The 144179-nt window shown below is 36.1% G+C and overlaps 6 protein-coding genes across 8 annotated transcripts in view; 5 read left to right on the top strand and 1 right to left on the bottom strand.

Annotated features, from left to right (window-relative positions):
• The window catches only part of ube2ia (ubiquitin-conjugating enzyme E2Ia), a 14068-nt gene extending 2119 nt beyond the window's left edge, over positions 1–11949 (bottom strand). The window contains exons 1-3 of the mRNA XM_073838654.1: positions 11815–11949; positions 2196–2290; positions 1683–1766 (exon numbers count right to left, since the gene is read on the bottom strand). Of these exons, the coding sequence (XP_073694755.1) occupies positions 1683–1766; positions 2196–2261 (150 nt within the window). The 5' untranslated portion in view covers positions 2262–2290; positions 11815–11949. The remainder of the gene's footprint in view (positions 1–1682; positions 1767–2195; positions 2291–11814) is intronic.
• Positions 11950–12701: 752 nt separating this feature from the next.
• il21r.1 (interleukin 21 receptor, tandem duplicate 1) lies at positions 12702–20376 on the top strand. Its single transcript, XM_073838605.1, has 8 exons — positions 12702–12839; positions 13093–13216; positions 13647–13755; positions 13856–14052; positions 15498–15643; positions 15751–16001; positions 16771–16864; positions 18915–20376. The coding sequence occupies exons 2-8, from the start codon at positions 13114–13116 to the stop codon at positions 19605–19607; spliced, it is 1593 nt and encodes a 530-aa protein (XP_073694706.1). The 5' UTR covers positions 12702–12839; positions 13093–13113; the 3' UTR covers positions 19608–20376.
• Positions 20377–27330: 6954 nt separating this feature from the next.
• Positions 27331–44452, top strand: il21r.2 (interleukin 21 receptor, tandem duplicate 2). The gene is made up of 7 exons (XM_073830487.1): positions 27331–27397; positions 28008–28159; positions 28353–28439; positions 35231–35402; positions 36765–36852; positions 37746–37830; positions 44237–44452. The coding sequence occupies exons 1-7, from the start codon at positions 27331–27333 to the stop codon at positions 44450–44452; spliced, it is 867 nt and encodes a 288-aa protein (XP_073686588.1).
• Positions 44453–48935: 4483 nt separating this feature from the next.
• pdpk1a (3-phosphoinositide dependent protein kinase 1a) lies at positions 48936–75358 on the top strand. 3 transcript variants are annotated; one of them, XM_073838584.1, is made up of 14 exons: positions 48936–49051; positions 61337–61561; positions 61658–61700; positions 61786–61923; positions 62033–62177; positions 62708–62805; positions 63094–63169; positions 63260–63328; positions 63731–63827; positions 63904–64077; positions 69365–69561; positions 69886–69943; positions 70144–70296; positions 73944–75358. In XM_073838584.1, exons 1-14 carry the CDS (start codon positions 49028–49030, stop codon positions 74034–74036), a joined length of 1590 nt encoding a protein of 529 aa, XP_073694685.1. In that variant the 5' UTR covers positions 48936–49027; the 3' UTR covers positions 74037–75358. The 3 variants fall into 3 exon arrangements, with proteins under 3 accessions (XP_073694685.1, XP_073694693.1, XP_073694677.1); XM_073838592.1 differs by lacking the exon at positions 48936–49051 and adding an exon at positions 57072–57142; XM_073838576.1 differs by lacking the exon at positions 48936–49051 and having other exon boundaries at positions 61280–61561.
• Positions 75359–82339: 6981 nt separating this feature from the next.
• Positions 82340–100061, top strand: kctd5a (potassium channel tetramerization domain containing 5a). Its single transcript, XM_073838641.1, has 6 exons — positions 82340–82591; positions 86649–86757; positions 86946–87037; positions 88019–88114; positions 93688–93813; positions 96915–100061. The coding sequence occupies exons 1-6, from the start codon at positions 82370–82372 to the stop codon at positions 96942–96944; spliced, it is 675 nt and encodes a 224-aa protein (XP_073694742.1). The 5' UTR covers positions 82340–82369; the 3' UTR covers positions 96945–100061.
• Positions 100062–106290: 6229 nt separating this feature from the next.
• On the top strand, positions 106291–140181 carry usp31 (ubiquitin specific peptidase 31). The gene is made up of 17 exons (XM_073838672.1): positions 106291–107757; positions 110959–111096; positions 116312–116406; positions 116488–116580; positions 121775–121910; positions 122176–122323; positions 123201–123375; positions 123531–123642; positions 124218–124312; positions 125670–125747; positions 128356–128485; positions 129178–129297; positions 132950–133175; positions 133513–133671; positions 135525–135677; positions 135853–135891; positions 135978–140181. The coding sequence occupies exons 1-17, from the start codon at positions 107230–107232 to the stop codon at positions 137474–137476; spliced, it is 3924 nt and encodes a 1307-aa protein (XP_073694773.1). The 5' UTR covers positions 106291–107229; the 3' UTR covers positions 137477–140181.
• The last annotated feature ends 3998 nt before the right edge of the window (positions 140182–144179 follow it).

The raw sequence follows: 144179 nt of genomic DNA, 5'->3' as shown, positions 1-144179 counted from the left end.
TCTGTTCTAGTTTTTTTCTGAGTTACTGCGTAACAAAATGACACCCAAAATTCCCTCTGTAAAAAGTTGACTCTAATGTCAAAAAAAAAAATAGATAAATATTATTCAACAAGAATTGAAACAGACTTCAGTGTTTCCAATTTTTGTACTAGAACTGTATGCAAATTAGTGCGCATTTCATTAAATAATGCCTCATTTGCATATATAAACCTTACATTTTAGAAAACTTACCAATGTATCAACGAACTTTTTTTTTACCCTATTCACCTGCAGTTTCTTGCCTTAAAGGAACACTCCACTTTTTTTGGAAATAGGCTCATTCTCCAACTCCTCCCGAGTTAATAAGTTGAGTTTTACCGTTTTGAAATCCATTCAGCCGTTCTCCTGTTCTGGCGATATCACTTTTAGCATAGCTTAGCATAGATCATTGAATCCTATTAGACCAATAGCATCACGTTCAAAAATGACCAACGAGTTTCGATATTTGTCCCATTTAAAACTTGACTCTTCTGCAGTTATATCGTGTACTAAGACCAGCGGAAAATGTAAAGATGTGATTTTCTAGGCCGATAAGATTAGGAACTACACTCCCATTCCGGCGTAATAGTCAAGGAAGTTTGCTGCCGTAACATGGCCGAAGCAGGCGCAGTAATATCACGCAGCGCCTGAAATTAGTTCCCAGCTAGGTAAATTCCAATGTGACCGGCATTGCAAGTGTAGCTCCCTGTGCATGCAGTTGGTCACGTTGGATATGTTGACGGAAGTTAGCATTTCCACATGTGCTGCTTAGGCTATGTTACGGCTAATCTTATCGGTCTAGAAAATTGCAGCTTTACATTTTCCACCAGTATTAGTACACGATGTAACTACAGAAGAGTCAAGTTTTAAATAGGACAAATATCGAAACTCGTTGGTCATTTTTGAACACGATGCTATATTGGTCTCATAGGATTCATTGATCTATGCTAAAAGTGATATCGCCAGAACAGGAGAACGTCTGAATGGATTTAAAAATGGGGGAATTTGGAGAATGAGCCCATTTCCCCCCCCAAAAAAGTGGAGTGTTCCTTTAAGTAACTAGTAAAGTAAGACTTTAAATTACTTAAAATTTACAGGAAGATTAGTTACTTTTTCAAAAAAGTAACGCTAGTGAAAGCTCTCCTGTCCCAATGTTAAGAGAAGTCAGGAGTAAGATGTTACTTTAGTTCTAGAATAATTTCACTCACCAAAAAAAAAAAAAAAAAAAAAAAAAAAAAAAATATAATAATAATAATAATAGATAAGATAAATTGTGAAATGCAACTCAGACTAGACGCAAACCTGCAATAAATAAAATGTTAAATGATTCAAATATCCTTCATGTCTTTTAACCAATTTTATTAACCAGTGTCTTTGCTGCTGACAAACAAGCTCTGCACAGATTTAAAAAGTAACTCAAAAGTAACGTTATATTACTCTCAATAAAAAGTAACCAAGTAATGCAATTAGTTACTTATTTAGGGAGTAACGCAAAATTGTAATGCATTATTTTTAAAAGTTTTCCCCAACACTGTTTGTAAATAATAATGAGTCTCTGTACTGTAAAACATCACCTTACAAACTAGAATACCAATGTGGTATTCATATAAACACAAACATTACATAGAATTCAGTTAAATAAAATTTTCCAAATTGGCACTTACCCCTTTTTTTCCAGGGATGGCACACTCCCAGTTCATCAAGTTCATAGTTCCATCAGGGTTTTTTGTTGGTACGGCTACAAAACCCTAAGGGGGGGAGGGGGGTTATTATATATAAACTTCATATAAAGTTGTCTTTTTTCAATCCTGTGGGTGGCTACGAAAGTTTCAAAATGTCAAACTCTAGAAACTGTTTTATCTGTGGTCTCATTTGTGAGAGCAAATACACCCCAACAGTTTCAATAGTGACTTCTCAGTAGAATAAATTAAAATAATAGTGACATCTTAAAATAACAGTTTCTCCTCCATAGATGGAAAGTACTCCCCTTCATTACCCCCCTCAGTGCTTTTCTTCCAAAGGGTAATACCGCAGTTCTAAATAATTTAATAATTCTCGAAAAATGTTGTTGATTGAACCCTGTTGCATGTTAAACACGCAAGTTAAACAAGACCACTCTTTTTCAAAATTTCTCTAGAACAGCTGTACATCGATGATCGGAAACATCTCATACTTACAAAAGGATGGTCTTTCCGCCACGCCTTCCGTTCTTGTGCGAGACGACTTAACGCTATACCAGACATGTCTTGTGGCCCACAAAATGATTGAAAATCTGTAAAACAAAAGGACAAAAAGGATTTTTTCTGCAAAGCAATACACAGTTGGTGTGCAATTTCAAAAACTGCATTTAAATCAACATTCAACTCAAATATTAAGCTTCAATTTATTACAAGACATAACCAAAAAAAACCTCATCAATATTTTGTTCCATTCTAACCTTTAAGAATATAAATAACTCTGTGAACTACAAAATTGAAATGACATTTTCATCCAGCTGGTTAAGAACGCCATAAAAGGTAAAACTTTAAAACCACATTGGGTTCACACCAGTGAGGAAATGTCACCATAGTGTCTGAAACATACTCTAACTGTAGAGAGCTTTTGAGTTTCCATTTTATAAGAACCTGATACAGTGAAATTGTAGCAGTGGCGATATGTAACAATACACTGCTGTTTAGTACAGAATGATTGTGAAATCATCCCATTGTAATCTCCATTAGTAGATTAACTAAATCATTTAGGTTTTAGGACAACTTTGAAGGGTTTTGATCCACTTCAAATGTTGACTACTGAAGTTTCAAATGCATTTCATTCCTGTGATTTTAAAGCTGAATTTTTAGTCTTTCTAGTCACATAATCCTTTAGAAACCATTCTAATATTCTGATTTTCTGCAAAAAAAAAAAAAAACATTATAATAATAGTGTTGGAAACAGTAGAATTTTTTTTTTTCAGGCTCATATTGATAAAATGTTTATTGAACAGCAATTCAGCATATTAGAATGATTTCTGAAGGATCATGCAACACTGAAGACTGGAGTAATGATGCTGGAAATTTAGCTTTGATCACATTTATAAAAAAACAAAATAAATTACATTTTAAAAACGGTAAAAGGACTTCACAATAGTACTGCTTTTGCTGCGAATAAGTGCAGGATTGAGCAGAAGTAACTTCATAAAAATAATAACTTTTGACTAGTAGTGTGTTAACTTTACTCTCTAACTTTTTTTAGCAGTAGTGATTAGGTTGTAATACATTCAATAACTTTTCAACCATTTCATAGGTTTCCCCATTTAATACATTGATAAAACATGTTTTACAAAAAGAGGAATAGTGCAGCTCTCTCTTCAAAGTAATGGCACGAAAAATAACCAAACAGCAAAAAGGTTTCCTTATTAGTGATGCCAAATATTTGATACTGATCATCATGAGTCAAAAAGTGAGTTTGTCTTACATAAGGCTGGGCATGATTCACAATGCTTACACTTTTAATGACAACCAACATAATTTTCATGTCTTTCTTTCTTCAGTCGCAAAGAAATCTTTTGAGGAAAATATTCCAGGATTTTTCTCCATAGTGGACTTCAATGGTGCGCAACGAACTGAAGGTTAAAAATGCAGTTTCAGTGCAGCTTCAAAGGGCTCTAAATGATCCTAGTCAAGGAATAAGGGTCTTATCTAGCCAAACGATTGGTCAATTTCTTAAAAATAAAAATATTTTCCTTATATGTGACCCTGGACCACAAAACCAGTCTTAAGTCGCTGGGGTATGTTTGTAGCAATAGCCAAAAGTACATTGCATGGGTCAATTTTTGATTTTTCTTTTATGCCAAAAATCATTAAGAAATTAAGTAAAGATCATGTTCCATGAAGATTTTTTGTAAAATGCCTACTGTAAACATATCAAAATGTAATTTTTGATTAGTAATATGCATTGTTAAGAACCTAATTTGGACAACTTTAAAAGGTGATTTTCTCAGTCTTTGATTTTTTTGCATCCTCAGATTTCTGATTTCAAATAGATGCATCTCGGCCAAATATTGTCCTATCCGAACAACCATACATCATATGAAAGCTCAATAAATAAGCTTTCTATTGATGTATAAATCTCAGTTGTCAAATTTAACCTTATGACTGGTTTTGTGGTCCAGGGTCACATATTATAGTATATAGTCTTGTCTAACTCTGCAATGCGTACTCTGTGCATGCCAGTTCAAGACAGTTAAGGTATGTCCAAAAAAAAAAAAAAAAAAAAACTCCCATCCTTGGCCACTTACATAGCCGCATTTAAATGCGGGAGTGAATCCCATAAATGATAGTTTAATGCATGTACGGTAAAGAAGCCACTCCCACATTTGTAGCCATAGAAACATTTTGCATCTTGCAGGAGTGAATAACAATTCAGCCATTTGGTATCTGCCATCTTTTGGCTAAAGACTTTTTTTTTGTCTGTTGATTTTAACTAAATCGTCGTTGACAGACGTGCCGTGTTTTGTTCAGAGGCTGCTTCAAGCCCGGCTCACACTACAGGAGTTTTAGCCCGATTTTGCCCCGATTTTCCCCTTCCGAGAATCGGAGGAAAAATCTTGTCAAGCACCTCGATCGGCCCCGATGTTCGGCGCAGATTATCTTGTAATGTGAGGCGTTCAAAGATCGAATCTTGCATCTCCCGATCTGCTAGCTCACAGATCGGGGCTGCCCCGATCAAATCAAACATGTTTGATATTTAAGATTTTAAATCGCGATGATGACGCTATGTGCTTATCAGTACTTTCACAACAGCCAATGCGTGACCACAAAACACGGGTCGTTTGATAGTGGAGATGAAGGAAACTGCTTCTTGAGTTTTTGTAGTAACTGTCTTGTCAGCATAATGTGTCGAAAACGTACCACAACTGTAAGGAGAAAGAGGAGCTATGCTGAGGTAAAATTGTCTTATAGTTTTGAATAGGCAGATTTTTACCACAGCGGTAGCGAAGTGTTTTATAAATGTATATACTGACGTTTGTGTACATAGGCCTATATATAAATACATATGTATATAATTTTGAAACACAAAATAAATTAGGCTCAAACATTATTAATAAACGTGCCTGTTTATTTTAGCACTTACATCAGTGAACAAAAAACGCTCAAATAAATTAAAGAAATAATATATTTAAATAAGAAAGTAGCCTAAATACAATGTTACATAGGCTATTAAACAAACATTCGTTGCAAAAATGTCGGACAGCTCATCAGAACTACTGGCCCGAGTCCGACTGGAACCTGTCTTTTTTCCTCTTTCTCTTCCCCATTACACAGCTGCTGTCTTTAATAACAAAGTGATTACATTTATTTTCGTTTCTTTAGTTTATAAAGTGAATTTAGAGATATATTTGGTACATTTTTTGTTTGTTCAATTCAAGTTTTTTTTTTTTTTAAAGTAATGCGACCAGCGGCAAACAGATCAATTTAGCCTTCTCAAGCCATCACGATTTAAATTAAAATCTATATCTATATCTATATCTATATATATATCTATATCTATATATATATCTATATATATAAAAACTTAAAGCATATCATAATATTTGTTTAATCGTTTAACCTAGATAATGTGTGCTAATAGGCACATATCCAATCGTTTGCGGAGATTGAAAGCTGGAGCGCGCCTACATGCATTCGCCGGTGCGATGTGAAACTTCATTTTTGCTCATAAAGCGGTCAGAGTAATATATCATCCAGAATTGTGAAGGGTCTACCTTAGTTCGTGTGTACACAGCGTTAACAAAACGTGCTTTTGAAGAAAACAAACAGGATACGCTTTCTGATGTCTGGTGTTAAAAAGGAGCGCTTCACAATAATTAATATACGCTTTAAATTATTACTTCACTACTATAAAACGAAATAATTAAAATCGAAAACAAAACTCTTTCATAAGCTATAGGCCTAATTCATAAAGATGCATTTAGGCTTTAAAAGTGAGCAGATGGCGAGTCAAGATAGTCAACTTCATCTTTGCGACACGGACTTATTATTATTAATTCAAATATCTCCTTAATTTTTGCCCCGACACATTCATGGTAATTACTTTTTCTGGGGCCATTGAGACCATCACAGCCCTAGTTTTGAACATACCAGGTGAGTGCACAAGTTAACCTATGTAAACATTAGTTGCTGAAATGGAGATTGGCTGTGTGAGATCAGGAGGCATGATAATCCTAATAATATCTTGTAGTGTGTGATGCGCCAGGATTTTCAAATCTTATAGTGCGTGCATGTTTAAGATTTCAGGTAAGATAATCTGCGAAGATTCTCCTTATGTGTGCGCTGCAACCATATTTCATAATCGGTTAGGATTTTAAAACTCCTGTAGTGTGAGCCGGGCTTTAGAGAGCGCCATCTTGCAGTGTTGCCATGTCCTTGTATTTACAAGCGCGTTTAGGCATGTTGTTTGGTCTTGCTGAGGCACTTTATGGAGTTAAAGTAGTCTTTTGCGGATATGAGAATTTTTTTGGTGTTATGAAACAAAGCATTTGGGTGTTTTAGTGTTTTTTTGTGGTGGTCCTTGTTTGGAGTTTTTTTTTCCTAAGAAGACCTGGCAACATATACACTTTACCACAGGACTTGTGAGTGCAGCTAGCCCCTTGTTACAATGGGATAAGGTTAAGACTTTGTTTTCTTGCATCTCACGTACAGACGAAGACGCGTTTTTGATGTACGTTTAATATGCCATTGAAGGGAAACTTTCGGCAAAATGCAATCTGGGGTGTTTTTTGGATTGTAAACGAGTCAAACTTTCATCTAAAAGGCATAATTACGACGAAAGAGCCACTTTAAGATTGACCGTGATTTTGTTCTCTGGTCAAATGGCCGGTGAATGGGAGTGCTAGGGGCACTACTTTGAGCGCATCAAAATCGATATTTTTACAACAGTAAGAAGGCTCGACACACCATGACACTTTGCTCGAAGTATCGCCTGGGTCTCTACACATGAACTTAAGCATTGAGAACATTGTGTACACAGAGTTTACTAAAACGAAAGGTTTTGAACAACTCACTTACACTGTTTGGGTTTTTGCTTGCAGCCGTCTTGCCAGTCAAGAAGTGTCGATCTCCGCATGCTTCTTATATGGAGGCGGTTTTTACAACTAGAAGGTTAATATTGTTTATCACTTGCGACAAAACAAAAAATTAGCCGTGCATTTATATGGAAATATGCTTTAGGAGCTATCCATCTTTACTCTCACTATTACGTTGCATTCGGAGATCGACACTTCTTGACTGGCAAGATGGCTGCGAGCAAAAACCCAAACAGTTTAAGAGAGTTGTTCAAAACCTTTCTTTTTAGTAAACTCTGTGTACACAAACAATGTTCTCAATGCTCGAGTTCATGTGTAGAGACCCAGGCGACACTTCGAGCAAAGTGTCATGGTGTGTTGAGCCTTCTTAATGTTGTAAAAATATCGATTTTGATGCGCTCAAAGTAGTGCCCCAAGCACTCCCATTCACCGGCCATTTGACCAGAGAACAAAATCACGGTCAATCTTAAAAGTGGCTCATTTGTCGTAATTATGCTTTTAGATGAAAGTTTGACTCGTTTACAATCCAAAAAACACCCCAGATTGCATTTTGCCGAAAGTTTCCCCTTTAACAACTAGTTGTTGAGTTCGGTTCCGTACACACTGCACTAGGGATGCTCATATTGACCGTTTAACCGTTAACCGACAGTAAGAATTTTAACCGATTATTACTATCAGTTAAACGGTTTTTCTCTTTTTCTTTTTTTTTTTACGTTTGCTGCATGGTGAAAGAAATAATGCTATTTGTAAGTTACCCGTTTACTCACGCGCACGTGTCGACATGTGCAGTGTGGCTGTACAGACATATTTCGCTTCACCTTTACTTAGTAAACAGATGTAGTATATGCAACTCAGGCCATGTCCACACTAATATGTTTTCGTTTGAAAACGCATCTTTTTCTCTCCGTTTTGGCCTTCCGTCCACACTGAGATGGCGTTTTTGTCAAGGAAAACAGAGCTTTTTGAAAACGCTCTCCAAAGTGGATAAATTTGAAAACGCCGTTTTCGCGTTGTAGTGTGGACTGTGAAAACGGAGGCTTTTGGAAACGATGACGCATATTTAGTCATGTGACGCATATTGTACCAATAGATATCTATGTTTACAGCAGTAATTGTGCCTGTGCTATTCACTATCACACTGCTGCTAAAGAGATTTCTCTTGTACACTCCTCAAATTACAGTCCTAAAATGATGACAGAAAATTTACTCACAGTTGCTGTCCTGCAAAACATGACGACAACTGCTTTTCAGATAAAATATGAATGAGCGCGATAGACGCGTCAGTGGATGAGATATTTCCGTAAATTATCCCGCCAGAAGAATTGCGTGAAAACTTATTATGTCTGTCTAATTTTGGAGGCTTTACGCATGCGCAGTAAGGCGAATTTGATGTTTTCTTACGTTTCAGTGTGGATGAGAAACTTTTGGAAAACGCTTGGAAACGCTAGTGTGGACGGAGAGCGTTTTCAAACGAAAACTCCGTTTTCAAATGTATCTGGATTAATGTAGACGTAGCCTCAATGGCAAGTGGCGTTATTGGGTTATTAGAGTGAATCCGTGAGTGAATGTATTCAAATTCTGAATGAATTATAGTCTAGAAAGTGCGCAATAGGCGCTCCCGTTACAATCACTGAAGCTGTCACTCATCCTAGAGTAGTTCATCGCAATCTCATAAAGTTATTAAAAAGTAATAAAATAACCTTTACACTGCACAATTAATCTCTTATTTATATAATGCCTACAATTTCTTTGTTTAATAAGAGAGTTTGCGAAAGTGTAGAAATCAGCAAAACTGAAACCGGCACTTTGGTTGGTGAGTGGATTGTAACATAGCCTCCTCTGATTGGCCACAGCGATAATCGAATCAACATACATGTCTGTGATTGGCTATTGCTGAACGCTGTAAAACACGCGCTTCTCCACACGCATATGACAGTGGATGGAAGACCCGAACCGCAAATTGAAAGGGTTTTTGTGATGGTGTTTTTTTCGCGGATCTAAGAGTTAACAGGCAGCGGTCCTGCCTATCCGTACAGCATGTGGACATGTTAAAAACTAGGCACACTGAGGTATTGGCTGGCCTGCTATATATTTTTATGTCCGACGAGAAGAATAAGACCGGTACAGTTCTTGAAAGCGCATAAAAGGATTCAGTGTGTTTTAGTTTTGTCATCTTAATTAGGTAGTTATTTAATTTATACATATTTAGTGTAGGCCTATTTATATTATTCTTTTTTTTTTCCATTCAGATTTTCTCTGTTCTCAGAGCCGCTGCGTGATAATTTGAGTATATGTCAATACAGTTTTTGTTGTTGCTCTGTATGCTGCTGTTTGCACGTTAAAATAAAACATTTGCTTGTATTTTTAATGTATCATCACAGATACTCGTGCATTCTATTTTTATTTTAAATAAATTTATTATTCTAATTTTATCAGTTAACGGTTAATGTTCGGATAACGAGCAGCGGTTGTCGGTCAGGAAAATTAACCGAAATGAGCATCCCTACACTGCACAGAATTTCTGTAAATGCAGTTGTCACTACCTGCATTTTTTGGGAGTTAATGCGGTTGTCAATCCCGCATTTTAGTGAATTATGCGTTTACAGAACGCAATTAAATAGTAAAAGGTGAACTGACAACTGAATTTAGGTGCAGTGTGTACATGGCCATTTTCTCCTCCAACTTTAAAATCGTCCTACATGGCTGTTTAACTTTTTTTTGTAAAGGGTGTTTGAACCTCCTAGGACTTTCAATTTGTAAACACTGGGTTGGTACTTCTGCAGCGATGTCAGACAGTTTTGAAGTTGGAGAAAATGTAGTCTCAGCCTCAGACGTCAGGCCCACAGAACGTTGGCTAAACATGGTACACTGAACTGGAAACACTTCAGGAATGTCGAAGTCGTCATCTGATTAGTTGAATTTGACCGGATTTCCAGGAGACGCGAGTGTCGCGTTTATTTTCAGTCCGCCGGGAAACAAAGCGCAGACTGATTTACTCTGCATTTTGCTAAAAGGTGCTTATGCAGACGCCATTGTTATACACTTTTGCAACGTTCGCGAACAAATGACTGACTTACTGCTTGTTCTCCCTCTTCTTATTTAACTTTCAATGCTGGTTATTTCAGTGACTGACTTGTTGCACGCCAGTCTGTTGTTGTGGGGGCATTTCCACGCCAAACGGCCTTATGGGCGGGCTTTGGCCAATGAAAGCTGCCATGAATACCAAACCTTCGGCCGTTAGTCTGAAGGTCTGGCTGCGCGAGACTAGAGAAAATGAGATGGGAGATGCGACATACCCTGACCGTATTGAACCGGAGTGGACAGAGTATGCATGTGCATCACAGAACTAGACAAGATGAGCATTTGAGATAAAGTATATAAATTGTATTTTTTATTATTATTTTTTTTTAGAAAATAACATATCGTTTCGCTAGATAAGACCCTTATTCCTCAGCCGGGATTGTTTAGAGCCCTTTGACGCTGCACTGAAACTGCACTTTCAACCTTCATTCTGTTAAAGTCTACTACAGGGAGAGAGAAAAAAAAAAAAACCTAACTTAAAGTCACAACGAAACAGAAGTAGTGACATTTTCTTCTATATTGCGATGTACAGTATAACAAATCTAAAAAGTCAAGTGTAAGACAGTTTTGATCCATTAGTTGTAAACTGGACATTGAGATGTGGGCGTTGCACTCAAAATGAATGCAAGCTTCCACCAAAATTAATACAACACACATTAACCCCTACCTAAAATCTATGTATGCATGCATAAATATGTAACATTTTTGCAAGACATTATCCATGTATTAATTAAACTAACATTCCCTGGAAACAATGCAACTGTAGTTAAATAAATAAAGTGAAAGGCCTGTAAATATTACTTTTGTACATTGTTTTCTATTTCTACAGTATGCAGTATGCATTTTAAAAAACAATGCGGTGACCACTAGACTAGATAACTAGAAGCATTTTCTTAAACTTTGATCATTCGCGGAAAATTATAATCTAATGACAGCGTACAGTACAAATCTCTGGTGAGTAAACAATGTATAAATGGAGAAGCGAAAATGCTAAAAATACGCATTGTTCTCATAACCAACGCACTCAAAAACTACCGTTTAAACCGACTAAACAAAATTAAGAGGCAGTTAACTTTAATAAGAGGAAGTGAAACAACCAAACATGACCGTTAAATCGAGGAAAACAATTTGCGGGACACGCAATCGACAATAAAAAAAATAAAATAAAAGTAAGTGATACCAATCTCCGGTGAAAGAACGCATGAATAGAAAATCGCGAACGCTTAAAATATGCAAATTATTTAAGGTCTCTACCGTTAGCACAATCAAAACAGCCTACTATAATGCATAGGCTGTGCTATATTTGATTACAGTAATAACGCGCTTTGAATGAATCGACCTGTCAGATGCGCATTTTCAGCGCGATGCCGCACACCAGCATCCCTCACTGCGCACTTTAGCCGCTCAATGAGCCAAATCACGCTTTTTTTGCGATAAACTGCTCATGAGAACTACACAGACGGACTAATTTGCTCCACATGTGTGCAATTACCGGATTATAATGCGTGCGCGCTGTAGTTTGTCGCGTCGCGTGTGGTGTGGATAAACTGTTAGCCTAGCATAGCTGGCTAGCTAACAAGAGCCGCAAACAAAAACACCGCAAACTACAGTAAATGCTGTCAAATTAACCCGGTTTTTCACACCATACATACCTTTTCAGTTAAGACGAGTAGTGTACTCTAGAGCAAGCACCGTTTAATTGGGAATTCAGGTTGAACTCAACGCAAAAATCTATCGAAGTTTCCCTCCTGGAAAAAAAGAAAACACAGACATTTACCCAAGATAACTAGGACCCGTGAGCACACACGCAGATGCCTGTGTGAAACTTTCAACAATGTTAATATATTCTGAGTCAAACTGAATGAGTGTTTTATTTAATTGCAAGAGAATGAGCTGCAAGCTCTTTCCTATAAACACAAGCTGATGAATATCACCTGCACTTCCAATTTAAAGCTAACAACAAATACTTATTAACTTATGAAACAATTGAAATGATTACAACTTAATTATTATTTACGTGATTAGTGCAATGGCACTACATTTCAGCTTCTATATTGCTTATTTTTACAAACCAGTTAGAAAAATCCACCAAATTTAGGATCTAACAATTTTGATCAGGCATTTCTTTGGTCAGACTCTTCTCCTAGTCCTCAAGCACACATGTACCCATGTTGCAAATATAAAGGAGGCTCATTTTAAATAAATATTAGAGTCTAATATTAAAAACAATCTCTAATGTTTTGTATTGTGACACCACAATCTAAAAAGTCACACATAATCACTGCTTTTTCATTTATCTTTCTTTATTTTGTTTAAACCACGCCAGGCCATGATTAATGCTGTCTACAGTCCTGACCACCCCTAAAATCAGAAATTGGTGACTTTGCACTTTTACCAGGCCCTTGAGGACAACACCTACATAACAGGAAATACCCTTAATTGTCCTCTCAAGGGGCGGCGCTTCTGCAAATAGGCTCTTGTTTTAACCACAACCACATCCTTCGTGTCATATTTTCGTCACAAGCAGTCTGACTGTGCATGTTGATCAGTCGATTGGCATTGTAAATGTCAAGCCTTACGCAATGTACAACTGGTGTTTGATTGAGAAGAGCAGAATTTTATATTTCTATCCAATTTAGATATTTTGCTGAGCTAGTTCAATGGGAATACTATCAAGGTAAGTTTTGGAACTTCTCTACTTCTTTAATAGGCACTTTCACTCATCTTTTTGAACTTAGTAGACTAAACTATGTACGGTATGATGGTTAAGAGGAAAAATCTACAATACATTCTTGTAAAAAATGTATATTGGTGTGTATGTGTAGTAGTTTTTTTTTCTAATAAGTAAAATCTAATATTTCTCATTTGAAATACAACAGTTTGTTACACATTAATACATAACCATATTAACATATTAACTGTCATTGCAGTTTGCATGTGGGCTCTTTACAATGCTTTTGAGCGGGGCTGACCGCAGATTCTTTCCCTCTTCCTCCATGATGGCTATATGGCAAGCCATAGCCTTGCTTGCAATTTGTGGACTTATTGAGTGCAGTAAGTGTACATTTATTGCAATATTTCAATTCCATGAAACATTTTGTAAAACAAGTGTAGACGTAGCCCTGATAGCACACATATATCCCAGAGATGTCTATTTGATGTCTGCATTAAATCTGGAAGACGTATTTTTAGAGTGTTTGCTCATCTGCAACAGCTTTCCTATTAGACATCAAATAGATGTAAGTAAAACTGACATCTTACAGACATTTGTCAGGTGTTTGTACTCAACAGATGCTTTTCAGATCAAGTGATCTTTAACAGATGTCTTGGAGATGCTAAAACACCACCCTAAAAAGGATATATTCACAGCAGTTGATGCAATTTCACTGGTATCCTTTGACCTATTCAGGTGTTGCTTTGAGAAGAAACGCTACCGTTTCTGTAGCTCGCTTGACCACATTTCCTCTCACATCACTGTTTGCAGATGACAACGTGTGCAGCGTGACCTGCACCACAGACTTCATCTCAATGCTGAACTGCTCGAATTCTGACTTGGCAGGAGCAGCTTCATGTCACGTTGTGGCTGATTGCAGGTACAGATCTAGCACTGAATCATGTTCTTACTGAAGTCCTGAAGTGACTCGTTTTACTGAAACATTGTCTAGCCTTCTCATTGTGTTTCATGTTTTCCAGGGATGAATATGATTCTGTGAATGGGAGCTGCACTATCAAATCACCACAAACATGGTGCACAATGGAGCCAAAGGATCTGGACCTTATTATGTCCTTTGATACCAACTGCTCTATCATAGTAACACAAATAACCAAACAAGGCAATATGGAGACCCCACCAAAGAGTCACTCTGAAAAAATAGTTTTGTACAAATCTAGTACGTCCTGATATCTACTTGATCAATTAATGTCAGACATAAGAGCGTGGGTGGACATTGAAGACTTACGGTAGCATTCGATCCAGGTCAATTCAGAAGAACAAAAACAATGCTATGCTGCTTTATGATGCAATATTTGTAGCAAGCGCCAATTTTTTTTTATGCCAAAAATCATTAGGATATCAAGTAAAGATCATGTTCCATGAAGATATTTTGTAAGTTTCCTACTGTGAATATATCAAAAAGTAATTTTTATTGGAAATATGCATTGCTAAGAACTTCAATTGGACAACTTTAAAGGCTATTTTCTAAGTATTTCGATTTTTTTGCACCCTCAGATTCTAGATTCTTAAATGTTTGTATCTCGCTCAAATATATTTCGATCCTAACAAACTCAGATTTAAAAAATTGACCCTTATAACTGTTTTGAGGTCCAGGGTCAAATATATCGTTGTTACTGTAAAAACACTGAACTTTGTTATTCTTACAGTGGCAAATGAATCGAAAGTCTTTAATGTTCCCAGAAAATAGCTCACTTCTGTTTTGAGAAATACTATGGATGCTGTGAGGTCCAAATGTCTGAGAACGCTAATGCATAAAAATGCTTTGATTTTGTAATTTAATAACAAGATTGAGGTATACATAAAGTTTTCCAGTATGATTTGATCTGAAGAGCATCTTGAGATTTAAAGGAGTAGTTCACTTTCAGAATTATTTTTTTTTTTTTTAACAGATAATGTACTCATTCCCTTGTCATCTAAGATGTTCATGTCTTTCTTTCTTCAGCTGTAAAGAAATTGTGTTTTTGGAGGAAAACATTTCAGGATTTTCTCGAACTTGAGTTTGAACTTCCAAAATGCAGCTTGAAAGGGCTTTAAACCATCACAGCCGAGGAAAGAAGGGCCTATAGTACTTTTTAACCTCAAATGCTTGTCTTGTCTTGCTCTGTGTGTACTCTGTGTAGAAATTTACAAAGTATATAAATTGTAAATGTTTTTAGAAAATAACCGATCGTTTCGCTAGATAAGACCCTTCTTTCTCGGCTGGGATCATTTAGAGCCCTTTGAAGCTGCATTTAAACTGCATTTTGGACGTTCATACTTGGGGGCACCATAAAAGTCCATTATATGGAGAGAAATCCTGAAATGTTTTCCTCAAAAAACACCATTTCTTTACGACTAAAGAAAGAAAGACATGAACATCTTGGATGACAAGGGGGTGAGTACATTATCTGCAAATTTTCATTCTGAAAGTGAACTTCTCCTTTAATGGAAGAAGAACATTTGACCATCTGTATACAGTCACGTGTTCAGACACGTGTCAAATTAAGATTTTTAAATTCCAGTGATTTCAGGCTTTTTGGACACCACTGTAATTCAACAGTTGCATTTAAGGAGCCTACTTGTGTACAGTGCACTAACATTGGCTTTCTGTTTGTTTCATAGTTAAGCTAAAGGAACCTTTTAACCTAAACATTACAAAAACCAATGGCAATTTCAACCTCACTTGGGATTTGGCTTATACAGAGCACGACCTCTATAAAAAATTATACTACAGAGTACGATTACGAAGTAAAAGTGACCCGGATAAGGTAAAACTCAGTTTTTGCATGTATAAAATAAAGGCAAATTGCACACATTTTGTACTTTTTTTTTTTTTTTTTTTTCTAAACACCATGTAATGCTGATTATTCCACAGCCGGGACAAATGCACACCCTGAAGCAGAACCAACAATCAATGGTTATCCTTAGCGAAAACCTCCTGCCGGGTAGGCAGTATGTGGCAGACGTTCAGGTTGCAGTGCATCCTTCGAGTATTGCATCCATGTGGAGTGAATGGAGCAACAGCGTTGAATGGACAACAGACTCTCCAGAATCAGAACAGTACTATTTCCTACTGTTGGCACTTCCTGTTGTGATGGTGGTGCTGCTTGTGTACAGTGGGAAATTGTAAGTATCAATCTTGTCTGTTTTATTTGCCGCAGTCTGAAATAAATGGCATTCTCAGTCCAAACTGTTTACTTGACAAAGACAAAATTGAAATTGAGAAGTTTGGCTCCTTATAAAGGCCATGAAGCACATTTAGGGAATTGTATAAACTGCACAGAAGTCACTTTGTGGAATATAGAGAAGTGAAGCCAGCTCGAACCTCTCTCATTATGACTACCTACTTGATTTATGAGTCACATGAGTCCCTTTATTATCTGTAAGTCATATGCCTGTATTAACCTTTCAAACTATCTAGATCGGTTCACTCATTCCTCAAAATCTAAAAGATAGTGTACTGAGAAGCCAGCTTGATATCCCACAAAGAGGCGGGCTTAATAAGTCAAGTCAAGACTATAGACAAGTGTGATCTTAAATTTCGATAGCGCCTCCTCTAAACGAGTTTTCCAGTAATCGATATGACAGCACTTACCGTATATGAATAGTCCTTTCGCACCTCCTACGTTCACGAAAACCACAACAGCAGCAGATATGTTTTTGCAGACAGTCTATTTTCATTTAGGTCAAAAACTGAAGGAAGTCAGACCTACAAGCTTTGCAAGTGCATAAGCTCTTTTTTTTCCTCATGACAGTTGCTGTTTCCATTTCTCTTTCAGCTCATGTGTTCTGATGTTTTAATGCTTTGTGAAGCTGGTTTGCTTGTTTAATGCAATACAAATAAAGCTGACTTGACTAGATGTGTCCTACAATAATGTGTTTTTCGCATCTATAGAGGTAGCGTCAAAAAGCTGTCCTTGTGGCAGCACATCCCAAGCCCTCAAGAGTACTTCACACCACTCTACCATACATATCAAGGGGACTTTAAGGTATGTTTTCTTCAAGCAGAAGTCTCTGTGTGTGTGTGTGTGTGAGAACGCTAACATGTCTTGTGAGGGGACTTTCAGAAGTGCGACATGCTTAACCTCACTTGCAAGCGGGGAATGTGACATTTTTCAAATGAGTCAGTCTGTAGGGGCTTCAAAGGAACAGGAGGGCTCACTTAACATTTGGCTGAGATTGTGTTGAATGTGAAAACTGAAAGTAGCAGTTTTCCCCTCTAATGGAAAGTACTATGAGTTCAAACCCAAACTCTGATAAGGTGGGTAGTTATAAATAGTTGTTTTCAACTAAAGGGGAATTTAGTGAATATTCCGCTGGGTAGACTAATGTGAGCTGAATACTACCTTTTATTTCAGGCTTGTCACAAACAAAAATAAGAGTTTTGTTTGAGAGCTACTTCTTTAGTTAGGCTATTTTTATTTCTCAGAGAACGTTAGTGTTTTAGTATTAATAGTAACCGGGTATCTCTAAACCCTAAGCGTTTTGTGTCGCGGCTTTGTTACTGAGGAAATACGGCAGTTGTATGATTTTATTTTTTAACCTGTAAATGAACAGATATTCCTGTAGGGGGCAGTAGCACGCTGTATTAACAACAGTGAGAGTTGTGCGTCATCAAATGGAAAGTTAAACACGTTCATCATCATAACCTCGTTTTGTTTTAAATAATTAAAAAAGGATATACTTAAGAGTGTCATTTTCCATACTGTAATAAAACAGTAGAGGTGTCGTGGGATAAGTGTTTTGGTCTGCTCCGTGTTTGGTGTAAATCGTTCCGTGACACTCTCTGTAATTTTCCAGCGCCTCTTAATCTAAAATAGAGACGAATTAATGAAATAATTGAACGTTAAATGTTATTTCTTGTGTGTAACCGTGTTATTAGCGTTCATACAATTCTGCCTGAAAATGTTGCTTTGTGATTCATTGCGACGTCGTTCATTGAGGAGCGTTTGCTAACCATTCATGAGGATGAAAAGCATTTAATGAATGATATTTTTTTCTTTTCTTTTAATTAACACATCTCTAAAAGTCAGGAAACGATGGTTACGATGATTACGGATGTCATTTGCGTTGTTATCTGCGAGTAGGCGTTTGCGAAGAAGTGGTTTGATTTTAATCAGTGTTTTAACAAGTTCATTTGCTGATTTTCACACAGCTGAAGATGTGTAGTTTAAATTTATGAAGTTTCTCCTTTTTAATGCTTTTATTCATCAAGGCTGCATTGTAGATTTCTAATAGATTTCTATGTCAATTAAATGCTGTTTTGAGCTTTTTATTCACCAAAGACTCCTGAGTTGATCACAGTTTGCCACAAAAATATTAAGCAGCACAACTCTTCAATATCAATAATAATGATGATTTCTAAAGCAGAAAACTGTCAACCCTGGATGATAAAACCAGTCTTAAGTAACACAGGTATATTTGTAGCAATAGCCAAAAATACACTGTATGGGTCAAAATTATTGATTTTTCTTTTATGCCAAAAATCACTAGGATATTAAGTAAGATCTTTTTCCATGAAGATATTTAGTAAATGTCTTACCATAAATATATCACAACTTAATTTTGGTTATTTGATAAACTTCATTGGACAACTTCTAAGGAAAATTATATTCGAACAAGCCCTAAACAAAATGGAAAGCTTATTTATTCAGCTTTTAGATTATGTACAAGTCTCAATAAAAAAAAAAAAAAAAAAAAAAAAGACCCTTATGACTGGTTTTGTGGTCCAGGGTCACATTTTAGAATGATTTCTGAAGGATCATGTGACACTGAAGACTGAAAAATTTATCTTAAATAAATTACAATTTATAATATATTCAAGTAGAAAACTGTTATTGTAAATTCTAGTAATATTTCACATTATTAGAGTTTTTACTGTATTTGATTAAATGAGTGCAGCCATGGTGAGCATAAAAGACTTCTTTAAGGACCTTTTCAGACTATGTTTTTAAGAATTAAAATTTATGTTTGAGGAGGAGCATAAAGTATTTTTATTCAAATGACAAAATGAAAAGATCTCCCTGTGTTTTATTTCAGAGATGGGTCGGACCAGTCTTGACCTTCAACAGCTTTGATCTTCTTGAGAAGAGCACCACTTTGCAGGTGCTTTGTGAGAAGCAGCAGAATGATGGCCCCGAGGAGCCTGCTAACAGCAGGAGCGGCGAGCGGGACTTTGATCCGGCGGGTCAAAACTCATCTAAACTCTACTTCCTCGGAAGCAACAGTCAGGGCATCGCACACTCTGGTGGTCACATATCGATGGACACCGTTACAGTGTCCGGTCAGGAGGGCGTCATGGCCGACTGGTCCGGTGACAGTCACAGACGGAGCATAGAGGACTTCCTCAATGGCAAAGATGCCAATCAGAGAGCGGCTGAGATCAATGACAGGCAGCCTCTTGTACCTGCCGGCAGAAGGAGTTTACAGGGTTCAGACTTTGATGACTGGCATCTACAGGAGCATGACCTGGAGAACATCGAGCAGGTCTCGCTGGACTCCTACAGCTCTAATGATCAGTCGGATGATGGTTATCCACAAATGGGATTGGATTTGGACACAATAGACAGTGGATTTCTGGAGTCGGACTGTTCAAGTCCTTCGGCGTTCGATGGGAACGAGCAGATGGAGACGTCATCGCTGGGTGGCGTGGGACGTTCCCATTCCAATTATGTCAAACAGTGGGTGGCTTTTACATCAGTGCAAGGTGATACCCACACTACTGGAAAGTAGCAGCTCATGGGAGTTTCTATTGCTACACCGAACTAAACAATGAATAATAGACAATAGAAAGTGGAAGCATCTACAAAATGTAAGAAGACTTGACTGGTTGGACCTAACTTGCTCACATGTTTATGTGAGCTGTTACACTGAACTCTATTTGTGGCATAAATAGACTCATTGCACATTAGCTGTGTGATCATTCAGGACATTGATCTACATTAAGACTGCAGGACAGCTGCATTTCAGTTGGCGTACTATCTTTTTTTTTAGGCCTATAGAATTTAGTCAGGGCAGTGCCATATTTTTTCAGGATTGAAAACGAGGCTGTGAGAGACTGAATTACTGTGTGTTTAAAGGATTATACTGTTGTTTAATACCATACCAAAGAAACTTCCAGTTGACAAAACTCTAAAACAGTTTTAAAAGTTGTGAGTTGTGGAAAATACTTTATACAGTCCTCGTTTTCATCCAACATGGCATTTAACCTGACTAAGTTCTGAAGTCAGAGGTTGTGCTACTAATAATGATTATCTGTCACTCTAATGGACTGGGTTGTACTTTGTCTCTTATGCGTTATTTTGTATATTTCAGTAAAATATTGTAACACTCCATATTTTTAATGTGACTTGGTCACAAAACCTTCAAAACCCTATGAAGTATTCTCTTCAAATCCTACTTTTCCCAATCTTTTATGGATTTTAAAACTATTTTCCTTCAGTTCTAATCGATTTTGAGTAAAAGGAAAAAAAAGCAATTTAGTAATTGTGAGAACGTTTAAGATATGTAGTAGAAAACCCATCAAAGATTTACGTTATTTAAAAAAATCCACATTGTTGTATACATATTTTGGACTATGGGGGCCCCATTATTTTGATTACATAGAACGGTTGCACTTGGTGAGCTTCTAGCACTGATCTATATTATTTTTACTCGCACATCTCGCAACGCACAACTCGGGAAAACAAAATGCTGATGGGACGACCACAACTACTGTGAAAGAGCTTACAGGTGGCTTAAACCAAATGCTGTACCTTTGATTTTTTTTTTTTTCCCACAAAGAGTCTAGACACGCCCATATATCGAGTAAAAGGTGCCATGACAAGCGTCAGCATGTTTACATTGTTTGTAAGCTCTTTCAGTAGCTGTGGTCTACTAAAAGCCTCAAAGGCATCAGGGCTGAAGTGGAGAGAACACAGACGAGGGTCTTTAGAAAGTTTTATTTGTCTGCAGGCACCTTCAAATTATTTTCTCCTCTTCTTATTGCTAGGAAAGCAGTAAAGACTTGCATCACTTTTCTTGTTGCCCTTTGGCTGAAAATTACAACCAAAAGTCCAACCAATGTGGCATCGTATCTGTATTTTATTTTCCAAGTTGTGTATTCTAAATTTTGTTATGGTAAAAATATCGGCAGATAGTGGCAGTAGCTCACAGAGTTCAACCATTCTACTTTAAAATAAAGTCAATCTTTTATAGGGTTTCTACTACAAATTGTAGTAAATTTATTATAAATTTGCTTTATATAAAGCCATACAAGTCTTAATACCCAGGGTTCCCTTTAAGGCTTGTTCACACCAAGAATGATAACTATAGAGTTCTAAAAATCATTCTAAATTTAAGATAATTCACAAAACAACTATTCACTAGAGCTGCACGATTAATCGAAGGTGTTTGTCATGCGTGTTTTGTCGGTAAAGTCGGTTGTGTAATCAGTAGTGAGTCTCCAGCACCTGCTTTCAGATGTAGCAGCATGTACTACCAGGGGCGGAGTGGCAATCTGGACGACCGGGACTTTTCCCGGTCGGCCAGCCGAAGGATTTACACAACGAATCACAAATTGAGCGGGCGCGAGGCGTACGCGACCGGCCTGAGCTTATTAGAATCATTGGCGGTGCAGAATTTTCCCGATGGATTTTAGTGTCCCACTCCGCCCCTGTGTACTACACAGAGCCGTAGTTCACCGTAGTTCAGGCTACGTTGTATCGGGTTAATTATCACAGGAGATTTAATCTCGCAATAATGAAATCATTCTGTGATCATGACAGCTTGTTTGCGGAGCTTCTCAGTGAACTACGGCTCTGTGTAGTAAATGGTGCTACATCTGAAAGCATGTGACAATACCACATTTAATAACATGTTTTCACTCCAAACTCACTTCATAATGTTAGTCGAATGTTTAAAATAAATCCTGTGACATGATGTGGCTTCTTACACAGAATAAGGCCCACAACATATTTCATAGTATTCTAATCATAATTGTTATTGCGATTACATTTAGATTTATCGTGCAGCCCTAGTCCTATCTGCATGTGACGTGACGCCGCGACACGCAATAAATTGTATCTTTTCCAGGTTAATAGAGTTTTTGTCCTAATCACCTGTGACGGCGACACACAAAATTTCTATTTTAGAAACTATTTGTATTTTTGGAATTTCGCGGCTGGAACAAGATAATCTCAGGTGCTTATTATGTGCTTTATTCAATGTTAAAAGTGTCTGATGAGAGTTTGAATATCATATTGTGTGAAATTTATAGCCATACTGAAAACAACTACAAAAATACATTAAAGCAAACATTAAACTGCAAACTCAATGCAAAACCAAAAAGCGTATTCCATAACAAAGATGGTCACTCAGTATGTAGTTTTATGAATGTTAAAAAGGTTTAAATGTGTTATAGAATGGAAAACTGTATTTACCTTGGAATTGTTAGGTAATAACAGTTGTGTACATGGACATGACATACCATGAGTCTCAAACACCATCGTATCCTTCTTCTTATATAAATCTAGTGTTTGCAAAAGACCACTGAAAAATAGATAGCCAAATCATCAGAAGTTCTGCAGGTAGGCTATTGTGAAAAAACAAATCGAGGACAATAGTGAAAATAGCAGATCAGGGAAATAAATGTTATGTTCCAGGTTGTGCAGGGGATGTTAAGTGCAGAGATAGTTGGTGTTTGTACTCAGGAAGGCACGGAAAACAAATAAGGCTTTCTAATAAAATAAGGCGAGCCGCTACAGGGACACGGTTAGCTTCTTGTTAGCGGTAGCCTGTTACATTGCAGTACATAAAATTTCACTTACCACATGAACATAGTAAGGAGAGATGATTGCGTGGATGATGGCGAATGAGTTGGAGAGATCCTGATCACGGCTGACAGCAAATAAACTTGCCAAATATGCTTGTCAAGTACTGCCGCTGTAGTATAACATTACACAGAGCATCGCCAATCCAAGTGAAAGTAAAAAGTTATCCTGCATTCAGAACAGCAGTTTTCAATTAGCTTTGTAATTATATATTTATTTTTACTCCATGTGTTTTCGTCCTGCTGTGCTGCTAAATGAGCCGCTCTGTGAAACAGCCAATCAGAGCAGAGCTCATCATTATAATTCATGAACCTTCCAAATAACAGACCATTTCATTCTAGGAAGAAATCCTAGGGTTGTAAGTGGACTTGTAAAACTGTTTCTGGAGAATTTTTGCCTAAGCCATATACCTTCTATGTAGATATCAAAGAACAATTTAAAATATTCTATCAATGCATTCACCTTTAATATTTTTTAATTATATTATAAACTTGTTTATTTCGTCGAGAGTGCAGTACACTTCTGAATGGCAGTGATATTTGAGTGATTCTGTCACGTGTCCTGGAATCCTGTTGTGTTGCATGTAGTTAAGACACACTGTTAGTACTGCATATTTTGGCCCTAATGGCCTTCTATAACATTTTGACATTACATGCCGTGCAGCATCCAGTGTAGACAGTGTCACGATGTAGGCAGGAACACACGAACAACGACGTAGTAAAAGACGAATATTTAATAAATCCAACGGAATACAAGCAGACACAGGAACAGCAGGGTAAGACATCCATATAACATCAAAGACCGACAAGAGTACAGGGGAAAACACACACCTTAAATACACAGACTGATTACAAACACAGGTGCAGACGATGAGGGAGAAACCAAAAACACTCAGAACTGCGGGGGAAAATGGGAGAAACCAACATGAAAGTCCAGGTGTGTGACAGACAGTTAGTATAACCAATTATAATGGGTTGTATAATATTTTTGTCCGTTTGCGTCCAGTGTAGATATGGATTTTACGATAACGATATAGAATAATAATATATACAAAATGATTACAATTACTTTCAGAACGATATTTTCCAGTTTATGAACAATAAAAACATTGACACCCATGCTGCTTGAACAAACCAACATAGGCTTGTTGGAACTATGTGCGAAGTGGACATCACAGGTTATTCCGGCATTAGTCCAGTTCGAAAGGTGCATATAAAGTCAAGCCCAAAATTATTCATACCCCTGGCAAATTCAAGAGGCATCATTGTGGAAAAAAAATATTTCTCAGCTTTTATTTACATTTGAACAAAAAGTGGCATGTCCAAAATGATTCATACCCTTTGCAAACTGTCACATTCTATGGGAAAATCCAAAGTTCTATACCATTCCAAATAGTCCAAGCTGTTCTAAAGCATCCTAATTACCCTGATTCATTGGGACTCAGTTGTTTTATTCAACTCAACAGGTGAAAAACAGAAGCTCTCTGCTGTTGGTTTGTGGACAGTCATGGCTAAGACAAAGGAGCTCAGTGAGGACCTGTGGCTGCGCATTGTGGCTGCTCACAAGTCAGAAAAGGGCTATAAGACCGTATCTAAACATTTTCAAGTTCCAGTGGCTGCAATGCAAAGTATTATTAAAAAATACAAGACGTTCCACGCTGTGAAAAATCTCAGAGGACGTGGTCAGAAGCCAAAAGTGACACCTGTGCTGGCCAGGAGGATAGTGAGAGAGGTAAAGAAGAATCCAGGGATCACCACCAAGGCCATCCTGATGAATCTGGGCTCTGCTGGTGGCAACATCTCAAGGCAGACAATCCAACAGACACTGCACCCCACTGGGTTCCACGGACGCAGACCAAGGAGGACACCACTTCTCAAGAAAACTCACACAAAAGCCCACCTGGCCTTTGCAAATGCTCATCTGGACAAAGAAGAAGACTTCTGGTCTTCTGTTTCATGGTCAGATGAAACAAAATTTAATTGTTTGGCCACAATGATGTAGCCTTCATTTGGCGTAAAAAAGGAGAAGCCTTCAACCCTAAGAACAGCATCCCCAGTGTCAAACATGCTGGTGGGAACCTAATGTTTTGGGGGTGTTTTTCAGCCGGTGGACCAGGGAACCTAACCACAGTAAACAGCACCATGAAAAAGGAGCAATACATCAGAATTCTCAACAACAACATCAGGCAGTCTGCAGAGAAACTTGACCTTGGGCACCAGTGGACATTTCAGCATGACAACGACCCAAAACACACAGCAAAAGTGGTGAAGAAACGGTTAGCAGATGTGGAAGAAAAATTCATTTTACTTATCATATGTGCTTATGAAACATTGTGTAAGTTTCTGCTTTATCAAAACCTGCCCTGAAGATGTCACGAGGTAAAGGTATCAGGGCCCCAAAACCTTGATTTGAGTCTTGGGAATATGATATTGTAGAATGTGTTTCTCTGTTTCCTTACTATGTGTGAAAAATGACTGGCTTTTAGGAGATGTAACCTTGAAGACTAGGGAAGAGATATAAAAGTGGAGGAAACCCTCCCTTCTTTGTCACACTCTGCAGCAACCTGTGTTTCTGTATGACTGTCTGACCTTTCTTGCATGAAATAAGCCTTTGAAAAGACCCTAAGAGGGAATTTGTCTCTTATGCAATGAGAGTCGTTGGATTTTTGCCACAATAGCAGACAAAAAGATTAACGTTTTGCAGTGGGTCTTGACTTAAATCCAACTGAGAATCTGTGGAGGGTGATGGCAAGGAGACCCTCCAACCTGAAAGAGTTGGAGCTCATCACTAAAGATGAATGGGCAAAAATACCAGTGGAGACATGCAGAAAGCTGCTCAGCAATTATAGGAAGTGTTTAATTGCTGGAATAGCCAATAAAAGCTTTTCTATTGATTATTGAGAAGGATATGAATAAATTTGGACATGTCACTTTTTGTCCAAATGTAAATAAAAGATGAGTAATAATTTTTTCCACAATGATGCCTCTTGGTTATCGTCTTATTATCTTCTGGGAGATGTCTGTGTCATTTTTAATAAAAAAAACCTTGCTCTTTGAAAAAAGTAATTTTAAGTCAGAATTTGCCAGGGGTATGAATAATTTCGGGCTTGTATGTTCCTAGCAGTTCTAAATTGAAATCAATGATATTGTGAAAGCACCACACCAAATAATTTTTACTGGACTTAAATGGAACAAATACATTTCCTCATGAATCAGCGGTTGCTTTACGAACACGTAATGAGCTGTATCACGCTGTCGCGTAACATTCCCAAAACGTGTTTTGTACATTATTGTACATATAATGGAGAAATGTGGAGTAAGATTTGTGTTAAAATTAAATAATTTAAATAATTTGTGAATGTTTTTTTTTTTTGTTTTTTAGGTAATTGAAGATTTGGTCCTTACTGATGAACTAATATTCTGAATATTTAGAGGATGTGTAAAAATGTTAGAATCTCAGATAAGTAATGAATTTAGCTGTACATGCAAGGGTCTGTGGTGATTTTTATACCATCTAACCGCATGCTCAGCAGCAGCTCTGTACTTTCCCAGTAGAGTGTAGGAAGTGCATTTTTTAACATGTAGCAAACACATAGGATATGAGGTGCAACCAGTGTTTAAGTACTAATAAAAAAAGTAAAATAATTTGTGTTTTTTAGGTAATTGAAGATTTGGTACTTACTGATCCACTAATATTCTGAATATTTGCAGGATGTGTAAAAATGTTGTTAGAATCTCAAATAAGTAATGAATTTAGCTACATGCTAACATGAACTGTACATGGCATGGGTCTGTGGTATTTTTTTACCATCTAACTACTTATTCAGCAGCAGCTCTGTACTTTCCCAGTAAAAAGTGGAAGTACATTTTTTAACATGTAGCAAACACATAGGACATGATGACCAGTGTTACTGATAATAAAAAGTCAAATAATTTCAGTTTTTTTAGGTAATTGAAGATTTGGTCCTTACTGATTAACTAATATTCTGAATATTTGCAGGATGTGTAAAAATTTCCTACACTGTTACATTATGTTATACTGTTTAAAAATCTCCTAAGCAGATGTGTTTGCCTGCAAAATGTAATTTATTGTGAGTTTACCGTGTGATTTCTTTTCGTAATGGTTGTTCAAGTTTAAACCTCAAGATGCCATGTTCACTAATGAGAGATTTTTACATAATATTGAGGTTGAGACCTCCTACATAAACAGGAACTATTTACTTCTCTGTATATAAAACCAGCTTGAAGCCCTTCACTGCCTCACTTCAACGTTCACGCAATTATGAAATATTTCTCTAATGCTTCAGAATAAATTTGGTGAGTTACGATTTAAGATACATGTCTGATTTTGAAACATCTTGTGTGTTTTTACTTTTCCTGTTTAGTTTCATTAAACACATTGAAGTTCAGAATGAACATCTGACTTTTATCACCTAGAATTTAAATGAATGGAACCTGAGGTGCTTTTATATTGAACGTAATTCTTATCAGTTTATTAAGATGAATCGCTGTTGTATTTCTCATTTGTAATTCGCCTTTGAATTAAATGTTGAATGAATAATTGTCGCAGTTATGCTAAACATTTCATATCTTGTCAGTTGCATGTGTTGAGCTGTTTGAGTTCTGGCCGAGTTGAAGAAAAGAATAATGAACCGCACTAGAATCTTCTACATTTTCTTGGCTTTTTCACTGCAGCTTAAAGCCACTTCACAGGGTAAAACATGTTTCCTAAACCTGCAGTTTTTACTGGTTTACTAGTTTTTAAATGGATTTTACATGTACTGTACTTCCAGAAATGTATGATTATTTCATGGTTTCATCTCTGACAGAAGAGCGCATCTGTGTGACAGATTACTGGAATACCATCAGCTGCTCTTTAAAACTACCAGTCACGCCTTCTACAAACATATCATACTGGCTGGAAGCTCAATTGATCAACAAAAACGAGTAAGCATGCTCCACTACCATTATCTGTTTATTAATTCATATACAGTTTTTCAGTTTTTATATGCAAATGATACGCATTACCAGTGCAGTGACAGATTTTCCCAAACATGGATTTTCACACACAGGAAGAGCAGATGCCAACTTCAGAGAGTACATGAAGATCACATCTGCAATTTCAATGTATCAGACGTAAGGAGTTATCATAGATATTCTATGACACTTCATTATTTGGAAAACGGAACTGAGAATTCATCTCTGTTGGATGCTGCTTTTGAGCCAGCAAAAAATAGTGAGTAGATTTTTAAGTAATCAAACAAATAAAGTGATTTACACAGTATATATTTCACACATGTAAAGCTTCTCTCTTGTTTTTTCAGTTAAACCAAAAACTCCTTTTAATCTGACGGTACAATATGACAATAAAACGTATCGTTTCTTTTGGAAGAGTGGCTATGAAGATCATATGTATGGAGAATTTCTACCCTTTATGTACGAATTAAAGTACTACAAAGATGGAGATCCTACAGATGTAAGACTGATTAAAATGACGATTCAATTATGATTGTCCGCCATTCACAGGGCATGTTCACAGAACATCCTCTGTTTCACCCACATCAAAGACTCCTATATAACACCATCTATCTGTGTATTCCTGTTTCGAAGAATGAAATGAATGTCTTCTATGAATGGGTAAACATTAACCTCACTGTTTTTTTTTTAAGGAGGTCAGTGTTCAACCAGACAGACCAGACCAGATGATTCAGATTGATGAAGTGATGTTTGATCTGGGCACTGCATACACTGTGATGGTGAGGACTATGATAGATAATATACAAAAAGGCTACAGGGGAACATGGAGTGAATGGAGCAATGCAGTGAAATGGAAAACAGCATATGGAGGTGAACACTATGGTGGCTACTGCTTGTAAGAAAAAGTGATGAGGACGTAGAAGATCTCAATGAAGATGTTTATTGCAGCATAGCAGTGACAAAGTATATGTTGTACCTTGGGTTCAACGGAGTCAGAATGAACCCAGAACATCCTTAGCTCAAACATTGTATAGCATTACAGTTTACTACCCTAATGTAAATGAAGTTGCTCCTGTCGTTACAGCTCCGGTCTGTATGTTAATTAAGTTCTAAGGCCCCGATCACACCGAACGCGTCTTTTAGTTCTAAAAACGCGAGGCGCACAGCACTGCCTTGTTTGGTGACTTTTAATAAAAGAGCAGTGTGCTGCGTTTTTTTTATGTTGCTAAGCAATGACCAAAACAGCTGTCCTGTCAGTCAAATCAAAGGATTATAGCGCGAGCGCTCTAAAATCTTAGTTTTTTGCTGTTAAGTAAACTGTCATATTAGCAGAAACCCTAAATAATACAGCTCCGGGTTACCCACGACAGACACCAAAGGTTTCTCTTCCATTTCTTGCAGTCTCCGGACTTTTTAAGCAACGGTAAACTTTCATCACCACAACAGAAGGTCCGCCTCTCCATTCATTCGATTGGACAATGGAAAAGAACGCGAATGACGTTGTGCGTTTTTCCGCTCAGAGTTGATTTTTTTTCAACTTCAGGCGCTCAGAGCGCTTCTGCAAAAACGCGAGGCGCAGCAGGCGGCGAAAACGCGAGGCGCCCGGTGCGCATAAGCGGCGCGCAGAACGCTCACTGCCAACAGAAAACCATTCAAAAGAGGCGCCTCCAACTGCTAAAACACGTTCGGTGTGATCGCGGCCTAAGGGTGTACTCACACTAGGCACGGTTGCCATGAACTGGGCCCGAGTACGATTTTCCCCCGCAATCGTTCTGCTCGTATGAGAAGATTTGCAAGGTACCAGCTGAAGTGCAGCAAGGACTTTGCAGCTTTGATTACGGACTATAAAAACGTTGATTACCTCGCAAAAACGCGATGTCACGTGTCCTGTTCCGTGCTCCAGCACGGTTAGCGCTCACACTGCATGCGAACCGCGACCGAGTCCAACTGAACCGTGCTCTGGCCCACCTCTTCCAAGCGGGCCAGGGATGGCTATACGAGCCGCGCCCGGGCACGGTTCGGAGCACTCACACTAGTCAAACGAACCGCGCTTTGGTGGTCAAACGCACTCGGTTCAAACTGCCTAGTGTGAGTACACCCTAACACCCCTTTGTCTGAGATGGTTCTCAGTGTCTCACACCCACTCCCATTCTACAATTGTTCACCTTTTGCTCAGGATGTCATTATCCCAAATGGTCTAAACTGTTGACTTTCTTCTACTCTACAATAATCAAGCCATTTTGGGTAATGAGCATAATTAAACATACATTGCGGAGTGGAATCTGGGTCAAGGCAGACTATTTTTCTTACATGCTGTACATTTATACTGTCATCCTTGATGAAATTCTGTCATTAATTACTCACCTTCATGTCGTTCCAAACCTGTAAGACCTTCGTACATCTTCAGAAGACAAATTAAGATATTTTTTTAATAAAATCTGAGCGCTTTCTGACCCTGTATAGACAGCAACACAACTGACACGTTCAAGGTCTAGAAAGCTAAAAAATATCTATGCAGGGTTAGAACGCTCTTGGATTTCATCAAATATATCTTAATTTGTGTTCTTACGGGTTTGAAACAACGTGAGGGTGAAAAATTAATGACAGAATTTACATTTTTGGCTGAACTATTCCTTTAATGTTTGTTTGCAGATTTTTGTAAAAAGATGAGGCCAATCATGCATAATAATTAAAAAAATGAGTGACAGGCAAACGAAGCCTCGTGAACCACCAAGACTTTCCTCTGACTGTTTCGGAAAAAGATTCAAACCTTCGAAGAGTGTCGCTATCTGATGGTTAGTAAATTGCAGCAAAAAGCCTGAGAAGTTCGTCAGAAGAAGCATTCACCACAATTTCCATAGATTGACTCATGTTATATGCACATATAAAAGCCTAACCGTGTGTGTTTGTTTGTTGAATTTCTGACTGTATTCTTCATATGACTGGGTATTTAAAATGCAATTATTAAATAAGTCCCAAAGAAAATATACTCGCAATGTAAGATCTGGGGGTTCGAACATTCCGACACGCAAAGTGACTGCACAGAGAGTGAAGCTTCGTTTGTAATTGGTAAAGTGATATTTACGTTAACAACACAAGCCTCGAATTAAGGCTTTATCTGGCATGCCCTTTAACACAAGCTCTGATGTCTCGGTTCATATGTCATATCACTAGTTGACAGTCATTCAATATTAAGCGATTCAAACTTGCTAGCGATGTGGGAACACAAATTCAAACAGCATATGTTGTCCCTAAGCACCATAATAACATCTCTCATAAAAGTGTGCAACTTTACAAAGTAAACAGTGGTCCGAAAAACACTGGTATACATTGGTATACTACGTCAAAGACTATTGTACCCATGTTCTTTTTTTACAGTAGCACCCACCAGAAACATGTGAATACCAACCTAATAGAGAATGGGAATCTACGTCACTGCGCACTGCATTTTGGGTAGACACAGCCATGTTTGGGGACATGCTAAGTAGCAGTGTTGCCAAGTCTGCAGTTTTCTTGCGGAATTGGCCTACTTTAACACTGTTGCCGCGGGTGGTTTTTCATGTTTCACAGGTTATTCCAGCATGATTCCAGTTCGAAAGATGCATATATGTTCCATTCAAAGTGCATTAAAGTGTGAGAGATGTGAATTGAAATTTTAATTATTTACAGAGCTATATTATGACACTTCTCTACGTTTCGTCTGTGTGTGAAGATGCTGCAGGTCACAGCGCAGCGCAAATACATGAATGACTGTTCTGAAGTGAAGTAATCAATGATATTGTGAAAACACTACACCACATAATTTTTACTGGACTTAAATGGAACAAATTAATTTCCTCATGAATCAGCGGTTGCTTTATGAACATGTAATGAGCTGTATCACGCATAACATTCCCAAACGTGTTTTGAACATTATTCATAGCGTGAGCACTTACACATTCAAGTGGATCAGAGATTATGAATCTTAAAAGTAATAAATACAAATGGCAAAGCCAGATTTTAGTCAAGTTGTTTATTTTCATTGAGCTGCTTACACCATTGTGTTGTTTTAAGCTGAAAAGCAGAAAATTGTGCTTCATTTTAGATCCAGTTTCCACTCCGGGCATAAGAGCAGATATGGCAGTTCATAACACAGCAGGTGTTCTCCATTCTAATGTGTTTAATATAAATTTTAACATCTACCTCCACTATTTCCCAGTCTCCACTGTAGTGTCCATGTCCCTAAATCCCAGAATGCCGTGCGTTGCTGACGTCACATTCCCATTCTCTATAATAACGTGCCAAGGTCACGTATTGAATGTGTGTTTTACACTCTTAAAAATAAAGGTGCTTCATGATGCCATAGAAGAACCTTTTTTGTTTAAAGGGTTCCATAAAGAACCTTTAACATCTAAAGAACCTTTCTGTATCGCAAAGGGTTCTTTGTGACAAAAGAAGGTTCTTCAGATCATAAAAAGGTAAGAAAGAGATGGTTCTTTAAAGAACCTTTGTCTAAATGGTTCTTTGTTAAACCAAAAATGGTTCTTCTTTGACATCGCTGTCAAGAACCTTTTAAAGCACCCTATTTTTAAGAATGTACGGCCACTCTCTGTTTGACTTTTCACTTTGGAACTGCCATGAAACGGAGAAACGTGGAGTACGGTACGTAATTATGGTGTTGCAGAAATATATGTAGAGGCACGTATTTCCAATGAGCCTGGGTTGCTAATATCTTCATAGTTAACGTACTTGGTGTGAATGACAGAAAGGATTTTGAATTATTTGCCAAAATATGGTCAACACAAGCTCACTTAGTATGCAAAAGCATTCAATTCAATTCATAGCCCATTGAAAATAACATTCCAAAAGTGCCTGGGTGTTTTGCAAAGTCAGGTGTTCTGTCAAATATTTGTGCATGCTTTTTTTTAGGTAATTCAAGATTTGGTCCTTACTAATCAACTACTATTCTGAATATTTGCAGGATGTGTAAAAATGTTGTAATGAATTTAGCTGTACATGACAGGGGTCTGTGGTGATTTTATACCATCTAACTACATGCTCAGCAGTAGCTCTGTACTTTCCCAGTAAAAAGTGAAAGTAGTTTTTTAGCATGTAGCAAACACATATGAGGTGCGACCAGTGTTTAAGTACTTATAATCTAATGAGGTAAGACTGAGAATTATGCACTTTGTGCTTTGTGACTATTTTGCGTGACAAATGCATGAGCTGTGCAGTTCTTCTGTCATTGCACACAATGCTGCAGTTATCAGAGTTTGCTCAGAGCAAGATAAGGCACGGTACAGACGAGTCACCAAAATGCCAGCCACCTGATAATACTAAGGGTATTTCTACATATCAGATCTTTTGCACAAACCATTAGCTCAGCAGATAGACTATTAGTTTTTTTCTTCTTCAAGTGCCTATTCATTTTTTGCCATTAAATCTCTGATGAAATGATTCCTGCACTTTATTTTAATTATCTAATGATTTATTACTAAGGAAGTAGACACTTTGATCTTTAGAGGTGATTACAGATTGCTGTTTTTTTGCCTTATTACTGTATTTGTTTTGCTTAAAAGCTCTACAGCCAAGTAAGTATTAACAAGCAAAAACATCAACTGTATATAAAGCAGCACTCTAAAAGATTTCTACAACATCTGAAAGTGGAAAATGAAAAAAGAACGTGACATAGGAAGCCACAAATTAAAGTTCATACTTCCAACTTTCAATCTTTGAAATCACTGCGCTAAATGTCAGCTGCAGTCATATATAGAATCAGTCACACATGGGGGAAAGTCACATGAAGATGTTTCTGACTGGAAATGGTACACATGTATATAATTTAGTATAATAAAAAGATAAAAGATTTATATTCAGGCCTATGCAAATCGCATTCAGCTCTTCCTTTTGATAAAATATCTGTATGTGAACTCTTCTGTCCATACTGTAATTTCCTACACTGTTACATTATATTATATAGTTTAAAAATCTCCTAAGCAGATGTGTTCACCTGCTAAATGTAATCTATTGTGAGTTTACCGTGTGATTCCATTCGTAATGTTTGTTCAAGTTTAAACCTCAAGATGCCATCTTCACTAATGAGAGATTTTTAGATAATATTGAGGTTGAGACCTCCTACATAAACAGGAACTTCTCTGTATATAAAGCCAGCTTGATGCCCTTCACTGCCTCACTTCAACGTTCACGCAATTATGAAATATTTCTCTAATGCTTCAGAATAAATTTGGTGAGTTACAATTTAAGATACATGTTAGATTTTGAAACATCTTGTGTGTTTTTACTTTTCCTGTTTAGTTTCATTAAACACATTGAAGTTCAGAATGAACATCTGACTTTTATCACCTAGAATTTAAATGAATGGAACCTGAGGGGCTTTTATGTTGAACGCATTTTCGACTTATTAAGATGAATCGCTGTTGTATTTCTCATTTGTAATTCACCTTTGAATTAAATGTTGAATGAATAATTGTCGCAGTTATGCTAAACATTTCATATCTTGTCAGTTGCATGTGTTGAGCTGTTTGAGTTCTGGCCGAGTTGAAGAAAAGAATAATGAACCGCACTAGAATCTTCTACATTTTCTTGGCTTTTTCACTGCAGCCTAAAGCCACTTCACAGGGTAAAACATGTTTCCTAAACCTGCAGTTTTTACTTGTTTACTAGTTTTAAATGGATTTTACATGTACTGTACTTCCAGAAATGTATGATTATTTTGTGGTTTCATCTCTGACAGAAGAGCGCATCTGTGTGACAGATTACTGGAATACCATCAGCTGCTCTTTAAAACTACCAGTCACGCCTTCTACAAACATATCATACTGGCTGGAAGCTCAAGTGATCAACAAAAACGAGTAAGCATGCTCCACTACCATTATCTGTTTATTAATTCATATACAGTTTTTCAGTTTTTATATGCAAATGATACGCATTACCAGTGCAGTGACAGATTTTCCCAAACATGGATTTTCACACACAGGAAGAGCAGATGCCAACTTCAGAGAGTACATGAAGATCACATCTGCAATTTCAATGTATCAGACGTAAGGAGTTATCATAGATATTCTATGACACTTCATTATTTGGAAAACGGAACTGAGAATTCATCTCTGTTGGATGCTGCTTTTGAGCCAGCAAAAAATAGTGAGTAAATTTTTAAGTAATCAAACAAATAAAGTGATTTACACAGTATATATTTCACACATGTAAAGCTTCTCTCTTGTTTTTTCAGTTAAACCAAAAACTCCTTTTAATCTGACGGTACAATATGACAATAAAACGTATCGTTTCTTTTGGAAGAGTGGCTATGAAGATCATATGTATGGAGAATTTCTACCCTTTATGTACGAATTAAAGTACTACAAAGATGGAGATCCTACAAATGTAAGACTGATTAAAATGACGATTCAATTATGATTGTCCGCCATTCACAGGGCATGTTCACAGAACATCCTCTGTTTCACCCACATCAAAGACTCCTATATAACACCATCTATCTGTGTATTCCTGTTTCGAAGAATGAAATGAATGTCTTCTATGAATGGGTAAACATTAACATTACTTTTTTTTTAAGGAGGTCAAGGTTCAACCAGACAAAGAAATGATTCAGATTGATGAAGTGATGTTTGATCTGGGCACTGCATACACTGTGATGGTGAGGACTATGATAGATAATATACAAAAAGGCTACAGTGGAACATGGAGTGAATGGAGCAATGCAGTGAAATGGAAAACAGCATATGGAGGTGAACACTATGGCGGCTTTTACATTTATGCTCTCATGTACTTGATGAAATTCTGTCATTAATTACTCACCTTCATGTTGTTCCAAACTTGTAAGACCTTTGTTCATCTTCAGAAGACAAATTAAGATATTTTTGATCAAATCTGAGCGTTTTCTGACCCTGTATAGACAGCAACGCAACTGATGTTCAAGGTCTAGAAAGGCAGTAAGAACATTGTTAAAATAGCCCATGTGACATCGGTAGTTCAACATTAATTTTATGAAGGTACGAGAATACTTTGTGTGCAAAGAAAACAACAATAACGACTAACAATTTCTTTTCTGTGTCTCTGTTGTGCGTCAAATGGACTATTCTCCTCACTACTATGGCAAGCCGTTTTAGCCTAAAATGTACTATGCGTTACTCGTCGTAATTGCATTTTTATTAGTAACAATTCAATTAGAGAGCTCTATAATATAATTCAATTCCTACTAGTAACAATGACAATTAAAGAGCTCTCGAAATCAATTTTTACTAGTAACAATTACAATTAGAGAGCTCTACAACTAAATTTTTACTAGTCATATGTCTCAATTGACTTCCATTCATTTTTAATTACAGAGCTCTACAACATCATTCTTGCTAGTAAGAATTACAATTAGAGAGCTGTACAACTGAATTCTTACTAGTAACAATTACAGTTGTGGCCAAAAGTTTTGAGAATTACATAAATATTGGAAATTGGAAAAGTTGCTGCTTAAGTTTTTATAATAGCAATTTGCATATACTAATTAAATCAGAGAGCTCTTTAATCGGATTTGTTACTAGTAAAAACTGAATTAGAGAGCTCTTTAATTGCAATTATTACTAGTAAAAATTGATTTAGAGAGCTCTTTAATTGTAATTGTTACTAGTAAGAATTCAATTGTAGAGTTCTGTAATTAAAAATGAATGGAAGTCAATGGACTAGTGAAAATTAATTTGTAGAGCTCTCTAATAGGAATTGTTAGTAGTACGAATTGAATTAGAGAGCTCTCCTATTATAACTGTTACTAGTAGGAATTTAATTAGAGAGCTCTCTAATTGGCATTGTTACTAGTAAATATTGAATTATTGAGCTCTCTAATTGAACTGTTACTAGTAAAAATGCAATTACGAGAATATTTTAGGCTAAAATGGCTTGCCATACACTACCTTTCTAGGCTATAACGTCTATTCAGGGTTAGAAAGATCTTGGATTTCATCAAAAATATATTAATTTGTGTTCTGGTTATACATATTTGAAACAACATGAGGATGAAAAATTAATGACAGAATTTACATTTTTGGCTGAACTATTTCTTTAATGTTTGCTGTTTTTTTTTTCTCCAGTGTTTGTAGAAGATAAGGACAATCAAGTCAACAAGATAGCCATTGGAATGTTGTCAATGGTTGGACTTTTAATTCTGCTCATGTGCATTCCTTTTGCAAGGTAATTATTTATTGTACAATTGCTTTGCATGATATATATGTCGTTCCAAACCTGCAAGACCTTTGTTCATCATCAGAACACAAATTAAGATATTTTTGTAGAAATTCGAGAGCTTTCTGACCCTGCATAGACAACAATGCAAATGTTCCCAGGCCCAGAAAGTTGGTAAGGACATCAGACTGACATGGAAGAGAAGACATTTTTGAATATGGTCGTAATTTTAGTTTTCTTTGAGCAAAAATACAGATGAATCACTGATGTCACATTAACTATTTTAATAATGTCCTTACAACATTTCTGGCCCTGGGAACATTTCAGTTGCATTGCTGTCTATGCAGGTTCAGAAAGCTCTCGAATTTCATCCCAAAAATATCTTTATTTATCTTATATGTTTGTGTTCTGAAGATAAAGGAAGGTCTTTCTTGTTTGGAACTACATGAGGGTAAGTAATTAATGGCATAATTTTCATTTTTGGATGAACCATCCCTTAAAGATGTATATAAATACTTTAGATTGTAGTTATTCATTTAAATTCTTCATAATATGAATAGTGTATAAGGATTGCTAAATAAAACTTAATGGAATTTTTCTATACAATTGGGGTCTTAAACTGTATTAAATATTTTTGAGTGTATATTGTGCATGAATAAAATGTTGACAGTTGTGAGTCATTTCACTATCACAACATTGTAACACAAGCAGGTTTATAAAATACATGTTTTACATGGGAATATACATGTTTTTCACATGTGATCACAAGGGTTTCACACGGGATTCACATGTTATTCCACTGGTTTTTTGGTGTTTTTTCTGTAAGGGTATATATATGAGCAACTCGGGTGCACATGCAGGAAAGTTAACTGGAAATGAAATCTGATATTTATGCATTACAGATTTAAGATGAAAGAAATTTCTTGGGTGCCAACGCCAGAAACGTACTTCCAACCACTTTATCAAAATTACCAAGGCAATTTTCAGGTAATATTTCACACCTCATATAGACCGGGGTTTCATAACCAAGGGTTTAAACTCTTTGGGGTTTCACGAATTGACTAGCAGGGGCTTGTGAGACAGTGGGTAGTGTATTATGATTCTTCAGCAATCATTCTAATATGTGACTTTGGACCACAAAAACAGTCGTAATTAGCATGGGTATATTTGCAGCAATAGCCAACAATACATTGTATGGGTTAAAATGAACAATTTTTCTTTTATGCCAAAAATTCATTAGGATATTAAGTAAATCATGTTCCAGGATATTTTGTTAAAGTTCTACCATAAATATATCAAAACTGAATTTTTGATTAGTAATCTGCATCTTGGCCAAACCATACATCAAAGGAAAGCTTATTTATTCAGCTTTCAATAATGTATAAATCTCAATTTCCAAAAATGGACCCTTAGGACTGGTTTTGTGGTCCAGGGTCACATATGCTGATTTTTTTACTCAATTATCAATGATTATTGGTGCTCAATTATCAATACTGGTTATTATTATCAATGTTGAAAACAGCTGCTTAATATTTTTGTGGAAAGCATTTTATACTTTGATTCTTTGTTGAATAGAGAGATTTAAAAAAACAGCATTCATTTGAAATAGACATTTTTTGTAACATTATTATGTCTTGCTACCAGTTTTAAACCATTTAATTAATTCTTGCTAAATAAAAGTGTAAATTTCTTACTAATAAGCAGCACAACTGTTTTAAACATTGATAATAAGAAGAAACAGCAAATTTTCATATCAGAATGATTTTTGAAGGATCATGTGACACTGAAGACTGGAGTAATGATGCTGAAAATTGAGCTTTGCATCACAGCAATAAATAAAATTTTATTCTTATAGAAAACAGTAACAATCTATTTACAAAGGCCCACTTTTTAATACTTACAGTATTACAGTTAGTTGATCTAAAATGGTGAATGTGCATTAACAGATGTCAGTCATATTGGTACACAAATAAGCAGTCTGAACTTATTTAAGCATTTTATGTGCACTCCTGGTATTAATATATAATGTGATTGTGTGAAGATATATCCACATATGTGACCCTGGACCACAAAACCAGTCATATTGGTCATTTTTTTGAAAACTGAGATTTATCTTCAACTGAAAGTTAAATAAGTACGTTTTCCATTGATGCATGGTTTGTTAGGATAGGACAATATTTGGCCGAGATTTCAAACTATTTGAAAATCTGGAATCTGAGGCTGCAAAAAGATATGCCTTTAAAGTTGTCCAAATGAAGTTCTTAGCAATGCATATTACAAATTAAAAATGAAGTTTTAATATATTTATGGTAGGAAATGTACAAAATATCTTCATGGAACATGATCTTTACTTAATATCCTAGTGATTATTGGCATAAAAGAAATCAATAACTTTGACCAATACAATGTATATATGGCTATTGCTACAAATATACCCATGCTACTTAAAGGAGTAGTTCACTTTCAGAACAAAAATTTACAGATAATGTACTTACTCCCTTGTGATCCAAGATGTTCATGTCTTTCTTTCTTCAGTCGTAAAGAAATGGTGTTTTTTGAGGAAAATATTTCAGGATTTCTCTCCATATAATGGACTTCTATGGTGCCCCCGAGTTTGAACTTCCAAAATGCAGTTTAAATGCAGCTTCAAAGGGCTCTAAATGATCCCAGCCGAGGAAGAAGGGTCTCATCTAGTGAACACATTTTCTAAAAACATTTACAAATTATATACTTTTTAATCTCAAATGCTCGTCTTGCCGAGCTAGACAAGACGAGCATTTGAGGTTCAAAAGTATATAAATTGTAATTTTTTTTTTTTTTTTTTTAGAAAATAACCCATCATTTTGCTAGATTAAAACCCTCGGCTGTGATTGTTTAGAGCCCTTTGAAGCTGCATTTTGGAATTTCAAACTCGGGGGCACCATAGAAGTCCATTATATGGAGAAAAATCCTGAAATGTTTTCTTCAAAAAACATAATTTCCTTACAACTGAAGAAAGAAGACATCTTGTATGACAAGTGTTACATGTATCCTAGTGTTTCTTGTCATTGTCCTGTTTCTGATTTGGTTTCTCCCTCTGTCTTCCCCCGTCAGTTTGTTATCATTTGGTTTAGTCCTTGTTTAGTGTCATCTGTATCACCTGTGTTCTATCATTAGTTACCCTTTATAAGTCGTTTACTCTTTTGTGTCATTGTGTCGTCTTAAAGTTATGTTCACTGGTGTTTGACTTCATGTCTGTTTCTAATAAACACGTTCATTGGATCTACTTCAGTTTTCCTCGAGTTATCACTCTGGCGCCTTCCACTATCAGTACACTGTAACAGAAGACGACACCTTTAAAACAACTATGGCTGAGGAACGGCTGTGGAGTTTGCGGCAGGACGGTCGAGAGTTGGAACGGTATGTGGTGGACTTCATTGAGTTATATCATCTGGTGAGCTGGCCCGACACCTCTTTCGGCATCGTGTTTCTGTTGGGGCTGGATGAAGATACAATTCGCTGTGATCTCCCTGTTCATGATTTCCCTTTGATTGAACTGATCAACATCATTCTTTATTTAAACGGCTCTAAATTCGAGATTGAACAAATAGAGAATGAGAGTCAACTTCATCCAGCCCCCTCAGAAGCACACCACATCGCGTCAGCTCACCCAAAACCAAGAACCCCCACATACCGCTCCAACAGCTCAGACCGCCTGCTGTGTCCCGAACACCTCGAGATCATCCAAAGCTCCATAGTCGCCCTCAGTCCAGTACCGCCGGCGGCCGCACAATCTGCACGCAAGATGGCTGTAACGCCCAAATCCGCACGCAAGATGGCGGCAACGCCCAAATCCGCACGCAAGATGGCGGCAACGCCCAAATCCGCACGCAAGATGGCTGCAATACCCGAGTCTGCACGCAAAATGGCTGCAGTGTCCAAGTCTGCACGCAAAATGGCTGCAACGCCCAAATCTGCAAGCAAAATGGCTGCAACGCCCGAGTCAGTATGCAAGATGGCTGCAACGCCCGAGTCAGTATGCAAGATGACTGCAACGCCCGAGTCAGTATGCAAGATGACTGCAACGCCCGAGTCAGTATGCAAGATGACTGCAACGCCCGAGTCTGCACGCAAAATGGCTGCAACGCCCAAATCTGCACGCAAGATGGCTGCAACGCCCGAGTCAGTATGCAAGATGGCTGCAAGGCCCGAGTCAGTATGCAAGATGGCTGCAAGGCCCGAGTCAGTATGCAAGATGACTGCAACGCCCGAGTCAGTATGCAAGATGGCTGCAACGCCCGAGTCAGTATGCAAGATGACTGCAACGCCCGAGTCAGTATGCAAGATGACTGCAACGCCCGAGTCAGTATGCAAGATGGCTGCAACGCCCGAGTCAGTATGCAAGATGGCTGCAACGCCCGAGTCAGTATGCAAGATGACTGCAACGCCCGAGTCAGTATGCAAGATGGTTGCAACGCCCGAGTCAGTATGCAAGATGGCTGCAACGCCCGAGTCAGTATGCAAGATGGCTGCTACGCCAGTGTCAGTATGCAAGATGGCTGCTACGCCCGAGTCAGTATGCAAGATGACTGCAACGCCCGAGTCAGTATGCAAGATGGCTGCAACGCCCGAGTCAGTATGCAAGATGGCTGCAACGCCCGAGTCAGTATGCAAGATGGCTGCTACGCCAGTGTCAGTATGCAAGATGGCTGCTACGCCCGAGTCAGTATGCAAGATGACTGCAACGCCCGAGTCAGTATGCAAGATGGCTGCAATGCCCGAGTCAGTATGCAAGATGGCTGTAACGCCCGAGTCAGTATGCAAGATGGCTGCAACGCCCGAGTCAGTATGCAAGATGGCTGCAACGCCCGAGTCAGTATGCAAGATGGTTGCAACGCCCGAGTCAGTATGCAAGATGGCTGTAACGCCTGAGTCAGTATGCAAGATGGCTGCAACGCCCGAGTCAGTATGCAAGATGGCTGCAACGCCTCAGTCAGTATGCAAGATGACTGCAACGCCCGAGTCAGTATGCAAGATGGCTGCAGTGCCCAAGTCTGCACGCAAAATGGCTGCAACGCCCAAATCTGCATGCAAGATGGCTGCAACGCCCGAGTCAGTATGCAAGATGGCTGCAACGCCCGAGTCAGTATGCAAGATGGCTGCAACGCCCGAGTCAGTATGCAAGATGGCTGCAACGTCCGAGTCAGTATGCAAGATGGTTGCAACGCCCGAGTCAGTATGCAAGATGGCTGCAACGCCCGAGTCAGTATGCAAGATGGCTGCTACGCCAATGTCAGCAAGCAAGATGGCCACTGTTCCTGAGTTCCTGGGCCGAGATGGCCACCGTTCCTGATTTCCAGGCCAAGATGGCCTCTGTTCCTGATTTCCCGGCCAAGATGGCCTCCGTTCCTGAATTCCCGGCCAAGATGGCCGCTGTTCCTGATTTCCAGGCCGAGATGGTCTTCGTTCCTGAGTTCCCGGCCGAGATGGCCTTTGTTCCTGAAGTGCCGGCCAAGATGGCCGCTGTTCCTGATTTCCAGGCTGAGATGGCCTTCGTTCCTGAGTTCCCGGCCGAGATGGCCTTCGTTCCTGAGTTCCCGGCCGAGATGGCCTTTGTTCCTGATTTCCCGGCCAAGATAGCCTTTGTTCCTGATTTCCCGGCCAAGATGGCCTCCGTTCCTGAGTTCCAGGCCAAGGTGGCCGCTGTTCCTGATTTCCTGGCCAAGATGGCCGCCGTTCCTGATTTCCCGGCCGAGATGGCCGCCATTCCTGAATTTCCGGCCGAGATGGCCTTCGTATCTGAGTTTCCCGCCAAGAGAGATATTGTTGACATTATGGACATGGCACTCCCAATGGAGTTTACGGCCCCAATACTCTCTCTGGAACATCCAGAATCTCTGCTGGTGACACCTAGTCCTCCAGAGTGCCCTCCAGTGACTGCGCCGCCAGAGCACCCTCCAGTGACCGTGCCGCCAGAGCGCCCTCCAGTGACTGTGCCGCCAGAGCACCCTCCAGTGACCGAGCCGCCAGAGCGCCCTCCAGTGACCGTTCGCCCAGAGCTAGCTCATTCAGTGTCTCCGCTGGAGACGCCCAGCCCTCCTGAATCTCCGCTGGGGTCGTCCAGCCGTCCAGAGCCCGCTCCTCCAGAGCGCCGTCCAGAGCCCGCTCCTCCAGAGTGCCGTCCAGAGCCCGCTCCTCCAGAGCGCCCTCCAGTGTCCGCTCCTCCAGAGCGCCCTCCAGTGTCCGAGCTCTCTCCTGAGCGCCCTCCAGAGCCGGTGTCACCTCCATCCCATGATCCCCTGGGCAGGCTACGCCCTGGTATTCCCCAAGAAAAAATTTTTTTTGGGGGGGGGGCTACCCCTCTGATCCGCCATGGCCGCCGGGACTGTTTGCTCGGCCATGGCCTCCTGACCCACCATGGCCACGTGAACTGTCTGTCCAGCCGTGGCCTCCTGACCCGCCGTGGCCACGTGAACTGTCTGTCCGGCCGTGGCCTCCTGACCCGCCATGGCCAAGTGAACTGTTGACCCGGCCTCCTGATCCCCCTAACCCACCTAGTCTCCCTGATCCGCCCTGGAGGCTCTCTCTGTTTATGTCATCCTGGTCCCGTATCAGCCTCCAGGGTGCCCGCCCTCCCTCCCCGGTAGTATTGTCACGGCGCGGGACGCGCCTACCGGGATGGGGGAGTAATGTTACATGTATCCTAGTGTTTCTTGTCATTGTCCTGTTTCTGATTTGGTTTCTCCCTCTGTCTTCCCCCGTCAGTTTGTTATCATTTGGTTTAGTCCTTGTTTAGTGTCATCTATATCACCTGTGTTCTATCATTAGTTACCCTTTATAAGTCGTTTGCCCTTTTGTGTCATTGTGTCGTCTTAAAGTTATGTTCACTGGTGTTTGACTTCATGTCTGTTTCTAATAAACACGCTCATTGGATCTACTTCAGTTTTCCTCGAGTTATCACTCTGGCGCCTTCCACTACCAGTACACTGTAACAACAAGGGGGTGAGTACATTATCTGTAAATTTTTGTTCTGAAAGTGAACTACTCCTTTAAGACTGGTTTTGTGGTCCAGTGTCACAAATATTCATATCCTGTTAATATTTGTCCTTCTTTCTTTTTTCATAAGGGTTGGGTCTTGGCAAAAATTCCTTTACAAGATTTTCACGTCATGGAAAACTTTTCAACAGTTGAAACAGTTGAAAAGATTTCAGAGGTCATAACCACACTACAGGATCAGGTAGAGAAAACGCCCATGTATCCCACAGCAAATTGCCACACACCATATGTGGGCCCCACAGCTGAGATCTGGGCCCCGTGCCAAATACCTGATACGTGCAGCGAGACGAGCATCCCGTGTGAGGATTTCACTTTTTTCTGCGAAGAGTTGCCTGGTGAAGTGGAAAACCTCATCCAGTCTCTGAATGTGGCATGTCTGAGTGGGGATGTTCTGTTGCTGGAGCACTCGGCTCTTAGTCTGGAGTGTCTCGAGGACTGCGAGGCTTCTGAAGCACCGGTTATCATTAACCCAGTGCCTTCATGTTTCAAACAGGACTACTGCACTCTCACCAACACTGCCACAGGCCCCGTTCCCACCTTCAACAGAGATGAAGAGCAGGATGAAAACACCTAGTGATTAAATGCAGAAAGACATTACACGACGGACATCTGTAGATATGTAGACATTCTGAATTTACATCTAACACTGAATGTTAATGTACAGTTGCAATCAATTCAACCCCCCAGAGACTGCAGTAGTTTACAAATACAAGATTTTCTGAAGATCCAGGACTTACAAAAAAATTGCATCTATAACCAATTACTGGCATATTAAAAGTGATAATGTCAACATATAATGTAATATTTTTGAGTTCTAGGATTTTTTAATAACACAGCTATGTCATAATTATTCAACCCCTGTTTAACATTGCTGTTTTTTTAGTCACTTATTTGTATGGTGGGGAACAAAATTGTCCTAAAACATAATTAAGCCTTTAGAAACTATTAGAAAACAGAATTAGCTTGAGCTGTTACACATACATACAGTTAGCCCATGCATATGCTAAGGTTTTAGTGGCTAATATGACAAAGTCAAAAGAGCTCTCACAAAAGCTACAGAGACGCTACAAAGAATAAATAATTTTATTACTTTAGATAATAAGGCTACATGAAGATTTCCAAGGCATTAAGGGTTCCTAGAGACACAGCTGGCAGCCTTATTTGTTAGTTTAATATGTGTTGTACCAGAAAACCTTTGAAGGTGTTGAACAAAAAAGCACAATATCATAAAATGTTTGATCAGAACATCTGAGGAAAAACCTGCAATGTATAACCAAAGACTTGTAAGATGACCCAACGAAAGGAGGTAAAACATTTCAATGCAGTGTATAAGAAGAACACTAGAAAATTATGGCCTTCCTGTTGAGACATCTTGCCGAATACCACTCTTGACCAAGAAGAATAAAAAGGCCGACGTGAACATGTTAAAATTAATTTAGATAGACATGTGGAGTTCTGCAAGAATGTTTTATAGAGTGATCTGACCAAACTGGAACTTTTTGGACCTATGGATCAGTGGTATGTCTGGTGCAAAAAAGGCAGAGCTTATGAGCAGAAGAATACCATCTTCAACGTCAAACTTTGAGGTGGACCAGTCTTGTTCGAGGGGTGTTTTATTGTAGCAGTAAGTGGAAATCGTGACCGTATGAAGGACATCATGGATTCTTTGAAGTATCAGGCCATTTTGGCAAGAATTGTGATGCCTTTAGTGCAAAGACTGAAGCTGATGATCAATGGACTTTCCTGAAGGGCCATCATCCCAAAGTATACATCCAAAATTTACTTATGCTTGGTTCAGGGATCAGTTATGGAATGTACTCGAGTGGCCTGTTCAGTTTCCAGGATTAATTTTCATTGAAAATATTTGGTTGAATTTGAAGAAAGCAGTGGCAAAGGGAAAACCAAAGATTATGAGTGATCTGAAAGCTTTTTCAGGCGAGGAATGGGCCAAGATTGCAGTAGAGAGGTGACAGAAGCACTTACAGGCAGCGTTTATTGGCGGTTTTAAAGAATAAAAGATTCTGCACCAAATTTGACTTTTAGGGGTTGAATAATTTTGAACATGAACATTTAGAGCCAATTTGATTTTTTTTATTATTCGTCAGCTTACATTTTCAGAATGACTCAAATGTGTATTTATACATTTCTGTAACAGTGTACTGATGCCTTTGTTGAGTTGCTTTTACAAAATTGTGTTCTCTGCAGCAAAATGTCTTAGGTCAAGGGGGTTGAATAATTTCGATTGCAACTGTACATAATTTATGTTGTAGAACAAAATGTAAAGGCCTTTTCAAATAACGTAACAAGACATTCTTATATCCTCAATGAAAATAAGTTTTCCAGTGGTGAGTATACTCTTACGGCTTATATTTCAAGTGAGGTTTGAGTTTTTGTGTGCACTGATTTTTTTTTCATTCATTACGTAATATTATTGTCGTATATATTTCCATTTGTGACATTTGTACTGAGAAGAAAATTAAGATAGTGTGTATTTTATGTGGTTAAGACTGTTAAAGCCAAACGTCAATGACTGCAATTTCGAGTAATGAATCACACTTCTTTGTTTGGCAATTTGATAGACGAGCCTGGGTTTGGCGATTTCAGGAGAACGTTACCTGCCTGACTGCATTGTGCCCCTGTACAGTTTTGTGGAGGAGGGATAATGATAAGGGACTTATCTGTGTCTGTGCCCCAGTGCAAGAATTCACACAGAAACGTTTAAAAAGAGAAGAAACTGTTATAGTTAAAGGGGGACAAACTTGTTTTTACAGTGTTTGTATTTAGAATGCAATGTCTTTACCAGGGTAAGCTTCTAGGTATATAGGAGAACATAGACAGATAAATAGATGTATAGACAGACAGACAGACAGACAGACAGACAGACAGGTAACAGACAAATAAATCAATGAATATAAATATGAAAAGTAATATATAAAATATAAATAAGAGAGTAAACTTCTAAAGAGGTAAATGGGAAAGTGTAGAAAATAAATAAATAAATAAATAAATAAATAACCATGTATCAACTTACTATGGTAAACTTCTATACAGGCAAATTGGAGAGAGTATTAAATACATAATAAATAAATAAATAAACTTTAAGAGGGTAAACTTCTATAGAGGCAAATGGGAGAGATAAATAAAAAATACACTTTAAGAGGTTAAAGTTCTATAGAGGTAAATGGGATAAATAATAAACAAATTCAAGAAAGTTCTATAGAGGTAAATGGGAGAGGTAAATAAAAAAAATACACTTTAAGAGGGTAAACTTCTATAGAGGTAAATTAAAAAAATACACTTTAAGAGGGTAAAGTTCTATAGAGGTAAATGGGAAAAGAGTAATAATTAAATAAATAAATAACTTTTAATAAGGTAAATTTCTATAGAGGTAAATGGGAGAAATAAATAGATTTAAGAGGGTAAAGTTCATAGAGATAAATGAGAGAGAGAGAGAGATAAATAAATAAATACACTTTAAGAAGTTAAACTTTTATAGAGGCAAATTGGAGAAAGTAATAAATAAATAAATATTTAATATAAATAAATAGATAGATAAATAAATACATACATAATAAATAAATAAATAAACTTTAAGAGGGTAGACTTCTATAGAGGTACATGGGATAAATAAATAAATACACAAATAAATAAATTTAAGAGGGTAGAGTTCTACAGAGGTAGACAAATAGATAGATAAATAAATAAATACATAATAAATAAACTTTTAGAGGGTAAACTTCTACAGCGGTAAATGGGAGAGAGTAATACAAAGATAACAAATAAATGAATTCACTTTAAGAGGGTAAAGTTCTATTGGGGTAAATGGGAGACAGAAATAAATAAATATATAAATAAACAAATAAATTCAAGAATGTAAAGTTCTATAGAGGCAAATGGGAGACAGGAATAAATAAATAACTTCAAGAAGGTAAAGTTCTATAGAGGTAAATGGGAGGGATAAATAAATAAATAAATAAATACATTCAAGAATGTAAAGTTCTATAGAGGCAAATGGGAGACAGAAATAAATAAATAAATAACTTCAAGAAGGTAAAGTTCTATAGAGGTAAATGGGAGAGATAAATAAATAAATAAATAAATACACTTTAAGAGGGTAAAGTTCTATAGAGGTAAATGAGAGAGAGAGAGTAATAAATAAATAAATAAATACATTGGAAGTAACTATAAATACCTTTGACCCGGTAAACTTCTCTAGAGGTACACAGGAAAGCATCACAAATTCATATTTGTCTTCATTTTTGCTTCAACAGCAAAAGAAAAGTCTATCCGAATAAAAAACTAAATAAAGGGTTTGCACTTACGCAACGATTTTGGTTATGCACGGCCATATTGGCGATACACGGATGTAAACAATGTACTACTTAAAACGTGTTCTGCTAATTTATGATGCTAAACCACTGGGGAAAACGTGTGAAACCTGCCAAATCATTTAGAGAATAAGCAGGAAAGGTCGCAATATTTTGACAAACTATAGTTAATAGGTGGTAAAGATATGTACGAGCAGTATTAAGATATTAGCCTAATATTTCACCTACCTGACCGGAAATAATAAGAACAAACATAAATGTTGTCAAGATTCTTGCCCTGGAAATCCTGGTTCACAAACCACAAACGCCTTCTGTCCCTGACACAGATTTTTTTTACACTCCTCTCTTTGATTTGTTATAACTTTTAGCAGATTATAGTACTCCAAAAGTTTTTTTTTTTTCACTGACTGATTAGTACAGGCCAACACATGACAACTATTGACCATTTTAAGCAGCAATAATCAGCAAAATATGCGAGTTTAGTTCGACTCAGTGGCATTGTTTACGTTCAGTGCCGTCAACGCACCTGATTCAGACCATCAGCCTGTTAGGAGGGAGATCCATGACTAGATTCGAGCACCATTGAAATAGATGGATTACGGCCTTCAGAAGAGAGAAACGTCAACTTTACGGTGTCTCCCTCATTCCCTGTGCTGCGCTTCCCTCTGCTGTTCATTGTCTGTACTGCGCTTCTCACGCCGCTCCACTGCATGAGAGCTTGTTGTGGTGTGACGTCAGAGCTGGCAGGAGCGAGGCAGCAGCGGCCATCCACTACAGCTCTGTAATGACAACATTACTGAGACATCTGCCTGAAAACGTCCATGGCCAAGACCAAGAGCCAAGCTGTGAGTATATGATGAAAGATACAACATAATATCTCGAGCCGCACTGAACGATAGGATGTCCTGGAAGCGCATCTTTATTTACACTGTTTAAATTAGCCACTTGCTATCTCCTTCTAGCTAAGCAGCTTAGTGTTTTGGGAGGGGTTTCACTTTAAGTAAGTTTTATTCTGTACATGTAATTCAATCAATTTAAGTAATTAGTTTGTTTGTTTGGGCGTTTTGAAAAACGAAGGGCAAGGGCTGGTGTTTCAACATTCCCTAATTTTTTATGTTATAAAAAATAAAAATAATAAAACCCGTGTTAGCTCATCGTTATTGCACATACTGATGCTGTTAGTTACATACAGTGTCATTTGATTTTAATTACTGTGGTTGTTTTGATAGCCTCTGTAGTTTGTCAGCTGACAGGCTAAAAACAAACAGCAGTGCTCGTGAACATGCCAGAGGAAGTGACGCAGCAGCGCAGAGTCGGTTAATGATGGATTTGTTTAATTTGTTTAAGGTGTCCTCACGAAACGTCTCTCACTAGAGACGTGTTCACTTGACAAACAACACCACTAAATTTAATCCAACTCAAAAGACTAGTTACTCTAGTGCTATCTCTATTGCTTTACAGCAGATGAGAATTGTAAACAAATATGTGACCCTGCACCACAAAATCAGTCATAAGGGTAAATTTTTTTTTAAAGGAACACTCCACTTTTTTTTTGGAAATAGGCTCATTCTCCAACTCCCGGCGAGTTAATAAGTTGATTTTTACCGTTTTTAAATCCATTCAGCCGTTCTGTTCTAGCGATATCACTTTTAGCATAGCTTAGCATAGATAATTGAATCCTATTAGACCAACAGCATTGCGTTAAAAAATGACCAACGAGTTTCGTTATTTGTCCTATTTAAAACTTGACTCTTCTGTAGTTATATCGTGTACTAATACCGGCGGAAAATGTAAAGATGTGATTTCTAGGCTGATAAGATTAGGAACTACACTCCCATTCCGGCGTAATAGTCAAGGAAGTTTGCTGCCGTAACATGGCCGAAGCAGGCGCAGTAATATCACAGCACATGTGCAAATGCTAACCTAGCTGGGAACTAATTTCAGGCGCTGTGTGATATTACTGCGCCTGCTTCGGCCATGTTACGGCAGCAAACTTCCTTGACAATTACGCCGGAATGGGAGTGTGGTTCCTAATTTTATCGGCCTAGAAAATGATTTGCTAAGATAGGACAACATTTGGAACAAGATACAATTATTTGAAAATCTGGAATCTGAGGGTGCAACAAAAAAATCAAAATACTGAGTTCAAATAAAGTTCTTAGCAATGCATATTACTAATCAAAAATGAAGTTTTTATATATTACGGTACAAAATCTACAAAATATCTTTATGGAACATGATCTTTACTTAATACCCTAATGATTTTTGGCATAAAAGAAAAAAAAGATAATTGTGTATTGACCAATACAGTGCATTTTTGTCTATTGCTATCACTGTAAAAAGTTTAGCAGCTGCCTTAAGATTTTAAGTTAAATCAACTTAAGTCATTTAAACTCACAAGTTATAGCAACTCATTTTTTTGTAATAAGTTAAAATGACTTGTAGTTTTAAGCTGATTTAACTTAAAATCTTAAGGCAGCTGCTGAACTTAGGTTTTTAAGTTGAATCTGGTGAAAACTTTTTATGGTGTACAAATATATCCATGCTACTTACACTGTAAATTTTTTTTTTCCCAGTTTCAACTTAAAAACTTAAGTTTAGCAGCTGCCTTAAAATTTTAAGTTAAATCAGCTTAAAAGTACAAGTCATTTTAACTAATTTTTTTGTCGTGAGTTGAAATGACTTGTAGTTTTAGGTTAATTTAACTTAAAATTTAAAGGCAGCTGCTAAACTTAAGTTTTTAAGATGAAACTGGGATTTTTTTTTTTTTACAGTGTATGACTAGTTTGTGGTCCAGGGTCACATATTCTAAAGCAAAGGAGTTATACTGGGATAAAACAGCAAAACCGCCTCAAAACTGAAGAAAATGTGTTAACACCTTACAATAAGATTTAAGTCTTCAAGTCGTGATTATTCAAAATTAAGACTTATAAAGTAATTTTTATCATAATCTTGACTTTTTAAGTTATTATTATTGCTTGGTGTCTTGGTAATTATGACATTCAAGCATCACTTTATGTGGCAGAAATGAACTTGAATGTATTACAGATTATTTAGCAGTAAAAAAATGTAATTTAAATATACTAATAGTGTGTAAGCAAGCAATAGAAAATACACAACAGCAGTATCTATAAAGGCTAAAAGTAAAGACCCTGTAGCTATTTCCTCAAGATCAATATGCTAATAAACACTAACGTTAATTAGACAGCTGTACTAGAAAAACTGTTACTAATCTGCGTTAGGATGTTGTTTATGTGACCACGTATTTGATAAAGAGCCACAGCGCATGCAGGAAATTCGTGCTGCGTCTCATACCTACAGATGCACTGAATGAAACACTCAAAGTCATTGTGGCTGCTGCGTTTGTGCTAAACAAGTGTTTACAATCTTAAAGATACTATCTGACATTTGCAGCTTGTATGTCTCAACATATTAGGCATCTGCAGAGACATTGTCACTTACAAATGTTTAACAGTAACATGCAGACAGGTTAGACACTCTTTACATATAAGCTCTCACCTGTCTCTCGCTGTGTTTGATTATGATTATGATTTTTTTTATAACATAAAAGCACTTTGTCTAGAACTAGGAATGTATTTTTCTTGTGAAGGCACTTTATGACCAGGCTAACCAACTTGTTTGCATTCGCGCTTATTTTGGCAGCCTGTCAACCTTTACTATAGTGTTCTCTCATGCATACAGTGCCACTGTTTGCTTTTGAAGTCACCCAATGCTGGCTGATGTCATATCGTATTTGTTGACTCTATCAAAACTCGACTTCCTAATCTAGTTTTAAATGCGACTTCCAGGAAAGATGTCCGTTGTGTGATCAGATTACAGCGTGGTACACTATTTTGATGCCATTGATCCTGAGGGAGGCGAAGGGCTTATTCTGCAGCTTGTAATCGTTATTGTTGTTTTAGCCGTTGTGTTTATGCCACTCCCATTTATATTATTAATGTGTCATAAAGGAAGTGATGTTAATTGTTAATACTTTAAGTATCTGTCCAAATAGCTGATCCTTTCACAAACACACACTTCCAGACAAGATTGTCATGATATTATATTCCAGCAATCATTATGTCTGCGTGGGTATTTTTTTAAACCTTTGATAAAACATAATTATGACATGAAAAGTATGAGATAGTAAGTCAATATGATAATTATGAGATAAAGCCAAAATTGTGCCACAAACAGTCAAAGTCATTAATGACATACAAAGTAATAAAAAGTCATAATCAGAATTTTTAATCCTTTCATAATTATGGTTTAGTATTAGGGCTGCACGATTATGACAAAAATCATAATTGTTAATTATTCCCTTGAAATTGTAATTGCGATTATTAATTACGATTATAACAATTTACATGGGCTGATGTTTTAAATAGCTTTATACCATTGTTTGAAGCAACTGCATGCCATAATTTCATATAAAAATTAAAAAACAAGCTGAAAACACTCTTTCTCAAAACTTTTTTTGCTTTTCTCTTCATCACAAATGTGACCCTGGACCACAAAACCAGTCTTAAGTCGCTGGGGTATGTTTGTAGCAATAGCCAAAAATACATTGTATGGGTCAAAATTATTGATTTTTCTTTTATGCCAAAAATCAATAGGAAATTAAGTAAAGATCATGTTCCATGAAGATTTTTTGTCAAATTCCTACTATAAATATATCAAAATGTAATTTTTGATTAGTAATATGCATTGTTAAGAACTTAATTTGGACAACTTTAAAGGTGATTTTCGCAGTATTTTGATTTTTTTGCACCTTCAGATTCCAGATGTTCAAATAGATGTATCTCGGCCAGATATTGTCCTATCCTAACAAACCATACATCAATAGAAAGCTTATTTATTGAGCTTTCATATGATGTATACATCTCAGTTTTGTCAAATTTAACCTTATGACTGGTTTTGTGGTCCAGGGTCACATATGTCAACGATACATTGATTTGGTTTCTTTAAATAAAAAAAAAAGTTAAATGGTAGCTTATGTTAACTAATGAATTAACTAATGTTAATTAACACTTTCAGACTATATCTGTGGCATGTTGTAGTCCAGATTAAAATGTAAAAAAGTTTGAAAATAAATAGCGTATTAAGTCTAAATATTTAAGTATTTGCCGTTGTGATGAACACCATAGCAAATACACAAATCTGAACGGCTATTTAAATAATTTAAACACTTTTCAGAAGCTGTAAGCGGTTTTGTTTCTGGGGTAATGGCTGCATTATGTTTAGCGCCATCTGCTGTCAAAGTCAGAAAGTGCACTTTCATCCAGAGCGTGCTCCTCCACGTGCTTCTCATCCGTGCTTGTTTACATCAGAGTGTACACATGTCTTTGACGGTATTGTGACCAGTTGATGGGAAAAGTTATCTTAAAATGCATTTAAAATTCTGAATAATTTGTTATAAATAATTTTTCTGTGTATTTTGATGTGCCCACATCGATTTACCTCTGAATCAATCAATCAATCAATCAATAAATAGTGAAAATAATGGTAATATTTTTTTAGAAGGTGTGTGAAAACTTTTGCCTGGTTCTGCGAATTTGGAGATAAAAAGTCAAATTAAATGAGATATTCATAATAATGAGATAAAGACAAAATTAAACAGTCAAAGTCATCAATGACAGACAAAGTTATGACATACAAAGTAATTATGACTTAATTACTAATCTCATAATTTTTACTACTTAATCATCTCATAATTATGGCTTAGTATCTCATAATTATGACTTTATATATTGTAAATATGACATCTTATGATTTACCAAAGCTTGACTTTATTTGGAGGAAATGGCTTTCATGACTTTGAGATAATATTTGACAGTTTGGAGATAAAACATGGTACATATTTTGATCATTTAAATACATAAATACATAATTCTAAGAATTAAGATTATTTGAACTGGCTGGTGAACCAATAATGGCCAAAAAAAAAAAAAAAACATCCCAGGATGCACCTTTTATTCAGTTCATAATGGATTTTTCATACTATTGATGACTTTAAAAATATTTTTCGAAACACTATTATTCAGAAATGTTTAAATAAATAAATAAAAGAAAAGAATAGTAATAAAAAAGAATTAAAAAGTGTGTGAAAAGTTTGACTGCTGCTGCACATGTCACATTATGACATCCAAAGTAATTTTGACTTAAAATGTAATATTTTTCTATCTCATAATTTGGACTTTTTAATCATCTCATAATTATGGGTTAGTACAAACAGTCAAAGTCATTAATGACAGTCAAAATTATGACATACAAATGAATTATGACTTAAAATATAATATTTTGTATCTCGTAATTTTGATGTTTTAATCGTCTCATAAGTATGGCTTAGTATCTCATAATTTTAACTTTATATTTTGTAAATATGACATTTTATGTCATAATTATTATTTACCAAAGCAAGATTTTATAAGAAGGAAATGGCTTTGAGATATTATTTTACAGTACATATTCTGTTAATTTAAATGTATAAATATATAATTCTAAGAATTACAAATATTTGGACTGGCTGGTGAAGCAAAAATTACCACCTTTTTGTTACTGCATAATGCATTTTTCATAATATTGATGACTTTAAAAATATTATTCGAAATACTATTATTAGCACTGTTTCAACCTTTTCTGTATGTCAAGCTCCTGTAGCATCCATGTTGTCAGTTACAGGCACAGGGACAGTCCTCTTTAGTTTCTGTGGTTGTGTGTTTGGCATAGTGGTATTGGAGAAGTGCCTTATGTTGCAGGTGTTTGGAAAGTACCAGAGTTTTTTAACTAATAACAGAACCTGTTAGAATATGTTTTTTTCTCTCCTCATTTCTCATAGTAAACAAATGAGGAGTGATCAACCTGCTGTGTGGGGAAGCAGGTCTTCCTTTATTTGCATGGCTTCGGGGGTTATCTTAAAGCAAAAACTGCCCTTATGTTGATACAGACATAACCCTTTATGTATTTAAGATATGTATTTAAAGTATTTAAAGGGATAGTTAGCCCAAAAAATGTAATCCTGTCATCATTTACTCACCCTCATCCAAACTTGTGTGTTTCTTTTTTCTGTTCAACAAAAGAGATGATGTTTTGAAGAATATTGGTAAGCATGGACAAAAAATACTATGGAAGTCAATTAGGGACCATCAACTTTTTTTTCTTTTCTTTTCTTCTTCTTCTTCTTCTTCTTCTTTTTTTTTTCAAAATATCAACAGAAGAAATAACCTTACATGGTTGAAACACCTTGAGGGGTAAGCAAATGATGACAGGATTCATTTTTGGGTAAACTATCCCTTTAAGACCTAAGTCTTGCAGTCCACTAAACAACATGCTCCTAATTAGATGGATGACTTATATTTAGTCTTGACTCTCAAGTTCCTCTTTGTAAAGGCAATCCAAGTTGCACAGTAGGTGAGTTTGTTTCTCCATCAGATTTGGAAATATTTAACATTACATCACTTGCTTACCAATGGATCCACTGCAGTGAATGGGTGTCATCAGAATAAGAGTCCAAACAGCTGATAAAAACAAACAACATCTTGTGAAGTGAAACTCAGCGTGTTTGTAAGAAACAAATCCATCATTAAGACATTTTTAATGTTGCTTTCAGCAAACCTCTATGTCCTCTATTTTTTTTAACATATGCTTACTCCAGTGAAAAAGTCGCCTTGTCTGGATCAGGAGAGAAATATGCACAGATCAAGTACTGCTTACAAGAAAAGCCTTTTCAATCTTCACCCAAAAATGAACATTTGCTGGACTTGGGCCATTCAAGATGTACAACAGATTGTTTCTCCATCAAATTTGGAAATATTTTACATCACTTACATCACTTGCTCACAATGGATGCTCTGCAGTGAATGGGTGCCGTCCAAACATCACAATAAGTAATTCACTTGAATCAAAGCATTTAACATCGTGTGAAGTGAAAAACTGCAAGTTTGTAAGAAACAAATCTACCAAAAATAGAGTCCTCTATTCATAATAAATGCTTATTCCAATGGAAAAAGTCACCTCGCCTGAACCAGGAGAGAAAAATACACAGATAAGGCACTGCTTATGAGCAAAGCTTTTTCAAAAACAGTTCCAAATAAAATATGCTGGTGCATTTTGATGTAAGAGGACAATAGATAATGGACTTTTCACTGAATGAAGCAATATTATGGATTAAAGGAGAACTCCGGTGTGATATTGACCTAAAGTGTATTGAATCATGATACCGAGTGTGAACGTACCTTGCATATTTCATCTCGGTTTGTGTCCTGCTGTCCGAAATCTGGGGTCAGTTAGCCGATGCTCACAACAGGTTGTCAATGAGAGTCAACAGGGCATCGGAATAGCCATGTAAATAAATCACTGTTTTACGCCATTTACGAGGCACAAAGTAGCTCCACACTTCATTGGTAGACTTCCAAGGGCCCTGACATTTAAAACGAGACATTGAGAACTCAGAAAAAGCACCGGTAGTTTATTTACAAGTAGATTTATACAGACATTTTCCACCAGGAACAGACCGGTCGCCGCCATCTTAAATGTAGTCACGATAAGTCGAGTGTCGAGCACGAAGGAAACTACAACCTGATACGTTGATAACCTGATAAATTCCTTGGTGCTCGACACTCGACTTATCGTGACTAAGTTCAGGATGGCGGCGACCGGATTTTCTTTTCCAGGTACTGTCTGTATAAACCTTCTTGTAAATAAACTACCGGTGCTTTTTCTGAGTTCTCAATGTCTCGTTTTAAATGTCAGGGCCCTTGGAAGTCTACCAATGAAGTGTGGCACTACTTTGTGCCTCGTAAATGGCGTAAAACAGTGATTTATTTACATGGCTATTCCGATGCCCTGTTGACTCTCATTGACAACCTGTTGTGAGCATCGGCTAACTGACCCCAGATTTCGGACAGCTGGACGCAAACCGAGATGAGATATGCAAGGTACGTTCACACTCGGTATCATGATTCAATACACTTTAGGTCAAAATCACACCGGAGTTCTCCTTTAATACCCAGGGGTCCCCAAACTAAGGCCCGGGGGCCGAATGCGGCCCGCCCCCACATTTGGATCGGCCCTCTGAACAATGCCAGAGACATATTTTGAAAATGTAATTTTAAATATGTTTTACTTATATCATGTCGGTATTTGATAATAAAGGTTGGCTTTCAAACTAAAATAGCAGGTGATGCACGAGCTGGCTAGAAAATTCAGAGCGATGACAAAATGACTTTGAGGTGAAATAGCACTGCTTGTGGGACAAGTGCAAAAGCAAGACTTCACTCATCTCCCAGTTACCCAAAGTTTTTCAGCTGAGAACCAGTTGAAAAGTCTGTGGAAGCGCTGAAAATGCTGAAGGTGGAATTTGACGTGTGATTCAAAAAACACAGTGGACCAACACCAGCAGATGACATTGCACCCCAAATCATCAAAGACTGTGGAAACTTAACACTGGACTTCAAGCAACTTGGGCTATGAGCTTCTCCACCCTTCCTCCAGACTAGGACCTTGATTTCCAAATAAAATAGAAAACTTGCTCTCATCTGAAAAGAAGACTTTGTACCACTGGGCAACAGTCCATTTCTTCTTCTCCTTAGCCCAGAGCCTCTGATGTTGTCTGTGGTTCAGGAGTAGCTTAACAAGAGGAATGCAACAACTGTAGCCAAATTCCTTGACATGTCTGTGTGTGGTAGCTCTTGATGCCTTGACCCCATTCCTTGTGAAGTTCACCCAAATTCTTGAATCTGTTTTGCTTGACAAGCCTGTCAAGGCTGCGGTTCTCTCGGTTGGTTGTGCATCTTTTTCTTTCACACTTTTTTTCTTCCACTCCATTCTTCCACTGTTAACATGCTTGGATGCAGCACTCTGTGAACAGCCAGCTTCTTTGGCAATCAATGTTTGTGGCTTACCCTCCTTGTGAAGGGTGTCAATGATTCTTCTTGGCAACTGTCAGATCAGCAGTCTTCCCCATGATTGTGTAGCCTAGTGAACCAACCTGAGAGACCATTTTGACGGCTCAGGTGTTTTGAGTTGATTAGCTGATTGGCATGTCACCATATTCTAATTTGTTGAGATAGTGAATTGGTGGGTTTTTGTTAAATGTGAGCCAAATCATCACAATTAAAAGAACCAAAGACTTAAACTACTTCACTCTGCGTTCATTAAATTTATTTAATACACAAGTTTCACAATTTGAGTTGAATTACTGAAATAAATGAACTTTTCCATGACATTCTAAATGACTGAGAAGCACCTGTATATCTTTTGAAAAGAACTGATAATTTGTCTATCTGGTGCATAAAAAAATAATAAACTATTCTAGCATTAAAAGGTATAATAAATACAGGTAAAATCATAATAAAATTAATAATAATAGTAGTAGTAGTAGTAGTAGTAGTAGTCGTCAGTCCGGCCCATGGAATTTTCTTTTATAAGCCGACCCGGCCCCCTATTAAACAAAAGAAAATTATGTGGCCCGCTCAGGAAAAAGTTTGGGGACCCCTGGATTAAATTATTAATAATTGCACCCAATCTTCACCCAAAAATGATCATTTGCCAAAATTGGACTCTCCCAAACTCAGGCCATCCGACATGTACAGTAGCTGAGCTTGTTTCTCCATCAGAGTTGGAAATATTTAGCATTACATCACATGCTTACCAATAGATCCTCTAAAGCAGTGGTTCCCAAACTGGGGGGTGTGCGGAGTTATGATAAGGGGGGTGCGGCAAGGCTAGTTTACAGCCGATTTTTATAGAGATTCGAAAGAGATAAACGGCCGAAACGGCAGTATTCAGCGTGCACTGCTCAATGTGTGACGCTCTGATCAGTATTCCGCTCTATGAATGTGCGTTCCGTTGAGTTGCTCACGGCCCGTATGAATGCTCCACTCGTGTACCGCTTATACTTAACAGAAAAACAAAAAAAAAGTCAGCTCAAATAACGCAATGACAAAAAATGTCCGTGTTCCTGTTTGCAATAGCGCCGCATACTGTGCTGTAACCATAGTCGGATTAACCATATGGGCAATTGGGCAAGTGCCCAGGGGCACCACGTCCAGGGGGGGCACCACGCAAATAAATTTTCTCCGGTAAGACATCTGTTTAGCCATGGCCTATATATACCCTTTCATCAGAACGTACTGAGTCAGTGGATGTGCGATCTATCGCCAGATTCACACAAACTGCGTGAACCTGTGCGCTTTCATTTTGATGCCTATATATTTCTCAACCAGATTCTAGCAGCATGCTGTGCAGTGCGTCACGCAAATCTATTTATTTGCTTGAATTTTACAGAAAAAAGTTTGGGAACCACTGCTCTAAAGTGAATGGGTGCCGTCAGATTAAGAGTCCAAACAGCTGATAAAAACATCACTTAGGTAATCCACACAACTCCAGTCCATCATTAAACATCATGTGAAGTGAAAAAATGTAGTTTGTAAGAAACAAATCCATCATTAGGACATTTTTAATGTTGCTTCCAGCAAAAGTCTTCTATTCACAATACCACTTTCTCCAGTGAAAAAATCACCTCGTCTGAATCAGGAGAGAAATATGCACAGTAAAAATTTAAAACAGTTCAAAATAAAATATGTTGATCGGTTTTGATGTGAGAGGAATCACTGAAGAAAGCATTATTATGAATTAAATTATGAATAGTAGCACCCAATCTTCACCCAAAAATGAAAATTTGCTGAAAATTGACTTGGCTGTATATGTACAGTAGATGAGTTTGTTTCCCCATTTGATTTGAAAATATTTAGCATTACATCACATGCTCACCAATGGAACCTCTGCAGTGAATGGGTTCCGTCAGAATGAGAATCCAAACAGCTGATAAAAACAACACTCAAGTAATCCACGCGACTCTTGTCCATCATTTAACATCATGTGAACTTGTGAGTTTTATAAGAATCAAATCCATCATTAGGGAATTTTTAAAAGTTGCATCCAGCAAAAATATGAGTCTTCTATCCATAATACTGCTTTCTCCACAGTGAAAAATTAACCTCGTCTGAATCAAGAAAGAAATACGCACAGATCAAGCACTGCTTACAAGCAAAACCAGTCCAAAACTCTTCCAAACTAAATATGTTGGTAGATTTTGATGTGAGAGGAATCACAGAAGGAAGCATTATTATAAATTAAATTATGAATAATAGCGCCCAGTCTTCACCTAAAAATGAAAATTTGCCAAATATGGACTCACCCAAACTCGGCCATCCAAGATGTACAGTAGATGAGCTTGTTTCTCCATCAGAGTTGGAAATATTTAGCATTACATCACTTGCTCACCAATGGATCCTCTAAAGTGAATGGGTGCCGTCAGAATGAGAGTCCGAAGAGTTGATAAAAACATCACAATAAGTAATTCACACAACTTCAGTGCATCATTTAACGTCATGTGAAAAACTGCAAGTTTGTAAGAAACAAATCCATCATTAGGAAATTTTTTTATGTTGCCTCCAGCAAAAATATGAGTCCTCTGTTCATAATACCAGCTTTCTCCAGTGAAAAAGTGGCCTTGTCTGAATCAGGAGAGAAATACGCACAGATCAAGCACTGCTTACGAGCAAAACCAGTCTAAAACAGTTCCAAACTAAATTTGTTAGTGGATTTTGATGTGAGAGGAATCACTGAAGGAAGCATTATTATGAATTAAATTATGAATAATAGCACCCAATCTTCACCCAAAAATAATTTGATGAAAATAGCAACTTTTTCACTGAAGGAAGAGTTATAAATTGAATTATTTATAAGTAAAAAATGACAGAGACCACCTTTGAAACGCTCACCTCGCGAGTTTCGTTCAAGTACAGTACATGTGGTTAGTGTCAAAAGTGTGGTTATGCCTAACAGCTCCACTTAACCAACAGCGTGGTGCTTTGTAACTTCAGCAGGGTAAATATTTTGCCTTCTCTGCAGCGTAAACAAAGGCAGGTCTGAGTGAATGAATTTGAGTACTCGTAATCCTGGGTGAAAACAAACACAGCCCTCCCTCTCTGCGGAAGCTCTACTGTACTTTATCAGCTGCTGGTTACTGCCTCCAAGGTGGTTTTGTTCCTCATTGCACATGCACCCGCATGTCTGAGTGTGTGTCATGTTTGCTCTCTGTGTGTGTTTTGTGTGTTTTCGCTCAGTACGATGCTGCTCCCATCCAGCCTAGCGTGGTGTTGTGCTCCTGTGCTTCTTCATCAATGGTAAGGACTCAGCTCAACTCCAACCTTCCTCACTGTCTCAGCATGGAGGTCCGCGGGGGTGAGGCAAGCGCTCAGCCAAAGACGTCTACCATCAAACCTCCGCAATCACGCAAGAAGGAGGACTTCAGCTTTGGCAAAATTTTAGGAGAGGGTTCCTTCTCAACAGTGGGTACTATTTTCGTTTTTGCAGCCTATATGTAAGATTTTGCTTATAATTAACAATTGGTACGATTTTGATGAATGAACATATTTAAATTGCAGGTTGTGCTTGCAAAGGAACTGGCCACAGGAAAGGAATATGCAAGTAATGGCATTCGATTGGATTTGATTTGATTTTATATACATGATAATAAATGAATAAACTCAACTGGTGTCGATGTGTTTTCCAGTGAAGATTCTCGAGAAGAATCACATCAGGAAAGAAAATAAAGCACACTATGTGATCAGAGAGAAGGATATATTGTCAAGCATAGTTCATCCCTTTTTCGTAAAGCTCTTCTTCACGTTTCAAGATTCCCATAAGTTATGTATCCTTTGCAGAGTGCCGTTGAGCTGTGAAACTGTGAAATGAAATCAAGCCTGTTTGTTAAACTCATTATTACGCTGTTAAAATGTTCTTAACTTCTAATCCGTCAGATTTCGCCCTCAGTTATGCAAAGAATGGAGAACTGCTTAGATACATTCGCAAAATAGGCTCATTTGATGAGACTTGCACAAGATTCTACACTGCTGAGATAGTTTGTGCACTCGAGTATTTGCACGCAATGGGAATTATTCACAGGTAATTTACACTTTTTACTAGAAATATGATTTTGAATGGAATTGTGTAATGCATTTTTAAATATGTGACCCTGGACCACAAAACCAGTCTTAAGTCGCTGGGGTATATCTGTAGCAATAGCCAAAAATACATTGTATGGGTCAAAATTATTGATTTTTCTTTTATGTCAAAAATCATTAGGATATTAAGTAAAGATCATGTTCCATGAAGATTTTTTGTAAAATTCCTACTGTAAACCTATCAAAATGTAATTTTTGATTAGTAATATGCATTGTTAAGAACTTAATTTGGACAACTTTAAAGGTGATTTTCTCAGTATTTTGATTTTTTTGCACCCTTAGATTCCAGATTTTCCAATAGATGTATCTCGGCCAAATATTGTCCTATCCTAACAAACCATATATCAATAGAAAGCTTATTTATTGAGCTTTCATATGATGTATATATCTCAGTTTTGTACAATTTTACCTTATGACTGGTTTTGTGGTCCAGGGTCACATATGTGCTTTGACTTTTTTCTTTTAATTTAGGGACCTTAAACCGGAGAACATTTTATTGGGCGAAGACATGCACATTCAGATAACGGATTTCGGGACGGCCAAGCAGTTGTCCACGGATAGCGCTCAAAGTAACGCACTGTTATTATTACTACGTAGAATTGCTTTGCTCTTTTTGTTGTTGTTTTTTTCCCTAACGTCTGTCGTTGACTACCTTCAACCCCCTTGGAGCTCATGCGTGAAGTGTTTGTTATCTATAGATACACTCATAACAGCTTTCAAATAACATAAATATGGGACAGTCTGTCATTTTTCTTTGTGCACATGTATGAGTTATCATTGTTATGGTCACTGAAGATATGTAATGCTATTTGTGCCCACCTGAATCTGCTCTCAAAGTCCAAATTTGTCTTTTACAGCAAGAGCCAATTCTTTTGTTGGCACTGCACAGTATGTTTCTCCAGAGCTGCTGATGCAAAAATCAGCCTGCAAAAGGTTTTGTCATTTTTAAATGTGCATATTATGAGATTTAAGTTGTAAATAAGTTGGATGTGTACAATAACGTCGTTTCTGTTTCTGTTTCAGTTCGGACCTCTGGGCAATGGGTTGCATAATCTACCAGCTGGTTGCTGGATTACCTCCGTTTAGAGCTGGGTAGGTTATTGAGTTTTCAGTTGAGTTTTAGTTGAATTAAACGTTTGAAATATTGTGATGGTGCTTTGCACTTCAGTTGAAGTGCTGGTGGTTGATCACTGCTGTAATCGCAGTTTTAAAAAACATGGTGTGAAATAACAGGAAGTGTTGGCTTTGGTGTTTATGACTTGTTTGTGTAGACAGTACAGAGGGCTTCTGAGGAAACCCCAACCGCTGGGTCACATGACCCGCTTGCCGTTTTGGTTACATTACAACCAATAAATGTGCCGTTGAAAACAAAACATTGAACCACGTGACTGTAATTTAACCCTTTCTCTCAGCTCTGCTAGTGAGGCTACAAAACCCACTCAGATGATATTGATTTTTGAGTTCTGTTAGTCATTTACTTCTGTCTTTCATTAGGAACGAGTACTTGATTTTCCAAAAGATAATCAAGCTGGAATACGAATTTCCTGAGAAGTTCTTCCCTAAGGCTAAAGATCTGGTGCAGCGACTGTTGGTGAGAATTTTAGTTTCCATTACATGTCATCATTGTCGGTGGTGGAGCACACTCATTGTTTTCTTTCTGATTTCAGTCTTTGGACCCTAGAAAGCGGCTGGGATGTGAGGAAATGGGTGGGTTCAATCCACTGAAAGGCCACATGTTCTTTGAGACAATCTCATGGGAGAACTTGCCGGTTCAGACTCCACCCAAGCTGACGCCTTACCTACCAGCCATGGCTGAAGATGATGAAGACTACTATGGCAATGTTAGTTAGATTTATCATTCCTATTATTCTCCATTCTCCATGATACTGTGATATATATATATATATATATATATATATATATATATATATATGGGTCATTTTAGAATTGCGGGTACATTTCAAATCGAAAAAGAAGACAAAAAATAGGATTTTCTTTTTATGTTAAACTTTTTTATTTTCATAGAACACACTTCAAATTTAATATTTTCAATATTTGCTGATCTTAAACTTTTTAAAAATTATTCTGAAAATCAAAGTACGAACAGAAAAATGTCAACTCTGTTATAGACAAACTGGGTCAAATATATACAGTTGACAAATGTGAAAAAATTTAAAACACCGTCTGCCCTAAGAGAACTTCTGTCTTCAACTTTAAGCCTAATAAATAGTTGACTTTTTATTTTAGAGTAAAACATATCAACACCTTTAACTGAAGCGTTGCCAAGATATTGTGCATTTTCTCTAAACATAGCTTTAAAAATGACTGCAATTCTACAATATTTCATGTAATAAGAAAACTATTTAGGCTAATCAGCTTCTAATCAGTTTTTTAACAGTAAAACACACATAATGATATTTTTAAAGCAAAATCTCAAACAAACAGAGTTGACACTGATGGTAACAGAGTTGATATTAATAACAGAGTTGACCACCCATAGTTATAAGTTCAAAAACAACAATGTTTTCTGTCACACTCTGAAACCATTTTAAATGTAAAAACAACTATTTAATCTTAAATACAAATTACAGATCTTTCATGAACTTGAAAATTAACTGCATGTGTCTGGAAAATAAAATTCAACAGCTGCTCTCTCAAAATGCAAATTTTGGCATTAATCACTTAACCCCATGTCGTTCCAAACCCGTAAAAGCTTTGTTGTCTTCTGAACACAATTTAAGATATTTTAGATGAAATCCAGTATAGAGTATTCTGACGATGTCTTTACTACTTTTCTGGACCTTGACATTGTTATTTAACAGGTAGTCAATGATTTCATCTAAAATATCTTTAAAATTGTTGTCCAAGGACAAACAAAGCTCCAGCGGGTTTGGAACGACATAGGGGTAAGTGAATAATGACAACATTTTCATTTTGGGGTGGAGTATACCTTTAAGTAATGGTGGGGTGAGCATTCCTATGCAGTTCCAAAGTTGCACAGTGAACTATTAATTAAAATGTGTAAACAGACCATGCGAAATTATGAAGTATACGTTTAAGACACAACATCTTGGAGAAAACAGTTATGTTGACAGTCCTAACACAGAACTTAACTTTCCTCAATCTGCATGTGTCTACATAACGTAAATAAAATTCTACTCTTGGACCTAATGTTACCTGGATATGTGGTTCAGGGTCTAGTTCAGGACTTTGTGGTGGTGTCATCTCTACAAGTCTCTGCCTTTTTGCTCTGCCTCTCTCCAATACCTGTGCTTGTCTTTTCTCCCTTTCACATAGATCAGCCACTTCATTTGTCTGCCCTGCATTTTTCCTTTTGTGCCATATTTCTCTGTCCTTTCTTAAATTTTCTGCCTGCCTTATAGGGTCAGCATTTTGCCATGCCCTGTATTGCCGCTGCCTTTCTGCTGCTGACAGCTTCATTTACCTATCATTAATTTTCCTTAACCTGTAATGATATACAACAACAAATATATAATTTACAGTAAAATAATACAAAATGCCTAAATGTGATAGGGAACATTTGACTCTGGTAATCACTGTCAACTCTGTTATCATTAAACTTTTTTAGACCACTAACAGAGTTGACATTTTCCACCATTTTGTGCTTTAGCTCAAGATGCTAACCTCAAACCAGATACCACATGGCATGTCTAAAACTGAAATTTATGTGTTTTCATCATAATATTGTTTTTAAAAAGGTGAATGAGAGATTCACTGAAATATCACAATAACAGAATTGACAAATAATGAATCTACTAATGGTGTGTCCTAAACATTTTGTACAAATTAATGAGAGAGGAATAATGGCAAACCTCAGTGCCTTCCAGATTTTCCCACCAGAGGAAGTGACATCACTTTGAGCAAGTCACTTGCTTTTTCTATCACTGCTTTAAAGATTGTTATGCCTTTTTATAACAGAGTTAACAGAGTTGACCAGAACGTAGGGACAGACACAAAATGTATTTTTTAATTACTAAAACGACAAATAAAACACAAAATAGATGGTTTATGCAACTGTTTACATAAATTAGTAGAGTAAACACACAAAAAAGATAAAAATTAGACGCAATTATTTCATGATAACTGAAGCTGAATGTATGATTCAGGAGGCATAGACTGTCAAAAATAGGTATAGAGGGAGTCTTTAATTTTAATATTTTTAAGACAAAATGTTCCTAAATACACACACAAACATTATTTTTAGTGATAGCTTGATATAATTTGTGTAATTATTCAAAACTGTTTCAATAATTTTTTTTGTTTTTGGAAAATAATAAAAGGTTTATCTCAGAGACGAAAAATGTACCCGCAATTTTAGAATGACCCATATATATAAAGTGTTTTGCTTGTTGTTGTTGCTTTGTGTTTTTCGTTTGGTTTTGTTTGTTTTTATTTAGTTTTCTTTATGATTGGTTTGGTTGTTTTTGTTTGTTTTGTTTGGTGGTTTTATATTATGTATTTATTTTGATGTTTTTGTTTTGTGATTGGTTTGGTTGTTTTTGTTATGTTTTTATTTTGTTGTTTTTTTGTTTTGTGTTTGGTTGTTTTGTTGTGTTTTTAATTTTATTGTTTTTGTTTGTTTTGTGTTTTGTTTGGTTATTTTGTTTTTGTTGTTTTTGTTTGGTTGTTTTATGTTACGTTTTTATTTTGTTGTTTTTGTTTGGTCTGGTTATTTTGTTATGTTTTGAATTTTGTTTTGTTGGGTTGTTTTTATTTTGTTGTTTTTGTTTGGTCTGGGTGTTTTGTTATGTTTTTATTTTGTTGTTGTTTTGTTTTGTGTTTGCTTCTTTTGTTATGTTTTTAATTTTATTGTTTTTGTTTGTTTTGTGTTTTGTTTGGTTATTTTGTTTTTGTTGTTTTTGTTTGGTTGTTTTATGTTACGATTTTATTTCGTTGTTTTTGTTTGGTCTGGTTATTTTGTTATGTTTTGAATTTTGTTTTGTTGGGTTGTTTTGTTTTTATTTTGTTGTTTTTGTTTGGTCTGGATGTTTTGTTATGTTTTTCAACTTGTTGTTTTTGTTTGTTTTGTCGGGTTGTTTTATGTTTTTACTTTATTTCGTTTTTGTTTGTTCTGTGTTTGGTCTGGTTGTTTTATTTTTTTATTTTATTGTTTTTGTTTGGTTATTTTATATTATGTTTTTATTTTGTTGTTTTTGTTTGGTTTGGTGGTTTTATGTTTTTAATTTGTTGTTTTTGTTTTGTCTTTGGTCTGGTTGTTTTATGTTTTTTGTTTATTTTATTGTTTTATGTCATGTTTTTTTTGTTTAATGTTTTGTTTGCTTGTTTTATGTTATGTTTTTTATTTTATTGTTTTATGTCATGTTGATATTTAGTTGTTTTTGTTTGGTTTCGTTTCTTTTTGTTATGTTTTTATTTTTTGTTTGTTTAATGTTTTGTTTGCTTGTTTTATGTTATGTTTTTAATGTGTTGTTTTTGTTTGTTTTGTGTTTGGGATACTGTGAAAAATTATAAATGAACAGAGATTTGATTTGTTTGTTGTTGTTCTGGTATGTTATTATTTTGTTGTTTTTGTTTGTTCGTTTGTTTTGTGTTTGAATGTTTGATGTTGTATTGTGTTTTTAGTTTTATTTGGTTATGCTTTGCTTTGTTTTGCTTTTTGTATCATAATGTTTTAAAGGGGTCATGAACTGCCTTTTTTTATTATTTTGTACTGTTCTCTGAGGTCCACTTATGATGTTAAGATTTTGACATAAAAAACATCATAATTTAGAAGTCATTGGCTATTTTCTGTCCTGTTTGGACCCCCTCATCAAAAAGCCCTGTTTAAATAGCTGTGGCGTATTGTAGACTCGGAAGTAAAAGCCCACTGCTGTGATTGACAAATAGCTGTGTATGTTTGACAACCTACATTCTTCATAGATGGATGCTGCTGTGATATAGGTTAAGTAAGGGATAATGTACAGGCAGCCGGTAGTTATCGCAGAAATAAGCCCCGACAGTGTGATCAGGAAGGGGCTCACACTGAAGGGGCTTATTTCGCGATAACTACCGGCTGCCTGTACATTATCCCGCTTATTACACGGCTACTTGCCACATAAGGAAAAAACTGGACATGAATATGAATTTGAAACCTTTTATTGGCATATTTGTTTTAAATTAACATTTTTATCCTTCCGCGAAACGATATAGTACCACGTGACTAACATTCAAACTATGTACGTTAGTAAGACAATTTAAATAGGTTAATGTCGAAATTTTCCATTGTTAATTGTGGTTGTCCAGTGTTTGTCACAAGATGGCGCCAAACGGTAATCTTTGTTGGCACGGAGGGATTTTAAACATACAAGTAGTACCGGCTATGCGTTATTACTTTGGAGCGGTGATTATTTGAAAAGAACGAACCTGCAAATGTCTCAACTGACCAATCAGAATCAAGCATTCCAAAGAGCCGTGTAATAAAAATGCATAAACACTCAGTACATATCAAACGATCTGCAATAACAGACAAAGCAATAGTGACCACAAAATAAAAATAGTTACTCACACTTGTGTGTTGCGACACTACTGTTGGATTCATTATAGCCGGCACAGCGTCATCTTTTATTTTCAATCTTTCTGAAAATTCTGTTTTTCTATGTTTTATAAATCCGCTGTAAAATGAAGTAAACAAAGTACCAAGTTCTTACAGATGCCGTCTAGATCTTCATTAAAAATAAAGTTCATCCACTCTTTCCTAACATTGGGATCAAAAGAAAGGCAATGCAAAGACTGTTCTTCCACAACTTGGCACTGCACAGCGTCTCGTTGTATTCAAACCATCTTCATTGTTTGGTTTCTGCGTAGACCTGCGTTCGCCTGAACATTTAAAAATTTGCTTCCCCTATAGAATGGTGTATCTTCTAATGATGTCAGATTGATGGCTTGTGCAGAACATCCTTATTCCTTCTACTCTGACCGCCAGTCTGCTGTGAGCTAGAGACGGCGCTAAAATCAAGCCCGCCGTCTATTTTTTTCTCATTTAATATTCTTTTTCACTCTGAGATACAAAGTAAAACCGGCCACGACTTGAGGTTTAATTAAAGTGAAATATTTAAGTGTCTAATGACAGTTAAAGGTACAAATTGCTGTTTTATTTGAATCCCACAGTATGAAGATCTCCTCAGTCAGTTCAACAGCCTGCTGGTGGTCCCATCCAGCTCATCACAGATCGTCCCACTGAGATCCAGCAGCAATATTGAGCAGTACATCCATGATCTGGACAGCAACTCCTTTGAGCTGGACCTGCAGTTCTCCAGTGAGGAGAAACGACTTCTGCTGCAGAAGCAAACAAGTGGCAACCCTTGGTATGTTATAACCTTCATTCAGAAATTTGTTTTCCTGCTCATAAACGGTCATTCTGGTTAAATATTAAATTGCCATCCTGTAGTGACAGTGTAGTTTAAACACACATTCATTTTGTTATTACACATAGTAATAGAGATCATAAAGCGTTGCGTGTGTATGTGCTAATAATGACCTTTTTTTATCTCTTGCATTTCCTGTTAGGATTTTTTGCAGCATTTTGTAAAGTGAACTCTTGATCATTAAAGTTCTGTTTTCAACAACACAAGTAGCTGTAACTGACAGCTTGTTATTCATTAACATCTGCTATTTTTTCTGTCTTAAAGGCACCAGTTTGTTGAAAATAACTTGATATATAAAATGGGGCCTGTTGACAAACGAAAGGTAACATTTTCCTCCCTGGTTCTTATCTTTTATGGTATCAATAGTGTGAAAAACAGGTGCATGTTTTTCTTTTTCTTTCTTTCTTTTTTCTTTTTTTTTTTAAAGAGATGAATACAAAAACAAATAGCACCCTCTTCTGGTTGCAGTTTGTAATGACAGTGAATGTTTTTGACCCTTTTTTGTTTGTCATTTTTTCACAGGGACTGTTTGCTCGACGCCGTCAGCTTTTACTGACAGAAGGGCCACATCTATATTATGTGGATCCTGTGAATAAAGTACTAAAGGGGGAAATTCCATGGTCTCCAGAGTTGCGTCCTGAGGCCAAGAATTTCAAGACGTTCTTTGTCCACACGGTAAAAACTATAGTATTTTTTTTTACTTTTTTATTACATTATGCAGGGTTCCTATGAGGTTTGAAAAAGTATGGAAAAGCATAGAATTTGATTTATTTTCCAGGTCTGAAAAAGTGTGGAAAAGTGTAGTTTTTAAAAAAAAACTTTATAATAGAAAATGAAGAATTTAATTTAAAAAAGTTATCGTACAAGGAGTGAGGTTTCATGGCAGCTGTTTAGTGATTCTTTAATAGTGATTGTCAGATACGAATGAATAAGTTCAAGGTGCACTTTTTCATTATGCAAATTGCAGGGTATAAGCATTTTGGGTTTCTTCTCACTATATACTTAGCAACGTATTATATAGCCTCAAGGATCTTTGCAAAAGTAAAAAATATACAGACTTTTATGTGCGCACAAGAAACCCTTAAACTTAGCACATAGGACAATGCACACTAAGCAACCTATTGGGCAATCAGCCCATTTCGTGGTTTCTTGGCCATGAACTATGCGTTAAAGAGACCTAAGACTGCCCTAAAGAAAGCCAAATTTTAAACACTTTTTTACAGTACAAGTCTTTTTTATAGTCTTTTTTTATTTTTTACCACCACAGAGGATATGTTAAATTGGACATTGATAATATCTTATTAGAGGTACTACCATAAGAAAAGCCAAATTCTCAGCAAGTAGATTTCTGTTCATTCATGTGCATCCAGGCTCTCATTTTATTCATACACTGCAAAAAATGCTTTTCTTACTTAGAATTTTTTGACTTGTTTCCAGCCAAAATATCTAAAAATTCTTAAATCAAGAAGGATTTTCTAGACAAGTAAAAATTATTTTCTTGTTTTCAGTAAAAACAAGTCAAAATTAAGTGTGTTTTTGCTTGAAACAAGCAAAATAATCTGCCAATGGGGTAAGAAAAATTATCTTGTTTTCTGTTTGAAATAAGATTTTTTTTCTTACCATTGTGCCATTGTGCAGAGGAAGACTCTAATTGAGCGATTGAGGTGTTCTGTTGTTGAATGTAATAATGAACAAAGCAGTCATCATTTACTCCCGACATCTGAGCCGCTTAAGAGGCAGAGGTTTAGCGTTACTTTCGTTTTTAAAGGTCCCATATTGTCAAAATCAAAATTTCCTGTTTTTTTTCATGATAACTGAGGTCTAGGGACTATGTAACTACCATATGAGTTTCAAAACAGTCAATCCACAGTAAACTGCACACAGCCTGCTTAAAGTAGCTGTTCATTTTCACGAGCCACTGTGACTTCCGTACAGATGTGACGTCCGATCTACTCAGTCACCGCCTTCAGTCACCACCCCGAGCACCAACCACCGTCCCACCCTCCTTTTGTCAAACCCAGACAATATCGTGTCCAAAACATTGCTAAGCAACAACAACACGGAAACAAGTCGAAAAAACCCTGTTCAGTCGATAGATGTCGAAACTACATCATTGCACAGGCTTCAGAACAACGTGAATATAAGAGACCAGAGGCACGTCAACGTCAGCCTCTTTCACTCAGCGATTCCGGTAAATACACGGATAATGTGTCCCATGATTTGTTCCGGAGTTGTTTGATTTGGTTCATTCACAGTTGTTTTCCAGAATCTGTGCGTGCTTTACACACAACCCATAAAGACATGTGACGTTTGGATGTGAGATGTAATGCGATGCGTACGTTTCACTAAACTGAAACTAACCTGAACAAACTGTGCTTCAGCGCTGATAGTGAGGAGCTGGCTCTGCCTGATCGCCGCTTCATTCCACTTTGCACGTGTTTTTTCGTTGTGAAGAGTCGCATGATAACGTGCATCATCACTACAACACTGCCTTTATGGTTCTGGCTTTTGTTCACACAGCGCTCGTTCCCGTGATTTTCCAGAATCAGCGCGCATTGTGAAAGGGGCTTTACTGAAGCAACAGTTATGTAGCTTACTGCATTCGGTGTTTGAAAAAGAAAAAACATTAATGATCGTTCTGAAATATCCTGTTGAGTATCAGCAAGCTAGGCTCTCTCTATGGCTCTGGGCTTGGCTACAACGATACATGACCGTAGTTAACTGTGGTTGGCCTGGCTGTGCGTCACTCAGAAAACAAGAGGCCAATCAGAAGAGAGGCTCATGAATATTAATTAGATGGGCCAAAATTGACCTGTTTTCAAGTACTGCTCACTGCAGAGCCAAATGGCCTCCAGCTCCACCTCTCTTGTTGTCCAGCTCCACCTCTGTGTGAACAAATGGGTGGAGTTATGTTAAGGGATAGGGTAAGGGGTAGGGTTAGGGTGTGGTTAGGTGTCTATCTCCACCCATTACCTCCAGCGAGGGGGAGCTGGAGCTCCAGCTACTCCCATATGGCTCTGCAGCGAGCACCCTCTCCCTGTTTTTGGCAGAGCTCCTAAAAAAGGAGCTGTAAAAATATATTGAGATGGATTTTGGCACTTATACCGCAAATATATATTCTTAAGGATATCAACAACTAAAATAAACCTCCAGAAATGTGTACAATATGGGACCTTTAAATGGAAAGCACCAATCCCGATCTACATAAGCATCTATCTTCGTGCGAATCGTTCCTGATGCAGCTTCACCCACAGCAGAAGTGAGTTTAAGGGTTTTTATGCAACTTTGCAAATGGCCTTTCTTAATAATGTGCTTGTTGGCAAGTTTCACCGATAAACGCGGTTAAATGCGGCTAAAGTAAACATAATCCGAGAGAGGGGTGGGGCGAGCAGAGCTCGGTGGTATTTAAAGGGGCCATGTCTTAAAATGAGCTGCTATTTTGCAGAGCTGATTTTGACAAGGTAAAAGGGTGTTACACTACTATTGAGAATTTTTAACCAGAGTATATTAGAGACTTTTCATTAAGACCCTAAAGAATCATATGAAATTGTGGGAAAGTGTGCATCTGATGACCCCTTTAAAGGAACTAATCCTTTAATGCAATATCATGGTACTTCGATAAATGCATCGTGCTGAAAGATGACTAAATATCATTTATAAGACGTAGTATTAACTAGGGAACAATATCAAAATCTCACGGTACGATAATATTGCAATATGAAGTCCACAATACACTATATTGCGATATTTAAAACAATAAATGACAAATGAAGAATTGGAAAAAATTTGTACATTTTTAAGTTAAATACTTCTCTCTAATGCACTTTATGAGCTCAAACTTTTATGTTCTTAACTAAGAAGACATAAGTCAGTAATAAGTTGACTTGTACCCGAAATTTACAATAGTATGTTCCTGCACGACCAGAGAGGCTGCAGTTTTAGTATCGCATTTCTAGGGCCCTAGTTTTTCCATAACACCGCCACCTACCGAATTGGATGATATAGCAGAGACTGCAGTTTCAGGACCGCATTTCGAGGACCATGTGGTTTATTTGTACTGTTTGTACATGATGTCAAATATATTGAATCGCAGGAACTTTTTTTCAGTTGTGATTTTTGTAAAACGCATCAGAGGTTAAAGTGTGTAATACCTGCTTTGAGTCACAATTTTAAATAATAACAGTTAATAATATTGAGTTTTGCTATCACCATAGCATGATATCGATAAGGTTACATCTCCAAATAAAACATTGTAATATCATGCTACTTCTTGGTACTTTGCTAAATGCTGCTAAATCTTTTCATCATTTTCTCATATGCAGCCAAACAGGACGTATTATCTAATGGATCCCAGTGGTAATGCAGACAAATGGTGTAAGAAGATTCAAGAGGTGTGGGGAACAGTATATCACTAATAACAGACTGCTGGCATATTGGGGCATCAGAAGACCACTGGAGGCTAGTCAAGGCTAGTCTTCGAGGTCTCAGCCCTTCACCATTCAACTACCAATCAGGAAGTCAACTGTGCATTTATGGGACTAGTGCATCAGTATTCCTCCTTGAGGAGGAAAGCTTTTGCTTGCAGTGTTTTTGTCATGTCTAGCAAGTGTAATATAAATCAAAGATCTGTACACTATATATGTGTATATAGATATGTATATACATAGAAAGTATCCCCAAAAGCTTGGGGGAAAAAAACACTCAAATATCTGTTGCCTTTAAAATAATAAGGATAGCTATAGAGGACACTCAGATGATCCTACAGGTCAAGTAAATATTAAATTGATAAACAAATCATTAATATATTTATATTTATTCCGTAGGTCATATTGTTCACCTGTAATAATATCATGAAAGAATCATCATCAGAAAAAGAATCACCTTTGAGCCGTTACAGTTAGTACCCAGCAGTGGCTTTTTTTTCCGTGGTTTCAGGTGTGAAACTTGCACTGGGTTTCCTTAAATCTGCTGTTTATATTTGTTTTATATTCTGTTTTATTTATAAACATCAGTTTAGTTTGAAAATAAGTACTTGATAAGGTACGTTACACAGTATGCACTGCAAGCGAGCAGCATTGAGTGGTGGATGGCTGTCGATGGCACGTTTTGTCATCCTGGGTCACTCTCTTGCAGTGCAAATATGGTGTTATACCTACGGGAATTGAGCTGTGAAGAGAATCGCAACTGTAAATAAGGGCCGTGCTCGCAGATGCTGTTTTTGACCACTTTATTGTACATTTAAAAGGATGCTGGTCCAGCACAGGCGAACGAAAATGCTGTAACTAAGTGAGAACCAAGCACAGAAGCGTGCTTTCTCCTTGCATTGTTCAGTTGTGTATTTATAATTGGACTCGGTTTGTCAACGGATATAACTGTGATGTACAGATGATGTATTATTCAGAGAGTAACACAGTGTTACTGCATTCGCACCTTGTATAATTTTATTCTTATATAAGATTATTTGCTGGCAGCGGCTCAGCTTGTAGTACCTAATGTAATTTAAAGTCTAATATTCAGAGATTTTAAATGGGGCCACGTGTTGTAAATATTGAGATGTAAAGCCTTTGAATGTGAACGACGGCTGTAATATTTTGCAAGATTTTTATGTGTCCTAAATCAGGCCACTTAAATGATATCAGATTCAATGTTTATGCCCTCGGGTTTCGGCGCACCTTTAATGATACCGAAGAATGTCCAGGAGAAAAATCATCTTAAGTCTCATAATAAAAAGTGTATATGAAGAGTAACATCTTTCTGCTTGTGTTTCTGACAGAGTGTTGGTAGCATGTGCGAGACAGCAGTGCTAAGACAACAGCTCCCTGTAGACTTTCCATGTCTTTTACATTTGGCGCTCTCATGCATGCTGGCTGTTTACATTTCTCGACATCTCGCCGCGCTGAAATGAGGTCACGCTGAATGAACTCACCATTCAGCTTTCCAGGTCTTAGGTAAACATATACAGCACGAGAATGCCCGCAGGCTTTCCAACACAGAAAAACAACATCCCACTTTATAGAGTAGCAAAAGCAGCAACATCAAGTGATGGTAAATGCCTTCTATTCACTGTACTGTCTTTTGTATTATCAGTCTCCACACTCAAATAATCTTCATTCGATACTTATTGCACAATCCTTCACACTCTCATATCACTGAAGCAAATAAATGATCTGATTAAACCATTCAAATATGAACTAGATTACTCTACTTAGCTAAGCCATTGAAATATGAACTGTTCTACTTGTGTTCATCAAACTAAACTATTGATATGTTAACTGTTTACTAGTGTTTACCTGATTAAGCCCAAGAAATACTTCCTATATCATTATGGAAGCTGGTTTTCACTGAATAAGAAAATAAATATGCTTTTGCAAATCACAGTTAGGATGTGAAAGTCAAAATTAAGACTAAGTTATGTTTCTTAGATGAAAAGCCATAAATGTAAAAAGTCAAAAGAGATGAAACGTCGGAATTTAGTCAGTTCACCTTTCATAATTATATGTCGTAATGTTGACCTTTGTCAGTTGTCAGTAATTTTATGTGATAATTGAGATTTATCATTGATAGAATTTATAATTTGACCTATTTATGCCATTAGTATGACTCCGTATCGAATAATTTAGACTTTTTATATCATAATTGGTTTTTCATACAACAGTTTCAACTTTCAAACCCTCAACTATGATTTAGTCCCTCATAATTTCCTTTTTTGTCATATTTGACCTTTTATCATATGTGACCCTGGACCACAAAACCAGTCTTAAGTCACTGGGGTATATTTGTAGCAATAGCCAAAAATACATTGTATGGGTCAAAATTATTGATTTTTCTTTTATGGCAAAAATCATTAGGATATTAAGTAAAGATCATGGTCCATGAAGATTTTTTGTAAAATTCCTACTGTAAATTAATCAAAATGTAATTTTTGATTAGTAATATGCATTGTTAAGAACTTAATTTGGACAACTTTAAAGGTGATTTTCTCAGTATTTTGATTTTTTTGCACCCTCAGATTCCAGATTTTCAAATAGATGTAGGCTAATAGGTCCAAATATTGTCCTATCACAACAAACCATACATCAATAGAAAGCTTATTTAATGATCTTTAATAGTATGTATACATCTCAGTTTTGTAAAATTTAACCTTATGACTGGTTTTGTGGTCCAGGGTCACATATAGTAATTTATAATTATGACTTTTATCTCATAATTGACTTTTAATCTTATAATTTTAATGATAAAATTGACGAAATTTTATGTTCATATAATTTTTGTACTTTTATGTCATAATTAATAATTATGCACTGTAAAAAATAAATAAAATAAAAATCCACAGAAAAATGTAAAAAGGTACTGGTGATTTTATTTACATTAAACCACAGTGCAATTTGTACTTTCTGTGTCAACATTGACATTTATCACTGACATAAGTTATAGATTCAACTGTTCATGCCATAATATTGACTCTGTACCTAATAATTTTGACTTTTTATGTCATAATTGGCTTTTTATATAAGAATTTCCACTTTCAGTCTCATAACTGACTTAATACCTCATAATTTCACATTTTATGTTATATTTGAGCTTTTATCTTATAGTAATTTATAATTATGACTTTTTATCTTAACTTTTATCTAAAAAATGTTTACTCTTACAATTTTGCATCTCATAACTATGACTTTTTACCTCGTAAATTTACAGAAAATTCACAGAAAAATGGAAAAAGGTACCTATAATTTTCGGACAGGACATAATCTGTTAATTTTACACTAAAACACAATGCACTTTTGACCTTCTATGTAATAATTGAGATTTATCATTGGTATAATTTATAATTTTTAACTATTTGCCATAATTATGACTACATTTTGGCTTTTTATACAACGCTTTCAACTTTCAATCTCATAACTATGACTTAGTACCTCATAATTTCCCATTTTTATGTTATATTTGAATTTGATCTTACAGTAAGTTTATAATCATGACATAAATATGACAATCATTATCTCATAATCTACTTTTTTATCTTTTCATTTCGACTTTATCTTACATCTTTTTGATTTGCATCTCATAACTATGAATTTTTATCTAGTAAGTTTGACTTTGATGTCATAATTATGCACTGTAAAATACAACAACAAAAAAGACAGAAAAAATTAAAAAGGGTCATTTTCTGCTAAAACATAATCTGTTAATTTTACACTAAAATCATAGTGTATATTTATCATTGATAGAATGTACAATTTTACAATTACAATTTTGACTTTATTTTGACATAATTATGATTTGCATCTTAGAACTATGAATTTTTATCTCGTAAGTTTGACTATTATTTCAGAATTATGCACTGTAAAAAAAATTAAAAAAATAAAACATAAATCAACAGAAAAATAGAAAAAGGTACTGGTAATTTTCTGCCAGGACATAATCTGATTCATCATTTATATAATTTATAATTTCAAGTATTTATGCTAGAAATATCTACCAATTTAGACTGATAGATTAGATTTGCTTTTATAACAATTTCAACCTTCTATCTCATAATTATACCTCATAATTTCATTTTATGTCATATTTGACCTTTTATAGTAATTTCTAACATAAATATGACAATCATCTCATAATTTACCTTTTATCTTATAATTTTGACTTTATCTCAGTTTTGACATCATTTTGATTTGCATCTCATAACTATGATTTTTTTATCTCATAAGTTTGACTTTGCACTTCATACTTTCTATGTAATAAGATTTATCATTGATATAATTTATAATTTCCACTATTTATGCAATAATTATGACTCTATCTAACGATTTGTACTTTTTTACTTTGTTATATTTGGCTTTTTATATAACAATTTCAACTTTCAATCTCATAACTATGACATTGTTATGAGATGCAACTCAAAATGATCTCAAAGTCAAAACTGTAGACTAAATCAAAAAGATAAAATAAAAAGTCAGTTATGAAATAATGATTATGTCATATTTATGTCATAATTATTCATTACTATAAGATAAAAGGTCAAATATGAAAAAAAATGAAATTATGCGGTACTATGTCATAATTATGAGATTGAAAGTTGAAATTGTTATATAAAAAGCCAATTATGACATAAAAAGTCTAAATGATTAGATACAGAAACATAATCTATTGCATAAATAGTTTAAATTATACATTATATTAATGATAAATCTCAATTATTACATAGAAAGCGATAAGTGCATTGTGTTTTAATGTAAATTTAACAGATTATGTTGTGGCAGAAAATTACGAGTAGCTTTTTTCATGTTTCTGTCTTTTTTGTTTACAGTGCATAATTATGACATAAAAGTCAAACTTATGAGATAAAAATTCAGTTATGAGATGCAAATCAAAATGAAAAAATATGTAAGATAAAGTCAAAATTATAAGATAAAAAGTCTATTATGAGATAATTATTTATGTCATAATTATAAACTACTATAAGATAAAAGGTCAAATATGACAAAAACATTGAAATTATGAGGTACTAAATTATGAAATCAGATTAAAAGTTGAAATTGTTATATAAAAAGCCAATTATTACATAAAAAGTATACATTATTAGATACAGAGTCATAATTATGGCACACATAGTTAAAATTATAAATGATAACAAATGATAAATCTCAATTATTACATAGAAAGTAACAACACATTGTGTTTTAATATAAATTTAACAGATTATGTCCTAGCAGAAAATTACCAGTACTTTTTTTTACATTTTCTGTTGATTGTTTTTTTACAGTGCATAATTATGACATAAAAGTCAAACGTATGAGATAAAAATTCAGTTATGAGATGCAAATCAAAATGATGCCAAAGTCAAAAAATATGTAAGATAAAGTCAAAATTATAAGATAAAAAGTATATTGTGAGATAATGGTTTGTCATAATTATAAACTGTAAGATAAAAGGTCAAATATGACAAAAAAAATAATTATGAGGTACTAAATTATAAAATCATATTAAAAGTTAAAACATTTTATATAAAAAGTAAATATGTCATAATTATGCACTGTAAAAAATAAAAAATCAACAGAAAAAAAAAAAAAATGAAAAAGGTACTGGTAATTTTCTGCCAGGACATAACCTCTTACGTTAAACTATTTATGCCATAATTATGACTCTGTATCTATTTTTTTTTACCTTTATTGTCATAATTTCGACTTTTATGATAATCAATTTATGTTATAATTATGACTTACCGTCGTTGAAATATTAAAAATCTGACAAGCGTTTATCTAAACCATCGGAAAAATGTTTTATACGTGTTTGAATGACATTGTTTTTTATTTATTAAATAAACATCATGTGGCTGTTTTCAAAACCAAAACAACAATGACGTACTTGTCAGTCCACTTCTGCTTTTTTTTATTATTATTATTATTTAACTTACATAATTTCTTAGAAATAGAAAAGAAGAAGAATGAGGGAAAAAAAAGGAAAATTCCTGTACGTTATAAAAAGTCTTAACAGTTGGAATAAAAAAAATCGTGGTTGAGTTTCAAAACTTACCGAGCTGCCTAGCTAGGTGCAGTTCTTGACCGCGGTAAAGTTAGTTTGATGTTTGACATTCATTAGACATTCGGTTTCATAGCAATTAAACTGTTTGCGCCTGTTATGTTTTTAGCTCAAATTTAGTCAGATGGACATAAATATATGTCCTTTATGTTGCACAAGGCTTAACTTCTAAAAAAAAATTAAAAAAAAAATTAACCATCTGAATTAATTAAACAATTAAACTACATGACATTATACTATAAAACCAATACTAAAATGTTCAGAAAAACATCCATGTCAATGCACAAGACTCCGTTTTTGGAATGAGCACTTTATGGGTTTTATAATAATTTTACAACTTTGAATGTATGAAATAATATAAATTCATTAAACAACAGCACCTTTTGAGATAAAGGTATCAAAACAACTGTAAAAATCTCTAAATATTATCCCCTTTCATGCACAAGGCTTGTTTTTTCATCATATATAACCATCATATATTACCTTTTGTAACAGTGAACTTAAAATATATTTTGAAACCCTTCCTAATATAAGATAAGAAAATAACAAGCTTATAAAACAATACAAATTGTAAACCTTTTTTTGTAAACCGAAATCATGCAACTGCCTTAATACTATAGAGCAAGGGTCACCAAACTTGATCCTGGAGGGCCGGTGTCCTGCAGAGTTTAGCTCCAACTTGCCTCAAGACAGCTGCCTGGAAGTTTCAAGTATACCTATTAAGACCTTGATAAGCTGGTTCAGGTGTGTTTGATGAGGGTTGGAGCTAAACTCTGTAGGGACACAGGCCCTCCAGGACCGAGTGTGGTGACCCCTGCTATAGAGCAATTTGTTCATTTTTAATTTGTTATATTATTTTGATATTCAGTTCTTTTATTTTTATCTTTGTCAATATAGAAAAATACTAATGGCATATTATAACAAATTTTCCCTGTGTATCTAAAGGAATAATAATTTCCTTATTTTGATACCTTTATCTCCTTTAAGTTGGCACAGTACATTTAAACATATCAAAAATACAGATTCAGTACTGTATATAAAAACAATAAAGGATTATTCTGAAAAAAACAAGCCTTGTGCATGAAAGGGGATAATATTTAGAGAGTGTTACAGTTGATTTGATACCTTTATCTCAAACGGTGTCAGAATTTAATGAATTTAAGTGGGTAACGTAAATTAAACATCAAAAATACAGATTCAGTACTGTATATAAAAACAATAAAGGATTATTCTGAAAAAACAAGCCTTGTGCATGAAAGGGGATAATATTTAGAGATTTTTACAGTTGATTTGATACGTTTATCTCAAACCGTGTCAGAGTTTAATGAATTTAAGTGGGCACAGTATGTTAAACATCAAAAATACAGATTCAGTACTGTATATGAAAACAATAAAGGATTATTCTGAAAAAACAAGCCTTGTGCATGAAAGGGGATAATATATAGAGATTTTTACAGTTGATTTGATTCCTTTATCTCAAACTGTGTCAGAGTTTAATGAATTTAAGTGGGTACTGAATATTAAACATCAAAAATACAGATTCAGTACTGTATATAAAAACAATAAAGGATTATTCTGAAAAAACAAGCCTTGTGCATGAAAGGGGATAATATTTAGAGATTTTTACAGTTGTTTTGATACCTTTATCTCAAAAGGTGCTGTTGTTTAATGAATTTATATTATTTCATACATTAAAAGTTGTAAAATTATTATAAAACCCATAAAGTGCTCATTCCAAAAACGGAGTCTTGTGCATTGACATGGATGTTTTTCTGAACATTTTAGTATTGGTTTTATAGTATAATGTCATGTAGTTTAATTGTTTAATTAATTTAGATGATTAATTTATTATTATTTTTTTATTTTAGAAATTAAGCCTTGTGCAACATAAAGGAAATATATTTATGTCCATCTGACTAAATTTGAGCTAAAAACATAACAGGCGCAAACAGTTTAATTGCTATGAAACCGAGTGTCTAATGAATGTCAAACATCAAACTAACTTTACCGCAGTGAATTACCGGGCATCACTGCGCGTCCAGCGTTCCTGGGTGGCAAAAGTGTGCGGTCTAGATAGTCAGCACTGTGTTTGGAGACACAGACTATGTAGTTGGTTAGAATGGGACGGCACAGCGACTCTCAAACTCCGCACACTTCCTGTTCTCGCTCAGTTCCATCAGTAAGGCAGCGGGAGAGCAGAGGAGGGATGGCGGAGAAGAGCCCTGACCCGAGCTGCTCGAACGGTCGGAGGTGTCCCGCTCTTTCTCCCGGAGAGAGACTGCAGCCGTCTGGAAGCGGCTCGTCCAAATGGGTTCGCCTGAACGTCGGCGGCACGTACTTTCTCACGACGAGACAAACGCTGTGTAGAGACCCGAAATCTTTCCTGTACCGCCTGTGCCAGGCCGACCCCGACCTCGACTCTGACAAGGTATTTATACGGCGAGCTCTTTGCTAGCATGACAATGAACATTATCCACCACTTAGCTTGTCTAGGCTTTAAACTGGAAAAACTCAAAATGATACATCTGTAGTGTTTCATCTCGCTATGTTGATATATTTTAATAACGTAGCTAGACGGCTAGCTGGTAACGTTAAAGTTACAGTGAATGGAGCTCCGCTTACTAGCTTAGCCTAACTGATAACACTTGATGTAGCTTGTTCGCCAAATAAAGTCAGCTCTAGACTGTCAGATCTAGTTAAAGAGGTGGTTTGCGGTATATTTTGCGTAACATAAGCTTGTTTAAGCTTATAATGTTGAAATACTAGTACAACTCGTTTATAATCCTTTATTAGTACAAACTTACATGCTACATGTCAAGTGCTAACTGAAGAACTTACACTAAGTGTTGTTCTTACTAAATCTTTAGTATTATTGCTTGTTCAAGTAAACCTTAAATGTTAGCTGGACTGGAAAGTAGCTAAGTTACTAGCTATTATCTGATTAAACCATTGACATATATCACAAGACATCACAGCATATCACAAGACTAGTTAACTAGAACTAATAACGAACTATACTTTTACAGGGTGTATTAATAATAGGGTAACACTTTACAATAAGGTGTCATTTGTTGACATTAGTTAACGTATTAGCTAACATGAATGACAATAAACAACACCTTTATTGAACTATGTATTAATTTTTAATTGTTAGTTATTAAAAGTACATTTGTTTATTGTTTGTTCGTGTTCACGGTGAATTAACAAATGTCAACCACAACTTGTGATTTTAATAATGCATTAGTAAGTGCTGGAATTAACATTAGGATTAAGAAATGCTAAAGAAGTATTACCCATTCGTAGTTTATAAACAACTAATGTTAACTAATTAACTGTATTGTAAAGTGTTGCCAATGATTATATATTTTCACAATAATGTATTTAGGGAGCTAACAATTCATGATACGTATGACCATTAAACAAGATTATTAAATGCTGAAAAAATGCTTATTGGTTGTTTGTAGTATCTAAAGCATTGTCTAATGCTAGCTACGCTATGTTATGTCAAGTGTTTGTCTGAATAAACCAAAAAATATATTAACTGTTGTGTTAAAAATTGTTTGTAAAAACTGTGCTTAACTAGTCCAGTTAAAGTATTTTACCAATATTTATCAAACTAAAATGTAAAAGTAATAACTATAGTAATGTTGTTTATCCTGTAAAACAATAGAATTGTTTTGCTAAAGTTTATCTGGAGCAAACAATGAAAACCACTGGGTTGCTGTTTTTTTTTTTTTTTTTTATAGAAAGAAATATTTTTAATGGTGGTGAAATATGATATAGATTTTAGTTTTTGTAATTTTTGATTTTTAAAAAATTAGTTTACATCTTCAATGTTGTCATTCCTATATTATTTTTTTTTTACCTGCCAGCAAAATGACAAATGCATAAATGAATACACTAAGTGAATAAATGAATTATTAATTAAATTAATTAAAATATAATTATGCATTAAAATGTTTTATTTAATTTATTTTTTAATTAGTTTACATCCAAGTTGTTATTCCTGTATAGCAATTGTTTTAGCCTGCCAGCAGAATGCTAAATAACCAACTAAATAAATATATAACTCTTTTAATACTCAAAGCACAGTATAATTAGCGCTAATATATGTGACACATTACGGAAATATAAAATATTTTAATGGTGTTTATCTGAATACGATGAATATTAGTGTGAAACTCTGCTAAACTAGTCCAATTAAACTATTTTACTAACATTCATAATAGACTAAACTGTAAAAATATATATTGTTTGTCCTGTTAAACAATAAAACAATTTTACAAGAGTTACTTCCTACAAAAATAAGTATTTAATAGTAGGGAAATATGATAGATTTTAGTTTTTGTGAATTATTATTATTATTATTTTTATTTTTTTTAATTAGTTGAAATCTTCAAGGCTGTCATTCCTATTTTTTTAACCTGCCAGCAAAATGATAAATGCATAAATTAATACACTAACTAACTAATGAATTACAATTTTTTTATTTAATTTAACTTTTAGTTTACATCAAAGTTGTCATTCCTATTTTACATTTTTTTAACCTGCCAGTAAAATGGCAAATTCATAAATGAATACACTAGCTAAATGAATACATAACTCTTTTAATAATTAAAATGGACTATAATTGGAAGGAACTGATCCAGAATAGAATTGGCGACCAATAAAACAGATTTAATTGGATATATAATATATTTTATATTTTATAAACCATGGAGTAAACCAAAGCTATATTAACGATTGCGTTAAAGTTGTTAAACTGCTAAACTGGTCCAATAAAACTATTTTACTAATATTTATCAGACTAAACTGTAAAAATATATATTGTTTGTCCTGTTAAACAATAAAACAGTTTTACAAGAGTTTATCTAGAGTAAACAATAAAAACCTTTGAGTTGCTGGTCAGTTTACTTTCTTTATAAATATGTATTTAATAGTAGGGAAATATTATATAGATTTTAGTTTTTGTAATTTTTAAAATTAGTTTACATCTTCAAGGTTGTCATTCCTATATGTGACCCTGGACCACAAAACCAGTCTTAAGTCGCTGGGGTATATTTGTAGCAATAGCCAAAAATACATTGTATGGGTCAAAATTATTGATTTTTCTTTTATGTCAAAAATCATTAGGAAATTAAGATCATGTTACATTAAGATTTTTTGTAAAATTCCTACTGTAAACCTATCAAAATGTAATTTTTGATTAGTAATATGCATTGTTAAGAACTTAATTTGGACAACTTTAAACGTGATTTTCTCAGTATTTTGATTTTATTGCACCCTTAGATTCCAGATTTTCAAATAGATGTATCTCGGCCAAATATTGTCCTATCCTAACAAACCATGCATCAATAGAAAGCTTATTTATTGAGCTATCATATGATGTATACATCTCAGTTTTGTAAAATTTAACCTTATGACTGGTTTTGTGGTCCAGGGTCACATATTACCATTTTTTAACCTGCCAGCAAAATGATAAAGGCATAAATGAATACACTAAATAAATAAATAAATAAATAAATAAATGATTCATCAAATGAATTTAAAAATATCATTCCTATATTAAACTTTTTAAACCTGCTTTTTTTTCCCTCTTAAACAATAAAACAGTTTTACAAGAGTTTATTTAGAGTAAACAATAAAAATCGGTAGGGAAATATAATATAGAATTTAGTTTTTGTATTTTATTATTATTATTATTATTATAAGGTTGTCATTGCTATATTACATTTTTTAACCTGCTTGCAAAATGATAAATGCATAACTGAATAACTCTTTTAATACTCAAAACACAGTATAATAGGGAGAAACTGATCCAGAATAGAATTAAGCTGGTTTTATTAGTGCTAATGTATGTTATGCACTGATTTTATTTATTATATCAAAAAAGCATATTTTTTTTTAAATAAAATCTCTAGTTTCTTTATTCATGACAGAAGAAGAAGTAGGGTTGCCTGGATGCTTTTTAAACTTTTAAAGGTCAGTATGCATCATTTATTAGGGCAACGACAGTTGAAAGCCACTAAAAAGACAAAGAAATTCTTCTGTCCGTCGTTCGGTCAAAAATATTTCTTACAAATAAAGTAGTTTTAATTGCAAAACAGAATTTGTGTAATTTAGCTTTAAAGTTTCACTTGCCAGTTGCTTTTGTTTGAGCGTAAACATTGTGGAATAAAGCTCACTTTTCTGACCTCAGTATTGATCCGTGGTAATGATGTTGTGCTGGAGATGGATCAGCGTCCCTATGGGCTTTGCAACATGTATGTTAAATGTCAGCTGCACCCTGTCTTAACGGACACTCTTCAGTACTGTTTAGATGTGTTTATTTCTTTGAAAATGTTCTTCAATTTGAACAAACTCTCTGATGAGCTGCAGAGTCATTTAAGCCTGATTTAATCATCCACAGTAGAATAAATGTTTATTATGCTGAAAATCCTTTAGAGATGAATCTCATGGTACTTACAATTCTCTTTTCTATCCAGGATGAAACAGGTGCATATTTGATAGACCGGGATCCTACTTATTTTGGTCCGGTGCTCAACTATCTGAGACACGGGAAGCTGGTGCTGAACCGAGGCCTAGCAGAGGAAGGTATGATGGGAATGCGATCGAGAAGTTAAAGATATGTCTGAACATGCTGTTAGATTTCTCCTGTTTTCTAACTGGCAGCTAAATTCAGTTGTAACTTGTTTGTAAGCTCTGCATGTTCTTGACATTAAGCAGTTTTTTTCTGTGACATGTGGTTTTTGATGAAAGATTTAATCTGTTTTATCTGTCAGGTGTGCTGGAAGAGGCTGAATTCTACAATATCACTTCACTGATTAAACTGGTCAAAGACAAAATCAGGGAGAGGGATTGTAAGACGGCTCAGGTTGGTCTGTTTGGGATTAAGTTAAAACTGGAATGTTATATACATATGTGACCCTGGACTACAAGACCAGTCATAAGGTTAAATTTGACAAAACTGAGATTTATACATCATATGAAAGCTCAATAAATAAGCTTTCTATTGATGTATGGTTTGTTAGGATAGGACAAACCATACATCAATATTTGGCTGAGATACAACTATTTGAAATCAGAAATCTGAGGATGCAAAAAAATCAAAAAGACTGAGAAAATCACCTTTAAAGTTGTCCAAATTAGGTTCTTAACAATGCATATTACAAATCAAAAATTACATTTTGATATGTTTACAGTAGGAATTTTACAAAAAATCTTCATGGAACATGAACTTTACTTAATTTCCTAATGATTTTTAGCATAAAAGAAAAATAAAAAATTTTGACCCATGCAATGTATTTTTGGCTATTGCTACAAATATACCCCAGCGACTTAAGACTGGTTTTGTGGTCCAGGGTCACATATATATATATATATTTTTTTTTTTTTCTTTTTCTTCTTTACCCCAAGATTGTCCTGTAAAGTTATATATCTGGGTGGTGAAGTTTAAGTATATTATTGTGTAAAATCAGAAAAATAGTATTTAAATCCTCAAAATATAGAAAAATGGTTGTGCTGCAGGGTTATTAAAATTTCTTTCTTTCTGTCTGTCTTTCTTTCTGTCTTTTCTTTCTGTTTTTCTTTTTTTCTTGCTTTCTTTCAAACACATTAACCAGTTTAACATGGGTTCATCTTACACAGCATTTCCAGGGCCTTTCAAAATGTTCTTGCAGTATCCCATAACAAATATGTCCTCTGAAATCTGCCTTCTCAGCTTAATCTGATGACATTTGTGGGTCTGCAGGAATGATGGAGTCCTTTTGCACTTAAATCAGAGCATTGCCAAAAAGAAAATGTGTGCCTTGCCTCTTCATATAGTGTCTTATCATACATTTTTCTCATCTTTCAGCTTCCTGTGAAGCATGTCTACAGAGTCCTGCAGTGTCAAGAGGAGGAACTGACACAGATGGTCTCCACCATGTCAGATGGCTGGAAGTTCGAACAGGTGATTAGAAACACAACAGAGCGTTGGGATTACTCTCTTATTTCAGCTTTTTAGCAAACTGTAGAATTTAAATTGAGGATGCACAATACATCTGTGCCATATTAGTTACTGGCTCATATTAGCGACTTTTTAATTAAAGGATTAATTTCCTGATAATTTCCTCACCCCATGTCATCCAAGATTTTCAAGTCTTACTTTCTTCAGCCGAAAAGAAATGAAAGTTTTTGAGAAAAGCATTCCAAAATTTTTCTCTGTATAGTGGACTTAAGTGGGGATCAATGGGTTGAAGGTCCAAATTGTATTTTCGATGGTGCTTGAAAGGGCTCTACATGATCTCAGTTGAGGAATAAGGGTCTTATCTAGTAAACGATCTGTCATTTTCTGCAAAAATCTAATTTTCTCCTCCAACTTGTAAATCATTCAATGTTGTTTTACCTTTTTTGTAAACAGGGTAGAGGTGGGCGATATGACCTAAAATTAATATCACGGTATTTTTCATCTTTTGAACGGTGACGGTATAATATCACAGTATTACTTTTTTTGGTACATTTTGGGAGGAGTAGCTTGTCCTGTCCCTTTAGTATGTGAATAAAGTTAATATTTTTATAATATAATAAGTAAATGGTAGGTATCCTTATCAAAAAGAGACATGGGAGAGTATGCATTCTTAACATATTTATTTTGCAAAAAACCTAAAGATCTTACTTAACAGTGTAGAACAAAACAAAAATTATTTTTTTATTGAAATTTAATTTCTGCAATATTTAAAACCTTTAAATAACTGGGGGAAATCAACCCATGGCAACAGTTTAAAAGTAGACCAATTCTGTGGGGAAAAACGTGGACTTGGCAACCCTGCATCCAACACCAGCTGCTGGAGTTAATGTCATTGCACACATGAGTACGAAATTTTCGTCCGAGATTTTTGCACATTAAAAAAAAAAAAAAAATACAGGTTATGTTAATCGAGTTTACACACTGCCTCTGAAACTTTCATCCGTCATAAAAAAAAATTGAGATCGTGTTTGAATTTCTGCATTTTCGCATCCATAATAAGCATTTTGAGAAGGATGGTGAATGAGTAATCTAAAAAAAAAACGCATACGAAAATCGGACTCAATGTACAATGACCTTTAGATTTGAATGATCATGGGTCGAAAGTAAAGAGAGATGACACAAATAGACTGGAGGATTTGCTGCAATCTTGTACTCACTGACAAATATCTATTAACGTTATAAGATGTGCTGCTCCCTTTACACAGAGTGTGCGTTATCGCAATATCGAAAGTAAAAGTAAACAACGCGAGCTCTCGTTTAAAAGCGATTTCTATACCCTGCATATTGAAAGTGTAAAAATGATATACAATAATAGTTCGCCTCGCGCCCGCTCAATTTGTGATCCGTTGTGTAAATCCTTTGGCCGGCCGACCGGGAAAAGTCCCAATTGCCACTCCGCCCCCCGGTATAGGCTACAGGCCCGACCTTTCTTCACAGTGTTTCACCAGTCGTTTAATGGCCACTCCCCTTTTACCTTCCACCTGCAAAGCTGAAACGAATATGTTTTACTTTATTTACAACAAGATATATAGTATAAGGACAGGTATTCAGACCACAACTGAATGTTTGAAGAAAATGTAATGCCTTATTATTTAGAATTAGCTATTATTGATGTAAATGCAGCCGTTCGAGGCACATAATTGATTTATTACGGTATTGACGGTATTAGAAAATCCATGTCGTGGCGCAATGTCACACTGGTGCTGACTATGACACCGGTGTACCGCCCACCCCTAAAACAGGGTTTGACTTTCTTTGTATGTTTGCTTTGTAAACACTGGGTTGGTACTTCCGACCTTTCCTATGTAATTCGTGAAGTCAAGCTAATGCAAGATGAGCATTTATGGTTAAAAAGTATATAAATGTATTTTTTTTAGAATAAGACCCTTATTCCTCAGCTGGGATCGTGTAGAATCCTTTGAAGCTCTGCTGAAACTAATTTAGATTAAAAAAAAACAAATTTCTTTTCGACAAAAGAAAGAAAGGCATGAACATCTTGGAGGAAATAGGGGTGAGTAAATTATCAGAATTTTTATTCCAGAATGAACTAATCCTTAAAATATACACTACTGTCCAAACGTTTGAGGAGTGCAATCAATATGGCCGCACTTTTGTACAACGTCATGTAGCTTCAGTGTGAACAGACTCTCACCGTTGTGGTCATCAGTTGTGTCCATTGTAGACAGGGTGCAACACCTTTTATTATTAGGCTGTTCTTTAAATATGGTGGTTTGGGCATCTGTGATCTAAAGCCAGTGGTTTAAATAGGTGCTGCTTCTGCTTTCAGTGGTTAGAAGTTACTTGCAGATTCAAATTTGGGGATGCTGATTTTACTACGCTAATGCCAGTTTGCAAAACATTGTGTTCATCTGATGTTTGAATGTGCTTTTTCTTTCTCTGAAAACATACAAATCAAGCCAACTCAGGTTTGTATACACTGTCCATCCATCCATCGAAAATTCAAAACAAAATCCGTAGCGAATAGGGATGTTGGCTGTCTTTATGTGGTGTTGAGGTGGCATTAGTCAATCTATGAAGCGTGTGAAGGGTTTTCCCCAGCACAGTGAGCGAGGTGTGTGTGTGCACTCCTGACCTGCTTTTGGCTCGTCCTGATGTGTTGCCTTATGTGGGCAGCAATAAAGTGACACAATGCCAGGCATTCCCTGTAAATGTAACTTTGCCTAGAAATTTCAATAGATAGTGTTGGGTTGTTGTTTACATCAACATTAGATGTCATTATCTATCAAAAGATGGTTATTTTTTTAAATAGTTAGATTGAAAAATACTTGCTTTGGCCTAATTTTAAGATTGTATACACTAGCAGTGAAATGTGTTTTTTTTTCTTTTTTTTTTTTTTTCTCTTCTACTCTCCAAGGCTGCATTTATTTGATTCAAAATACAGCAAAATCAGTAATATTGTGAAATATTTTTACTATTTTAAATAACTGCTTTCTATTTGAATATATTTTAAAATGTAATTTATTCCTGTGAAAAATCAAAGCTAAATTTTCAGCATCATTACTCCAGTCTTCAGTGTCACATGATCCTTCAGAAATTATTCTAACATGCTGATTTTCTGTTTTTGAAACATTTTATTATTACTATCAGTATTTAAATCAGTTGAGTACCTTTTCTTCAGGATTATTTGATAGATAGACATATCCAAAGATCAGCATTTATCTTAAATAAAACATTATACACTATATTATAGAAAATTATAGAAATTGCTATTTATCAAGGATGCTTTAAATTGATCAAAAGTGATGATAAAGACATTTGTAATGTTACAAAAGATTTCTATTTGAGATAAATGCTGTTCTTCTGAACTTTCTATTCGTCAAAGAAACCAGAACAAATTCTACTCAGCTGTTTTCAATAATAATAAAAATAATAATAATATATATTTTTGAGCAGCAATATTAGAATGATTTCTAAAGGATCAAAGTGTCAGAGTAATAATGTTAAAAATTCAGCTTTGAAATCACAGGAATAAATTATATTTGAAAATATATTCAAATAAAAAACAGTTGTTTTAAATAGTAAAAATGTTTCTAAATTTTACTGTTTTTGCTGTACTTGGGGTCAAATAAATGCGTGCTTGGTAAGCAGAAGAGACTTTTTTTAAAAGCATTAAAAATCTTACAGTTCAAAAACTTTTGACTGGTGGTAAATGTATATAAGTTGTGGGGATGAGCTAAGAATTTCTTCCCTCTTTTTAGCAAACTAATAACTAACTGTAACTAATCCCTTTAGTCATTTTAGTTGTCTCAAAACAATCGAACAAAAATAAGCTCAACGTGACCACATTTTTTTACTAAAACAAGTAAATGAATTCTTAATTCATGGCCACTTTTTAGTGTATATTATGTTGGTGTAGTGATGAATGACATTTGCTTTGAGGGTGCAGCTGAAAAGTTTAGCATTGAGATCATTATCATTTAAGGGCATCTAGGTGTAGTGCAAGTTTTATTTGACTAGCATGCTAAACAGTGTTTGCCTTTTTGCATATTCATGCTCTTGTGGTGGACGGGTAAGGAACAGAAACAAAGTGACGTTTTTACGCTTGGGGTGTTTGAGGGACAAGCTGTAATTGGTGGTGCGATGGGCGGTTAGGTGCTCAAGTGAGTTCATCCGTAGTCAGTGGCAGGTGTGAGGAAGTGTCTGGAGTTCAACAACCTGTGGTGAGTGAAGCATTCAAGGGAGCGTCTGGTGGCTCAGTCAAATTACTAACTGGAAACCGAAGAGACGGACATCAGTACTTGTGTAGAGCCAATGATTGCCTAAACAAACTTGATTGTGATGGATCTTACTGATTTTCTTCAAGTGCTTGCCCACTTGACTTTTTCCATAATATTGCTCTGTGCGACACTGACATTGACAGATCTACATTTTTTTAAATCCCCTTTTCCTCTACAAGCAAACACTCATGTTGTCATGATTAGAGTTTGTGTCTTTACATCAAAAGATACAAAGAACACTTTCACTTTCATTTTTTGCTTTGTGAGATAAATAATGATCTAAAATTGTAATTTAGCATAATTACATCAGCATAATTAATTTTATAACAAATATTACCATGATGTACAAATATTTGCAATGCTATTTATGTCACATATACACATTTTTACTTTACGGTTATTTAATCACCACAGAATTAATATTACTTTAATGCAAAAAATACTAATGGTCCTAAAAAAAAAAAAAAAAAATCTTCTAATCTATTTTTTTAAATACACTACTAGTCAAAAGTTTTTGGACAGTAAGATTTTTAATGTTTTTAAGAAGTCTTCTTTTTAAAGAAGTCTCTTCTGCTCACCAAGCCTGCATTTATTTTATCCGAAGTACAGCAAAAAGAGAAATATTTTTTACTATGTAATACAGCTGTTTTCTATTTGAATGTATTTAAAAAAATATATTTTTATTCCTGTGATTTCAAAGCTGAATTTTTAGCATCATTACTCACCAATCACCGTCAGGGGTTTGGTGTTGTGGACTTTCGTACTGGTGCAGGGATGTGAGGGAGGCAGTCCACAACACCAAACCCTTGACGGTGATTGGTTGGAACACTGTTTGTTTTTCTGTGGAGTCGTTGGTAGCACCGATTGTTTTTTGGCATATCTCGGACCCTAGGCTGACCACAGAGATGCGTTTTTTTTTTTTTTTTGTTTTTTTTTTTATAGCCAATTTATGGGGTAGGCAGCGAGTGGATCGTGAAGAAAGGTCAGTTGAATGTGACACTTTGTTTCAGCCTAGAATCGCTGATACAGCCTTTGTAGCCAAGGCTGGTTTTGTGGTCCAGGGTCACATAATTTTTCCAAATGCATCTCTATGGTCTTTGTTGATGTAAAGCATCCTATAATTGGGTTATGGTTTTCACATGTACTATTTTTACACACTATTACCAACAACAACAATATATCACAAGGAAGTGTATTTTTATGTATATTTTATGTAGTCAAATCAGTTCGCTATGGAAATACTGTCGTCATGTGTTTTCCTTTCCTCTCTCATTCCAGTTGGTTAGTATCGGCTCTTCGTACAACTACGGAAATGAGGATCAAGCAGAGTTCCTCTGCGTGGTCTCCAAGGAGCTGCACAATCAGTCATACGGCACAAACAGCGAGCCCAGTGAAAAGGCCAAGGTGAGGCTGACAGAACCCTTTAACAGTCTCCCGTGCGCTCTTCCCCCGTGCACGGACAGAAATAGCCACTTACGCACATATCGTAAGAAAATATCCCACAGCTCTGCTCTTCAGATGGTCACGTGGCATAACAGTACTCAAAGAGTTGATTAACCAGATCAAATGTGTTCATGCCTGAGTGTTTTGTTTCCCTGCATGCCGTGCACACTGAGGATGTGAAAATATTTTTTTTTCTTCTCTATTTCTTGGTGAGGCATCATTTACATATCACTTAAGCTGATAATTAGGTCTCTGCTGAATGCTAAAGGCAGTGGAGCTCGCTGTCTCCCTCCCTCTCTGAGTCTCTGTTACTAATGCTCAATTTGACGCATGCTGTCTGCCTGTACTCGTGCCTATTAGAAAGCCCTAGAATTATATCCTCAGCTCATCTAGTTTGCTTTCTGATCCCAGATAATGATGGAAAACCTGCTCAATATTTAATGCCTCCCCATCAGATGCTGCAGCCACAAGTTTCCCTCTGGAAATCCTCTTATGTGGTTTCATTCGACTCCGTTTCATAGTTTTTTGACTGCATAATGCTGTATCAGGTCAACAGGGGTCATGCAAAGTAATAAACACGTTGGGATGATATCACCGAGGCATTGTTGTACGCTTCCTGTGAGGTCTACATAGTCGCTTGTACAAATAAGCAAAGACCTCACGTTTAGGGCTGGGTGATTATAGGAACATTTTTCAGATTTTTTAATATTTTTAGTATATTTGTTGATGATTATTTACTTGCTCCGCAATGCCTTAATGTTACATTTCTTTTTTTTCAACCAAACTGCCATTAGTCGAGTAAATTTAAAACGTTAACAGCAAGAAGTAAAACACAGGAGTAAAATTCTTAGTTAAAAAAAATAAAAATCAAGGTTTTTTTTCACACAGTTAAAGAGATAATAAAGAGATTTAATTTGATTCAATATATAATAAAAATATCTAAAAGTAATTTGTATATACTATAGGATTAAATATTGTATTGATTTAGGGCTATTGTAGTTAACTAAAACTATGAACAACAACAATTATTTTCTCATTTGTTTAACTTGATCTACTAAATTAATAAAAACGATATAGACAAACCTAATAATTTACTTTAACTTTAATTTAAAAAAACATGGTTAAAATGTTAAAAATAAGATGTTAAAAATTACTCGACAATGATATCTCAGCGCTAAACATATTTTTTATATACATTTTATTATTTCATTAATTTTTTTTTTATATAATTGTTTATTTACAGGTTATTATAGTTAACAAAAAATAATATTTTATTAAAACTATCTTGAATTAAATGAAATGAAAACAGAAAATGTAAAAATTAATTTAAAAAGTAATACAAACTATAATGGTTACTCAATGCAAAACTGAGATATATATATATATATATTTGTTTGTTTGTTTACAAATTATTAGATCTAATTAAAACTGTAAAAGTCAACATTTTTCATTTGTTTACCTTGACGTACTTAATGAATAAAAACTATATAGACACAAAACCTAATAATTTACTAAAATTTTAACTTAAATTTAAATGAAAGCACAAATATAAAAACTAATTAAAGAATTTAGAAATTATAATGGTATTGACGCTAAACAGATTTAAAAAACTTACATTTAAAAACTTAAACTTCAATTTAAATTTAAAATCTTTGATTTATATAAATTGTATTTATTTATTACGGTATTTATTATATAATTGTTTATTTACAGATTATTAGACGTTTTCAACATTTCTCATTTGTTTGATCTGTTGAATTAATGTACTATTTAGACAAAAATTACTAAACCTTAAAGTAAAAACTAATTAAAAATAAATAGAAATTTACAGTTTATTAGATCAAACTAAAACAAAAAAAAGCTGTCAACATTTTTCATTTGTTTACCTTGATCTACTGAATAAATAAACTATATAGACAAAACCTGATAATTTACTAAAACTAACTAAAAATAAATGTAAAAATGAATAGAAATTATAATGGTATCTTGACACTAAAGCATTTTTTTCCCCTTTTATTCATAATCATTTTATTTCTTTATTTATTAAGGTATTTATTTATTTTATAATTGTTTATTTACAAGGTATTGGATCTAAGTAAAACTAAAAAATGTTGCCAACATTTCTCATTTGTTTACCTTGATCTACTAAATGAATTAAAACAATAGACAATTACTAAACCTTAAAATTGAATTAAAATGAAAACTAATTTAAATTTCAGTCTCAATACTAAACAGATTTTTATTTATTATATAATTGTTTATTTACAGATGATTAGGTCTAACTATAACTAAAACTATATAGACACAAACCTGATAATTTACTAAAATTTTAACTTGAATTAAAATGAAAACAGAAAATGAATATAAACTATATACAGAAAAAAAAATTACTAAAACTTTTACTTGAGTTAAATGAAAACTGAAAATACAAAAACTAATCAAAATATTTATAGAAATTATAATGGTATCGTGATTTAATTATTTATTTTATTGTTGTTTATTTTTTATATAATTGTTTGTTTACAGATTATTAGATCTAAGTAAAACTATAAAAAATTGTCAACATTTCTCATTTGTTTACCTTAATCTACTAAATTAACTATATAGACACAAAACTGATAATTTACTAAAACTTTAACTTGAGTTAAAATGAAAACAGAAAATATAAAAACTAATTTAAATATTTATAGAAATTATAATGATATCTTGATTTAATTACTTATTTAATAATTGTCTATTTACTTTAGTATTTAAATGAATGCCTTTTTTAGATGTATTATTTATATTTTTAAACAGTGCATATTGATATACAGACATATATTTACACATTTTAAAATGTATTCATAAATGACATGTAAAATACTATGAAGGTGTTTCCATGAACATTGGAGTCAGTTCAGTGTTGACAGAAATTCACAAAAAATTAACAAGTTTAATCCCGTCCCTTTTTTGTAATGAATTTTAAATCCTATATTAAATATTTAATGTGTTTCCCTGTTTTATTCAGACACGCTCACTTTCTCCATCCAATCCATCCACTAACAGTTGTTCCTCTCTTTTAGATTCTTCAAGAACAAGGCTCTCGAATGTGAAACAACTGTGTTTTATATCCTCCGGTCCTGCAGTTGCTGGGCAAAACAACCCGCACCATATCACACCGAGAGACAGAAAAATCGCCAAGCGGAATGACAACCTATTCGGAACGGATGTTCTGTTTTGTTTTAGATTAACTGACACTTGTTTGTGCCTGCACAGTTATACCGGACTGTGGGCGGATCTATCCGAATCGTTTCGTTCGAAAGGTAGGAATATGCATGTCATTAGTAAGCTGAGCAAAAAGGGCCTCAATCACGCCTGGTCCAATCATGTTTACTCAGGGGTCTCTTATCGACTTTCACAAAATATGTTTATCATGTCATTTATGGTCCAGTGAGCAATTTTGTCTCAAAAAAGAGAAAAAAAAATGTATATCATGCCAGAAAGTTAAACCTCACTGTTTAAAATTATAATTAAGAGTTTAAAAAAATTTAAAGTATTTTTTTGATTAAGATTACATTGGTGGCTTATATATGTAAATGTTGACTGGTGAGGGGAATTGGTGGACTTTTTATAGCAAGGATTTTCGTTTTTGCCGTGTTTAAGATGAGATTGATTTGATTTTTTTTTTTTGACTCGCATAGTGTTAGTTTTTCTACCAGAAGGGTGAAAGAACATCCGTAACAGTTTGCCTCAAAAGTTTCCTCACGTTTCGTGAGGTTTTACTGTTGCTGCCTTGAGTTGGTTATAAAACAGAACTGAAAAAGTTTGTCTTCCATCCCCACTTTCATTCCACTTTGGATAAACTGGAACTGTTTTTAACGTTGCGGGGGTGACGAACACCTAACGCTGTTGACTTTGTGACAGAACTAGATTTGGTTTAAAGAAGTAGTTCACTTCCAGAACCAAATTGTACAGATAATTTACTCACCCCCTTGTCATCCAATCCAATGTCATGTCCACTTCAATGGTGACCCCAAGTTTGAACTTCCAGTTTAAATGCAGCTTCCAAAACAAGGTCTTATCTATCAAAACGATTGGTTATTTTTGAAACAACTTGACAATTTATATACTTTTTAACCTCAAATGCTCATCTAGTTTCTGCAATCTGGGCCAATACAGTTAGGCTATGTCGAAAAACTCCCGTCTCGTTCTTCTTCAACGTCAAAATCGTCCTACACTCTTAAAAATAAAGGTGCTTCACGATGCCATAGAAGAACCTTTTTTTTTTTTTTTTTGTCTAAATGGTTCCATAGAACTTTTAACATCTGAAGCACCTTTCTGTTTCACAAAAGAAGGTTCTTCAGGTTATAAAAAGGTAAGAGAGGTTGGTGAATGGTTCTTTGTGGAAGCAAAAATGGTTCTTCTATGGCATTGCTGTAAGAACCTTTTAAAGCACCTTTATTTTTAAGAGTGTACATCTGTTTTACCTTTTTTTTTTTTTTTTTTTGTAAAGTTTGTTTGATCAACTTTGCATGTTCACTTTGTGAACACTTGGTACTTCTGCAGCGATGTAGGACGATTTTGAAGTTGGGGAAGAAAACGAGATGGAAGTTTTCGACATACCCTAACTGTATTGACCGTATTGGGGGAAAAAAACAGTTCACGCAGACTAAGACAAGATGAGTGTTTGAGGTTAAAAAGTATAGAAGTTATCAAATCGTTTTACTAGATAAAACCTTCCTCGGCTGGCTCGTTTAGAGCCATTTGAGGCTGCATTTAAACACTATTTATTTATTTTCCCTCAAGAAACATTTCTTATCGACTGAAGAAAGAAAGACGCAACATGACAAGGCGGTGAGTAAGTTATCTGTACATTTTTGTTCTGGAAGTGTACTCCGTTAATTAAAGAATTGAGGCAAGGCCATGACGGCATTCGGTTTGATTTGTTTTGGCAATACCGCTTCGAACAACGCTTTATTTACATGACGGCGACTGTTAATTAGTGGCGTCGCGGGGCTTGTTTTTAAGAGATTGAGACAGAACGGACACTTGTAGAAGAGTGACATTAAATTAAATGAACATCCACAATGCAGTTTTGCTTTAAATACATAATCCTGTCATTTATTTAAAAAGACTTTAACAATGTTGCCTTTAATGAACCGACACAAGATCTGAATTTGATTTGGAGTTGTGGTCAGGGAAATAACACATCACTTTGCTAGGCTACAAGCATATCTGTCATCGTGTATATAGACTAAAGAGCATCATATTCAGTGCATGTTATTTTTCCTAATCCTATCACACACAAACACACACATACACAAAGGGCTTTTACTAGTGGAATACAAGCTATAATTTTTTGCAGAGATTCATCCGATCTCTTAATATTGCCTGATCGAGGCGAAGTTTACATGGCTAGTGTTTTATAAACGATAATACTACACGTTTACTTACCTTGACTATGTGACACCACATTGTAGTTTGGTTTCAAGACCTGTATGTTTACATATCCTCTCAGTTACCTAGTTAGTTAACGTCAACCTTGTGTCTTAGCAGCTAGAGAGGAGGTTTGGATTCGTATCGGTGGAGTGTTAAGTTGCTTGCTCACTGAGTCGGTGTCTCGTGGTGAAACGTGCCTCCGAGGCTTCACCGACGTCCGCTGACGTCCAGACCGTGACACTGGAGAGTGATGGTCATCACTGTGTAGGGCACTCGGCCCTTAAACTTGTTTTTCTTTTACGTCCTGCCTCCAAGTGGGATGCGCGCACACTGATGCACCGATTTCACGTCTCCTTTATGTCTGCTGGATTTTGTCGGCTACGGTCTACATTTCAGTTGCACGTTTACATACTCGTTTCTGATGGGCCCCGGTGAGTTTTTTTTCTTTATTTAAAGCAGGTGTCCCAACTCTTTCTTTTTCTCTGTCCATTTAAAGCGTGCAATCTGCAAAATGTATTTTGAAAACGGGCAAAAGCAGACTGAGATGTCTTTTGCTCCACTTTGTCACTGCTGTTCCTATACTTATTATTATTATTATTATTATTATTATTATTATTATTATTATTATTATCCTATAACATGTTTTTGTATTTGTATTTTTTTTTATGCTTACAATTTGTGTATTCACATAGTATATTATATATGTAATTGCAAGTTACGACTGGGGGAAATGTATATGATGGTAATGCTAGAACCTGGTCAAACTAAATAAACACTTTTGAATTCTGAAACGGGTTTTCTTTTCTTTCTAGTTGCATACGCTATGCAGCCTTTCTGCATTTTCTAACCTTGGCTTGAAAGTGTACAGCATACAAATGTATTAAAGGATTAGTTCACTTCCAGGATAAAAATGTCCTGATAATTTACTCTTCCCCCATGCCATCCAAGATGTTCATATCTTTCTTCAGTTGAAAAGGAATTAAGTTTTTTGAGGAAAACATTCCAGGATTTTTCTCCATATAGTGGACTTCAATGGGGATCAACGAGTTGAAGGTCCAAAATGCAGTTTCAACGGGATTTACACGATCCCAGCCGAGGAATAAGGGTCTTATCTAGCAAAACGATTGGTCATTTTCTAAAAAAAAAAAAAAAAAAAAAAAATCTGATTTCAAAAAGGTAGGGTAGGTTAAAAACTCCATCTCATGTTCAGCTATGTATATAAGTCTATAATCGTTTATTGTGTCAAGAAAATGACTGATTGTTTTGCTACATAAGACCCTTAATCCTCAGCTGGTATCGTGTAGAGCCCTTTGAAGCTGCATTGAAACTGCAATTTGGACCTTCAACCCATTGATTTCCATTGAAGTCCACTATATGGAGAAAGTCCTGCAATATTTTCCTCAAAAACCTTAATTTTTTTTTGTGACTGAAGACAGAAAGAGAAAAATCTTGGATCACATGGTGAGATTTAACCTGCCGGATGTGTTTTGCACATTACAAGTATTGCATTTATGAAATGAGTAGCCTACTGCATGTTGGTGGACAGGGTATGTTTTGAGCTTCTTTGCTGGAATTTAAAAATACTGTGCTGTAGTGACATGACTAGCACAGCAGAGGGCATTTTTAGGTATTTTAGAGTTGGAAGATTTGTTGTAGAATGTATAACCTAAACCAGCTCTTTTCAGACTTTTTTTGATGCCAAGGCCCCCAAAAGATAATGGTGATTTAAAAATGCCAGTCATATTCTAATGTATTAACAAAAATAAATACATTTATATATAACAAGATTTTATATCACAACTATCACTGAAAAATTAAGAACAAGACATTTAAAAAAAGTATCTTATGCTAACCAAGTCTGCATTTGATGCAGTAAAAAATACAGTAAAAACTTTTTTTTTAAATATATATTTAAATGACTTTTCTATTGGAATATATTATCACATTTTAGTTTGACAATTTTGATAAATTTAATAAATTGTCATTTTATTTATTCAAAAAAGCTTTCTGAGATTAATATATATATTTTTAAGAGTTTCCATGCCCTAATGCATCTTTATTTTTATTATTATTATTTTTGTTTTGATTTGTTTTGTTTTGGTTGGTTTGGTTTGGTTTTTGTTTAGAGATCTTTTTTACCCCCAAATCTTTGAATGTGTTTTGCAAAAATAGTACTTATTAGCTTAGTCTAAAATATTAGTAGTTTCCAAAATTGTTGAATAGGAAATGTTCTTAGCATATTAGCATGGTTTCTGAAGGATCACGTGACACTGAAGACTGGAATAACGATGCTGAAAATTCAGCTTTGCAAGTGAATTACATTTTAAAATATATTAAAGCAGAAACTGTTATATTAAATTGTAATATTTCACATTTGACTTTTCATAAATGTGACCCTGGACCACAAAACCAGTCTTAAGTCGCTGGGGTATATTTGTAGCAATAGCCAAAAAATACACTGTATGGGTCAAAATGATTGATTTTTCTTTTATGCCAAAAATCATTAGGAAATTAAATAAAGATCATGTTCCATGAAAATATGTTGTAAATTTCCTACTGTAAATATTTAAAAATGTAATTTTTGATAAGTAATATGCATAGCTAGGAACTTAATTTGGACAACTTTAAAGGTCATTTTCTCAATATTTAGTTTTTGCACCCTCAGATTCCAGATTTTCAAATAGTTGTATCTGGACCAAATATCAACAAACAATACATCAATAGAAAGAAATCAAAAAATTGACCCTTATGACTGGTTTTGTGGTCCGGAGTCACATATTAAGTTAGAAATGATTTGTCAAATAATAAATGTATCGTTCATCTTTCCCTCATGTTAGTTGATACATTAACTAATGTTAACAAATGACATTATAAAGTGTTACCAAAAAAATAATAAAACGCACTACCCACAAAGTTAAATCACACTAACAAATTCTCATGCATAACAAACACTCTCACTTCTCATTGCTACTTCCTGGACTGATTCTAGTTTCTCTTGAACAAACATGCGTTTTGACTGCACAAAACATTCTGCTCATGCATATCCAGGGAGCCTGGTGCAGGTGCACTTATGCAATTTCCCATGATATTTCAACAAGCTGCGACATGCTTTTCTGCCTTGTGTATGCGTCTCTGCTTAACGGGGTGCGTGCTCTATTCAGCAGTGTGGGAATGCCCTGTCCCTCCGATGAGTTACTGCACTTTGACTCTTAGCAACAAGCCAGCCAATCCCTCCGTACAACCTGCACCAAGCTCGGATTTCTATTGGCCAAAACGTCAGAAGTGACAGATTTGGTGGGGAGCAGCACAAGAGCGAAGCATTATTAAAGAGAATTTGCCCAAACAGGACAGCCCTGTTGCATCTTAGCCTGATACAAAGCCAGGTATGTAAGAAAAACAGTGCTTTGTTGACACAGAAAGCTTTCATGAGATAGCATTCTGAATGCGCTGATATAACATACATGTCTTTTTCATGAAAACTGTGGACGTTAATCTTGTTCGCATGAGAAGGTGATAAATGACTTGCCTTTGAAATAAATGAGTAATTTTCTGCTTCAGATCTCGGATGACATACATCACAAAGTGCTCTGAGAATCCACAGAATTATCACAATCCACAGGGAAAGAAGCAATGAAGATATAAATGAACAGTCATTAAAGGTCATGCATTTTTAATACGTGTCCTATATTGAGCATCCCGGCTATTCTTTATTTCCACGCAGAAGAGAGCAGTTCTGTGTGTGGATGAGTGTTATGCAGGATGGATGGGTTACAGGGGACGAGCAGAGAGCTTTCTGCCACATAGAGATGCTGCTCTCATGTTACACCAGACCTTAGTCAAACGACCTTGAATGTGTAACAACTGGATCAGCTGTGGCAGCAGGCCAAAACCGATGTCTGATGGTTCACATTCAGTACACTTGTACATGTATTTGTACTATGAGTTCCACAAATTAATAAAACTATAACTATATATAACTAAAACTATAGCAATAATTACCTAAATCTAAATATCAACATCAATATACATGTCACAGATAGATGGATGGATGCATGTTTTTTACTTAGTACTGACCTGAATAAGATATTTCACATAAATGACGTTAAATTTATAGAAATGGCCCTGTTCAAAAGTTTACATACGCTTGAGTCTTAATACTGTGTTGTTACCTGAATGATCATTAAAAAACACAGCCGTAATAAAGTTGTTCATGAGTCCTTTGTTTGTCCTGAACAGTTAAACTGTCCGCTGTTCTTCAGAAAAATCCTTCAGGTCCCACAAATTCTTTGGTTTTTTAGTATTTTTCTGTAGTTGAATCCTTTCTAGCAACGACTGTATGATTTTGAGATCCATCTTTTCACACTGAGGACAACTGAGGGACTTATATGCAGCTATTACTGAAGGTTCAAACACGCATTAATGCTCCAGAAGGAAACGCAATGCATTAAGAGCCGGGGGTGAAAACTTTTGAACAGAATGAGGATGTGTACATTTTTCTTATTTTGCCTGAATATCTTTTTTTTTTTCATTTAGTACTGCCCTTCAGAAACTACAGATGGTACTTACATGTTTCCCAGAAGACAAAATAAGTTGAATTTAACCTGATCTTCAAGTTTTCACCCCCCGGCTCTTAATGCATCGTGTTTCCTTCTGAAGCATCAGTGAGCGTTTGAACCTTCTGTGATAGTTTCATCTCTCAGTTGTCCTCAGTGTGAAAAGATGGGTCTTAAAATCATACAGTCACTGTTAGAAATGGTTCAAATACACAAAAATTCTAAAAACCAAAAAATATGTTAGACCTGAAGGATTTTTCTCAAGAACAGCAGGCAGTTTAACTGTTCAGGACAAACAAGGGACTCATGAACAACTGTCACTAAACAAAACAAACTAACAAAAAAACAGCTGTGGATCATTCAGGTAACAGCACAGTATTAAGGATCAAGCGTATACAAACTTTTGAACAGGGATGGAAAAAAACAAAAAAACAAAACCACCACCAAAAAAACACACAGATGTGATTCATTCAAATAAAGCAAGTATTACGAATCAAGTATATGTAAACTTTTGAACGGGCTCATTTTTATAAATTCAACTATTATTTTCTCTTGTGGAATATATGTAAACATCTTTTTTTTGTGAAATATCTTATTCAGGTCAGTACTAAATAAAAAAAATAACATGCACTTTGCTCTTATTTTGGTCAAATAATTAACATTTTGCAATTCTGCGATGTAAACTTGACCTCAACGAAAATTCCTCTACAGTGTGGGGACTGGCTACACAAAGCCACTAAGTAGGCCACTTCCCAAAGCATAAATGTCAGTTGGGTTAAAATCCTGTTTGACAAGATTTTTAAATTAATCTTAAACAGGTTTCTGTGCCCTCTTTATGACTACTGTAACCGCCTCAGCGCCTCACAAACACACTTTCCTCACACTTCTGGATAAGGTGCAGCGTTGGTCAAGACAAGTCTTCACCTTTAGTGTCCTCAGTCTTTTCACTGTCTTCTCCACTCTCTTCTATTCAAATAGTCTTTGAAGGAATTTGTATTTAATAGATGAAATTGTGTGTTTTTTTTTTTTTAAATAGGCTGGTCAAAAGCCTTTTGTTATGTCACGAACATAAACGTGATTTCTACTTGCTAGCTAGCCAGTTGCGATTTGTTTTTCACCCACAAAAGTCATTACTGAATTAAAGGGATAGTTCACCCAAAAATGAAAATTTGATGTTTATCTGCTTACCCCCAGGGCATCCAAGATGTAGGTGACTTTGTTTCCTCAGCAGAACACAAATGAAGATTTTTAACTCAAAGCGGTGCAGTCTGTCAGTTATATAATGGCAGTGGATGGTCACCAACCTTTAAAAGTACAACAAAACATGCACAGACAAATCCAAATTACACCCTGCGGCTTGTGATGATGCATTGATGTCCTAAGACACGAAACGATCGGTTTTTGTGAGAAACTGAACAGTATTTATATTATTTTTACCTTTAATACACAGCCACGTCCATCTGTCCTGAGCACGAGTTTAGCATCCAGCTCGTTACATGTGTACGCGCTCTGTCGTAGGATATGCAAACGCCGGAAGCGATCTGTAACGTGTGTACAACACTCATTGTTTACACAGTGCACAGAGATTGTGGGTATAGCGGCTATTTAAAATGGTAATCACTTGTGCTTATCCTGATTGTTCAAACCGATTTAAAGCTAAAAGATTACGTTTGCTTGCGCAAACTCATCCGGGACCGATTTTCCCTTCCGGCGTTTGCGTATACTACGCCGAGCACGTTCACATGTAACGAACCGGATGATAAACTCATGCTCAGGACAGATGGACGTGGCTGTGTATCAAAGGTAAAAAAATTATATGAATACTGTTCAGTTTCTCGCAAAAAACAATCGTTTTCGTCTCTTAGGACATCAGTGTAACGTCACAAGCCACAGGGTGTAATTTGGATTTGTCTGTGCATGTTTTGTTTTACTTTTAAAGGTCTGGTGCCCATCCACTGCCATGATATGACTGACAGACTGCACCGCTTTGAGTTAAAAATCTTCGTTTGTGTTCTGCTGAAGAAACAAAGTCACCTACATCTTGGATGCCCTGGGGGTAAGTAAATAAACATCAAATTTTCATTTTTCATTTAAGTTAATGTATTAATATTATTAACAGAGCTAAATAATTGCTATCCAATTGAGGAAAATGAACAAATTTCTAATTTGTCGAAGGACTACTTGAGCCTTATAGGGGATGTGGAGGTACAAAACAGCTCAGTAAACTGATTTAAAACACTTTTGTGTTGCTACTCACTACTTTAGAGTACGAAAAAACACTAAAGCCCGAGGACACCCCTTATCCATGGACAGCAGTACAGCAGCTACCAGAAACTACCTGAACTAGACTGCTGCTGGGCTGTGACGTCACGGGCGCACCGCCGCCCTGCAGTGTCAGTGATTTTAGAAAAGCACTCGAGGACGCGACGGCCCACCGACACACCACTATCACTAACGGAATCCACCAGACACTTTCCAACCGGCCGAGCGAGAAGAAACCCGCTGAGTCAACGGGAACACGCGAAAACGTTTAGGATTTGGGATGCACGCCGAACTCTCGCTCGGACGCGCGCATCTGCTGCTGTAGCATCGGGGTCGCGCTGGGTAGCGGTCGCTGCGACTGACTGTTGGATGTAAAATCCGAGCAGACAGACAAGCCGAAGTATCTCGGCAGTCTGAGCGCGTATGCCTAATATTTAGCGGTCGGAGCGGAGCGTCATTGCCTGGGTGGAGTTGCAGTACATCGCTCAATTATGCATGAAGAAGCGGCATCGGCTAGCGCACTAGCAGCGCAAGCTAACCACTGTCCCGTATTATGACAGTGATCTGCATGCCTACGGCGTTTGATCACCGAGCGCGTTTGACTTTGATGCTGGTGCTGGACACGATCTCCGGTGGAAATCCACTTTTGCCCGTCTTTTCGTTGACATGGCAAACGGTTAGCCCGGGCAGGCCTAGCTAGCCGCTGTGTTAGCTAGTAGAAATCACTTCACTGGATTAGACAGCATGCAAACCCTAACGGTTTGTTTTTAGTGAGAGGGGCCAGCGAGTGTGTGTGTGTGTGTGTGTTATAGATGCGGAACGAGTAGATGGCTGACAACCCGATCCGGCTGCCAACTTGACATAACAGGTTTTAATATCTGAAAAAAGTGGCAGGCGTGCGCTTTTCACAATGCATTTTCTCAAGGCAGATTCTGGTTGTGTCACTGAAGCAAACACTTGGATAATAGAGGCACCACTGCCTCCGGCTAGCTAGCTCTCCGTGACTTTAACATGCCAGATCTTGAGTCGATTTTATGCTCTAAATAAGCCGCCAGCGTTTGCACTCGTTTAGCCTCCTCGGCTGGCAATTGTAGGTAGTTTATCGCTGGGGAAAGAGGGGATGCCCTAAAAACGCTCCAAAAACATGTCCAGCAAAGCTTCGGGTAAAGAGAAGAAGTCCGGCTTCAGCAAGAAGCTCTTCCGCCGGGGCTCGGTGCGCTCCGTGGGGAGTTTTATGAGCAGAGTCCTGAAGACTCTCTCCACGCTCTCTCATTTCAGCTCGGAGCTGCACGCCCCCGAGGGCGACAAGGACGATGGGGGATTCACAGCCTTCAAGAACGAAGGCAAGGGATCCGTCGCGTCGGACGACAGCGACTGCGGGGGGTTTCTTCCCAGGGACAAAATCCCCGGAGTGGCCGGTTTAAAAAACCACGGCAATACGTGCTTCATGAACGCTATTCTGCAGTGCCTGAGCAACACGGAGCTGTTCGCCGAGTATTTGGCGCTGGAGCAGTACCGAGGTGACCAGACGGACGACGAGAAACCCAAGACCAACGGGGTCGTGCAGAGGAAGGGCGGTCAGGACAGGGGAGAGGTGACGGAGCAGCTGTCAGGACTGGTTCGAGCCCTGTGGACTTTTGAGTACACGCCGCAGCACAGTCGAGACTTCAAAGTAAGTTCATGCAGAGGCGGGGTACTGTAACGTCGTCCGTCACACCTGGGATTTTTTACCTATCTGCTGCAAGCACGCATGAAAGATTATCTGACTGAAATGAGTCCTGAGAAATTACACTCGTCTCTGTGACACCTCTAGGGATGTCGATTCTTTTGAGTCGAATCTTTGAATCATTTAAACTGCTTTACAAGTCGGTTTGAGTGGGTCATTTACTCACTGATTGACTGACACGTCAATTAGACATGTCACTTTAATAATTTACCGAGATATATAACAGGAACTTCTTCAAAAGTTCTTTTGTGGAAATGTGTTGAACTACTCACAAACGATTGTTTTTGCAATGGCGTTTTGTTGTTTACCAGTCAGCAAGCTTAAGGTTTAAAAGTAAAAGGACTGGTGTAAAACTACACTACCAGTCAGAAGTTTTTAAATGCTATGGTTTTTAATGTTTTTTAAGGTCTCTTCTGCTCACCAAGCCACATTTATTTGATCCAAATTACAGCAAAAACAGTACATTTTGAAATTGTTTTAGTATGTAAAATAGCTTTATTTATTAATCAAAATGTAATTTATTCCTGTGATTTCAAAGCCTAATTTTTAGCATAATTACTCCAGTCACATGATCCTTTAGAAATCATTCTAATATTCTGATTTGTTGCTCAAAAAACATTGTTGAAAAGAGCTAAATATATTATTTCAGGTTTCTTTGATAAATATAAAGTTCATTATACAACATTGTATATGTTAAAATATTATTTAAATTAAAAATATTCAAATAGAAAGCAACTCCTTTAAATAGTAAAAACATTTCACAATATTGCTGTTTTTGCTGTGTTTTGGATCAAATAAATGCAGCCTTTTGTGAGCAGAAGATAATTATTTAAAAAAAAAAACATTAAAAATCTTACTGTTCAAAACATTTGACTGGTAGTGTATAAGCAAGCTATATGTAGATTTAATGGAAAAGTGCTTTCAAGTCACTTGGTGAACCCTTTAATTTAATTAATTCAAATGGTCTTTTGGCATTATTTCTTTGCACTGTAGTCATTTCAGAAGATCCACTGCTGGTAGAGCAGCAAACATTTCATTTGCTGCTCTATGAGTTTCATTCATGAGTTATATTAACCCTGTAAATACTGACATGTGAAATAAAATGGTTTATTGAAATTTTAGACTAAATCTTAAACAAAATGCAATGTGATTTTGTGGCACATATCGTATTATATAGTGAAAATATGAAGCTCATATTTAAGAAAAAAAAAATCTTAGTTTAATAGAGGGTTTGCACTTTGGTCACAGTTTGGTTAGTTACCCGGATGTGCGGCCATAATTGGTGATATATGGATGTAAACAACAGCACTGATTGCATGGTCAATGTACTACTGAATAAATTGTTCTGCAAATTTATGCTGTCTACACCACGGAAAAAACATGTGGAAGCGGCTGAATCATATAGACAAGGACTTCGTAAGCAGAAAAGGGTGCAATATTTTGACAAACTAAAGTTAATAGGTGGTAAATATACGTATGATCAGTATTTATTAAGATATTAGCCTAATATTTCACCTACCTGACTGGAAAGGATAAGAACAAACACGAATGTTGTCAAGATTCTTGCCCTGGAAATCCTGGTTCAGTTTGGCCAACCACAAATGCCTTTTGTTCCTCAGACAGTTTTTTTGCACTCTTCTTTTTGATTTATAACTTTTGGCAGTCTATATAATCCAAATGTTTTTCCAAACCGACCAATTAGTACAGCCCAAAACATGACAATAACTGACCATTTTCAGCAGCAATAATCAGCAAAATATGCTAGCCTCGTTCAGTTCAGTGGCATTGTTTACATTCAGTGCCACCAATATGTGTCGTGAAAACACTCTTGAAATTTTAGACAAAGTCTAAAAAAAAAAATATTTTTTTTAAATGTAATATTTTATACATCAGACTTTTCTTGCATATAGTAGTAAGAATATGAAGCTTATACTCAAGAAAAAATTCCTCAGTTTTATTCAGAGGCTCAACTAAGGGAAAAAAAGCAAATAGTTGCGGATGTTATTTATAAGGCCAACAAGTAAGATAAATCTTGTAAATCATTGAGATTTTTTTTTTTAACAGTATAGCAAACCTCTTGCATAAAATGCATATAAATATCAGGTATCACTGTATTTCCAGTTTTATAATGTAGGGAGATATAATGCAATGCAATACAATTATGACTGATAAATGTACAAATAAACATTACTGAAAAGCCTGATGTATCACATTTTGATGATTTTTCTTCTGGATAATTAAGTAAACCTAAGTTTTTTTTCAGTCCAGTAAATGTTCATCTTAAATACAATTATTCGTACGTTAACTTAAAAAATCATTAAAGATTTCACTGGAAAAAGATATTAAGTGTATTAGGTGTTATCAGTCAGAGAACAGAAGGCATGTTTTTTTAGATTCTTTTTTATGATTCTTAGATGAGTAAAAAGAAAATGGTTTTAAAATAGAAATCTTTTGTAACAATATACACTACCATTTCAAGTTTGGTGGCAGTATTTTTTTTCTTTCTTTTTTTATGTTTGAAATAAATGAACACTTGTTCAGCAAGGATATGTTAAATTACATTAAATTAAAAAGTGATAGTAAAGAGTTGCATTGTTAGAAAAGGATTCTATTTGGAATAAATGTTGTTCTTTGATCAAAGTTATTTATCAAAGAATCCTGAAAAAGCATCACAAGTTCCAAAAACATATTAAACAACACAACAGTTTCTAACATTGATAATAAATCAGCATATTAGAATGATTTCAAAGGGTCGTGTGACACTAAAGAATTCAGCTTTGCATCACAGAAGTAAATTCTATTTTAAAGTATATTAAAATAGAAAACTGTTATTTTAAACTGAATAATAATATTACTTTTTTCCAGTATTTATGATTAAATAAATGGAACTTTGATGAGCATAAAAAAATCTTACTGATCCCAAACTTTTGAACGGCAGTGTACATATTGATATTTCGATGCCTTAGTGAATCATGTATCAAATATGATACAGTAGGCTTTATATGATGAAAAACAAAAGGAAATCCTTAAAAAGCACAGTTGTCAACACTGAATAGTTTTCTATATCTAATCTTGCTTCTGTAGATTAGAAACATTGATGTCTTATTGTTCGAAACGTGACTAATACTCTTATGTGTGTTGTGGTAGAATGCTGTGGCCAGGAGTGCCATGCAGTATCGAGGAAATGCTCAACATGATGCCCAGGAGTTCCTTCTCTGGCTGCTCGACCGTGTCCATGAAGACCTCAACCACCTTGTACACCCGAACATCAGAGCCTCTATAAAGGTATGGCTGAGATCTCAGTGAACTGACATAGTTGGGTTTAATGACCGAATGTTTTGCTGATGCGAGTCTGTTTGGAAGGAAGGAAGTCAGTCATACAGTGCATTCACCTCTTAAGGTCAGCTGAATTAAGAGACTGTTCACCACTCTAGCTGTTTACAAAAGTTGCATAGAATGGCGTTTATACCGGCAGCTCTATAAAAGCTTGGGATTTCAATCGTTTAAATAGCCGAAACGGAGACAAGCCAAACGTCTGGATTTATAATGCCATTCTGTCCTGGAATGGCAGCGAGGAGTCTCAAATCAGACATCAGTCTGACAAAGATCAGGATAGAAGAGTTTAGGGTACTTAATTCCTCCTCTATATCAAATGCGTGGGATGTTAAGTCATATCCTAGGGCCTGTTCGGAAGAGGGCTCGTTCGGTTTCTTTTTACAGCCTGTGGTGTCCTGGTCAGGGTCAGCCACTTGCATACTCGCATGAGGTCATTCAGCTTGTCCGATTGATTTAGATGTACGTTGTGGTTTCCTGGAGGTTGTGCCAAGAAGCACGAGGCCGACAGTTTCCTGGCTGACTGACTGTGCTGCTCTGAAGAGCCAGATGCTTAGCTGGAATCTTAAACTTATTGAAGAACGGCAGTCTCTCAAATTATTAATCACTTACACTGTATCGCCAGTGTATACAGGTTTTATTTATTGACCCTTACGGTGCAGCATAATCATGTAAACATTTGACAACAGATCTTCTAGATTGTGTAGATAGTTTAAATCACAACATTCTGGATGGTAATAGCAGATATGGGCCATTCTACAGAATTGGTGCAAACTGCTGTCCCATAACCAAAAAAACACATTTAAAAAGCATTATGTATTCACATCTTAGATGTTTACTAAGATCCTTTTTTATCTTTGGAAAACCACAATCATTTTTTAAATATCAGTAAGCTTAAAATATATACAACCATCATTTGGTAAGTATTTTCAGTTGGGAGGTGGTGGTCTTGAACCCTAACCCCTAGATTTCAACTTAGGAAAATTATATTGAAACCATTTTTGCATTTCATTCCATTCCGTATTCCATATTCATTCCATATTTTCTTTGTAAATTATATTACAAATATATTAGATTATATAAACTTTATGTACATGTTTCATGTCACTACCAAAACAGTGCATGTTTTAGTCCATTGGCTGAGACTGATTTTAACTACACCCCTACATTTATGATCAGGAAATATTTGTCACTCTCTCTCATAACTACATGTTTAGTAGATAGGCCCCATCATTTTGAGGTAAATGTGTTCAAAAGTCAAATAAAAACTTGAAAGAATGTCACTACTGAACACTAGGGTTGTTCCGATTCCGATACTAGTATCGGAAATGCCGCCGATACCACAAAAAAATCTAGCATCGGAATCGGCGAGTACTTGAACCCACGTACCGATCCGATACCATTTTCTTAAGATATAACTTATTCCCGCTAGCAAATGAGAAGCCAGTTCTTCTTTGCGGCTCAGAATGCAAACAGTGTTGCCACAAGCAACCACTGTTTAGAGCAGCGAAGAAGAAATACAAATGTGCTAGCAGTTTGTCCGCTAAAACGGCGGCATGTCTCATATGTAGGGCTTTATGATTTCTGCGATGCCGAAAACACGGACGGAATCGCGGAATTCAGTCAAAATGGAACTTACAGTTTAACGCGGAACGTCACGGAATTTGTCAAAGTTTGATGCATTAATCAAAGGTAGTTCATTACACTTAAATCAAATCGTGATATGGACTAATATTAAGCCAGAAACCGACTGTTTAAATATGAATTAATGCGTGGTTCTGTGTTAATGAATTGTACAGGCGCGTGGTTTGTTTACTTCTTGTACTGAAGCGCGCGGGACACTTGCGGTAATATTAAAGGGCTCCAGACTGTGACCAATTTTTCTGCCAGTGTTACTAATTTTCGTGAGCGGTCACACTGGCGCGACCACCGCGTTGTTCAACTCATAAGCTCTGCCATTTCTGTCTCAGATGAGAAACATAAAATGGCACGCGAAACGAAAGTGAAACTAACACGACACGTTTGAGCTGCTCAGCGCTGACCGTTTATCAGCTTGGACTGCAATGCAAACAAACTTGCACAAACCCCGAACAGCTTTATTCGGGAGCCAACGTTGATTTTGCAACACTGTTACTGCTGCGAGATGCAGTGAGGAGCATTTGAAAATGCCGCACAATGAATAAGGTTGCTGCGAGATCTAGTGAGAATCTTTCAAATTCTGGCCAAAATTCTCTGTTATAAACAGGGCTGATGTACGTCAGAAAACCAGATTAGTAATACTAACTATATGAAAAAATATTACTGTCAAATGTATGTCATATAATAAAAATACTCTAGTTCACTGTATATGTCATATAATAAAAGTTCAATGTATGTCATATAATAAAAATACTCTAGTTCACTGTATATATCACTGTATAATTGTTTTATTAAGGAATAAGTCTGAAGCACACAATAAAATAATTTATTAGTATTATCTACAGCTGTATATACAATTACATACCCAGGTATCGGATTAGTACTCGGTATCGGCCGATACCCCGAGCCCAGGTATCGGAATCGGTATCGGGAAGGAAAAAAGGGTATCGGAACATCTCTACTGAACACCTTTTTCTGCAATTAAGTACATGTTTTTTGGGGGGTTATTCCATAACATTTAGCTTTTTTATGTGTACAACTGTTCAGAACTGTGCTAGCTAACAATGTGCTGATTAGAATTTTAAACTAGGTTCAAAAATATCTAAAATTGTCATTACCGTAACAGTCACGAACGAAACATATCATTGTTTTGGTAGTGACAAAAGGGAACCCAAACTTTATTTGGGGTACATAAACAAAATTTTAGTACAGTATTGGAATTGTTTAGTATCTTAGTGTGTAATAATGTTTTAGAATTTGAGTTAAAATTTCGTAATATGATGCAGTCGCTACCAAAGCATTACTGTCACTACCGAAAATGTTCAGTCACAACCGAAACATGAAATGTTTGTCAAAAATATACTGAATTATCAACTAAGATGTTATGATAGTTTTTGGTTCAATGTATGTTCAAACTAGGGCTGCACGATATTGGGAAAAAATTACATTGCAATATATTTTTTTCTTGCGATATATATTGCGATGTGTACAAATTCATTTATGTTCATCGGGTTGTTTTGAACTGCTTAAAAATCAAATAATAATTCAAGAATAATTGGGGTAATTTGTAAGCATTTTCAAAGAATAAAAAAATGTAAAAGTACAGTATAATCAAAACCCTGAAATAAAATACTTTTTAAAGCTTATTTTGGCTAGTTTCATAAACCGTTTGACTCACCTTATTCACTGTCAAATCAAGGCTCTAATATGAAATTAATAATGAATGTTGCTTTTATCCTGATGAAAGGGAAATCAGCTTCTTCCTTTAACGACAAACATTAGCCAAGATGGAGGAACGGCTGATCATAGCTGTTACAGGGATAACATTTTTTAGCAGCAGAGCTACTGCAAGCAATTTTTAGTTTTGGAAATCCATTTATCTTTGTTTATTTATCTTTGCTGAAACTTGCGCGTCTTTAGGAGAGCGCGGGTCATGGTTGCTTAGTAACGGCAGACGCCACTCTGCCACTCAAGTTACAGAGCGCTTTGGAAAGAAGGAGAAAGCGACGCGCCTAGCGTTTTCCACGCGTTTTTAGGCGCGACAAGTGAACGGTCCCTTAAATTCATAGTATTTCCGTGAGTTGTGGCAACAACTGCCAGGCACTCCCGACAAAGCACCTGTTTTTGGTCAGCAGCATCCTTTTTGTATCCAAAATACTTCCATATGACCGACGTTGCGTTTCTTTTTGCGACCAAATCTTCCATTTCGGCGCTTTTCTCCCGTCCCGCGCTCATTTCGCCATGCGCACGCAGAGACTGCACGCATGAAGTATGTGAAGCAACGTGTGCATTGTAGTTTTTAAAGAATGAGTTAATTACTTTATTTTAGGCAAATATAGATCCGTGAATAGAAAGTTTAGAAATATAGACAGTACATTTTTAAATCAGACACATAATTTTTTTTTTTGCCCTGCATCGTAACTGCCACGATGTGACTATCGCGCATGCGTACATCGCGATGACGATGCTGAAACGACCTATCGTGCAGCCCTAGTTCAAACGAATTAACCCTTGAGTTTGAAATCAGTATTATAAACCTTTTGCCTGTTTCAAAGACAAATTGGATCCAAAATGCAACAAATATCATAAATCACAATATTGTTAAAACTGTAATTGTTATTAATTTACCTCAGAATTTTTTTTTTAATAAAATAGAAAAATATTTATATTTACAAGAAGCAACATCTTAATGGGTCAATATTTCAGTAGTGTTTCGGTAGTGACAAATTTGAGAAGAGGACAAATATTCCACAACTTTCTGAAAATAAAATATGAGAATTAACTGCACAATTACTAGAAATGTGTACCTTGGATATCATACAATTTGCATACATACATAATTTGTGGAAAGACACATTTTCAACATGTTTTCAACTCTGACTTCCATACACTAGTACTATTGTTTTTTAAGAGTTTTTTTTCTTACCTAGGCTGAATTTATTTATATTTATAGTTATTTGTTAATATTATTATAATTTAAAATAACTTTTTTTAATATATTTTAAAATGTAATTTATTTCTGTGATGCAAAGCTTGTATTATTTATTATTATTATACATTTTGAAAGCAGTTGTGATGATTTTTTTGGAAACCATGATACACTTTTAATATAAAGGTAAAAAGAACAGCGTTTATTTAAAATGGAAATCTTTTAATCTCCATTTACAAATGTCGTTACTGGTAGTTTTGAGCAATTTATTGTTTTCTTGCTGAATAAAAAATAATTTCTTAAAAAAAAAAAATCTTACTGACTGTCTAGTAAAAATGTTAACTTAGAGACACGCCTCATTATGATCATGTGTTTATAAGTTTTCTGAATTATTATATAGTTGTGGCCCTGCTTTATGTACTTGACTTGAGCTTCTGCCTGTACATGACACATTTCACTTTTTTATTATAAGTGTGGTACGTGTTTGTTACATAATATGCAAATGTATCATGTATATTTAATAGTTGACCTTTTGCTGGTTTGTCTTGAGTTACTGGAATTGTTAAATAGCACCTAACATTCTCGTGTTTGTCACTACAGCCTCCTATTGAGGAAGACGATGGAGCATTAGAGGGGCCTTCACCTCCTCTTTCAGCTGGCTCATTTGTACAAGAGCTGTTTCAAGCTCAGTACAGGTATGATTATTGATGTCTGTCAACTGTATTTAAATGTTTGCCTTAGTGGAAATTGCTCACTGTGGCCTCTGTTTATTCCAGATCCTCGCTTACCTGTCCGCACTGTCAGAAACAGAGCAACACTTTTGATCCTTTTCTTTGCATCTCTCTCCCAATTCCATTACCTCACACACGGTAAGTACTGATGTCAGAGTGACCCTCATTTAATTTGTTGACAGCAACATGCTTTATTTGCATTCAAGTGTAGACATGAAAGCAGATTGATCAACTGTCATGTCTTTATTAATAATTTGACTGATCATCAGGGTAGGCTGAATATAAATAAATATGTTTGGACATCGCTGCTGAGTTTAGATGAAGTGTTCGATTTCCAGCATCCGATTTCATGACTGTTGGAATGATGTTAATTTAGTCTGCTATGGACTTTCACTTTGCATTCAGATACAAGTATTACCTTTATTTAACTCTTAACTGAAGTTTGAGCTGCTGGATCTGTAACACAGCCCACCACATATTGTCACTAATCATGAAACGTGTTGTTGCTCTGTGCTGTCTATTTAGAAACACTACCAATCAAAAGTTTGGGCCGGTATGATATTTGTTATTTGAATCTAATTAAATGAAAAGTGTTTCCCAGAAGACAAAATAAGTTAAATTTACCCTGATACTCAAATTCCAAAAGTTTTCACCCCTGGCTCTTAATGCATTGTGTTTCCTTCTGAAGCATCAGTGAGCATTTGAACCAAGCGTGCCGTAGGTGTCCTGAAAAGTGAAGCCAAAAGTTTTCGATCGCCCCCCGGTGGCTGGCTGCAGTATAGGTCATAAACCCCGCCCTCTCCATGTAATCTAATGGGACGTGAGCCAAACTAAATAATCGAATTACACGGCAAATAATTTTTTTCCAAAGGTGATTTCCAACGTGTGAGGTAGTTTTTATAATGCTGATTCATGCTCAGGTGTTCGTTTTTCTAATAAGTTTGCTTTTAAGTAGTTATTTGATGCTATAAAAACGGGGTGTGGTGTCATGATTGTGATCGTGCGATTGGGTCTGCGGGAGTTTGGGCGGGACTTTGACACCGCGGCTCCGCCTCACGACACTACTGCGCATGCTCTGGCTCCAAACGAACCTCTACTGCGCATGCTCTGGCTCCAAATGACGTAACTTCCCCCAAGATGGTAGCGGCCATATTGAGCTGTTTTGGCTTCACTTTTCTATAGTGGAAAGAAGCGGAAACGCGTTGTCCATCTTTTTTACAGTCTATGATTTGAACCTTCTGTAATAGTTGCATATGATCTCAAAATCATACAGTCATGGTTATAAAGGGTTCAAATGCACAAAAATGCTGAGAAACCAAAGAGTTTGTGGGATCTGAATGATTTTTCTGAAGAACAGCGGGCAGTTTAACTGTTCAGGACTGTAAAATGTCTTTTATGTGAAATATCTGGTTAGTACTAAACAAAAAATAACATGCATTTTGTGCCATCCCTCCTATTTTGGTAAAATAATTAACATTTTGCAGATTCTGCAAGGTGCATGTAAACTTTTGACCTCAACTGTAGTTGTTTTTATTTTATTTTATTTCAGCTTTATTTCACTTACCGAAACACTAACGCTTGCCCCATATCTTTTCGATGTAAGTGTTTTACTAAACAGTACAGCCATTTTCCCTTTGTTTTTACAAGCTGATTGACAAATTACACTTTTTCTCTCTGGAAATTGACAGCATATCTGTTGATGGAGTTTAAATTACTTTTACTCACAATATTTCTTCTTGAAATATAAAGGCTCTGAAGTTGCTACTTTCTCCGTGTTTTAGTTGCTAAATATATACTTTTCCCTTCACGTGATCATCCTGTTCTGCTTCTCTCCTGAGGTGCTCTGATGCTATTTTTAAGAGGCCAGTGTAGTGGTTGATCAAGGAGAGCGCTTGGTTTAATCCGGAGGCTTTTTTAAGATGCTGAATTTATTAGTACACATTAATGATTAAATAAGCCGTAGTATTAGAAGACAGACAAGTGATTTACAGCACATCTGCCTCTCATAGTACAGCAGAGATGATGAACCAGTGAATAATAGTCCCTGGGAGAGCAGAATAGCCAGGCAGGTTTCACTTCCACATCATTATTGAGTAAAACCCTGCCGGTGCTTTCATATCATTCCTAATCCAAGAAGTTCTACATCGTAAAGAAAAATCAGGGGAGTATTTTGACCCGTCCACCCGTTGTGGCTTTCTGCACTGTCGGCATCTCTCCGCTCTGAAAAAAACATTAGTGCAGCAGAGAAAGACTAGATATGGAGCTTATGCTCTGCCAGCATGAAGAATGACCGATCCGAGGAAGAGGAAATTTCGTCTGGAAGTTCAGCGATGTGCGACTTAAGCGATAGTTGCCCTGGTCGTCGCAGTCTGTGGGAGTAGATTTCATTTGCCCTCTCCTTAATTCTGTTTATCCATGCTTAGCAAATGCTGTTATCTCTGTGTATTATTTCATAGGCCATTTATTCCCTACGCTTCCCTAATATGCCACTTCACGTGGGCAGATATTGATGAAGAGTTGTTGATTTAGTCCGTTTCGCCTTCTGGGGCCACTGCACACACAGCTTTTCCTCTTTGGAGATGAGTTTGCTTCCTAATGCATTTAGAGAGCATCAAGCATCATTAAAGCAATTCTAAATGCTCTTAGTCCTTATAGGCTGCACAATGCAGTAAAAGGACCTTAAGTAATGTGTTTTGTTGCTTCTTAGAAGGGTTTATTTGTTTCATCCAGATGCGAGATGTTTTTGCATATGAGAAATATTGATTTCTCAATTTTAATCGATTCTCATTTTTACAAAATGATCGACTCTTAAATCCAAGAATGTAGTGCCTCATTTAAAGAGAAGCAGCAGGTGAACTTATCGTCTCTGCTTTTAATACCAGTTTTAGCATGAAATAAACACAAATGAACATCCGAAGGCATGTTAAAGGGTTAATTTACCCTCCAGGCATCCTAGGTGTATATGACTGTCTTCTTTCAGACAAATCCAATCGGAGTTATATTTAAAATTATCCTGGCATTACCAAGCTTTAGAATTTTACAGGTGGGTGTTTCTCTTCATAAGTCCAAAACAAGTCCAATAAAGTGCATCCATCAGTAATAAAAAGCACCTAACATGGCTCCAGGGGGTAAATAAAGGCCTCCTATTGCAAATCGATTGCGTTTAAGAAAAATATCCATACTTAAAATGTAATAATAATGTAAAAATTATGGGCTAAGTTAAATTTTTGGGTGAACTAATCCTTTAAATGTACAACTTGAGTACAGCTTGCCAAAATCCGTATCCTGTCTTATCGCTAAATCTGTGTTTCAACCATGAAAAAATGTCAATATAACAGCTTGTAAAAGTAACATCACATTAACCCCCCAAAAAAACATATCCTGTGACTATAAACTTCATAAGCATGGTATAGGTATAACATATTCATTATAATTTTACCCTCCTTCAGTATTTAATTTATATTTGAATATATACATCCATTAAGTTTTTTTGACAGCCGTCATTTAAATGTTTATATTTCAAAAAACAAACTAGAGTAGAAATATATTTATGTAATAGCAAAGTTGGTATTATTACTAAATTATTTAAAAAGCTTAATTGAGTGTTTGTATACAAATCGGCTAATTTTAACCTTCGAAATGATGGTAATGTAGTACCAACTGACTCAAATGTATATAATCATTAGTTGAGAGATTTTTTTTTCCCTTGAGAAAATTTGCCATGTACTGTACGTACCTGATATTTATCCAAAATAATTGATATTGAATCGAATCGCAAGTTTGTAAGTCAAAATCAAATCGAATTGTGAAATTTGTGTCAAAACCGAGCCCTAATTGGTATTAGTCTTTGACGAAATAGTTTTACCAAAAATTTTAATTGGCATCATTTACTCACCCTCATGTTGTTCCAAACCCATAAGACTTTCGTTCATCTATGGAACACAAATTAAGATATTTTTATTAAAACTACCAAAATGTTCAAGCTTTAAAGCATTCATATAGAGATTGTAAAAGAATTTTTAATTTAGGCTTTTATTCACATATTTGACCCTGGACCACAAAACCAGTCATAAGAGTCAGTTTTTTTTTAATTGAGATTTATACATTATCTGAAAGCTGAATAAATATGCTTTTCATTAATGTGTGGTTTATTAGGATAGGATAATATTTGACCGATTAAATTATTTGAAAATCACCTTTAAAGTTGTCCAAATTAAGTTCTTAGCAATGCATATGTGACCCTGGACCACAAAACCTTAAGTCTTAAGTAGCACGGGTATATTTGTAGCAATAGCCAAAAATACATTGTATGGGTCAAAATGATCGATTTTTCTTTTATGCCAAAAAACGTTAGGATATTAAGTAAAGTTCATGTTCCATGAAGATATTTTGTAAATTTTCTACCATAAATATATAACTTGATTTTTGATTAGAAATATGCATTGCTAAGAACTTCATTTGGACAACTTTTAAGGCGATTTTCTCAATATTTAGATTTTTTGCTCCCTCAGATTCCAGGTTTTCAAATAGTTGTATCTCAGACAAACATTGTCCTATTTTAAACAATATATCAATGGAAAGCTTATTTACTCAGCTTTCAGATGACGTAGGAATCTCAATTTCGACAAATTTACACTTATGACTGGTTTTGTGGTCCAGGGTCACATATTACTAACCAAAAGTTACATTTTCATATATTTATGGTAGGAAATTTACCAAATGTATTCATGGGACATGATATTTACTTTAATATTCTAATGGTTTTTTGCATAAAAGAACAATCGATCATTTTGTCCCATACAATGTATTTTTGATTATTGCTACAAATATACTCATTCTACTTAACACTGGTCACATATAAACATTAATCAATGCACATACATAGCGCACATCATATGTGGTAAACAAAAGCTCTGATTGGTTGTTTGATAAACTCCAAATGTATTATCATGTGTCAGTCAAATATGTCTGAACCTAATTAAACCATCTGATTTATATGGGTTGCTTTTGAGATGTCTTTATAAACTTTTTGAAGCGTCAAAGTACTATCAATGAAGGGACCGAAATCTCTTTTTTTGGGTTTTGATGATGAACCAAAGTCTTATGTGGATAAGCAAATGACAGAATTTCATTTTGGGGTGATTGACCCTTTGAGTTTACTTTTAGGTGATGATATGAACTAAATGGTTCAAAAATCTGGGTTGGCAGCTAAAATTTTGTAGGTTGCATGTGATGATACATTAACTTATTATTGTGCCCTTGGTTGCTCCAGGGCGACTGTCTCTCTGAAGTTGCTTTGGATTAATTTGTTGTATCACTTGGTATCCCTCAGGCCTCTGTATGTGACCGTGGTTTATCAAGGCAAGTACTCTCACTGCATGAGAATCGGTGTGGCCGTACCACTCAACAGCACTGTGTCCAGACTGAGAGAGGCCGTATCACGTGAGACCAAGATCCCACCAGACCAGGTGCAGTTTTCAGGGGTTTTTCACACTACAGAAATGTTATTTTGCATCGAATTCCCGTCTTGGTGTAAAGATCTTTACAGTTTCTCTGAATGCAATATTGATTCTCCATTAATACTGAGGTGTGGACACTGATGGAGGGTTGATTGCTGTTTGTATGTTCGTCTTCCCACATGACTTCATCAACCAAAGCCGTTTCCTGTTTGTTTGCCTTGAGATGTTGAGTGTCAACCACTTCTGACCATCCGTCTCTCTTATGTCTGTGCAGTTTGTCCTGACTGAAATGTATTACGACGGTTTCCACCGCTCCTTTTGTGACGATGACGACGATCTTGATATCATTCAAGAAAGTGACTCAATCTTTGCTTTTGAAACGCCTGAGACTTTTAGATTAGAAAACATTCGCTCTAAAAGAGGTACTCTTTCATGCATTGCTTTTTGGTTATGGCTCAAAGTATACATCAGTTTTGATACATCAGCCAAGCATTTGCTTTCATAGTAGTCTCCATTTGATAGCATATGCAAACACAGGTGGTTGACACATGTGCTCTAGAAAACTTGGTCCAGTGTTAGTCTGTGCCATTTCTCTCTGGAATTCGATTAATAAAAATGTCTTAGTACTTTAAATTAGTTTTGGAGGTATCTTTTAACCCACTTGTCAAAGCAGGGGTCTATTGTTGTTACCATCTCCACTAGTTTGTTGTTGTCTCATTTGTTTCTTTTTCCACTGTGAAATCATGGGCTAGGCCAATGTTGCCCTTATTTAGACCAACTAATTAGTAAAAAAAAAAAAAATTGAGCTGTGCACGTAAAAACTGAAGTATACTTTGGGCTTAAGAAAAACTGGATGTGTGTCAAATAGTCCTAATTATACACTCTTAAAAATAAAGGTTCTTTATTGGCATCAATGGTTCTATGAAGAATCTTGAACATCCATGGAACCTTTCAAATGCAGTCGAAAATGGTTCTTTAGATTTTTGTTCCTCAAAATGGTTCTTTTAAAAACTGTTCACTGAAAGGTTCTTTGGGGAACCAAAAGTAGTTCATCTATAGCATCACTGGAAAAACACCCTTTTGGAACCTTTGTTTTCAAGAGTATAAGCAATCAGAATTTATTGAAAAAGGTAGTTCAAAGTAGTGCTTTGTCTTTGAAAACATAGAAACTAAACCTATCTTAGATTAGGATCATCATAAAGGTAGATTGGAGAGATTGAAAATTAATTGTCTTGATACTATTTCTAACACTTTGGTTGCTGTTTCCAGTGATGTAAGTAACATTTTAACCATTTCCAGGGAGCCTCCTTGCTAATCTGAATCAGAACAATTTGAAATACGGAGCTGAGAGCAGCCGAACGCCGTCTTTCATGCAGGGTGCGATGAATCCAGCATCTCCCAACAAGAACACTGGATGTGAGAAAATGATTCTGCTGATCTGTAACCGAGCCTGCACTGGCCATCAAGGACGGAGGTAAAATTATTGTCTTTCTGACATGTTCTCACAAGAGTTGAAGTTCCATTATTTTTGACACAACATCTTACATGGAGAAATTTCATTATACATAATACAAGACAGTAATGTAGCACAAAGTGGAAAATCAATGCAGTACTTTCTGTTCGTTGCAGGTTTGGTCTTCCGTTTGTACTATATCTAGAGCGCAGTGTGACATGGGATGTGTTACAGAAAGAAATCCTGGAGAAAATGCGTCACCTACTAAGGCCAGGGGTTTACATTCAGGTCAGTGAAACCTCTACTTGCTGTTAAAGGGATCCTTCATTCAAAAATGAAAATTGTGTCATTATTTACTCACACTCATGTCGTTCCAAGTCCTTAAGACATTTGTTCATCTTTGGAACACAAATTAAGATATTTTTGATGAAATCCAAAAGCTGTCTGACCCTGCACAGACCACAAGACTGAAACGGAAGAGAAGAAATTGTTGAATAATTTTTTTGTGTTTTTTTTTGCGTACAAAAAGTAGTTCACGTAGTTGCATGACATTACGGTTGATTCACTGCTGTCACATGGACTATTTCAGGGCCTTAAATGTGTCTGTTGCATTGCTGTCTATTCAGGGTTAGAAAGCTCTCGGATTTCATCAAAAATATCTTAATTTGTGTTCTGAAGAGAAACAAAGGTTTTACAGGTTTGGAATGACATGAGGGACATAATTAATGACAGAATTGACATTTTTGTGTGAATTATGCCTTTAAACAGGTCTTGAAATCTTTTTTTATGTCGGTACAATTAAATGACTTTTTTTCTTCTCACATACATCTTGCACTTGTAATAAGGTGGATTGGTTATTTTAGGTTGGACCCTTTAGTCTGCGTGTGGTTGGAGTGGTAGGAATCACATATCTTTTGCCACAAGAGGAGCAGCCACTATGTCACCCTACTGTGGAAAGGTTTGTTATGCATGACCGCTGTGTTCAGAGCATATTGTGTGAGCTTAAATTTCAGGTGTCCTACTGACTGATTTAGACATATTAAAATATTATAAATTAGAATATTGTTTTACTGTTTGTGCACATAGACAGTTCTACCACAGGCAAGCAAATAGTCTGTACCTTTATTACATCAGCATTATTAAATACACAAACCTCCAAAGACTTCATATACTATGCTATATGAATTCATGAGTGTAGAGTGTATTTTGTCAATGTTCGTTTGGTCTGGACCAAAAAGGAAAACGATACATTTAGTCCTGGTCCGCTTAGTGTTCACACTGGCATTTTTGACAGTAAACCTAAAGATACCGAACCTAAAGGCATAGTGGTACATTCACAACCTGATTGGTCGGTTTGAATGACGTGTATATATATATATATATATATATATATATATATATATATATATGTCTGACTTAAAGTGGTGCTGGGGGTGTATGACATTAAAGTACCCATTCACAGATCGGTCTGCTCAGCGCCACTTTAGGTCAAATACACCTAATGCTGTCTGCTGGACTCACAAAGAGCTCATAAAAGGCACTTTACCTTCTCGTTGCCTCACTTTTGCCCTCTGCTCATTTTGTTTTGGATGCACCACTTTGGTCCCTTCCTGAAATCTTGTCGCATCTATTCATTACTACCTGTTTTTGTTGAGTTGAGTTAATTTGGATACGGACTGAGACCCATCTTTTTAGCTGTCTCAGTCCGCTTGTTTGGTGTGCATCAGGGTTTGGTTGGCAGCGTTCACACTTACTCAAATGAACCGCACTAACAGAGCAATCGCACCAGAGTTTGTTTAATTCAAACCAAACATGAGAACTGTTAAAAACCCAAGACTCATCTTTTTAGTGGTCTCAGTCCACACCAGGGTTCACTTGGCAGTGTTCACATTTACTCAAATAAATTGCACCAGAGTTTGTTTTAATTTAACCAAACATGACAAGTGGGAACACACCCTTAAATTTCAACACATGAGAAATAATAATACATCTATAATGTAAAAACATACAATCTACTCCGCTTTCCTACTTCGCTGCAGTTTTAAATTTACGTTCTTTTAATTCAGCTACAAGGCCATGCTGTGACGTCAAAGTTCACCAGACTTGAACTTTGAAAAGCAATGAAATGCGAAACTTTTCGTACAAGCTTGCGTTTTAGGTCCGACGCATTCGCATGCGTATGAATAGAAAGTCATTGGAATGAAAAGTTCAGTGTGAACACCCCTTAATCCGTTAAAAAGATAGCTCAGCCAAAAATAAACGTTTTTTTTTTTTTTTTGCAAACATCATGTCTTTTCTTAATTTTTCTTTTTTAGAGCATATAAATCCTGTGGGCCAGGAGGACCTCCTCATGTTAAGATTGTAGTGGAGTGGGACAAAGAGACCAAGGAATAGTAAGTAAAACTGAGCCACAATTAATACTCGTCTATAGTTTTTTTTGTTGTTGTTGTTTTTTTGTAGTGGCTTCAAAATATTACTTAAACAATTTAAAAGTTGCTGAACAACATTGCATTCTATTAGAAATTCCCAAACTGGGATTTGAAAACCTTTGGGGTTTGTCAGGGAACTGCAGGAAGTTTGTGAGTTGATGAAAAGGTAAAAATTAGATCATTAACCCCTGGGTTCACAGACAAGGCTTAAAGCAACACTAAGTAACTTTTCCCTCAACGCTCCCTCTACAGGTTGGAAGCGGAATTGTCAACACTAAAGAGTTGTTTTTACCTTAAAATAATGTTTCCGAACTCGTGTCAGTGGTTCATCAACTCATAACAGGGTGAAACGGCACTTTCGTATTCGCTTTGCGACCCTCTATCGACCATAACAGCACTATGTAAGTTTGGGTCGTCGGGTCACGGTTTTGTAGTTCAAATGAGACTACAAATGCGACTTGCTTTACGGCAGGCTACACAAAAGGTTTTCATACTTTTATAAAGTCATACAACATACTCTACCTTGTCACTGGACAATGTTATTTCCAAAGCCGGTCCTGGATAGCCTCCAAACAAATAACGTGCATGTAGGCTAAATTATTTACGACAGCGGTAATGGACAATTCCGCTTCCAACCTGTAGAGGGAGCGTTGAGGGAACAGTTACTTAGTGTTGCTTTAAGCCTATTCCCAGACTAAAATGTAAGTCTGAGCTGTTTCAAATAAAAGAAACTTGCATTGACTGATCTTAAAATATATTAGTGCCTTTGTTTTGTCTCCAGATGGACACCAGTAATGTGAATGTGATGTTATGTGACCGTTAACTGTGAACATGCAAGCATATTGTTAAATTATTAAAATATTATATTCAAATTTCAGGGGGTACTTCAAATTAATGTTTTAGCTCAAATGGGTTTAGCTGAAAGGAAACCTTGGAAACCCCTACATTAAAAAAACAAATCACAAAGGAAGCCTTTCAGGAGAAGTATGGCTATAAATTTCAGAGAAAGAAATTTCAGTGAAGCTAGAAAAGAAGGTTCATTTCAAACAGTTTTTGAAGTTCGACACTAGGGTTGGGAATCGAAAATCGATTCCGATTCTGGAATCGGATACTTAAGATAAAGAATCGGATACTTGTTATAATATTAAAATTTCGATTCCTCGTTTCGATTCCTGGTTGCATTTTTTCCATCTAGTGATCTGCCAGGACCTTCCGCGCGTGCAATCTGCCAGGACTTTACGTGGTAATGTAAACATCAGTCGAAAAGATGGATCACGGTAAGCGTTTAAAAGTGTGTCTACGCTTTGTAAAAACCGAAGACAAATCTACCGCTGCACGCAAACTTCATCTTAGAGATCTGCAAGGGACGGATTTTAGTCCTGCGCCCGCCCACTCTAGAAGGAATATATGTTATTTCGTCCCGCAAAAGCCCACATAAAAGTCACTTATACCCCCGCGGGAAGACAGGTATCTACTTTATCTCTTTGCTACATGAAACAAACCCTCCCGGTAATGTAAAAGCAAAGATGACCAGAGTAATAGTAACGAACTCGCGGGTGCCTAATGTATTCATTCTTGTATATCGGAGTCGTACATTAGGCACGCATAAGTCCGCTGTTGATTCACAAACTATTCATGCTTTCGGTGCTCTGATCCATAGTATTTTTGCGTGAAATTTCAAAATATTTGCATAGTTTTCAAAATGAATGTCCTGTGAGTTTTTTATAATGAATGCTTACCCATAGAGGTGGATCTTGTAAGGGTCAGTGGTGTTTAAGCACATATGAGCACCAGCATAAACAGATTTACAATGTATTTACTGTATTTTTCATTTATATGTTTATTTTATAATGAATACAAACAGTAGATATTCAGTCACTTAAGAAAGAGTACTCTGAAGTTGTAAAGAATGTCTGAATTAAATAATTTAGGTGCTTTAAATCTGTATGTGTGTATTCATGTTAAAAAGTTAGAGCAGAGGATTTTCTTTTAAATTCAAAAGTATAGCTTTAATTTAAAGTTTGCTTGATTTTTTTAAAGACATGCAGGAGAAAATAAAAAGGCAAAACTAATGTTTAGGTTAATAAAAAAGGTTAAAAAATAAACACCTTTAGAGGAAATGTCAGGCATAGGGGGGCCTTGCAAAACTGACCCGAGAAGAAGGGGGCCCTGATATAAAAAAGGTTGAGAACCCCTGTAATAAAATAATATGTTGCAAGCTAGCACTGAAAATAAACATGTTTAATATATTAATGTTTGACTTTTGTGTTTGTTGTTTTTTTTTTTTTTACTAAATCGGAATCGAAACTGGGAATCGAAAAGAATCGGAATCGATAAGTGGAATCGGAATCGGAATCGAAATCGATAAAATTCAAACGATACCCACCCCTATTCGACACTTCAAGTGTCAAAAGAGTTTCTTGACTACACGTGCATGTATTAAACATTCTCTGGCAGACTGTTAGAGCTGCAGAGATAAAATATGTGTGTTGAAGTCACAGTAGAGGATAGCGGACATGCTTGACGGGTCTGGTTAGAGATTGGTTTCCAGCATATGTTCTGATTCCCGCAGTTTGTTTGGACACACTGAGGAAGAGTACATCCCTGATGCTGAGAGTGTGTATCTGCACAGAGAGCAGCACCATCAGCCGCAGGCCTGCACCCTCGCTCAGTGCTTCCAGCTCTACACCAAAGAGGAGCAGGTAAACGTCTGGCATAATACATGTCCCACATAAAGGATAAAGGTCATGTACTCACTATCATGTCTTTCCAAATCAGTTTGACTTACTTTCAAGGGAAGACATTTCAAAACAACTCCGTACAATGAAAACGAAAGATGTCCAAAGCTGTCAAATTTTAGTGAATAACAACTTAAATTTCTGTCTCTTCCTCACACAAGAGGTAGTTTATGATGCTTGACAGGCCTCATCCGCTTTCCTTGTACGGGAAAGAGCAGCTCAGACATTCTCCTTCTGTGTTCATGGAAGAAAGCAAGTCATACAGGTTTTGACCGACATGAGAGTGAGTAAATGATGACACAGTTTTGATTTGTTGGCTGAACTATCCCTTTAAAAGAGTCCTCACACTCCTTTAATTTTTTTAATTTCCACTTCTCCAGAGTCGCCTTTGTGGGCGCATATGTCAAGGTTACTCTATTTCTGCTGTCAGTGCTGTTTTAAAATTGCTAGTTTTTTTGCGAACACATCTTTAACCCTGGAACGGGTCCACGCAGCGTATAAATATACACTGTGGTTAGCCAGAGCTGGCCTCGGGCAGCTAAGGAAGGGTTTGGAACTGGCTGTGCTTTAAGGAAAATGAAGAAACAGCCAGATTTGTAAATGTAAAACCCTCCCTGACTGATTTTGTTTATGTCTGCTTCCTGTATGCCTTCCAGTTGGCCCCAGATGATGCCTGGCGCTGTCCCCATTGCAGGCAACTGCAACAGGGGCGGATCAAACTCAGCCTGTGGACCCTGCCGGATGTCCTCATACTGCACCTCAAGAGGTTTAGACAGGTGCTGTACTAATCAAAGCACATCACCTGCTCAAATGGTGCTCTCTGCATGAAGTGCAAATGTCGGTTATCCACCTTATCCTTCAAGGGTTCATTAGCCGCTATAGGGAAATAACAAGAAGAATAGCAACGTGCTGTAAATGGTAAAACAGTTTGCACCTCAAACCAGTGTGTTCATAATTAAGATAATACATTGAAATAATATTGTAAGACATACTAATTTGCAATATCAAGCAGCAAAACAAACTGTTTTGTACAGTTTGAAAAATAGCTGGACGCGGATGAGACTGGAAGCCAGACCCATAAAATTTACAAATGCCTGCTTTGGTCATACAGGAAAAATAAGGTTGATAGTGACCTGTGGTGAAAGTTTGGATAGAAACTTAGGGTTTGTGCGATATATAAATGAAATGTGATTTGACTTTATCGAGTATATCGCAAAAACTCATTCAGAGAGTGCACGCATATTGTGCATATATGTAGGTTAGGCTACAGTGTGAGCACATTTAGAGTTCACACTTTCACTGAGTGATTTAATCTATTAAAATGCATTTAGAATTTCCCCCAAAATTCAAGAAAAGAAGGCAGAAATGTCCCTGTATAACTGTCTTTTATATTTATATTATATAAATGTTTATTATATAATCGCATAATTACTCTAAAGTCAAATGATATAGTTAATATCACACAAAGAGTGCTGTTTTTATCCAAATATCAACATGATTGCAAATGTGATGTTGATTTTATAAAACCGTTCAATAAACAAGATGTTAAGAAGAAGAAACAAGTATTAACCCTTGTGCGACCTTATGGACATTTTTGTCCATTTCAGTTTTGTTTTTTGTTTTAAGTGTGTCTGTGTTAATGCCAACTGCATAAATCTTGGCTCAGGTGTGTATTTTTATTGAAATTTTAATATTCCACCCTCGTTTCCTTCAAAAAATCTATTTTACCCTCCATACAAAAAATACTCACACTCAGGACCTTAAGGACAAAAATGTCCACATTGAAACCCATTAAAACTGCAATTTTTGCTAATAGGCATTCATTCTATCGGCAAGGCTTCAAATTTTACATTTTTACCATTTTTACTTTTTACTTTTTTTTTTTTTTTTTCAAATTTGGCATATAAAAGAAATACTCACTTTTTTTGTGTTTTCTGCTTATGCATATTATAGTCTATTATAGAGTCAATTGGAAAAATAATGCAGCTAAAATTGTGTGGGTATGTTGGTAAGGATGTCAGAGTGTGGTTCGCATGTGTTTACTGAATTTTTTTTGGGTGTAATTAGTTTGAAAGAAATTATATTGTACTGGCAATCAAAAATCCCACTCCATGTATATGAGTCACATCCTTGGCAGGGTCATAGGGCCATGTGAAAACTATGCATAAGGTCAAAGAAGGTTAATGAGCTTTGAGGATTTTTCTTTTTCACCCAAACACACATTTTGTTTTTGTACAGAGATAAAAGGTGAGCTTGAATTTGATGTAGAAGTTCAGAAGCCCCTAAACACATTGTTTTTGTTTTCACCACAAGAAAATGCTGATTGTGTAGTCTGTTCACACAGACTACACAGTTCACACAGCCCAGTCAGGTGTTCGCAAAGTAAAACCTATACATATTTGGTGCTTGAGGGCTTGATCATTTCATTGCTTGCAAGATGAAGAGACGTTACTCAACAGAGGAAGCTCTGGAGCTAGTGTTGCCCACTGACAGTGTTCATTATGTAAAGAAACCAGCTTTTAAAGCATTACAGTTCTGAAAATGAATGAATGTTTGGTAATTATGAATAGAAGAGATGCTGATAAAAAACAACAGTCAGTGAAAGTGGAAAAAAATATTAATATATAACATTTCTATGACAGTTTTTTGACATGGACATTTTTGTCCATTATGGCCCTAAGTGTTAGTTTTTTTTTTTTTTTTAAATCTGACACTACATAAAAAATACAAATGCCTCAAAATGAATGTTGTTGTTCTTCATTGACACACCCAAGAAGCTAATAAGCAAAGAAAAAAAATCTGCTTAGCATTTAGTATATGGAAATTAACTACTATTTTTCATTTTTTCATAAAAAAACACCTGTGGCATTATGTAAACAAACCAGCATTTAAAGGGTTAAAATTTTGAAAATTAATGAATGTTTGGTATCTATGGATAGAACAGATGCTGGTTAAAAAAATCGACATCAGTGAAAGTGGAAAAAAAATATTAATAAATGATATTTTCATGGCAGTTTTTGGACGTGGACATTTTTGTCCATTTTGCACCTATGTGTAACTTTTTTTTTTTTTGAACGCACAAGGGTTAAGTGGCATTTTAGACTCAATAGTTCTAGTGGTCAACCGATATTTTTTTTTTAATCATTTAAAAATGGATTAAAATGCACACTTCACAGCTGGATTCGACTAAGTTTGAGAAATTAAATATTCATTAGTCATTCAAAGAATCGTTTAAATTATATAAATGGCTATTTGCTGAAAGCTTACAGCAAACAACAAAGTAATATATTGTTTGCCTTTCTGTTACTAAAAATATAAAAGCAATCGTTATAATACTTAATTTGTATACATTTTAATTCCTTTGTTTAACTGTTCTGATCTGATTATTAGACTTATATCCGTATTAGACAGTGAACAAGAGGGAGAATGTGAGCAAAGATATGGAATATAAGCACTGTATGCTCAGGCGGTGTCTAAATAAAAAAAAATTCCGCCTCGAACACATAGGCCAAACAGAAAAATGTATCAGCCGATGCCGATATTTGAAAAATGCTAAATATCGACAGATATATCGGCCTTGGCGATATATTGGTCGACCACTAAACAATTCCTGTTTTTATCAACTAAATTTTGTCAAATATCAACTTTATTTTGTCAACTAAAAGTTTTTCAAACAAATCCACAGCAGAACTTTTGCATCTCTAAACAACACACAACAGTGTTTTGTTACTGAATCATTTTCCCATTTGAACGAATCGGTTGAATGAATGACTCAATTACTCACTCATGCAGTGAATTATGCCGTCTACTATCGATTTTCGGTTTATGTTCAAAGTATATTTTCCATTTTTCCTCATAATAATTTTAAATATCTGTATTCAATGTTTTTTTTAACATCAAAACCTTAATTATTAATTTGTAACTGCAGGTTAAATGCATTCATGTCCTGTGTTAAACAGTCTGTGTGAATGTTTCTAAATGCCACTTCAGATGCAGATTCTGTCCCACCTCTGTATTGCAAAGAAAAATAGTACTGATATAGTGTCCTACTATTTGAATTTATTGATGAAATGTAAGAATTTGACACAAAAGATGATGCTTACAAAGGTAAAAATGCCTGGAAAAGGCTCCTGCAAACTAATCACCGCACAGAATATAAAGAATCAAAAGCTTTCAGCTTTCCACTGCAGTCCTAAACCTGCCAAAGTACCAGCATGATAACACACTCAGCAAAATAGCATCCAATTATCATTATCGACAAAAATTCCAGACAATATTGAGATATAATTTTTTGTCGTTATCGCACACCCCTAGCTTTGACTGTCTTCAAGATCTACCTGGAGAGCTGTGTTATCTTTCGATAAAAGTATGTAATGTGTGTGTAAACGGACTGCCTACTTACTAATGTGTGCATCTTTTGTCTTCAAGGAAGGGGACAGGAGGGTTAAAATGCAAAACATGGTGCGTTTTCCTTTGATTGGCATGGATATGGCACCCCATGTGGTAAAGAGAAGCCAGAGCAGCTGGAGCTTACCCTCCCACTGGTCACCATGGAGAAGACCTTACGGACTTGGCCGTAACCCAGATGACTACCTTTATGACCTCTATGCTGTGTGCAACCATCATGGCAACATGCACGGAGGGCATTACACAGGTAACGTCTTATGGAGCACCAAGAACTGAAATGAATGAAAATTCTGTCATTAATTACTCACCCTCATGTCGTTCCAAATCCGTAAGACCTTCGTTCATCTTCAGAACACTAATTAAGGTATTTTTGATTAAATCTGAGAGCTTTCTGACCCAACTACCACATTCAAAGCTCAGAAAGGTAGTAAGAACATCAATAAAATAGTTCATTTGACATCAGTGGTAACCGTATTTTTAGAATTTTCTTTTTTAGGTGATCTATCCCTTTAAATCCTTGGATTTACTTTAAAATTGTGTTGTATTACTTGACATTTCAGTCCCCTTTTTTTAACTCTTCATAGCGTACTGCAAGAACTCCATTGATGGGCAGTGGTACTGCTTTGATGACAGTGAGGTTCAGCCTGTAGCAGATGAGGATGTCTGTCAGCAAACCGCATACATTCTGTTCTATCAAAGGAGGACGACTATTCCCTCATGGTCGGCAAACAGCTCTGTTGCAGGTGACTCTTGTTCCTTATAGAGTTTTGGGTTGACACAGTTTGCTGACTCATTTGTCTTTTTCATTTTAAAGGCCTGTGAAGGCGCTGGCATGTGAACCAAGTGACCCTCTTTTTCCAGTTCAATGAAACTGCTTCATATTAGTATGGCACTTTTTATGAGACTTAAGTAGAGTCACATTCCATTCTAGAGAATAAAAAATAAAGCAATTAAAAGAGTTTGATGTACCGTCTAGACATATCTAGCGCTGAAAGGCCTCCGGCTCATTTATAAAGGCTAAGTCACAAAAAAATGGGTCATTTTAAAATTGTCAAAATATTGACAATTCATGTCATGAGTCATGAGCACATTACAGAAATAATTCATCCAAAAAATTACATTTTCTCGCTTTTCTTTCCACAAAAATTGGATTATTGTAAGTTAGTTTTAGTGTGCTTTTTATGTTTTTTTTTGTTTTTTTTTTAACAGTACTGCTGTTTTATGGGCATGAGTTTTGTTTTTTCTTCCTAAACCTGTTAAGACCCTGTCCTGCAGCCAGTTCTAAAGATTTCAGTGATCATGTCTAGGCCTGGATAAAAATATTGATTTCTCAATTTGAATCAATTCTTTTTACCAAATGATAATGATTCTGGAATCCCAGGAATTGATTAGTCAAGCCTGTTTTCAGTTAATGAACGGAACATTGTAGCATACTTCCCATCCAATAAATTGCAATACGATTTGTGCTTTGTTTGATATGACATTTTAATTAAAGAATTTGTTTACAATATTCAACAGTTAATACCGTTTTGGCACTGTTTAATGTGAAGTGACAGATTGCTGTAGCGACTCAGTTTAAGGGAAGCAGAAGCACAAAGTGCAAGTGAACTGATCATCTCCCTTCGCTTTCACAGTTTCAGCACAAAATAAACATGAATAAACATGAGAAGGTATGTTAAAAGAAAGAGTACAACTTAACAAAATCAGTATCCTGTCTCATGTAAGCGCTCAATCAGTGTTTGAACCGCGCAGAGACGTCAAAAAACAGCTTGTAAATTATGTCACATAAAATCACATTTACATTTAGTCATTTACATCGTGATTTAGCAGGTGCTTTCATCCAAAGCGACTTACAAATGAGGACAATGGAAGCAATCAAAATCAACAAAAGAGCAATGTTATGCAAGTGCTATGGCAAGTCTCAATTAGCCTAACGTGTTAATGGAATAATAAATAAAAAGAAAACAGATAGAATAGAAAAAGAATAGAGCAAGCTAGTGTTAGAGGCCTATTTTTGTTTATTATATAATAAATAAAAGGAAAACACATAAATAGAATGCAAAAAGAATAGAGAAGCCAGTCTTAGTTTTTTTTTTTTTTTTTTTTTTTTTTTAAGAAAACAAGCAGTTAGAAAATGAATACAGTGCAAGTTTTTTTCCCTCAGAAAATGCATATTCAGTGACCATATAAGCTTTGTCAGCTAGAAAAATGAACTCTAGAGAGGAGCATTAAAATATATTGATAAGATTTTTACTGTTCTTCAATAATTAATTTATGTTTGAATAAATTCATCAATTAAAAAACTGTTTGTGTAAAAATAAAGCTATGTTTTTTTGTGTGAAAAATACAAGGTTACACTTTATTTTAAGGTGTCCCTCGTTACAGTGTAATTATGCATTTAAGTGCTGAGTATATTAATATAATATTAATTAACTACATGCACATACTATATGGTTAGGGTTAGGATTAGGGCTTGGTTTAGGGTTACGTGAATGTGATTATACATAATTAATTGTTACTATAATAGTAAGTACATCTAACATGTGTGGCCCTGTAAATGAAGATGCTTGTTTTTGGATTTGTGTAACTCTCTCAGGCTCCACCAGCTCATCTTTATGTGAACACTGGGTTAACCGGATTCCGGGCAGCAGGCCGCCCAGTCTGGCCTCCGGAGCCTCCTCGAGACGAACATCCCTGATCTCTTTGGCAGAGTCAGTGGAGTTCCCCGGTGATCGCAGCGAAGACGATGGTGAGGAGCTTCGTTATGCCATGGGTGTTCATCTTTCTGGTGTCTTTAATGATAAATCTTTAGAAGCTAAGTAGTACCTATTTTGCCCTCATCTTTCTTGTGTGTCTTTTTATTCTGTGTATTGTGCCAGTGTTTTACTCTTGCCTTTCTTTATGATGTCTTCTCTCTCTTGTAGCTTTAGCGCTTACTAACACAGGATCTCCCGCCTTGCTCAGTTAAGACAAAACTGCATGCCAATGCTCTTTTCATTCAGTCTGGTATTAGCGCATTAGTTTAAATCTCTTTGTTCTTTCTGTTAAGGAGGATTTTCGACGCGGCCCTTCGTCAGGAGCATTCAGCGGCAGAGCTTGTCCTCTAGATCGTCGGTTACCAGCCCTCTGGCTTTCAGCGAAAATGGGATGAAACCCTCCTGGTCCCTGTCACAGAAACTACAAATGAGATCCAGCTCGCCCTCTCGATTCTCTTTGGACTCGCGCTCCTCCCCTCCTCTTGAGAGGATAGGAGAAGCTTGTGATGACAAAGTGTCTACGTCTTGCTTCGGTGGCTATAGCAGACATGAGCGGCAGCCCAGCAGTAAGGCTCCGCTGGCCATGATGGAGGGTAACGGTAGCGATGACGGCAGTGGGAAACGAATCCTAGACGATGCCTACTGCAGAGCTCCGACACAGTCCGACAGAAAGAGCTCTAAAGGCGAACCCGTCGACAACAACAACCAGATTAACGCTGTGGATCAGAATGCTGTCGGAGCACTCTCCAAAGAGCAGAAGCATAAGAGCTCCAGCTCGGAGAAGAAAACAGAAGGATCCTCCAGCAAGAAGAGCTCCAGCAAGACCAAGGGGGACCAAGAGAAGTCCTCCAAGAAGCGCCAGAGCACTTCATCTATAACCAAGTCTCCATCTTCCCAAGTGTCTTCCAGCCCTCAAACAAAGGGCACCAAAACGACCAATCTAAAAGAGAAGAGCGATTCTCCCAAGAGTACAAAGGGTACGCCTTCAGGAACGCCCTCCAGAAGGAAAGAGTCCGTGCAGGCACAAGAGTCTCCAGTGTCTGGAGGCATAAAGGGGAAGCCGTCCCTTACTTCCACACCCCAGTCCTCTGCCTCTCCCTCGCCTACATCCAAAAAGAGCTCCTCGGTGGCTGAGAGGAACTCTGTGTCTGGCAAGAAGAAGCTGGTGGAGAGAGGCTCCAGCAAGGATTTGGCACACACCAGTCCCCTGGCAGAGAAATCTAGAATCAGTGCCACCCCGCGAGCATCCCAACCTAAAACTGCCGAGGTGAACCGGCCCGAAAGGAGGCCAGTGAGAAGCTCCAGCAGCAGTTCCTCAGTCACCAGCCTGCGCTCCCCAAGCGTCTCCTCGAGAGACCTCCGCCGCAGCAGCAAATCCGAGGACAAGGGACTCTCGTTTTTCAAGAGCGCTCTTCGGCAGAAAGAGTCTCGACGGTCGGCCGATCTGGGCAAGACCACGATTCTCGCCAAGAAGGCTGTCGAGAGGAATGCCAAGTCCAGCAGCCAGTGCAAACTCGATGTCGGCGAAGGCGAAGGCTCGGGAAACTCGTCCCAGCAGGTCTCCCCAGAGCCACGCTCCTGCAAGGCCGCCGCTGACCAGAAAGAGTCCTCGAAGACCTCCACCCCTAACAAACGCTCTCTCTTACCAGTAGGCAAGTCCAAGTCTTCCAATTCTGAGACTAATCTCCAGTCTCCCATCAATGGGAAGAGGCCTCTCGAAAAGATCTCATCCTCTAAAAAGCTTTCTTCCAGCATGCAATCCTCTGCACGGCCAACACAGACGCCTCAATGAAATTTGAATAGCAGTTCCATTATTTTCTGTAATGCAGCTATTTTTTGATGTGCCTAAGAAGAATATAAAGTATATAGTATATACCTGTATTTTACTTTTCTCAAAGAAAATATGTAAATTATCAGAAAGCGCCTTTCTATCCTGCCATGGAACCAAATCGTTGCCTCCGGCAAGGTATGGTATATGAATCTACTACTGTTCACAACTCTGAATAGGAATGTTTTAACTTAGCACTTTGTATATATTTTTTTTCTCCCTCGAATAACGCTTAGATGTAATCTGTACAATACTTTTTAACTTGGACAAGTTAACCTTTTTATTTGGACAAGTCGGAATTAGATTTTTGCGAGATTCCTTGGAGTATTGTACCAATTTGCTCCACATCTACACTTGGTGCTATTTACAGTCCAGTGTTCCCCTGGCACTGATACAGTATGAGATTGAGAAGAGTTACATCACGAAAACCTGGTCGACTTAACGGGGTTCAGCTGAGAACAATCTCTTTGGTACCTCTCAAAGTCTGCTCTCCCACCCCAACTTTTTTCTTTTGTACTCGAGAGCAGTTACAAGTGTTCCAGTAGCATTACTGCCCTTAGAAATGTGCGCAACAATGCCAACTACAGGCCGATAGCTGAATTGTTGCCGTATGAATGTGATCTTTCGAATGGTAAAATTAGTGGAGGACAATCTTTAAACTCTATTTATCTGGATATTAACAGAGCCCTGCATGAATTTCTTTTGTATATCTTCGTTTTTCTAATGAAAGCCACATAATCATACTTGAACCATTTCATGCCCGCCAAATCCAATGCCAACACATATAAGCGGATTCATTTGGCTTGCTTCCAGCTGAGCATAAACAGTGTTTTGTTTTTTGTTTTTATCTCCCATATTTATCTGTGGACAACCAGTGCAATAGTTTTCAACACTTTGTCGGAGAGCAAATATATGATCTTCTGTATTTGGGAAGTACGTTGAACTTAATGTTGCTTCAAAACAAATTATTTTAAAGATCAATACTGTGCATATGCAATAGTAATGAAAAACTTTTAACCAATGTAAATTATTTTCACGACTGTAATGGCTCTCCAAGAGTTTGTGATTGAATATCCAATCGAAATGGCTCTGCAGAAAGGCCTTTGTTTATTTTGCGTACACCATAGAATTTATTTTCTTCTCGATTTAGTTCAGTTCATTCAGACTAATTCAAAATGTTATATATGACAGGAGAAATGTAAGGTTAAGCAAGTCATTATTGTTACATTTGCATAATAGTGTCATTACGTCGGCCGCTGTTCAGCTTGCTACCCTGTAATTAAAACATTAATCCAAGCTCTGCTGACGCCACTGGTGAACCGTTCTCATTTTCACGCTGCTTTTCGGTCACAGAAACCCATCAGCACACTTTATCTTAAAATAGATACTACAGCAATGAATCTAATGTGTAGCACGCCTCTTTTTTTTTTTTTTTTTTTTGCGCAACAGGCCCATATTGTGTGTGCACTGAAAAAGTGTTGTAAAAAGCAGTATTGCATGATAACATTAACGCATGCACTTAACTATGCAAGTGACTGTTGCTAAACATAACAAGTCTGGTTATTAATGTCTGATTTTTATTTATTTTTTTATAAAGAAAACAGCATGAATTGTTTCCATTTTATTGCTTTTTTGCACACTTGTCCAACTTTTTATTTTTAAAATATGATACAAAAGCATAAATTATTAGCTTTAACCATATGTATTCTAAGTAAGCAATTGACGTCTTTTCATGCTATTTTCTATTAGAATTATCTTTTTTATTATTTGATGAATTATTATTTGATTGAATTCATTAGGGTAAGACCTCCCTGTTGCCATGTGATAAGTTTTATATTTTTATAGTCACCGCCTGTTTTTTTTTTATATTTATTTTTTTATTTTTTTTCACATTTCGCTGGCGTGATGTGGTCTGCTCATGCTTTCACATGTAGTAAGTAGGGAATGTCGTATCTTATATCAGCTATGTAACTTTATCGTCAGCATTCAATCAGTGCAACACAATTCCCGCATCGCTTGCAATGCTGATACACTAAACACTACATTCACTTTGTCTTTTTGTCATTCCATGTTTTAAGTTGTGAAGTTCTCGGACCATGAATTCAGAGAAGTGCTATTACCCTCTATTAGTCTTATTGCATATGGGATGTTTTCAATGGCTCAAGTGCTAATATGACATGGTCTTATCAAGCGTTTGGATAGGACGGATGATTTTATCATAATTATGAAGCTGTATCAGTCTTATGGGATAATATGCGTGCTCTTGGTTTACACACTGGACTTGAATGATTTCTCTCAGCCCAGAGCGGCTTTCATGTATTGTTCACAAACTGGTACCTGCTTTCTATCTGGGCTGTCATTTTATTATATGAACACCATTCTAGGTCAACCAAAAGAGGAAAATAATATTCGGTTAGAAAAAGCGAAAACCATGTAAATGTTTTGGTTGCATGAGACTGCGTCAAATGCTTTTTTGTTAATTTATTTGTATGTTTTATGTGTATGCACTTTTTTTATTATTATTTAGAATGTTTTTTTTTTATTATTATTATTTTAAAGAATGCATTTCTTTGAAGAATCATTTGTATTCATAACATTGTCTCCCCAATGTAAGTTGGCGGTTGAATTATGATTAAAAAATAGACCTGCATTAGAGGTCTAACCTCAAATTTGTCCTTGATATTATTATTATTTGGATTCATTTTATTTGCTTAGTTTGGGGTTGAGCTTTTCTTTGCTGCAAGCAGTGTAATATCAAATAGTGACCACAAGATGGGGCCATGCTTTTAAAAATATGAAGCGATACAGATGATTTCCTGTTTGGGCAAAACAGGCAATTCTAGAGCCTTTTTAAAGGACTTCACTAAATTACTTTTATAAATAATTGACGTGGTTACCAATGGAATCACTGTAGTTTGGGTAGCGATACATGTAAACCGTGTTGTCCACTCAAAAATAAAAAATTCACACCAAAGAAGACCCAGTCAGCAAATTTCCTCTGGGCCGGATCTGGCCCATACCAACAGCTAAAGTGTGGCCCAGATAAGTTTAGGTTCCCCGGCCCAAAACTGGTCCACATCTTTTTACCCAGAACCGAACCAAAACAGTGCCATAACCCAACCTAAAATGAGCCAAATCATGAAAACAGATGTGGCTGTTATATGGATCTTATGTGGTATTCTTATATGGCTGAGTTCTGTAAAGAGCAATGGCCCCTATGTGGACCACATGTGGCTGATAGATCAAAAGCCATAATTTAAACATTTATGCCACACCTATTATTTATTTAAAATACCAATTACACAGTAAATCTTAAACATTTTGAACAATGTTATAGCCAAACATTGTTGGTTCCTGTTGACTTGCATTGTTTATTGTTTGTCAGTAGGAACCAAACTGTTTCATTACTAACAATATAATCTTGTTTATGTGGAATGTAAGAGTCATACAAGTTTGGAATGACATGAGGGTGAGTAAATGTGACCCTGGACCACAAAACTAGTCATAAGTAGCACGTGTATATTTGTAGCAATAGCCAACAATACATTGTATTGGTCAAAATGATCGATTTTTCTTTTATGCCAAAAATCATTAGGATATGAATTCAAAATCATGTCCCATGAAGACATTTAGTACATTTCCTACCATAAATATATTCAAACCTTATTTTTGATTAGTAATATGCATTGCTAAGAACCTTATTTGGACAACTCCAAAGGCAATTTTCTCAATATTTTAAATAATGACAGAATTTATATTTTTGGGTGAGCTATTACTTTAAAGAAGTAGTTCACTTTCAGAACAAAAATTTACAGATAATGTACTCACCCCCTTGACATCCAAGATGTTCATGTATATTCCTTCAGTCGTAAAGAAATTGTTTGTTGAGGAAAACATTTCAGGATTTCTCTCCATATAATGGACTTTTATGATGCCCCTGAGTTTGAACTACACAAATGCAGTTTAAATGCGGCTTCAAAGGGCTCTAAATGATCCCAGCCGAAGAAGAAGGGTCTTATCTAGCAAAATGATTGGTTATTTTCTAAAAACATTTATAATTTACATACTTTTTAATCTCTACACAGAGTACACAGAGCTAGACAAGATGAGCATTTGAGGTTAAAAATTATATAAATTGTTATTATTATTATTATTTTTTTTACAAAATAACCAATCGTTTTGCTAGATAAGACCGGATAAGACCCTTCTTCCTCGGCTGTGATCATTTAGAGCAGGGGTTTTCAAACCTGTCCTGGAGCCTCCCCTGCCCTGCACATTTTGTATGTCTCCCTTATTAGGCACACCCAATTCAGGTCTTGCAGTCTCTACTAATGAGCTGATGATTTGAATCAGGTGTATTAGATGAGAGAGACAAGCAAAATGTGCAGGGCAGGGGAGGCTCCAGGACAGGTTTGAAAACCCCTGATTTAGAGCCATTTAAAGCTGCATTTTGGAAGTTCAAAATCCTTAAATGTTTTCCTCAAAAAACAATTTCCTTACGACTGAAGAAAAAAGACATGAACATCTTGGATGACAAGGGGACAACTGAACTACTACAAAAGTGAACTACTCCTTTAAGTGAATGTAAACAGGTGGAATGTAAGCTAGTCTTATAAATGCGCTAAATGTGTCATATTCACATTAAACTAGTGCGTCAGTTCCAATGATAACAGGTTCATGTTCACGTTTGTAATCTCTGTGTTTGAGAAAAGCTCGTTATGTTCCATCGTTGCTTGAATAGCGGCCAAAATGTTCTCGCGCTGCGCAGAAAGCGAGGCTATTATTTCATTTGAGGCCTCGAAATAGGCTACACTTCAACCCGAGCAAATATTTTTGAGGGCTTATCCCTCCCTCAGCTTCCCAAGCCTCCAGGGACAACTACAATATTTATTGTTTGCTTTTAGCTTAACTTCACTCCGTTTTCACGTTGCTCAGCAGCCGTGAAAGCTGTCTCTATGCGAACTGCGTCGGCAAGGTGTTCAGAAGCACCGGCAGACCTAATACATTACCATGTGCCGCATTTCAAACGCCCTTCTCTCTTTTCCCGTCTATTTTGTTTGCTTTTTTTAAATACAGCATCATCAGCATCCCGCTTCCCCCCTCTCCATTACAGATTCTGACAGCCATTTGTGTTAGTGAACAGCCCAGTTCTTCGGAGTGTTGTTATCATTAGCAGCTATTTTTGAGAACTGGCAAGTGCCCTGGGTGTTGAGTGCAAATGCATTGCTGAATATTTAACATCTGCGATATTCATTTACACAGACTAGAAAGAGGCTCACCTAAAGTGCTCTTTGCACCGTTTAATCCGTAGATGATTTACAGATTGGAGAAACCTCGTTAATAATATTTCTTTTTTCTTTGTGGCGTTTTATGTTTTGCCATTAAGTTAACAGCTTTTCTGTTAATTGTTAGTTCGAGATTTGGAAACTCCTGCCAAGCTCTAAAATTCTGTGACTATTGGCTGCATCTGTAAACCTAGCGAGCTGTTTTCTTTCTTTCTTTTTTTTTAAAGAAATTAATACTTTTATTCACCAAGGATGTATTAAGTTAATAATTAAAAGTTTATTAAAAGTTAATAATAAATAATTTGCATTGTTATTAAATATTTATATTTTGAATCAGCACTGTACTTTTTAAACCTGTTATTCATGAAAGAATCCTGAAAAAAAATCAGGTTCCAAAAAATATTTGGCAGTACAGCTGTTGATCATTCTAATAATAAATCAGCATATTAGAATGATTTCTGAAGGATCATGTGACACTTAAGACTGGAGTAACAGCTGATAAAAATTCAGCTTTTCATCACAGGAGACATTCTAAACTATAAATTAATTCTAAAAATAATTTTTAAACTATGTTAAAATAAATAAAAAAACATTATTTTATATTGTAAAAACATTTTGCAATATTACTGTTTCTTTCTGTATTTTTAATCAAATAAATGCAGCCGATGCGCATAAGAGACTTCTTTAAAGACTATTACAAGTCTTACTGACCCCAAACTTTTTAACGGTAGTATATATATATATATATATATATATATATATATATATATACTTTTTTTCCAGAGAAGTCACTTCTGCTCACCAAGCCTGCATTTATTTGATTAAAAGTACAGCAAAACAGTAAGATTTTGACATATTTGTTTTAAATTGAACCTTTTCGATATATTTTCAAATGTAATTTAATCCAGTCACATGATCCTTCAGAAATCAGTCTAATATTCTGATTTGCTGCTCAAAAACATTTATTATTAGTATAATTATGATCATTATCACTATTATTATATTGAAAACAGCTGAGTAGAATTTCCAATTTCTTAATTTATTCAGGTTTCTTTGATGAATTATTCATCTATAAGCATTTATTTGAAATATAAATCTTTTGTAACATTATAAATGTCTTTATCATCTTTATCATCATCAAAAAAGTAAAAAATAAAAATTATACTGACTCCAAGCTTTAAATGTTTGAATGGTACAGTATATAATATTACATATATGTGATATATGTGTAAATTTGACCAAACTGAGATGTATACATCATATGAAAGCTCACTAATTAAGCCTTCTATTGATGTATGGTTTGTTAAGATAGGACAATATTTGGCCGAGATACATCTATTTGAAAATCTGGAATCTGAGGGTGCAAAAAAATCAAAATACTG

This window comes from Garra rufa, chromosome 1, assembly GCF_049309525.1.
Source record: "Garra rufa chromosome 1, GarRuf1.0, whole genome shotgun sequence".
NCBI lineage: Eukaryota > Metazoa > Chordata > Actinopteri > Cypriniformes > Cyprinidae > Garra > Garra rufa.
Note: the sequence above shows the minus strand (reverse complement) of the source record. Positions and strands in the feature narration are given on the sequence as shown.

What these genes read in the sequence shown, in the direction of transcription:
- pdpk1a (XM_073838576.1), top strand. Translation starts at nt 61,280, where the DNA reads ATGTCTGAGTGTGTGTCATGTTTGCTCTCTGTGTGTGTTTTGTGTGTT. An exon ending in ATCTGGTGCAGCGACTGTTG is followed by an intron (nt 63,828 to 63,903) that starts GTGAGAATTTTA and finishes TTCTGATTTCAG; the next exon opens with TCTTTGGACCCTAGAAAGCG. An exon ending in CAAACAAGTGGCAACCCTTG is followed by an intron (nt 69,562 to 69,885) that starts GTATGTTATAAC and finishes TCTGTCTTAAAG; the next exon opens with GCACCAGTTTGTTGAAAATA.
- il21r.1 (XM_073838605.1), top strand. Translation starts at nt 13,114, where the DNA reads ATGCTTTTGAGCGGGGCTGACCGCAGATTCTTTCCCTCTTCCTCCATG. An exon ending in AATAGTTTTGTACAAATCTA is followed by an intron (nt 14,053 to 15,497) that starts GTACGTCCTGAT and finishes TTTGTTTCATAG; the next exon opens with TTAAGCTAAAGGAACCTTTT. An exon ending in CATATCAAGGGGACTTTAAG is followed by an intron (nt 16,865 to 18,914) that starts GTATGTTTTCTT and finishes GTTTTATTTCAG; the next exon opens with AGATGGGTCGGACCAGTCTT.
- il21r.2 (XM_073830487.1), top strand. Translation starts at nt 27,331, where the DNA reads ATGAACCGCACTAGAATCTTCTACATTTTCTTGGCTTTTTCACTGCAG. An exon ending in GCTTAAAGCCACTTCACAGG is followed by an intron (nt 27,398 to 28,007) that starts GTAAAACATGTT and finishes TTGTTTTTTCAG; the next exon opens with TTAAACCAAAAACTCCTTTT. An exon ending in AAGATGGAGATCCTACAGAT is followed by an intron (nt 28,160 to 28,352) that starts GTAAGACTGATT and finishes TTTTTTTTTAAG; the next exon opens with GAGGTCAGTGTTCAACCAGA.
- kctd5a (XM_073838641.1), top strand. Translation starts at nt 82,370, where the DNA reads ATGGCGGAGAAGAGCCCTGACCCGAGCTGCTCGAACGGTCGGAGGTGT. An exon ending in CCGACCTCGACTCTGACAAG is followed by an intron (nt 82,592 to 86,648) that starts GTATTTATACGG and finishes TTTTCTATCCAG; the next exon opens with GATGAAACAGGTGCATATTT. An exon ending in CCGAGGCCTAGCAGAGGAAG is followed by an intron (nt 86,758 to 86,945) that starts GTATGATGGGAA and finishes TTTATCTGTCAG; the next exon opens with GTGTGCTGGAAGAGGCTGAA.
- usp31 (XM_073838672.1), top strand. Translation starts at nt 107,230, where the DNA reads ATGTCCAGCAAAGCTTCGGGTAAAGAGAAGAAGTCCGGCTTCAGCAAG. An exon ending in ACATCAGAGCCTCTATAAAG is followed by an intron (nt 111,097 to 116,311) that starts GTATGGCTGAGA and finishes TTGTCACTACAG; the next exon opens with CCTCCTATTGAGGAAGACGA. An exon ending in ACTGGCCATCAAGGACGGAG is followed by an intron (nt 123,376 to 123,530) that starts GTAAAATTATTG and finishes TGTTCGTTGCAG; the next exon opens with GTTTGGTCTTCCGTTTGTAC.